The 144,179-nt window shown below is 39.5% G+C and overlaps 1 protein-coding gene and 2 long non-coding RNA genes across 5 annotated transcripts; 2 read left to right on the top strand and 1 right to left on the bottom strand.

Annotated features, from left to right (window-relative positions):
* Positions 1-55,222: 55,222 nt before the first annotated feature.
* On the bottom strand, positions 55,223-57,177 carry LOC115898282. The gene is made up of 3 exons (XR_004058002.1): positions 56,927-57,177; positions 56,169-56,343; positions 55,223-56,075 (listed from the first exon to the last, which is right to left on the bottom strand). It is a non-coding gene; the product is annotated as an uncharacterized LOC115898282 (long non-coding RNA).
* Positions 57,178-57,285: 108 nt separating this feature from the next.
* Positions 57,286-143,949, top strand: TGFBR2 (transforming growth factor beta receptor 2). Of its 3 annotated transcripts, XM_010354470.2 has the most exons (8): positions 57,286-57,759; positions 73,503-73,577; positions 94,675-94,843; positions 100,142-100,332; positions 121,955-122,754; positions 124,442-124,583; positions 138,203-138,330; positions 141,232-143,931. In XM_010354470.2, exons 1-8 carry the CDS (start codon positions 57,666-57,668, stop codon positions 141,409-141,411), a joined length of 1,779 nt encoding a protein of 592 aa, XP_010352772.2. In that variant the 5' UTR covers positions 57,286-57,665; the 3' UTR covers positions 141,412-143,931. The 3 variants fall into 3 exon arrangements, with proteins under 3 accessions (XP_010352772.2, XP_010352771.2, XP_030788485.1); XM_010354469.2 differs by lacking the exon at positions 73,503-73,577; XM_030932625.1 differs by lacking the exons at positions 57,286-57,759; positions 73,503-73,577 and adding an exon at positions 92,396-92,420 and having other exon boundaries at positions 141,232-143,949.
* LOC115898284 lies at positions 65,013-66,918 on the top strand. Its single transcript, XR_004058005.1, has 3 exons — positions 65,013-66,170; positions 66,605-66,680; positions 66,790-66,918. It is a non-coding gene; the product is annotated as an uncharacterized LOC115898284 (long non-coding RNA).
* Positions 143,950-144,179: the final 230 nt, after the last annotated feature.

Genomic DNA, 144,179 nt, shown 5'->3' with positions numbered 1-144,179 from the left:
AAGGCCAAAAGCTCCACCAATGTATCATGCTGACGGTGCCATTTTTTGAACATGGAACCCATGAAGAGGCATGAAGTGCAACTGCTCATGTTCATGTTCCTCTTTTATAAAATATTCATGGCTCCTCCGACGGCCTGTTGAGTATGTATACTTAGCCAACACACTCATCGTAAATTTCTGTTCCCTTTATCCCTCCCTCCGAGTGCTGGCTCTTACCTTCTGCCAGAAGCTATGCTTCTCTGCAGGATGACCAGCCTGCGGACTAGCAACCCTTTATGAGAAATAAAGCTCTCCTTTCCAAATGTATGACTCTCATCATTTTTCAATTGATAGTGACCACTGTATCAATATCCAATATTAAAATTGTCACTTCTCACCAGCACTTGACAGAGACTTCCCCAGTGTAGTCTGCCCCTCAATTCTGAGGAAACTAGGAGAAGCTCCATTTCTGAGCCCAGAGCTCAGGAAAAGAAAAACCTGTGACTTCCACATTAACCTGGGCAGTAAAAACCCTTTTCTGTTATATGAAGTGGGCCATCAGCAGCACAAGTGACATTTATAAACCAGATATATTTTTGTGACATAGTCATCCAATCATGAGCTAAAAAGGGAGTTTCTGCAAGTAAGAAGTGAAAAAACACATTGTTATGATCCGAGCTGTGTTCCCCTAAAATTCCTGTTTCGAAGCTCTAATCCCTAGAACCTTAGAAGAGGAATATATTTGGAGATAGGGCCTTTAAAGAGTAATTAAGGTAAAATGAAGTCATAGGGGACAGTCAAATGCCTAGGCATATAAAAAGGGGTCCCTGGAGAATCACCAACCCACCCCACAAGTATTTACATCAGATTTTTTTTGTGCAGATGAGGAAACCTGCCAGGGCTTTGTCTGAGCATGCCTACATGTGCACTGGGGGAACAGGGTGGAGCCACGGTCAGTGGGTGGAGCCACGGTCAGGGGTGGAGCCACAGTCAGCGGGAGGAGCTCCGGTGTGGTGGTGTGAGTTTCAATCTGTGAGGTCAGCGGGACTCCATCTTGCTTTGCTGGGGTTTTTTGCTTGTTTTCCCCTTTATGCCCAGTAAAATTCTGCTCTACTTACCCTTCAATGTGTCCGCGTGCCTAAATTTTTCTGGTTGTGTGACAAGAACCCGGTTTTAGCTAAATTAAGGAGCAAAATTCTGCACCAATATGGGTGGGCCCTAATGTAATATGACAGGTGTCCTTATAAGAAGAGAAGGTCAGAGACACACAGAAAGGGAAGACTACATGAAAACCCAGTAAGGTGGACCTCTGCAAGCGAAAGAGAGAAGTCTTAGAAGAAAACAATCCTATTGGCACCTTGATTTTGGACTTCTAGCCTTCAGAATGGTTAAGAAAATAACGTACAGCTGTTTAAGCCCCCCAGTCTATGGTTCTATGTTATGGCAGTGCTGGCAAACTAATTACAGGCTCCTTTCCAAAATTTCTAAATCCAGTTGTTTCTTAGATTAAATGGCACATGGAAGACTAGTTAAAATGTGCCCTCATGACTATGAAGAGTATCACCAACACTGGTCTGACTTCTACAGGTCTATCATGTTGATGGCAAGACTTTCTCACTCCACTTTTAAACACAAGATTTTCCTCAAGCCAGATAGGATGCTGCTTGTTCACTTTTCTATTTTAAAAATGCTTTGCAAATGGAGCTGCTAAGTAATTGATAACATATGGTTAACAGGAGAAATAGAATAAAAGAAAAAGACTATCTCTCCATAGCATTGTTCTCCAGACCTTTTTTCCAGCTGGGCTTCTACCAAAGGAAGCACTCTGAAAAGAAGCAACTGAGGAGCACTTTTTAAAAATGTGAGTCCTAGAAAACAATCAACCTCACTTCCCGGCACTTGTGTCTTTGTCAAGCAACAGGAACACCAGAATTGCCCTAATGGAATGGAACAATGACCTATTTATTCTGATATCCTGTCTCCTACTGAGACTTATGCCAGGTTCTTTTGAGGAAGGGCTAAACACCACATAAGCACCCTATTGTGTGCCACTTGATTGCATATGGAGTTGGAAGACTTTGGAGAGTGTGGGAAGGGTGTTTTTCTTTCTAAAAACACATGGGATGTATGAACATTATCCAGTCATTTGTCCCTGTAATGTGAATGTCTGGAGACTTCAGTTAGCAGGATTTCTGAGCTGCAAAGAATATAGAATATAGTAGTCACACACAACACTATATATTTTATTATTTTCAACTACCATTTGGTTTCTGTACCTTGTCTTCTTTGCTCTCTAAAGTGATCATACTACCACCTTTTTAAAATTTTTCATTTTGACCTTCAGTAAATTTCATGTATTCAATTTCCCATGCCTTCATACAGGATACTAATGGTCTCTAGTAATCCATACTGATCAAATTTTAGTCAAGATCCGAGACAGAGTAGGAACAGGGCTTTGTTTCAGTTCATCCCCACTAGAGCATTCTTCCATGCATTCCCACTGATTGCAAAACCCATACCACTACCTGACACTGTACCATTAACTCAAGCCTTTAGTCATAGAAAGAAAATAGCCATTCTGTATTGTCTTTCTGTGCTTTCATAAGGTTTAACCATGTCTTTTATTTAAAGAATTCCAGGAAATGGCCTTAGGAAATCCAAAATATCAAACCCAGGTTGCAGAGTGTCTCACCTCAGGAAGAAGTGCTAAATAATTGATTTGCAGCCTTGTTGCCACAGGCCAGACCACCAGGTGACCCATTACTCAAGACAGCCATCACAACCAGATAATGCTGACCTTCATACCCTACCCCTGATTTAAATTCTTGTGCTTATCCTAATATCCCAACTGGCTTTTTTCAAGGAGTGAGTCAGGGGATTCTCTCTCATGCTGTCTCCCTTATGCCCAAGCATAAGCTCCAATGAAGACTTGTCTGGGAGAACTCTTTTGGCCTCATGTCAATTTCTATTGCACTGAAAGCCCAAGAACTCATGGTTGGTAACAGATCCATGAAAAATGTATAATCCTTAACTTTAGCTGGGCATCAGAACAATATTTTATTTATCTCTATTTGATATCTATTTTTGTTAGCGATGGAAGAGATCTGAGTTACGCCGAGTTACCAGGGGCAAATCTATATGGGTTCACAGCAACTTCAGTCCTTGCCTCCTCAGAAGAAAGAATTTGACTGAGGGGCACAAAGCAGAAAAAGAGACCAAGGCAAGTTTCACAGCAGAAGTGGCAGTTTGTTTCAAAAGACTTTAGAATAGGAAAGATAGGAAAATTTGCTTTAAAGAGGTCCAAGCAGGCACTTGAAGGTCCAGGAGAGAAAAGAGAGCAAAAGAAAACAGCAAAAATGACCTTTAACCTTGATCCTAGGACTTTATAGGCTCACCTCTTTCCCCTGATTCTTCGCTTAGAGTGGGTTTTCCTCATGCTTGGTGCTCTCCTTACCTTTGGGAATTGAACATGCTCAGTTTGTTTAGGTAATTATACACATGCACATCTGAGCCTTTCTTCCCTTTTCCAGTGGAGTGTGACCCAGAAGATTATATCTTAACACGCATGCCCCGGAAGTTGCTTCTCCCTGGGGTTTGCATTCAATTAACATTTTTATGTTAACAGGTGTGGACCATCAGGAAATGGCCTTTCCTTGACACTGCCGAACTATCATTTTTAGAGAGGCAATGTGATAATTGCTGAACCGTCACCTGACATTTCTAGTGGGTGGGGGAGAGCCCTCTCCTGTCCTGCTCATACTTAACTACCTGTAACATTTTCACACAGCTGTAAACAAAGAACAAGAAAAAAACTACTTTTTCTTTGGAATGCTTTAGAAACCTCAAATGCATCCTTGTATTTCCTACTACTTGCATTATTTTGTTAGATAGCTAATGTTTACCCAATTATTAACTTTTGTATTACATAATGTTTATATCCTTGAAGTTTCAAAATATACCAACAATTTTAACATACTAATGAGTAGCTACTGATGGGGCTCAGAACACACCACCACCCCAAACTATGACTGTAGATCTGAATAATCTGAATAGGGCACTCCAAATATGCCTTTTTCACCTAAGGATTATTTTGAGCTGGTTACATTCAGAAAGTAGGCAGACACAGGCATAGCTCTTAAAAGTTACCTTTTTGTAAATGAAATTTATATCTGTAAAGTTAGTGTCCATTTGTAAGGGTATCTTCCTCTCTACACCAAGAAGAGAAGGAAGACTAAATCACTAGAGACTCCGGAATCAATGGAGAAGGCATCTGCATAACAAACCTTACCTTTCACTTCTCTGGCTCATCTTACCTTAGCTGGGCATTCCCCACACCCTTCGTTGTTTCAGAATATGGTGATATTTACGTCTGAAGTTTAAAATGCCTTCTTTGAGATACATTCTGGAGACTTCTCATTTCACTGGTTTTTCTCCAATGTATACATGAGGAATACATGTTAACTAACTTCTATTTTTTTTTCCTCTTTTTAATCTGTCTTTTGTTAGAAGGAGTCCCAGTTAAGAACTATGAAAGAGAGAGAGAAAATTATTTTTCTTCCCTTACACTGTATATTCTCTTAAAGAGAAATTTACAAATCTCTTGGCATAGTCACATTATATCTGCATCCTTGGTTCTGTCTATTGTTTGTCCCATCGGTGATGTAATGCCCTCAAACTGTATAATATGAAATTGTTTATATGGTGAGAGCTGTAAAAAGATAGATAAAAATTTACATAAAGCATTGTCCAAAGCAATCTTCTCTGAACAGAACACCCTGACTAAAGTGACAATGGAACTCATGTGGAAGAATGCTTCATTAGAAACACGAGAAGCCCAGGGCATATTTAGAGTACTCTTTAGAGTAACCTGAGGGAGTGGATGAAAACACAGGAGAAGATGAAGGGGCTAGAGGCATTGACATTCCATTTGAGTTTTCATTTATTCTGACTAATCTTTTGTTGTCTAGTTATTTATGTTGTATGAAAGTAATTTTATTGAACTCAATGCATGCACTGATTCAAAAAGCATAAAATACAAAGGAATCTGTCCATATAACCCGAAGTTTATAATAATGCAACCTAATGAGGAAAATGTCTGGAAAGGAAAAGATAAGTGTATTACATGGGATAAATAAGAAAAGGGAAAGACCAACAAATGAATCCTATTTGATTCATCCATACTGCAATCAATGCAAAGCCCTGGTCCACATCACTTTTCAGGATGCTTTGCAGAAAAGGCAGAGTACATTTTCCACTTGGTAATGTATTACTATATACTAATGAATGTTCACAACCCACCACTTCCTAGTCTTCTGGTTCATTAGAGAATGAACAGACATCATTTTATCTCAGGAAAAATGCTAAATTTAAGAGTATTATCTGCTACAAAGCCTTTTATTGTATAACAGGGCTTGGAAAAAGTTTTCTGTTAAGAGCCAGATAGTAAACACAAGATCAGGACTAAAGTGAGGCAAGTGAGGTATCTCAGTCACAAAATTTAAGGAAGCTGTCACTAATCCTGACTCTTAAGTAAATACTTTAGGCTTTGCAACGGAGTTAGTCTCTTACAACTACTCAGCTCTGCCATCGTAGCACTAAAGTAGCTAGAGATTATACTAACTGAATAGGTATGGCTATGTTCTAATAACACTTTATTTACAACAATAGGCAAAGAGCCAGATTTGGCCTGAGGGTCATGGTTTGCTGACCCTCGTTTTGTGGCAATATGTAAAATAAGTGTAAATGTTTTATTATTTAATTTGTGCATAAAATTTCATCAGTATGTAGAAAGTGTTTAGTGATGCCACCAAGCGATGTCGATATTTTTTTTAAAAAAGTTTCTAGAACACTACTTAAACTTATATAACACTAGAAAGAAGCTTCCAGATTTGGGATCCAAAATGTCACTGATTCCTTTGATACTCTATGCATATATATGTTCACACCTTTTAAAAAATGTTTTCTTTCCTCACCCACCCACTTTCTAGTTCACCAGTCAAAAATGCTACTCATTCTCACAGAGGCTCATGCCGGTAATCCCAGAACTTTGTGAGGCTGAGGCGGGTGAATCAGCTGAGGTCAGGAGTTTGAGACCAGCCTGGCCAACATTGTGAAACCCCCTCTTTACTAAAACTACAAAATTTACCCAGGCATGGTGGCATACTCCTATAGTCCCAGCTACTCAGAAGGCCAAGGCAGGAGAATTGCTTGAACCTGAGGTTGCAGTGAGCCGAGAACGTGCCACTGTACTCCAGCCTGGGTGACAGAGCAAGACTCTGTCTCAAAAAAAAAAAAAAAAAAAAAAAAAAAAAAAAAAAAAGTTGCTCTCTCTAGAAAACTCTCTGTCTTTGCCTCATCTCCCCAAACACAAAATGACTCACACTTCCTCTGTGATGATATAGCCTTTGGTTTGGGATTCTTTACTAAAAGTCTTCAAATTGTCTTGGGTTATAACTAACTATATATGTGTCTCTCTCCTTATGGGACTATAAGGATAGGGCTATCTTGCACTCACCTATTTTTTCTCAAATAATAAAGTATATTGGATTCTTGATGGTCTTTAAATATGTATTGAAATAAAATGAATTGACTTTTTTTTGGCAATGATTTGTTCTTTAGGTTTTATAAGGTGCCATTCTTAAATATCTTGCTCACACCACTGCATTTGAAAAAGAAGTGCCCTAAAGCCATGTGGGAAGCATGTGTGGCAGAGTCTTGGCTCTAGACCATGATCACAGCTCATACTTTGTGTTTTAACAAGCTGATATACCACCCACCAGTTAATAATTACATTCTAATTTTCTGATGCTATGTAATTCATAATAAGAAACTCTAAGAGTCCAAACATGCTATCCTTTATTAGAAAAAGATTCATTGCAAACTATTTTTCAAAGTTATTAAACCAAATGCTATGATGTCTGGAATTTTCTCAATAATAAGCTAGTGGAGCAGGGGAAGAAGGAGCATAAATGAAATGAGAATAGTCATGAGCTGATTATTGCTATACTTAGGTGCTGAATACACTGGGGTTCATTTTACAATTCCCACCAGTTTGTGTATGTTCAAAATTTTCCAATAAAAATTAATAATAGTAATTACACTAAAACGTAGAATATTTTGAATTCTTCCTTTGCCTTTATTGTGTACACACACACACACACACACACACACACTAAAGGCCTTTGCCTTTGCCTTTAGTGGTGTGTATATATGTTTATATATACATGTTTATATACACATACTATATATAAACCCCACACATACATATACACACATATGCACACACACACACTAAAGGCAAAGGAAGAATTCTATATATAATTATATTTATATGTAATATAATTATATATCATATTTACTACCTTTATATATAATTATTTTATATGTACATATATTAAACAGGCCAATCCACAGGAAAATAAAAGGTTGGATAAATTGGCAAAACATTTTTCTTCTTTCTTTCTTTCTTTTTTTTTTTTTTTTTTTGGATAAGGAGTCTCCCTCTGTCACCCAAGCTGGAGTGCAGTCATGCAATCTTGGCTCACTGTGACCTCCACCTCCTGGGTTCAAGCCATTCTCCTGCCTCAGCCTCCCTAGTAATTGGGATTACAGGTGCACACCATCAAGCTCAGCTAATTTTTTAGTTTTTTTAGTAGAGACAGGGTTTCACTCGTTGGCCAGGCCCCTGATCTTAAAGTGATTCACCCACCTAGGCCTCCCAAAGTACTGGGATTACAAGCATGAGCCACCACGCCCAGCCAAACATTTTTCATTTTTACCGTTTTTCTAACTTTTATTTGTCTTACCTCAATTTTTTCTAGCCCTTCATTCATTGGTCAGGATTTATGTTTACAGCTCTGGTAATTTTCTCATTGTCTAGGGAAAGCCCAAATCATAGTATTTTGGGATAATGGGGGTGAAAAAAAGAATTCTCACATTAATACTAACTAGCATTTATTCAGTGTGTGATATAGACCAAACACTGAAGTGCTAGTTGTTGATACACTTTATCCTCCTTATACACCAGCTAATGAGTACACAGTCCCATTTATTACCCTGTTTTAGAAAAGACTTTATGTAACTTGACCAAGGACAAAAATTTGCCAGTGGAAGATAGAGAATTAGAACCTATGTGTCTGGTCTCAGAGCCCCTACTTACAACCACTTTGCTGTATAATATAAAAGACAACATTTGGCAAAATTTAAAGAATTTACCCAACCAAATTCATGTTCCCATTCTTTAGTGCCTGACCCTACTTCCCAGCTTCTAGTCACAATTCCTTTCTTAGATTATCATTTTTGCACTTTTGCAACTTTCTTCTTGGACTGCTTCTTGTCAAAGAGTTGTTGGATCCTCTTTGTATGAGTTTGCTGCAGTAACAAAAACTCTGAATTCTTATTGGCTTACTACAAAGGCGTATTCCTTGCTCATGTTATGTTTCAGCTGTGGATTGACTGCACCCAAGCTATAGGTCTGTTTCACATGTCTTCTCATTCAGTGAAATAGACGAGAGAGGAAGCTTGATGGCACAGGAGAAGAGCAAGGGCTCTGTTGAAAATTTATGATGCTTCATAAGGTTTCTATGTGAAATTCATATTCCATTGGCCAAAGCATATCACAAGGTCAAGCTCAAAGTTGATAAGGTAGAATATTCACTCTTCTCCCAGGAAGCAAAGCAAGACATATGGGAATAGGAAGGAATAATTGTTCTCTGATAAGAAAAAGATAATAGAAGTGTGAAAAGTGATTTAGTCTATCACCCTCTCTTTAATATCCATCTATTTCTCACATTATTTACTCCACCAATACTCTTTGATCATTAGGTACTGATTTAGCATGCCTCTACTTTCTATCATTCTCCATTCCCTAGTTTAAGGTTTTCCTTGTATCATATAAATACATGTCTTCAGGGTTCTTAAGTCCAACCCTCTCATCTTAGAGAAAATGGAACTTCTTGTCCATTCTTATTGTAAGAACACAGGTCTCCCAAAGTGTTATCTAGTGTACTGTCCACGGTCCTCCTTAGAATGGAGAAATAAAAGTCTACCAGCTCCCAGACCTTCAGTGACCATGGTTACATTTGGAACTAAAAAAAAATTTTTTAGGGTTTCATGCAAAACAAAGAACATAAACCCTATCTCATGGCCTTAAACATCTAAGGGGTCCATTTTCCTCACATGATTAAAAACCCCCGTGTAGATTGTCCTGGACTAGTACAGTCAAGAACCCAAGTTCCTTCTAATTTTCTACATCACCTACTTAGGCAATGTTCTACTTCATACTTGTATGAAATAAACTACATCTCTGACCCCATATCTATGTTGTACACAGGAAGAAAGGTAAAAGAATGGAGGGCAATGCAATAGTCTGCCCTTCTTAAGTAAGATAAAGTAGCTCACCCAGGATCACCACCTGCTTATCTCTCATTGGTCAAAATTAGTTTGCTAGGGAATCCTTACTTCCAAGGAATTCTGAGGTCAATATCTTTATTTTGTTTAAGTTTCTATGTTGAAATAATTGCAGACTCACAAGAAGTTGCAAAAATTATACCAAAGATCCTATGTAGCCACGATGTTGCAACCCTCAATGGTAACATCTTACATAACTAGAGTACATCATCAAAATTAAATTTCCATCAATAGATCACAGTTAATTAGTCTAGATGACAGACCCTCCTAAGATTTCACCAGTTCTGGTGTACATTCAGTTTTCAGGTTCTTATATGTTCATGTATATAGTTCTGTGATGTTTTATCACCCGTATAGATCTCTATAACTGTGGTCACAGTAAAGATACAGAACAGTTATATTATCACAAAGGAACTCCAGGCGATGGGTCTTTTTAACTACAAACATTACAGTCCTGAACATAATCAGAGATCCTGCTAGGAAGGAAGAAGGAGAAATGGATTTGGGATAGGCAACAAGCAGTAACTGACACAAAGGACAGCTATTTTTAAGAGAAGGAGTTTTCCATGATCTTGGATGTATAAACAGAGTCCATCCACCCCCATCCTTCTTCCTGACACATACACTCCTTTTGTTCTTTAGAAACCTCTCAAACAAATGCCATACAATTTAACTTATCTCATGCTGTAAGGCTGTAATGACTCCAACGAGATGTGGAATTCAAGATTTCAAGAAACAGCAAATATATGTCTGAGTTCAATACCACTAAAAACACCCAAGAGACCAATGAAAGAACAAAGGGTTTTTGTTGTTATTGTTCTAATGAGAATAATTCCTTGACACAGGACCAGAAATCAACAAGTGGAGGGAAATGGAAAACCCAGAGTGTCTCAAATTACATCATGTTTGGGCAGAGGGTTGGGGGTAAGAATGACCTCTTAAACAGAGGTTCAACCATTATTTGCAGTCCAATTCCAGAATTGCCTGAATAAGATCCAGCAGTTTGCTTACAATGGGACCTGAGGAACATTCCATGTTGTTCTTAAACAAGAAGGTTCTTAAAGTGGCAATAATGAGGAGAAATGAATATGAAGGTACACACAGAGAATGTTCACATTCCTAGTGGTATAAATATATTTTCCAAAAGGTACAAACATATGTAAGAAAATAGGGTCATTTACTAAGTGGTCTTTGCTTAAATGTTGGACAGAACAAATGTTCTGTCAAAACAAGGGCAAGTTTGATCTGATTTGATTGATTTGACTGGTGACTAATAAAGGCAATCTCATGATATTCTAATACTTTATACAAGATTTTTTTCTCCCTACAATTGTTAGCTATTAGTGAGTCTACTGCAAATCCTGCTAATATAATCAGTAATAGGCCGATTCGACTGTGGGAAAAATGGCCCCAGCTCAAGTAATTAAACAGCTACAGGGAAAGCAGCTTGCCTTTTTGAGCACATCTTTTAAAACACTGCATTTTTCACCACACTTGAGACAGTCTTCAGGATAATGATGCTCAAGATGAATGACATAAGACACCAGAGTAAGCAATGTAAAAATAAGAGTCTGGGCCAGGCCCAGAGGCTCATGCCTGTAATCTCAGCACTTTGGGAGACTGAGGCAGGTGGATCACCTGAGGTCAGGACTTCAAGACCAGCCTGGCCAACCTGGTGAGATCCCGTCTCTACTAAAAATACAAAACTTAGCCAGACATGGTGGTGGGCACCTGTAATCTCAGCTACTTGGGAGGCTGAGGCAGGAGAATCGCTTGAACCCAGGAGGCGGCGGCCACAGTGAGCCGAGATCATGCCACTGCACTCCAGCCTGGGTGACAGAGTGAGATTCCATCCCAAAAATAAAATAAAATAAAATAAAAGAGTCTGGATTGAAACCCTAGTGGTTAGACATCAAGATAGCCAGCAAAAGTAACCAGATGGTGACAAACATTATTATATTCCAGCTCTCCCACCATTGAGAGATGCATACATCATTTCTCTCTTCCTTCAATTCACCGTGGCCCTAGTTCTAGGACCTACCCTTGAGAGCTAAGAGTGATACATTTTTTAACGCACTCATTTCCTTTTATGTTGCAGGTAAGCTTCTGAGCTCAAAGATGCTAAAGATCAGAGAAGGCCATAGAGCTAATGAGGACTTCTCAAGTTCCAGGAGGTAGCTAAGCAAGCAACATACAACAGCAAAGCAGATCAGTGTATCACAATAAGGAGTGGTAAGGACTGTGCCTGAGTATCATGAATGCTGTACCCAAATGCTTAAAACTCACATTAAAAACATAATACAGAAAACATCAACAAACCACAACAATGTGTTTGCTGGATATTCTGAGGGGCAAATTCAATCTGGGATCCTCCACTATGAGACTTCTACCAGGTATAAGGCAAATATGAGACCCATTGCATTCTCCCAAAACTTCTCACTTTTTCCTTATTGAATAGCTTACATCCAATTTTCTGCCTTTCTCATAGTTCCTTCCAGTCATAAGCATTTTTGCAGTAGGTGTCAACGTTAGTGTTTTATTATCGGTCTCTAATACAGTTTATTCACATTTCAGTTGACATACAAAGCCTGAAAGTCAACATGCTAATTAATCTTACAGTTTGGATACTGAACTGTGATGACGGGAATCATCAAATGGCTGCTGGTAAGAAAGTAATTCTGCCTAAGCACAGAATTGTCAAGTTCTGAGGGCTTGAATTTTCTTGTGACCCAATTCTCAGAAGAGAAAATAGAGATTGTTGATCTTAAAAAGAAATCCTGTGTTTCACGATACAAAATAGGTTTTATTGATACTAAGAAAATATTAAATGATTAGTAGTACAGTGCTTTTTGTGATCAGAAGTCTTCAAATACAATTTTCTTCTAAAAGAATTTAAATTGTGTGCATCCTCATATTGAAGAGCTTCATCTAGCATCTCTATGTCACTGAAGAACGAATACATACGATGATGCATATGATGATGTAGTGATCCATGTCTCAGACTAGACAAGGAAGGTATATTCTTGATATGGTAGATTAAAGATGGTTGCAAGCTCTTTATTCTCTTTCCATTGGGATGTGGAGTTTAATTCTTCCCCCCTTTTAATCTATTGACCTTTATGTCTTGCTTGAACAATAGAATGCAGTAGAAGCTACATTCTGGAACTTCTAAGACCCGGTCTGAAAACACTTTGCTACCTCCACCTGGATCTCTTGGAATATCAACTACCTAAGAAACTTGAGCCACTATATGAGGAGTCTAATTTCACTGAGGCTGCCTGGCTGGATAGGTCATGTGTAGGCACTTTCTTTTACAGTCTTAGCTGAGGCCAGACTTCAGACCAGACCAGCCACCAGATAAATACCACTGAGTGACCCTAGTCAGTGCTTTGAGCAGCAGAAAAATTGTTCATAGGAGGCCTGCCAAAGTTTTGACCTACACAATCATGAGATAAAGTGCTTGCTTTTCAAAGCCACTAAATATTAGACTAACTTTTATGGGGAATTGATGACTAGAACCCAGAATGATTTATAACATGGTTTAGTTCAAAGCTCAAGGTAGAGCTACCTCTAAATAAGATAATGGCAATCACTAACATAATACTTATTATGTCCCTGGCACTGTGTTAAGTAGCACATTTGCTCCTCACAAAACTTCATAACTAAGTAGTATTATAATTCATGTGAGGAAACTGAGATACAGAGGATTATGTAACGTATGTAACATGTCCACAGTCACTCAGATAATAGGCAGCAAGGGTGAGATTGAAAGCCAGGCATCCTGGCTTCAGAACCTGTGTTCTTTTTTTTTTTTTTTTTTTTTTTTTTTTTATTATACTTTAAGTTCTAGGGTACATGTGCATAACGTGCAGGTTTGTTACATATGTATATTTGTGCCATGTTGGTGTGCTGCACCCATCAACTCATCAGCACCCATCAATTCATCATTTATATCATGTTGTAATTACAACACTCTTTTTAAGAAGTTAGTTTCCATTTACTCAACCCAAGCAAAGGTTGTCCTAGTGTGCCCCATGAATCCTTTTAAAGAAGTCTGTTAAGGTTGACTCTTTGCTTCACTTTGGACTGTGCAATAAGCTTCATGGGTCCGTTGTGGTGGTTCATGCCAATAACCCCAGTGATTTGGCAGGCTGAGGCGGAAGGATCGCTTGAGGCCAGAAGTTTGAAACCAGCCAGGGCAACATAGCGAGACACCATTCCTGAAAAAAAAAAAAAAAAAAAAAAAAATTAACCAGGCAATGGTGTGCACCATTATGCACACCATTATGGTACCAGCTACTTGGGAGGCTAAGGTGGGAGCATCACTCGAGCTTAGGAGTTCCAGGCTGCAGTGAGCTATGATTGTACTACTGCACTCCAGCCTGGGTGACAGAGAGAGACCCTGTCTCAAAAAAAAAGAAAACAAAAAACAAAAAACAAAAAAACACCTTCACAAAGGACCAGGCACCCTGGTGTGATGATGGAGGCAAAGGTCCCAGGATACCATACCACAGAGCCTGACTACACTACACAATACTCTATTTATAAGAATTCTCAGGGAAAAAATTCCTTCCTGACATTTGGATCAGGAATAGTTACAATTGCTCCGAACAATTGGTTTGCTTCAAATAACTACTGGTACTTGGTTTAAAAATAAACATATGGCCCCACCATATAGCATCTCAGCTTATGTTTTTTTTTTTTTTTTTATTTCTCTTTACCTAGGCTCTGTATCATGACTCAACTCTTGCTTCCCTTTTGATTTTGCTCTAAGTCTTTCTATGTAATATTCTAAGTCTATAATTTGTGAATAGTTATAAGTTTTTCTAAACACATTTTGGAGGAAAACAAGGTGTATATATATATTAATCAATGTTTTAAATGATGACTAACAAGATAGTTTTGAGTGCTTGTGCAAGTTGCAGAATTTACCTCTGGGTATTCTGATTTTGAATCTGAACTAGAAATGTGTGTGTGTGTGTGCATGTGTGTGTGTGTATACACATTATACCATTAGTCACCCAGCTAGAAATGCTTTCAAGTTTTAATATGAGATTACTTCAAAAAGTTCCTGGGAAAATATTCCACTAAGAGAAGATGACCCAGTGGAGAAGAAAAATGTTATAAACAACATTAGTTAGAATGCTCTTAGGTGAAAGAAATAAAAATACAACTAAGGAGGCCTATAATTCAAGGATATTAATTTTTATAAAACAAAAAAGTTGGAGGTAGACCCTTCTGGTGTTCACTCATCAGCTGCACCATGGTAGGGTAGAAAACACATGTCTCTATCATTCTCCTGGCCCTTCCTTGGGATGACGAGGCAGCTGCTACCATTTCTGACAGAACTTCGTGTGACTGTTTCCAAGGGCAAAACGCAGAGGGCAGCCAAAATGTCAAGAAAGCTCTCTTTAGTACCCTGCTGCTTTTATCACCAAAATATCATTTTTTATACTGGCTCCAGAAGACTGCCTCTTACTTATCTTTGTTCCAAACTGGGTTGCATGGCCGCTCTTGGCTACAAGGGAAGCCAAGAAGGTCAGCATTGGCCTTTTCTTCCTCTTTCCATCCTTTAGTGGAAAACAAAAAAAGCCCAAATGAGGATGGAAATGGTTGTTAGGCAGCCAAATATTGCTTTCTTACACAATAATTCAATCAAAAACACAGGTGATATAAAACAGTTAAAAATGGGTTTGCCAGGGAAATAGCTAATCAGAATCAAGGTAACTTTGAACATCTGGTTAGACTGTCTTGGGGCTGGCCTGTTATATGTTAGTCTGGATTAGAAACCACATCCCCCCAAAATGTTAGTAAAATTCTCACAAGAATGTTCATGTTAACTTTTTAGTTCTTCCCAAGAGGAGATAGAAAAGCTATTGTTTAATCAAGTTTTGAGGACAGAGGAGTACTGGTTGTCAATAGTCCACAGGAATGGGTTACCTCTTAAGGTTGAAGGGCAGGCCAAGTACGCCAGTCTTGAGAATGACAACCTGTCTTTGTCAGAACAGCTCTGTTTTCTTCCCATCCGAGATTTAAAAAAGCATTTAGCTGCTAGCGAAATATCTAATAAACATGAGTAATTTGTTATAGCTGTAGTGTAGGGTTTCCCAAAGTGTCATTTGCATCAGAATCTCCTAAAATCTAAAATTCAGTTTCCTAGATCCTGCACCAGGCCCATAAACTAGGTATTCTGATCCCTAGATTTTTGCTAGGGCCCAAGTTTCTACATTTCAAGTAAGATTGCAAGGTTCGGCCGGGCAGGGTGGCTCATGCCTGTAATTCCAGCACTCTGGGAGGCCAGGGCGGATGGATCAGGAGGTCAGGAGATGGAAACTATCCTGGCTAACACGATGAAAACGCGTCTCTACTAAAAAAATAAAAATAAATTAGCCAGGCGTGGTGGCGGGAGCCTGTAGTCCCAGCTACTGGGGAGGCTGAGGCAGGAGAATGGTGTGAACCCAGGAGGCGGAGCTTGCAGTGAGCCGAGATCGCACCACTGCACTCCAGCCTGGGCGACAGAGCGAGACTTCGTCTCAAAAAAACAAAAAGATTGCAAGGTTGTTTCTCATAACCCATACTGCCCTAAAAAGACACCTCTTTAAATAATTAGGGATGTGTACAAAGATTAAGATATAAAAATGATTGGTTGTTTTTAATTATATGTTTTTTATTCTTCTTTTCCTCTAAATTCTTGTGTTTGACATTTGGCATTGAAATTCTCTTAGAGATTCTGAAATTACATTTCTGGTTTCTCGTTGCTTGTGTCTGTATAAAGGGTAAAATATTCATTGAAAATGTTATGTATAATTCACTTCCTGGCCTTTGCCAGAAATATTTTATTCCTTTCATCAATGAGGCAATATTTTAGAATAATTGTTTTAAATGCCTGATGTGGTTATTTCCCCCCAGGAATTTAATAAAAACAGGCAAGCAAGACAAATGCAAATGTTTTGTAAATGGCTGAAATTCAAGTACTCCTTTATTAGATCACAGCACTGTTAAACAGATTAAATTTCAAGCATGGAGATTTTCAACATTGTTCTTGTGATTCCAAAGCATTCAAATGCATTCCTTTGCACTAATAATTACTCTTTCCATTAATGCAATTGTTCTAGAAATTAAACAGACAGGTCCTAAGTAAATTGCAGTTTCTTTTTGTTTCTCACAGTAGTCAAAAATAAACTGAAGATTAAACTCTCTCACATTAGTTTTTATATGGTATTGATTTTCAATTCAGAGGTAAAGCTTATCCTCTCATACTAAAAAGCCTGTTTATAAGATCATTTTAATCCTCTTCTGAAAAGTTTTAATTTATAATTGTGTGCTCCAGTTTAATTGATCATAACAAACGATGCAAATGCATAAGTTATGCTTCAAAAATGCCCTTCATTACATGAAAAATTGGGACTGAGAGAATTCTTATACATTGACTTTCAGTATGTTTTCATAAGTCTTCTGGAAATGGTATTATATTTGAATAAGTACCCTCTCCCATTACAATGGAAGCATTAAGCAAAAGAATATGAGGATGGATTACTGTCACTGAGGATAGTCCACTAGACTCAATATGACAATCAAGAGCAGCAGCTTTGATTAATGACGGACAATGATAATTCTGTTCAGGCTTCCTTTCCCCAGTCTTTGCCTTCTTCTGATCCCCTGCTTTTCTTTCCTCATTTTCACTCCAATTACTTTTAATCTCTTGTCAATCTTTAAAATTCCTTATACTTTGTAAATTTTAGGAAAATATCAAATAAATAAGGGAAAAATAAAACTTGAAATGGGTAGTGAGCTACAGTGCATTGCAAGTAAAACAAAACAAACAAACAAAAAAAGTATCCCTAACTTACCAAACCAATTAACACCAAATGTTAGCAGCCAAAAAAAAAAAAGAGTATGTAAAGAAAAAGCAGTAAAGATAGTTCTTATCTTAATTCATTGTTTCACCATTAAAATAAAAGAGGCTCGTTAACATGTAGAGCTTCTGTACTTTAATTTTGTGTGTTCAGTTTGGGAATTTTCATTTGTTTCATTTCCATTTCCATTTGTATTTATATCCTAATAGAAAAAGCCAACATAATCCCAAATGGACCTCAAAGTCATGATGTAGAATGGAAACCATTGACAAAAGATAATCCTCCTTTTCTCCCAGCCTAGTGGGTGCAAGCTGTGTGGATTAAACAGATTTAGACCAAACCAACAATGGTTTATAAAAGGTCAAACTGTGAGCTTGGCATCAGATCAGAAACCATTTTCTGGATGTTCTCCCCAAGGAATAAAGTCAAGCTCCTCTTTTCCAGCATGATTGAATCACTAAGGAAACCCAAGAATAAGAAATCTCACAAAATTCAGAGACCATAAACTGGCCTGTAGATATGTATTTGTCTCATGCAGGTTTTAATTTTCAAAAATTCATTTCAGCATTCAAAAGCATAAGATTGAACGTTTAAAAAAGAAGGTAATTGATCTTTCTGGAGAAGTAAACATATCTGGCAATACCAAACCTGCATGTGGCATTGATTGGTGAATATGGAGCAGGTGCTAACTGCTTGGGACAGAATGTGGGCTGTCTGGTTTTTACAGTCTACACTCCTCCCTTTTGCTCATCCTTTGCCATCTTCAGTCACAGTTATTACCTCCTGGCTTCTGTTGGGATGTTTGTGTCTTCTGATGTAGTCTAACATCTGCACTTTTTTATATGAGGAGATGTAGTTGTAAGAAACAAAAGCCTTGACTACAGTTGCAGGCCTACATTGGAATCAGCTGATCCCTCAGTGGGTAAAGGAAATTGTAACACAGTAAGTCAAACTCCTTTCCGCTGAAAAGATGATGTGGTAGCATTCCAGACACAAGTGAGCGAGAATCTCAGAGGGCAGGATGTGTGAACAGAATTCCTTACCTGGATATGCTTCTGCTTTCTTCCCAATAAACTTAAGAATTTCATACCGAAATGGAGGGTTAACCTGATCAGGCCGGCCAAACTTAACTTGCTTCATTTGTTTTTAGTCACTTGCTTTTAGTTGATTTTGAAACTCATATACCTAGAAGTCACACAGTTAAACAATATATATCTAAACTCCCACAAGCTTTCTTATAGATAACATCACCAATGTTTGGGTCACCATGGTAACAATTGCTTAAGTTATTTTTCAGGGACTTGGGGTCAGTTCTTTTCCAGTTCAAATCAGCTGAGACCATTGACTCTTCAACTGGGCCTATGTGAATGTTTAATAGGTGACCTTTTGACTTCGAAGGGCAAATAACTCCACCTTCCAATCATGCTAACCACACCATTGTGTGAACATGAGTCCTGTGAAGAGCTATAAAGCTTGACTACACTAGTGCAGATCACCAGTTGACTAATTTTTCTTTACCTCCAATCACCTTTCTCCATGCCTTGGACCACTTTGCTCGTCTATGCAATAAACATCCTTAAAACTCGTCTTTGGGCAGTGGATTTGAGATCTGTTCTCTTATCTCTTTACTCAGCTTCCTGGTGAATAAACCCTTTCTTTGCTACGTAACTTGTCATCTTAGTGATTGGCACACCAAACGACAAGTAGAATGGGCCTAATTCAGTATCAACACTTCGGGATTTGAGATTTACTGTTACTATTATTAACAACAATATTAACCTTAATAAAAAGACAAAGCCTATTTCCCAGTTCCTGATTAGAGATGATTTAGCTCTACCCTCCAACTCAGATTTTCCAAGAATAGTGGCATTCCAAGGGTGGGGCTGCCAAAGTTGTCAACCTCACATGTAGCCAATAAGACAGACATAGTGCATATAGCAAATGGTAAAGCAATAATAAAACTAACTAAAAGTCAGTCTACTTTATTAACCCTATGCATTAGTGGGGAGGCAGAGCAAGATGGAATAGAGAGCTCACCTGATTGCTCCCCCCAACCCCAGGCATTAACACCAAGTTAATAATTTATCTTCACAGAAAAACACTTTCATAAGAACCAAAAACTAGATGAGCACTCATAGTACCTGGTTTAAAATTTATATCACTGGAAGAAGCACTGAAGAGATACAAAAAACAGTCCTGAATCACCAAGGCCACCCCTCCCCTATCCCCCACAGCAACAGCATGATATAAAGAGCATCTCTGGGCACTGAGGGAAGGAGAACACAGCAATGTTGAGACAGTGAACTCAGTGCTGTCCTGTTAGAGCAGAGAGAAAAACCAGATCAAACTCAGCTGACGCCCACCCATGGAGGGAGCATTTAAACCAGCCCAGGCCAGAGAGGAATTGTGGATCCCGGAAGTCTGAACTTGAGTGACCAAAAACCTCACCAATGAGGGCCAAAGTGCTCTCAGTCTCTAAGTAAACTTGAAAGGTAGTCTCGGTTATAAGGATTGCAACTCATAGGCAACTACTAGGGCTGAAACAGACCCAAAGACAGGGAACTGGGGAGGCATGTGACACACTGAGACACCACCAGTTGGGCAGTCAAGATAGAACTGGCATCACCCCTCCTCTAGCCCCAGGCTGCACGTTTCATGGCTCCCAAAGAAATCCCTTTCTTCTACTTCAGGAGAAGAGAGAGAAGAGTGAAGATAAATTTGTTTTACATCTTGATACCAGGTCTGCCACAACAGGATAGGACACTCCCAGCTTTAGGTGGCTCAGAACAGAGAAAGAGAGACTTTGTATGCTTGAGAGAAACTAAGGAATGGGACCAAGAGTCTCTGCCTGGTAATGGAGAGAATTCTACCAGATTTTGGCCAAGACCATCAAGGCAATAGCTCTACAAGTCTGCAAGAACTACAGTGTTGTTTGGCTTGGGGTGCCCCCCCAAAACAGAAACAGCTTAGGTCACAACACTCAAGTCCTTTCAAATATCTGGAAACCCTTCCCAAGAAGGGATGGCTACAAATAAGCCCAGACAGTGAAAACTATTATAAATATGTAACTCTTCAATGCCCCGACACCAGAGAACATCTACTAGCATCAACATCATCCAGAGAAACATGACCTCATCAAATGAACTAAATAAGGTACCAAGGGCCAATCCTAGAGAAACAGACATATGTGAACTTTCAGAAAGGGAATTTAAAATAGTTGTGTTGAGGAAACTCAAAGAAATTCGAGATAGTACAGAAAAGCAATTCAGAATCCTATCAGATAAATTTAACAAAGAGATGGAAATAATTTAAAAGAATCAAGCAGTAACTCTGGAGCTCTAAAATGCAATTAGTATACTCAAAAATACATCAGAGTTCTTTAACAGCAGAATGGAGCAAGCAGAAGAAAGAATTAGTAAGCTTAAATACAGGCTATTTGAAAATACACAGAGGAGACAAAAGAAAAAAGTGGGATTTAACCCTGGGATGCAAGATAGTTCCCAGGCAAATCCATCAATGTGATACATTATATCAACAGAATGAAAGATAAAAACCACATGATCATTTCAATTGATGCTGAAAAAAGCATTTGACAAAATTTAACATCCTTCATGAAAAGAAAAAACCCTAAAAAACTGTGGATAGAAGAAACATACCTCGACATAATAAAAGCCATATACAACAGACCCACAGCTAGTACCATACTGAATGAGGAAAAACTGAAAATCTTTCCTCTGAGATCTGGAACATGACAAGGACTCCCACTGTCATTACTACTATTCAATATAGTACTAGAAGTCCTAATTAGAGCAATCAGACAGTAGAAAGATGTAAAGGGCATCCATATTGAAAAGGAAGAAGTCAAATTATCCTCATTTGCAGATTATATGATCCTATATTTGAAAAAACGTAAAGACTCCACAAGAAAACTGCTAGAATTGACAAATGAATTCAGTAAAGTTGTGAGATACAAAATCAACATACAGAAATGAATAGCATTTCTATATACCAACAGTGAACAATATAAAAAAGAAATTTAAAAAATAATTTCATTTACAATAACCAGATATAAAATTTAATACATGGGAATTAACTGAATAACTGAAAGTTCTCTATAATGAAAACTATAAAACACTGATGAAAGAACTTGAAGAGGATACCAAAAAATGGAAATATATTCCATGTTCATGGATTGGAAGAATCAATACTGTTAACTTGTCCATACCACTCAAAGCAATTGACAGATTCAATGTAATTCCTATCAAAATATCAATGACATTCTTCACAGAGATAGAAAAAACAATTCTAAAATGTATAAATAGATTACAAAATACTCAGTATAGCCAAAGCTATCCTAAGCAAAAAGAACAAAACTGGGGGAATCACATTGCCTGACTTCAAACTATACTGTAGAGCTATACTAACCAAAACAGCATAGTACTGGCATAAAAACAGATGCATAGACCAATGGATTAAAATAAAGAACCCAGAGACAAATCCACACACCTACAGTGAACTCATTTTTGACAAAGATGCCAAGAACATAGACTGAGGAAAAAACAGTCTCTTCAACAAATGGTGCTGGAAAAACTGGACAGAGGACAGACATATGAAAATAGAATGAAATTAGATTTCTGTCTCTTGTCATATACAAAAATCAAATGGGTTAAATACTTAAATTTAATACTTCAAATTATGGAACTGCTACAGGCAAACTTTGGGGAAAGTCTCCAGGACAATGGTACTGTAGAGTGGTCCTGACAATGGGCAAAGATTTTTTGAGCAATATCCCACAAGCACAAGCAATCAAAGCAAAATTATACAAATGAGATCACATCAAGTTAAAAAGCTTTTTCACAGAAAAGGATACAATCAACAAAGTGGAGAGTTAACCCACAGAATGGGAGAAAATATTTGCAAATCACCCCTCTGACAAAGAGTCAATAACTAGAATATATAAGAGCTCAAATAACTCTGTAGAAAAACAAAATCTAATAATCGATCAAAAAATAGGCAAAATATTTAAATAGACATGTCTCATAAGAAGACATACAAATAGCAAACAGGTGTATGAAAAGGTGCTCAACATCCTTGGTCATCAGACAAATGCAAATCAAAACTATAATGAGATACCATCCCACTCCAGTTACATATGCACAAAGTAAAAATGGCTTATATCCAAAAGACAGGCAATAATAAACACTAGTGAGGACGTGGAGGAAAGGAAACCCTTGTACACTGTTAGTGGGAATGTGAATTAGTGCAACCACTATGAAGAACAGTTTGGAAGTTTCTCAAAAAAGCTAAAAATAAAGCTACTATATGATCCAGCAATCCTACTGCTGGATATATACCCAAAAGAAAGGAAGTCAGTATATCAAAGAGATATCTGCAGTCTTATGTTTGTTGCAGGCTGTTTACAATAGCTAACATTGGGAAGCAACCTAAATGTCCATCAATAGATGAATGGATAAAGAAAATGTACATATACATGGTGGAGCACTATTCAGCCATAAAAATAATGAGATCTTGTCATTACAACAACACGAATGGAACTGGAAATCATCATGCTAAGTGAAATAAGCCAGGCACAGAAAGACAAACATCACATGTTCTCTCTTATTGGTGGGATCTAAAAATAAAATCAATTGAACTCATGGACATAGAGAGTAGAAGAATGGTTACCAGAGGCTGGGAAGTATAGTAGAGGGTTAAGGGGGAGGTGGTGATGGTTAATGTACACTAAAAGATAGAAAAGAATGAATAAGACATACCATTTGAAAGCACAATAGGGTGACTATAATCAATAATAATGTAATTGTATATTTGAAAGTAACTTAAAGAAGGTAGTGGATTGTTTGTAACTCAAAGAATAAATGCTTGAGAAGATGGATACTCCATTCTCCATGATGTGCTTATTTCACATTGCATGCCTGTATCAAAACATCTCATGTACCCCATAAATATGTATACCTACTATGCACCCACAAAAATGTTTTAAAATAATAATTTAAAAAATACTATACACTAGCAAATCTGAATAATGTCAGTGACATAAAGATGTTCCTCTGTAAAAATCAAAATACGTTGTTAGTTTAAGCTCTAAACAATTGCTGTGGTTATAATTGAATTTAACCATATATATCTCTGTGTGTGTGTGAGTGTGTGTGCCTGTGTGTGTGTGTGTGTGTGTGTGTCATTTTTTGTGCTGCTGAAAACGACACCACAGACTGGGTAATTTATATTGAACAGAAACATATTGGCTCACAGTTTTAAAGGCTGGGCAGTCCGAGATCAAGGGGCTGGCATCTTGCAAAAGCCTTCATGCTATATTGTCCCATGGCAAAAGGGCAAAGAGAGGGCGAGAGAGAGAGAGTAAAAGGGTACCAAACTCTTCCTTCTATAACAAACCCATTCTCACAATAGTGAACTCACTTTTGCCATAATGGTATTAATCTACTTAATTTCCCCTTATGGCCTAATCATTACTTATTAGGAGCCACATTTCAACACTATTATATTGGAAATTAAACTTGGTGCCTGTGACATAAGAGGCAGTACCATTAATCTCCAAAGTGGCTTCAGGGTCATTCTTCCAGTGTCTCATGACTAGCCTCTGACTTCATTCTATCTATACTAATCTCCTTATCAAATGGTCCCTTGGTTTCCCCTCCTGAAAATGTTCTTTCATTTTCTACCACAGGACCAGATTGAAAATCATTTAAATCCTAAACTAATGTCTAAAAAGTTTCATACTTTTACTACAGTTCTCTTCTGAAACCTCACCAGAATCACTCTTTATGCCCCGTTTATGGCAATACAGCGTTTTTCTTGCCTGTTCCTCCAAATTCTTTCAACAGCTGCCCATTACCAATTCCAAAGACGCTTCCACATTTTCAGGTATTTGATATGGCAACACCACACTTCACTGGTACCAACTTTCTTTGTCCATTTTGTGATGCTATAATAGAATACCACAGACTGGGTAATGTATAATGAACAAAAAGTTATTGGCTCATGGTTCTGTAGGCCGGAAAATCCAAGATCAAGGGGCCAGTATCTTGCAAGGACCTTCTTGCTATGTCATTTCATAGCAGAAGGGCAAAGAGAGGGTGACAGAAAGAGTAAAAGGGGGCCAAATTCTTGCTTTTATAATGAATGCACTTATATGATAATAAATGCACTCTTGTAATAATATGGGTTTTAATCCATTCACTCTACCCTCATGGCCTAATCACCTCTCATTAGGCCCAACCTCCTAACACTGTTGCATTGGGGATTAAGTTTCCAGCACATAATTTTGGGAGGAACACATTCAAGCCAACACAATATGTAAGTAGCAAGTTAGCATATTTTATAATTTCTACATTAATACATTTTATATTCTACATGAAAATTGAGAGAATCTTTGGTGAGACAGCTTGACCCAGAATACCTAGGCTCAGCTATATGAATTCACTTTGAAAGGAAGTCTGTAACACTTTGAAATACTTTCAGCTTGCTTCAGGCTAAAGTTCTGTTTCTGACTCCTACTGCATTACATATTCCTGTGTTTAAGCAGTAGCTTTGAAATAAACAATGACAGCACAGTGATTGCAAAGATAAGAAACATAATTTACGTGACTTTAATATGTCATTCAATGGTGTTATAATTTCTGTTTACAATTCTTCAAGAGCAGAAATATTGAGAGGCTTTAACATCAATTACACTATCGAAGAAGAAACAAAGATATGGGTAGTGGCATTTTGTGAAATGTATTATAAAATGGAATTTTTATCATCTCTGCCGAACTTATCCTTATGTTTAAGACTTTACGGCCGGGCGCGGTGGCTCAAGCCTGTAATCCCAGCACTTTGGGAGGCCGAGACGGGCGGATCACGAGGTCAGGAGATCGAGACCATCCTGGCTAATACGGTGAAACCCTGTCTCTACTTAAAAATACAAAAAACTAGCCGGGCGACGAGGCGGGCGCCTGTAGTCCCAGCTACTTGGGAGGCTGAGGCAGGAGAATGGCGTAAACCCGGGAGGCGGAGCTTGCAGTGAGCTGAGATCCGGCCACTGCACTCCAGCCTGGGTGGCAGAGCAAGACTCCGTCTCAAAAAAAAAAAAAAAAAAAAGACTTTACATAACCATTTTGTATATCTTGCTTCATGTTAAAGAAGTTGTCTGAAATGAAGATTCATAAAATGTATTATTTGATCTACTGTGAATGAAATAGGTTAAAAACCCTAACTAGACTATTTTTTCTGCAGGAGTGTGATGAAGATTAATGTTGATGAAGTCATCAACAATGACAGAAGTTAAGCCTCAAAACCAAACTAATGTAATTATTCATCAGTATAAGTGACCAGTATAATGGTATACATATTCCCCTTTGTTCAAAGAATTCATTAAAATAATTAAAAATATTCATCTATTATACTTATGTCCTTTCTGGCCAGTTTTATTGTTATTTCTTTTACTTCAGGGTTAATATTGATCATGATTTTATCTTATAAAGAAGTGTGCTGTTAAGTAAGATAGAATCAGCTCTGGGTATCAATTACGCTCGATTTTTTTTTTTTTTTTTTGAGATGGAGTTTCGCTCTTCTTGCCCAGGTTGGAGTGCAGTGGCATGATTTCAGCTCACTGCCACCTCTGCCTCCTGGGTTCAAGCGATTCTCCTGCCTCAGCCTCCCGAGTAGCTGGGATTACAGGCATGCGCCACCACTCCTGGTTGTTTTGTATTTTTAGTAGAGACAGGGTTTCTACATGTTGGTCAGGCTAGTCTTGAACTCCCGACCTCAACTGATCGCCCTGCCTTGGCCTCCCAAAGTGCTGGGATTACAGGCATGAGCCACCGCACCCGGCCTGCTAGATCTTTTATAATGTTAAGCACTATCTTAACCCCAAACTATAATCCCATGATTTGTCAGATGCAGGTAGCCTGTTTTCAACTGTGCTGGATCCAGACTGAATGCAGTGCCAGCTTATTATCTAAAATAAAATTATTTGCACTGTGTTGTTTACCCAGAGATCCCATTCCTAGAGAGGTAGAGAGTAATTCTCTCCTTGGTAGATCCCATAGCATTTTGTCCACAAATAACTATGTCATGAATAAATGTTTAGATGACTGACTTTCTTAGAAAACATGAGCCCCTATAAAACATGGGATGTGTGTAATTAATTTCTACTACATTTCAGATACTCAATAAATTTCATTGAATAGATGAATAAATGCATGAATAAAAGAACGGTGCTTTCATCTGTGATCATGAATACATGCAATTTACATTCCTACTAACTTAAACAGACACATTTAAAAGGAATGGTACCTTTTCTTTAAGAGCATATTCTAATCTAATATTATTGATATCACTGTAAAATCAAAACTTGTGTTTTATCAGTAAATCTGAACAAATTCTTTCAAAATTCTCAAATAACCGATCAATGAAATGAGGACAGCCCAGAATAGTCTAGTTCCCCAAACATTAATCACTGCATGCCACTTCATTTTTTTATTTATATATGATTATTTAGTAAATATTTTTGCTCTGGCTATTTCTATTTAAAAAAACTTAAATACATACCTTATCTATGTTGTAAGAAAGAATATTCATGAATATTAAGGTTTTATGTGCCTATTACATTTTTTAATGCACACTAAAATAAGCACATACATATTGGAATATATCATGTCTACTAAAATCATGTTGTATATATCATGAGAAATACTGGCAGAGTGGAATAAACATAGACTTTGGGGTAAAATGAACAGGTATTCATCTTTGCCACTTCCAAGATAATATAACCTCTTTAAAAGTCAATGCTTCATATAAATATAGAGATAAGAAGAATGGCCTCAGAGACTTTGTGAAGATTAAATATGTAAATCACTTAATGGAAGTCCTGCATAGATTATTCGGGTACTCGATAGTTACACCTGCTAAGATGATACGTATGTCTCACCTTTTGAACAGACTGCATTCCCTCTTTCTCCACTTCTCACTTTCTCTAATAATCTGTTGGCCACTCTTATTCTCAATGTAGCCTCACAGAAACAAGTGGCCAGATCTTATGCTACCCAGATATTACTCGTAGCAATTGCATGGGATAAAAATAAATAGGGACAATATAGTGTGAAAGCAACAGACAGAATTGAGGCCTCTTCTCCAGGTGCTGCCTCCATAAGTTATCTGCCACCTCAAATATAGCACATGGGATCTCTGGGCCTGTCCCTTTATTGAATAAAATTAAGGGAGAAAATTCTTTTCCTGTTTACAAAGTTGATGAAATATTCAATATTTGACATCCTTTTGCTTCTTGTTTTCTCTCTCTTAAATTTTATTTTTCTTATTCTTACTGTGAGAGTATATGTGGAGCAAGGTTCACTGTGAAATGAAAGGCCTTCTCCCGGAGTTTCAAAAAAGGGTTTTGCAAGTTCAAACAAGTTTTAACTTCAGTTCCCTTAACCCTTCTCCTATTGAACCATCAACTCAGACCCTTATCAGGGTGTTCTAACCCCTCCTCCTCTATCACCCAGGTGGCACTGACTCGTTCTTATTTATTCTTCTCTTGTTGGGGGACTTACACTCTCAGAGAGAAAGTAAGTTAAAAACGAGCAGAAATCAATAGCTGAAATCTTAACAGTGGACAGGAATTTGTTTACTTTTTTTTTTTCCATAGGGAGAAGAGTGCTTAGAGTTTTGATTGTATGGTAGAGGACTCTAAAGCATTTAATTAAGATGTCTGAAGCAGATAATAACAAATTCAGAGGTGTCCTTGGATGATCATCCAGCAGACATCCTGGAGACAAACACACACCAAAGCAAAAACACGTTTCTCCTTCTGCCTCTTCATCCTGTGGACTCAGCAGGCTGACCATGCATGTCCCCCAGAGGTCAGTCCCACTGTGGTTAGAAAAACATAGATTCTGCCTTAAGGCAGACCTGAGTTACCGTCCTGGATCTACCATTATCAATAGTAAGACAAAAAGTTATTTAAGCTCTCTCCCTCCCAGTTTCCATCTATAAAAATTGAGATGAGAAATAAAAATAAGATCCCCCACCCCCCAATCCACTGATCTGACTCCCTCTTGGTCAAGGCAACTCCATACACGAAAGCAAAAACATGTTTCTCCTTCTGCTCTTCATCCTGTGGACTCAGCAGGCTGACCATGCATGTCCCCCAGAGGTCAGTCCCACTGTGGTTAGAAAAACATAGATTCTGCCTTAAGGCAGACCTGAGTTACTATCCTGGATCTACCATTATCAATAGTAAGACTGAAAGTTACTTAAGCTCTCTCACTCCCAGTTCCCATCTATAAAAATTGAGACGAGAAATAAAAATAAGATCCCCCACCCCCCAACCCACTAAACAGACTCCCTCTTGGCCAAGGTAACTCAAGAAACCTTCAAAACTGTGTTCCTGGCCGTAACAGGACCAGAGGTTGGATATGCCTCAGTGTGCCCCTTCCTTGTTAAACTTTAACCAGAATTCTTTCCTAAGAAGTAAGCAGAAACAAACTCTGGAAAACTACCAATAAAGGATTCATTCCTTTATTGCCTTTAGTTAGTCATCTGAGGCTGCAACTGGACTCCCTCTCCCTCTTTGTGGTTTCAACAGGACAGCTCACCAGTTTCACAACGCATCCCTTCCTAAAAACTGACCGCCATCTCCCGACTGGTTTTGGCTGGCTCACAGAGGATGGACAGTGATGATGTTCCTGTCCTCTGCTTCACCTTTTGATGTCAGAGGGCCAACCCCACCACACCCTGGCCTGTGGATCATGCTAAGGCTGCTGTTTTTTGAACGTGCAACCCATGAAGAGGCATGAAGCTCAGTTGTGCATGCCCTTGTTTCTCCTTTCGTGAAATATTCATGACTCCTCCTATAGGTTATTGACTGTGTAAATTCAGCCACTAGGCTCGGCATAAATTCCTGTTCCCTTTGACCCTCCCTCAGAGTGCTTGTTCTCATCTTTTGCCAGAAATGACGCTTCCCTGTAAGTTGGCTAGCCCGCAGACTGCAAACCTTTATGAGAAATAATGCTCTCCTTTCCAAATTTATGAACGTCATCATTCTTCAGTTGACAGAGATGATGCAGAGTTTTATGGTTTACTAATCAAAACACTTTACTAATAAACTGTTTTGTTAATTTATTACTGCATAACAAACCACTCCAGAACTTGGTGTAACAATGAGTATGTTACTATGCTCATGAATTTTGTGTGTGTCAGGAGTTCAGATGACATGGCCAACATAGCTTGACTATACTCCACAATGTCTGGAACCTCAGCTTGGAAAACTCGAATGGCTGAGGTTGACTCGAATGGCTGGAGGCTAGAATTCTCCGGAGACTTCTTCACTTTCAGGTCTGATATCTGGGCCAGAGCGACTCAAGGCTAAAGCTCATTGGCATCTCTTTCAATGTAGTCTCAGGGCTTCTCTCTGTGTTTTCTCCTCCAGGCCTCTCTATCATGGAGACATCAGGGTGCTCACACTTCTTATATGGAGCTCAGAATGCCTACAATGAGTGTTTCAGCAAAGAAGGTGGAAGCTGAACAGTCTTTAATAACCTAGCCTTGAAAATCACATGGCATCATTTTTACCATGCTCTCTGGGTCAGTGCATGTTCTAGCCCTGAGATTCAAGAGAGCACATAGATACTATATTTGAAAGCATCAGGCCCAATACATACCTGGAATATTATTGGAGATCCAGAAATGTTATAGATCATATTGCCGTAAATCAATTCCCCATTGTAATAATACTGTAATAAATAAATCATAAAATATGTGAACACATACTTTGTAAGGCACTTTTACATTCACCAACTCGTTGTGTCACAGTATCCTTCTCTAAGCAGGATAAATCTTTTTCCTTATTTTTAAAATAAACACAGTGAAATTCAGAGAGGTTAAATCAGTTTACTAGAATCACAACAGCTAGTAAGTGGTGCAGCTGAGTACAAAACCTAGGATTTCTGTGGCAGAGTGTGGTGACTCTTGCCTGTATGTACCACAGTTTGGGAGGCCAAGGCAGGAGTACTGCTTGAGGCCAAGAGTTCGAGACTGGTCTGGGCAACATAGTCTGGAAACATTTTTTAAAACTTAGCCAGGCCTGGTGGCACACACCTGTAGTCCTAGCTACTTAGGAGGCAGTGGTGGGAGGATTGCTTGAACCCAGGAGTTTGAGGTTACAGTGAGCTATGATCCTGCTACTGCAATCCAGCCTAGGCAACAGAATAAGATCCTATCTTAAAAATACCACGACCAAACACAACAACAACAACAAAAAACAGGATTTCTAATACATGATACAATCTGCTTCACTTTATAGAGTGAATGGAAAATAAAAATACATGCAGATATCTAAGTATACACTTTCTTATATTAAGATGATCTGGTGACCTTTGACAATTTCAGCTCATCAACTATAAAACTTGCTCATATCTACGTGTGTGTATACTTATATATAATTCAACTTCTTTTTATTTATGTTTCTTTTTACTAAGTTGTTAGAAAAATAAAGAGGTAACAACTCACATTTGTTCTGTGTGACAATATATTCTGTAAAAACATTCTTTGGCTAAATCCTCTCGGTTTTGTATTATGAGAGATAAAAATTCCTGACAGACAGCCTTCCTAGAAACCATTAAGGATTGTTTATATCTCAACGCAAGTTAGTTTCTCAGACTTTCTCTGGCTGTGAGTTGTGTACCTTGAGGCTGACACCATATTCCACTTCTCCCTTGGTAAGAGCTGATCTTATACGAAGGTGTGAAACTGATGGGTCAACATTTAATCCCATCCTCCTTATTAAAGAAAGCTTCAGGAATGATGATATGACCACATTTTGGTCCAGAAGCAAGAGGAAGTTTGTTGGGGGCTTCTAAGAAGGTTTTCCTAACTCTTTCGAGAGACTCATAGGAATTTTTGTTTTCTTTTTTTGAGACGAGTCACCCTGGCTGGAGTGTGGTGATGGATCTCAGTTCACTGCAACTTCCGTTTCTCAGGTTCAGGGGATTCTCCCGCCTCAGCCTCTCGAGTAGCTAGGATTACAGGCGGGTGCCACTACGCTCAGCTAATTTTTGTATTTTTAGTACAGATGGGGTTTCGCTATGTTGGCCAGGCTGGCCTCTAACTCCTGGCCTCATGTGATCTGCCCTCCTTGGCCTCCCAAAGTGCTGGGATTAGAGAAGTGAGCCACTGCGCCTGGCGGACTCATAGGAAATTTAACACATTGACTCCCCCAGGATCTGCATAAGAAAAGCAGGTTTTCCAGGGGAGAGGGGAAATGCTGAAGATAAAATCCGTACACAGAGCAGGACATGTCCAAGAGAACCACAGAAAAAATGCAGCTGTATTGGATCCCGCGGGTGCCTTGCCCTGATCTCCTAATCAACTAAAGCATGCCACTGCTAATAGCTGTCCTTTCCTCCTAAGAATTTCTCCTTTCAGATGAGAAGCCCGACTCCCCTCTGCTGGAAGTTATGCACCTCTTTCATCCCTGAAATAACCCTCAGCAAATGACCGACTGCCATAGGGGTACAGAAGACCACCTTCCTGCTTCAAGGTGGGACTGATTTTGTGGCGTAATTTCTGCCCAGAGTTCCCTGTGGGATTAGGCAGAAGCCAATTCCAGCTGAAATCACATCTCTGCGTCGCTCCTCATCTGCCCCATCCTATTTTCCTCACTTCCTTTCTCCTGAGGGTTTTTCCTCCACAAACTACATAGACCCAAATCCCTGTCCCAGATTCTACTTCTTGGGAACCCCAACCTAAGACAGTGCCTGAAACCATTATTCAGCCATGCATGACCACTGCCCTGTGTTCTTCTAGTTGTGTGCATTAGTACAATTCATTGTGTTTGAATACACTATGTGTAAGGTTTTTCTGTTACTTGTAGCCTGAAGTTTCCTAAGGAATAATATAGAAGCTAATGGTCTTTGATTGGGAAATCTGAGTCAGAAAAGGTACATGGCATGAGCTAGGTATAAAGGACAGGAGTAGACATTTAGTATAAGACAGAACAAAGGAATGTTGCACTCAGTGAAGGACAAGAGATGTTTCTGGGTTAAATATTATTGAAGGTGTGCAAAGTTTGTGTGTCTCTGAGGTAGTATTTGCATATACACCTTAGGAATTCTAGGAAGTCAAGCCAAGTCATATCGACTAATGAAATTGTAAGACCACTGAGAGAAATGGAGGGTGAGGAGTTGAGTCAAATGACCAAATATCATTGCCACTATCACACATGACAATGAAGAAACAACTTAATCCCTAAAGGGGTTATTTGGGATATGGAATTTTAAGAACTGATCTTGAGTCACAAGACCCATGTCCCCATCTTCAGGGTATAGATAGATATGGTAAGATCTGGGCCTGTGCTGACCAATACCATTGCCGTTCATCACAGGTAGCTATTGAGTACTTCAAATGTGACTTGTCTGAATTAACATGTACTGTAAATGTAAAATATAAAATGAAAATCAGAGACAGCACAAGAAAATTAAAATGTCTCTAAATGTTTTATTGATTTTGTTTTGAAATTTTAATGTTTTGGATATATTAGGTTAGATATTATTAAAAATAATCTTATATTTCTTTTTATATTTTTTAATGTGGGTGCCAGAAAATTTTAAATTACAACCATAGTTTACATTAAATGGCTATTAAACAGAACTGATATGAATAGTTTAAGGCACAGGTCTGTGTCATGTCAATAACATGAAGTTCAGGTCTGCAGCAAGATACTAAAATTTCCTAAAGAGAAGTCGCTTGAATTTATAGGTAATATTAGTATGAAGACATCATGATTATCTAGATAACTAAGAGCCAAACATCCAGGAAATCTAGTGAAGGTTAAATCATAATATGCTCAATTGAATACTTTACAAAATGACATGCAATAGTTATAAATGTGTTTTTTCATGGCATAGTAAAAATGGCTGAAATAACATGAAGGTACAATGTAGCAATAAATTAAAAAGCATTTGTCAGTAAACTTACTCAAAAATGCATAGAAGACATTGCTGGAGATACAAAAGAGACAAATGTCAGAGCAAATCACACAATGTAGAAAGGTGATTTACCGGCTGAATAAAAATACAGATGTGTTAACTCATCTCAGCTTATGTTATTCGTTTACATTTCCTTTGTGATGCAGCAATGACTGAAGAAATACATTTTGGAGATTGTTAAAATGAAAGACGTGCATAGAGGAAATAATATATTCTTAAGGATATTTTAGCAAAGAATTGTGGCTGCTTTGATGATTAATAGAAAAAACAAGATCCTGAAGCAAAATGGCAGAAACAGCATTCTCTTCTTCTGTGATATTTGTTGGGCGTGGTAGTGCGCCCAGCTAAAAGATTATATTCCCCAGTCTTCTTTACAATTGTGTTATGGTAAAGTGATTAGATTCTGAACAATTAGAAGTTATTGGATGGAACCTCTGGGAAGTCTCCTTAAAACAGGAAAACACAGAAATAGGATCCTTCCTTTTTTCCCTTCTTGGGCCCAGATATGATGATCAGAGTTCCGGTTGCCATCCTCTCACTTTGAAGGTAGAAGCCACATGAGAGATATAGGGACAGAAAGATATAAGGAGCTTATGATATCATGGAGCCACCATATTGGCCATAACAGTCTCATTTTATATGAGAGAAAAATTTTTGTATTTTCACTTTTTTTTTTAACTGATAAAGGCATACAACCAAAAATCTTTGGAGATCCCTGGCCTGTGAGAAAGCATGGAGCACCTATGATTGGTGGTAAGGACTGGATATAGCAAAGAGTGAGTAAACTAGGCCATATGGGAATAAGGAGAAGTTTAGGAAGGAAATCTCTTTTAGGACTGCACCAAGCTCCACTAAGGGAATAATTAAACCTGAAAACAAAGGAGCTCTCCTTTGCTTAGGTTCCTTCAGAGGCACACTAGAGCTTTCTTGATAGAATAAACTTCTTTATTATCAGCCTTGGCTACACTCTATTCTCATTTCCTACCACTCCCCTTCCTCTCTTTTGCCCCACCATTCCTTTTGAAGACTTGTTCAAACATTAATTCTTTATCAAAAGGGCAAAGTCCAGCGGAAGAATCAGAGAGATAAAAGTAGATAGGCAGCATTAAAGTCATTAAACTACAGCTTATGAACAAGACCAAGTAGTCATATTATTGCCTGATGGTTAAGTTTTTATTGTAGAAGGTTGTAAAACTCTCTTAAGAATCAAGGCAAGTTTTTATAAAGACAAGTAGAAGAGTCTATTTGTTTCAAAGCATTGTGACGCTCACTTCAATAGCAGTCTCATGGCTATTGAACTCACTTTCAACATCATAGTCAAAGAATGAGTTTTTGCACTTTTCTCTCTATTCCTTGCCTGTTAATATACGGCATACAGATGTCAATTTTTCAACCAGAATATTTAAGTTGCATCTCCACTTTTTCATCTCCAATAAATAAATTTTTCCAAAAGCAGATCCTCCACTTAACAGTTTGGCTTTGAGGCCTTTTTGAACTCCTTATGAAATCTTACCAAAAATCTTTGCCATATTTGGTCATTCAACAAATGTAATGTCAAGATCTTAAAAGCTCAGACTTGTGTCTTCATAATGAAAACATAAATTTCATAATCAGAAATATATATATATATAATACACACATAAATCATTTCACAAAAACACTTCATTGAAGGAAACTGAGCTCCAAGGACTATATGATTTAAGTTTACACAATGAATAGGAGTGTCATGAATGAAACACCGGCAGTGAAACACTGGTCTTGTTCCTTTTTAATACAAAGGATACGTATTTATACTCAAATCATGATTTGACTGACACCTAAAGACAAATGAATTATACATACACAAAATTTTCTTTTTTCTTTTTTTAAAGTTAATATTCACATTTGAACATTTCCTAAAATTCTTAAATGGTTTATACCAAGCAATGTAATATTAGGTATACAATTGTAATGCTTCAAGGATATAACTAAAAAGGAATAGATGTAATAAATGCTATTATTATTGCTAGATAATGCAGACTGGAGTCTATATTTACATTATTTGCCAGCATGATATTTTATCTAAAACAGATTTTAAGAAGTAATTAAGATTGTGTCAGTAAGGACTCTTTATATGCATGTTATAGAAAGCCCTATTCAGATTGATTAATATAAGGAAATGTATTGACTCATGAGGTTGAAAAGTTCAGAATTAGGGCAGGTTTTAAGTTTGATTCAAAGGTCCACAATGTCATCAGGTCTCATTTTCCTGCAATTCTCTTAGCTTTACTTCCTCTGTGTCTTTTCTTCATCCTTAAGCTGGCTTCCCTCATGTAGGAATGATAAGAAGAAAGTTACCAGTGATTTCTATGACTCCAGACCTTCTTCTTCACTTCTAGGTGGAGGAGATTACTTTCATCTCAACCATTAATTAGAAATTCACATTGATTATATCATCCTTCATCATATTATGATCTTCAAACTAAAAATGTCAGAAAAAAGGATGGAATTATCTTTATTGACTTGGGCCAATTGTGACTGCTGGAGCTAGGGGTTTAGTCAATCTCACAAACCTTATGTCTGTTATTTGGGGTAAAGAGTGAAACAAATCCATAAGGGACCACCAGAGTGTTCCCTGCTAAGGGAGATAAAGCAGTATTTCTTTTTTTTTTTTTTTTCTTTTTTATTATACTTTAAGTTCTAGGGTACATGTGCACAATGTGCAGGTTTGTTACATATGTATGCATGTGCCATGTTGGTTTGCTGCACCCATTAACTCGTCATTTACATTAGGTATATCTCCTAATGCTATCCCTCCCCCCTAACCCCACCCCACAACAGGCCCCAGTGTGTGATGTTCCCCTTCCTGTGTCCAAGTGATCTCATTGTTCAATTCCCACCTATGAGTGAGAACATGTGGTGTTTGATTTTCTGTTCTTGTGATAGTTTGCTGAGAATGATGGTTTCCAGCTGCATCCATGTCCCTAAAAAGGACATGAATTCATCCTTTTTTATGGCTGCATAGTATTCCATGGTGTATATGTGCCACATTTTCTTAATCCAGTCTGTCATTAATGGACATTTGGGCTGGTTCTAAATATTTGTTATTGTGAATAGTGCCGCAATAAACATACTTGTGCATGTGTCTTTATAGCGGCATGATTTATAATCCTTTGGGTTTATGCCCAGTAACGGGATGGCTGGGTCAAATGGTATTTCTAGTTCTAGATCCTTGAGGAATCACCACACTGTCTTTCACAATGGTTGAACTAGTTTACAGTCCCACCAACAGTGTAAAAGTGTTCCTATTTCTCCACATCCTTTCCAACACCTGTTGTTTCCTGTATATTCAATGATCACCATTCTAACTGGTGTGAGATATTATCTCATTGTGGTTTTGATTTACATTTCTCTGATGGCTAGTGATGATGAGCATTTTTTCATGTGTCTGTTGGCTGCATAAATGTCTCCTTTTGAGAAGTGTCTGTTCAGATCCTTTGCCCACTTTTTGATGGAGCTGTTTGTTTTTTTCCTGTAAATTTGTTTGAGTTCTTTGTAGGTTCTGGATATTAGCCCTTTGTCAGATGAGTAGATTGCAAAAATTTTCTCCCATTCTGTAGGTTGCCTGTTCACTGTGATGGTAGTTTCTTTTGCTGTACAGAAGCTCTTTAGTTTAATTAGATCCCATTTGTCAATTTTGGCTTCTGTTGCCATTGCTTTTGGTGTTTTAGACATGAAGTCTTTGCCCATGCCTATGTCCTGAATGGTATTGCCTAGGTTTTCTTCTAGGGTTTTTATGGTTTTAGTTCTAACATTTAAGTCTCTAATTCATCTTGAATTAATTTTTGTATAAGGTTTAAGGAAGGGATCCAGTTTCAGCTTTCTACTTATGGCTAGCCAGGTTAAGCATACTGTTTACTTGCCCTAATATTATGTCCAGCCATATGAAAATATATGGTTCTTGTACTGGAAGAAATCACACATTAGACTGTATAAAATTTACCTATATGGCAATTATAGTCTAGGAAAGGAGATAGTGAAGTGATGAATAAATGCAATATTGTGTGATAAGAATTGCATAATGAAAACATAATCTTGGAATTACACAGGGCTTGGATTCAAGCTCTGCTATACTGTACTTGTGAGGCCATAAACACATTCCTTGTGCTATGTTGGTGTTTGCCCTCAGTGTTACCTTCATGTTTGCTAGATGGCTACAGGGGATCCATCCATCTCCTCATACAGCCATGTCAGCAGACCTCAAAGGGAAAGTTAAGATGTTAATTATAGGGGACAGTGTGTGGGAGGTATATGGGAACTCTTTGTACTGTCTTTCCATTTTTCTATAAATCTATAACTGTTCTAAGCAATCAAGTATATTTTTGAAAAAAAAAAAAGAAAGTTATGCATCTCTTGTTAAGAGCAACAAAATTCTGTCAGAATCCACTCTTCTCCCATCTACCCACTATCAGCCAACTTCCTCTTATTTGGCCAGAATTGCCATGTCTTAACCTCTAGATGTGAAAGCTAGTAAAATGGCATGATTGGCCCAAACTAATTAATATTTATCCTCTGAAATGTTCAGGGAAGAGGCTCTTTTTCTAGGATATGTGGTTTTACAGTGAAAAAACACTTGAACAAAATATGGAAGGAAATTCAGGAAGGAAAATTATGTGAGGTTAAGGACAGGGGTGGGAATGGGTTAGATTCACTTGGGAAGGCAATCAAAATGCCTTGTAAACCACCCTCACAGTTAGTGTACGAAAGGAGCTTAGCATAGTATATAGTAATGCAAGAGCTCAACAAATGGTTATTAATGTTACCTTAAAAATATTTCATTTGATCTGATCAGGACAGCTTTCCACAAGACGAGTCACTCTGACCGTTGAAGACAGAAGCAATGTGAAATTTCCCATTGAGAAATGACAAAGGAAGGAAGCCAGAGTTAGTGAGGGTGGGGAAGGTGGACAATTAAGGAGATGCTAAGTGCTCAATTTCCAGTTTGACATTGGGTATGGAAGAGCAGTCTAGAAAGACCTGAAGCTTGCTGGCCTGATGGAACTAATGTCGGTAGATGTTGGTGTCATTTGTTAAGAAATGAATGCCAGAGAAGTGTCTGGTTTGATTGCAGAGGCAGAGGTGCCAGTTCCGGGAGAAACATGATAAATTTGAGGTGTCTGCAGGACATTCTAGTGCAGATTTAATTGCAGTGCAAACTGCTATCACTTATTTAGTAGTAGTATGGCATTCATTCGGTCAACAAATATTTGTTGTATACCTACTATGTACTTGGGACTAAGTTTAATCATTTATAAGCCTTCTCTTATGTAATCTTTGCTATAGTTGGCCAGTGATCTCCAGCCATCACTTTTGAGGCCAGTTTTGGAATCCATTCACTGCTGCATCATTGATAGTTAATTATCTTGTTGGCAGCTACATCCTCAAACACAAAGGCCACATTGTGAGTGTTAACCCAGGAGTGTTCTTATCTATCTCTCATTATGATTAGAATGAGGCCTGCACTCTCATTAACTATTTCTCTTTCCATGGACATTGGAGAACTCAGCAAACAAATGCTTGAAAATGTATTGAGTCCAATTGAATAATGAAATACCAGTTTCAAATACCTATAAAGAAAAAGTTTAAAGTTATATATATATAACATGTATGTAAAACCTTTATGTTATATATATGTGCGTGTGTATGCAACTTAGCATGTATCTGTGCTTTACAAGTTATAGTTTTCATAGATATGATCACATTTGATTTTCAAGAAAACAATGACAGACAAGATTTTTAAATTAAACTTTTATTTTGAGATAATTGTGGATTCACATATAGTTATAAGAAATAATGCAGAGAGAGTCCATGTACCCCAATTGAGTTTTCCCTCATTGATAACACTGCAAAAATGCAGTGCCATAGCACGCAGTGCCGAGATATTGGTATCGATACAGTCAAGATACAGAACATGTCTATCACCGCCAGCTTCCACATGTTGCCTCTTCATAGTCACACCTACTCTCTACTGCCTTGTCCCCTCCTTAACCCTTGACAACCACTAATCTGTTCTCTATTTTCATCATTTTGTACTTTCAAGAGTATTATAAATAGAAACATATAGCATGTAAGTTTTTGTCATCAGCTTTATTCATTGGCATATTTCTCTGGATATGTATCCAGGCTGCTGCATGTATCCAGGTAGTTCATTTTCTTTTATTGCTGAGTACCAGTCCCATGGCATAGATGTACCACAGTTTGTTTAATCATTCACTAATTAAATGACATCTGTGTTATTTCCAGTCTGAGGCTATTAGAATTTATCTGCTACAAACATTCTTGTTCATTTTTTTGTGGGCACACACATCTTCATTTTTCTGGAATATGTATCCAGGAGTGAAATTGTTGGGTTACATAGAAATTGCATGTTTAATTATTTTTAAAACTGCCAAACTCTTTTCTAAAATGGCTGTATTGTTTTACGTTCCCATCAATGATGTCTGAGTGAATCACTGTCTCTTTATCCTCTCTAGAATTTGATGTTATCATTACTTTTTTCAGATTTATTGAGGCATAATTGACAAATAAAAATTGTATACGTTTAAAGTATGCAACATGATGTTTTGGTATAGGTACCACTACCAAGCTAATGAACATATTCTTTACCTCAAATAATTCCATTTGTGTGTGTGTGGGTGTGGTGAGAACATTTAAGATCTAGTCTCTTAGCAAATTTCAATATACAATGCATTATTATTTCTTATAAACACCATGCTATATATTAGATCTCTAGAATTTATTTATCCTGTGTAACTGAAACATTGTGCCTTTGACCAATATTTCTCCATTTCCCCCATTTTCAACCCCTGGCAATCACCATTGTACTTTCTGCTTCTATGAGTCCAAGTTTTTTAGATTTTACATAGAAGTGAGATTTACTGTAAGATCCAACAGTCCCACTTTTGGGTATATATCCAAAGGAAAGACGAAATCAGTATTCCCAAAAGATATTTTCACTCCTACGTTCATTACAGCGTTATTCATAGTAGAAAAAAAACATGACATCAACCTAAATGTCCATTGACAGATGAATGGATGAATAGATGAATGGATAAACACATGCACACACACACACACACACACACACACACACACACACACACACGTTTATGTGCTCAATGAAATATTATTCAGCTTTTAAAAAGAAGAAAGTCCTGTTACATGTAACAACATGAATGAAACTGGAAGACACTCTACTAAGTGAAAAAAATCTAAGTATAGAAAGACAATGTTGTTATGTTTTATTTTAGCCATACTTGTAGGTGTTTAGTGATATTTCATCATGGTTATAATTTGCAATTCTTTAAAGGCTAATGATGTTGAACATCTTTTTATGTGCTTGTTTGCCATTTGTATGTATTCTTTGGTGAAATGTACTCTCGTGTTTTTGACCTATGTTTTAGTTTCATGATTTGCTTTGTGCTACTGAGTTTTGAGAGTTCTTTTTATATTATAGATACTAGTCCTGTATCACATATGTGGTTTGCAAATGTTTTCTCACATTCTATAGCTTGTCTTTTTTTTCTTCTTAACAAGGTCTTCACAGAGCAAACTTTTAAATTATGAAATTTAATTTATTAATTTTTTTCTATTATGAATGTGCCTTTCTTCTCAAGACTATAAACTCTTTGCCTAAAGCTAGATTGCAAAGATTTATCCTCCTATGTTTATTTTCCTAAAACTCTAATAGCTGTACTTTCTACATTAAGTCTGTAATTCATTTTGAGTTAATTTTTGTATAAAATATGAGTTAGGTTGAGGGTTTGTGTGTGTGCGTGTGTGTATGTGTGTGGGGTTTTTTGCATATGGAAATCCAAAGTCCACATGGTCCAGTACCATGTGTTGAAAAGGCTATCTTTCCTCAATTAAATTGCTTTTGTATGTTAGTAAAAAACTATTTGGGCATATTTATGTGAGTCTACTTCTGGGCTTTATTTCTGGTCTTGATTACTGTGGCTTGAAGATTGATTTCTTTACGTCTATTATTTTCTTTCAAAATTGTTTTAGCTATTTTCTTTGCCTTTCCATATAAATTTTGGAATATATTTTCTATTAATATTTTATATCTATAAAAATATTGCTGATATTTTGATAGGAAACACACTAAGGATGTCAGTTCTTAAACTGACATCTTTAAGAACTGGCATCTTTTAAGAATTGCCATCTTTACTATTTTGAGTATTACAATCTGTGGACATGACATATCTCTCCATTTATGATCTTTCTTAATTTCTTTCACCAATGTCGTCTAGTTTTTAGCACACGAGTTCTATATGTTGTTCTATTTACACCCCAGTATTTCAGTTCATTTTTGAGCTATGTAGAAAGTATTGTATTTTTACTTGTAGTGCCTACACGTTCATTGTTAGAAATTACACAGAGATACATTTGATATTTGTTATCTTGTAGCCTGTGACCTTGTAGCTTGTGAACTCACCTATTATTTCTTGGAGTTGTTTTTATTTTGTACCTTATCAATAACAAATTAGAACAGTTTTCACTTTTCCTTTCTGATCTGTCTTTTATTTATTTATTTATTCATTCATTTATTTATTTTTGCCTTTTTACACTGGCTAAAAATCTAGCACTATGTTGAGTAAGAATGGTGACAGTGAACACTCTTCCTTGTTTTTACAAGTTTTTTATGGATGCTCTTTATAAAGTTAAATAAGTTCTCCTACATTGCTATTTTTGAGAGTTTTTTTAAAAATCAGAAGTGGATATTTACTTTTGTCAAATGCTTTTTCTATGTGAATTGATGTAATTATATAATTTTTATTTTGTAGCCTATTGATTTGATGGATTACATTGATCAATTTATGATATTGAACCATTTTGTGTTCATACAATAAACCCTATTTGGTCATGGTATTTCACTCATTTACTATGTTGTTGAATGACATTTGCTAATATTGCATTAAGGATTTTTGTGTCTATATTCATAAGTGTATTAACCTTTAATTTTTTTTGTACTGTCTTTGTCTGGTTTTTGTATTAGGATAATACCAGCTACAGTAAATGAACTGGAAAGTGCTCCCTCCTTTTCTATTTTCCAGAATGGAGTGCATATAATTGGTGTTAATTCTTTAAACACTTGGTAGAATCCTTCATTGAAACCATCTGGGACAGAAAATTCCTTTTTGGAGTTTTAAAATTACAAATTCACTTTGCTTAATAGTTATAGATCTATTCACATTATCTATTTTATGGTTAGTGGGTCGGGGTAGTTTATGCTTTTCAAGGAATTGACCCCTATTATCTAAGCTGTCAGATTATATGGGTAGAATTGTCTGTAGTGTTCCAATATCCTCTGATGTCTGCAGAGTCTGTGGTGGCATCCCCATTTCATCCTGATATTGGTAATTTGTGTTTTCACTCCATTTTTCTTTGTTAAGCTTGCTAGAGTTTTGTCAATTTTATCTATCTTTTCCAATAAACTGTTCTCTGTTTCACTGATTTTTTTCTATAGTTTTCTATTTTCAATTTTATTGATTTCTGTTGTTATCTTATTGCATCATTGATTCTGCTTGGTCTGTATTTATTTGGTTTCTGTTTTTCAAGGTTCTTGAGGTGGAAGCTTAGATTATTCATTGGAGAATTTTCCTTTTTTCTAATTTATGTATTTAGTACTATAAGTTTTCCTCTCAGCACTACTTTAACTGTGTCTCACAATTTTAACATGTATTTTTGCTTTTCTTCAGCTTAATGTATTATTTCATTTCCTTTTAGACTTCTTCTTTGATCTAATATAATTCAGAGGTATGTCATTTGGTTTCCAAGTGTTTGAAGATTTCTCTATTATCATTCTGTTATTGATATCTATTTGATTCTATTGTAGTCTCAAAATATACTTTGTATGATTTTAGATCTTTTAAATTTGTTGAGGTTTGTCTCATGACCCAGGATAGTCCATCTTGGAATAGGTTCTGTGGGCACTTCAAAAGAATATATATCCTGCTGTTGTTTGGGGAAGCATTCTATAAATGTCTATTCATTCCTGTCAGTCAATGGCATTATTTTATTCTTCTCTATCCTTGCTGATTTTGTCTAGTTTTTCAATCAGTTAGTGAAAGAGATGTGTTAAAGTCTCTAACTATAATTATTGACTTATCTATTCCTCTTTTCAGTTCTATCCATTTTGGTTAACATATTTTGCAGATCTGTTGTTTGGTGCATATACATTTAGGAGTACTATGTCTTCTTGGTGAATTAATGGTATATTGTTATTTAATGTCTCTCTTTGCCTTTGGTAATTTTTTTTGCTCTGAAATTTACTTTATCAAGTATTGGTATAGCCACTCCTCCTTTTCTTTAATTAATATTTGCATGATATATACATTTCTATAATTTTAGCTTCACCTGCCCATATCATTATATTGAAGTAGGTTTATTGTAGATAGGATGTAGTATGGTCATTTTTAACACACTCTTTCCAATATATGTTTTTAAATTAGTATATTTAGACTATTTACATTCAATGTGATTATTGATAAGCTAGTACTTAAGTCTACTTTTGTTTTCCTATTTATTTCTTCTGATTATTGTTTCTTTGTTTACATTTTTCTCCCTTACTCAAACATTTTTTCCAAAAATTCTATTTTGCTTCGCCTATAGCATTTTGAGTACATTTCTTTGTACAGCTTATTTGTGGTTTTACTCGATATATACATAACTTATTGCAGTCTACTGGTGCCAATATTTTATCAATTTGAATGATATACTGAACTATCACCTGTCTTTTCATCTTTAACCCTCCTCCATTTATAATAATTATCTTAAATATTTCCTTTATATAGATTTAGAGCCACATTAGATGGTACTATAGAATAAAACATGATTTAGAAAACTCAAAAAGAGAAGGAAAATTTACTGTGTTCACTCATATTTTTACTCTTTGTATTGTACTTTTTCCCTTTCTGATTTCCAAGATTCTTTTATCATTCTCTTCCTGTTTAAAAAACATCTTTTAGGATAGGTCTTTGGGCAACAAATTCTCTTAATTATACTTCATCTGTGAATGACTTGAATTTCTTTTTTTTCTAAAGGATATTTTGTGTTAAATATAGGATTCTGGGTTTGCAGGGTTTTTTTTCTTTCAGTGCCTGAACATATTATGCCACTTCATTTTTACCTTCGTAGTTAGGAAGATAAATTTGCCATCATCCTTATTTTTCATCTATAAGTAAGGTGTTTTACTCAGGCTGCTTCAATATTTTTTCTATCATTAGCTTTCAAAATTTTAATTATCATGTATCTTGACATCAGTTTACTTAGCCTTATTATTTTCAGGCTTTGTTCAGCCTCTTGAATCTGTAAGTTTATGTCTTTTCCAAAATTGGGGAGTTTTCAGCCATTATTTCTTCAAGTATGTTTTCAGTTCTTCCCTCTTTCTCTCCTTTCAAGACTCTGATATCATAAGTACTAGATAAATTGTTATAGTCTCACAGATCCCTAAGACTGTGTGCTCTTTTTTTCTGCCTATTTCTCTTTTTTGCTCAGATTGGACAATTTCTATTGTGCTATCTTCCAGTTCCTTTATTCTTTCCTCAGTCCTCTTCTACCTGTTTTTTATTCTATTAACTGAGATTCTTATTTCAGTTATTATATTTTTCATTCTAAATCTCCATGTGTTTCTTTTTTATACTTTCTGTTTCTTTGCTGAGATTTTCTATTTCTTGGTTGAGACTTTGTAATTTTGTTCCTGGCATTGGTCCTAATTGCTTGTTCAAACATTTTAATCATAGGTGTTTTAAAATTTTTAGCAGATAATTTTAACATTTCTGTTTTCTTGGTGTTGGCATTTATTGACTATCTTTTTTTCATTAAGTTTGAGATATTCCTGGTTCATGGCATGATGAATCATATTCTATTGAAACCTGGACATTTTTGCATCATGTTACATGATTTACGATCTTATTACAAAGCATTTGTTTTGATATTTTTGACCCTGCTTCAGTGAGATGGTAGGTACCACTTTGTTACTGCTAGTAGTTACCACCTTGTTACTGCCAGAAGAGGTCTAGGTTCCCTCCTTTACCTCCAATGACACCTGTGTGGTAGAGGCAGTGGGGAGGGAAGCATCTCAGTATTGTTGGGTGCAGGTTGGAGTTCCAGCTCCTCATGTGGTCTCCACTGATGTGGTAGTGGCCTCATTACTCTAGGCAATAAAGTCCTAAATTTCCAATAGGTCTTTTCTGATACCACCACAGTGAGGACGGATAGAGACGCCTTGTTACTGCTGGATGTGGTCTAAGCTGCTCATGTGGTCTGCATTGCCATCATGGAAGCAGAGGGGAGCAGAGTGGGGATATCATTACTGGCCAGCAGGGATGAAAATCCTTTCTTCTGACTTGGCCTTCTTTGAAGCTATCCTAGCAGAAGTGTTAGGGCTCCTCATTACAGACTCATGAGGGTGAAAATCTAGGCTTCATGTTAATCTTTTACTGGTATAGATAGGTCTGGGGCCACAGTATTTCATGTGGTATTTTGTTGGAGAATTTACTGTGTAAAATGTTTCTGTCTTGATAGGTTGCCTATTTCCTAATGTTTGGCTAGAGAGAAGAAACTTTTGTTGGAGCTTAAATTTTCTTTTCTCTTGCCTATTAGTGTTCATAGGTTTCCAGCTTCCTCAGCTTCGTGTCTGAGATATGTGAACCAAAAAGGAAGCCCACGACAATTACTGCCATGTGATTTCCCTAGGTCTAGGCATCCCGAACTGGCTTGTCTTTATCTTTTCTCCTTTTATAGTCTTCTTGCATTTGCCTAATACATAATGTCTGGGGATTGTATTGTACTTATCAATAGGAATAGGAAAACTGTGCCTATGCCATATTCGTGGAAATGGAAGTCTGGCATGACTATCGAAAATAAATTGGACTCAGGAATGTTGAATAAATTGTTCAGGGTCACCCAGTTAGAAAGTGAAAAATCAAGAAAGAACTGAGTCATAAGCACTTTCGAGTGAAATGGCCTGAGTCTGGTTTCTAAATCTATCACTCACTCTAAATATTATTAGAAAAATTTTATTTTATTTATTTATTTATTGTAACCACAGGCCCCTTTGAGAATATGATAAAAGCTAAAATCTTCTCTTCTGAAAAACACACTTATGGCTGGGCATGGTGGCTCAGGCCTATAATCCCAGCACTTTGGGAGGCCAAGGTGGGTGAATCATCTGAGGTCAAGAGTTCGAGACCAGACTGGCCAACATGTTGAAACCCCTTCTCTACTAAAAATACAAAAATTAGCCAGGTGTGGTGGTGGGTGCCTGTAATCCCAGCTACTGGGGAGGCTGAGGCAAGAGAATCACTTGAACACAGGAGGCGGAGGTTGCAGTGAGCTGAGATTGTGCCACTGCACCCCAGCCTAGGCAACAGGGTGAGACACTGTCTAAAAAAAGAAAAAGAAAATAAGAAGGAAAGAAAAGAAAAGAAAAACATACTTATGTAGATATATACAAGAGTTTGCACTTCATTTGAGTTAATTCCATGAATTCTAGGTCAGCATCTCCTGTTGTGGAAAAAAGCATGTTGTAGGCTTGTATGTAAGGAAGAGAAAAGCCACATTTATAAGAACAGAGCAGAGAGTCACATTCTGAAAGGGAGTTTGCTGGTTCAAGTGTGGCTCTCAGAATGAAGAGGCTCTGAGGCCTTGAATGAGTAGAGGACAACCATAGGGGCATCATGGAGTGCCAAGAGCAGTGGTTTTACTAGAAGATGCCCATCCCCATACCCACTCCCCTTAGGGATGACTCACCTGTGCAGGCAGCTCCTCCGGGCTCCTCTGTATGTGTAGATACCGTCTGCTAACTGATGATCACCGTGCTGGATGTGCTATAGCAATGCCCTCAGGGCACTCTGGCTCCAGAGCACTTCTGGACCCTTTCTGCATAGAAAGCAAATGATATTGCTTGGACTTTGCAAATGGACTTAAGTACACCAGGGTACCCTGAGCTGGGAACAGAGGTAAAAGATGAGCATAGAGTTTGACATATAGGACAACAGAAAAGAAAGTTTAAGAAGGCTATGAGGGATACAGGAAAGAACAGTCAGATAATCAATTTGTATTTTGGCATTTACTAGCTAGGTAGCCTTGGATAAGTCACTAATGTCTTTGAATATCCGTGTCTTTATCTGTAAAATATTGACAGTAACATAAACAATAGTTATATATTAATAATTTCACATCATATGGTTTTTATGTATAGTGAAGAAGATCATATATGCAGAGACTCTTTGTGAAATGGAAAATACTATACAAATATTATTTTCTAGATCTAGCTAGAGATTGTATACTTCATCCAGGAGTAGGATTTTTATGTACAGAATTGTTACCTTTTGTAAGATAATTATGTAAAGGATTGATATGAAAACATATAACAATTCTATGGTAAAACCATGATCTAGTTTTCTCTACTTGGAGAAAAATGTCCTAGGAAACATGGATGCTCCCCATAGAGAAAAAATATGTTTCATTGGAGCCGATGGCTGAGGAGAAACAAAAGTAGAGCATAATAAAATGTATCTGTAAAATTAGTCAAATAAAACACCAAGTGTTACAAAAATAGTTCAATGTTTTAACTGTCTTTTAGGGGTTTGCTTTACACCTGGAGGCAAAATGATAATGATAAATATCAAAGGCAACCTCTCTGAACTATTTTTTTCTGGAATTCTAAAGAACTGGTAGCATTCTGATAGCCTTTAGGTGAGGAATGACTAAGTGAGAAACAGATGGTCCAGTTTTTTATAACTTGGAGATAAGCATTTACCATGGCAATTCTAAACAATAACCAATGAGTCTATTGTCAGGTTCAGGAAGGAGGCAACCCTTTGAAATGCCTGAAGGCAAAAGTGGCACAGGGTGTTCAAATGATTCTGTGGGTTAATAATTAATGTCCTCTGGAGACTTGCGCAAATGATTATGCAAGAGCACATAACACACTGTGCATTCCTAACCTCTGATACACTGAAGCATAAGTGTTTTGTTACCAAGTATTCTTTGCAATCTTTCTTAGCCATTAATCTGAAGTTTCTGCATTTACAGAGCTGTTGTGAATTGACCAAAGTCAGTTTGTCATTGACAAATATTTAGTTAGGTTTGGTAGATGGGAGGAGTTAGAAATGGATAAGAAATTCAAGGTCTCCCCACATCCTTGCTACCCGGGTAACACTTAACAATAAAAATAAATCTCAGATTGAATTCTTCTACATGTACAAATTCGTATTAGCCAACCCGCATCGACCTCTTCTGTAAACTAAGTGAAGACTTTGCTCTTGATCCTTCAGCATGCTGTGACAGTCTTTTGCAGGAAATTACCACTTTTAGAAAACTGTGAAAATTTTTGAGCAGTAGTATACAGTTAGTCTGAGATCAAATGTCAGAACATTACAAAAATGGCTTCAGACAGGACTGGATACGTAGGCCTAAGGCTCTACTCCAAAGGATGTAAGATTTGATGTCCTATTCATGTCACAGGGGGCATACCTGTAAAATCCTGTAAGCCAGTCTATATATTTTGAGCACAAATAATGGCCAAAATGAAAATGTATTTCTCACCTCCATTATGCGAATTAACAAAGCTTCTGGAGTTGAAAGAAGAAGAGGATTGGCTGAAGCAATTCCAGAAGCTTTCCAGGGCTACAGTATTTTGAGAAGACCTTTCCAAATGCTACAATATGTTTGAAATATTTATTTTTTATTAAGTTACAAAATTATTCTAGTAAATCTCAAGTATTTATTGAATATAATTAATGCACATACATTGTATATGTTTTAAGATGTGTAATACCATGAATTTGAAGTACATGCCCATTAAACATAACTCTTAAAATTGCTATTATCATCTTTTTTGTGATAGCAACTAAATAAATCCGCCTTAAGGTAACTATTTTTAAGTCAATTAACCTGTATTGGTAAGTGGCTTTGTACTTTTGAGAAATTAATAATTAAAACAATTTGTTATAATTAAAGAAATTAACTATGTTTGATGAGATGTCTAGCTTCCAAGGTTTGTAGTATAGTTTGTTTAATAACTATTAAACTAAGTGATCGTGGCACTTGAAACATACGTCCAAAGAGGAGTGTCATCCAGTATTTTTAAGAAAGCACACATTGAGTTTGACAAAAAGATTTAAAACTGTTTATTGTAATTTTCCTTCTTAAAAAATAAAGAATTTGAGATGAATGTTTTACCAGGGTGAAATTTATTAATGTAACTATAAAGGATATAAAGTCTCTCTCTGGAAATGAAATCTGTCTTCATTTGTTTGTACCATTTTCACTTTTACAAAGCATTTTTCATCATTTTAAGAGGAAGTTTTATGCAGGTGTTTAAACTCTGTGATGAGCATTATGAACCTCATTTTGTGGTCAGGCGTTGTGGGAAATGCAGATTTTATTTCCTAAATTCACAACTTTCAAAGTTCCAGTTCTTAAATATTACAAATTACAGAGTTTATTCATTGAACCATCCTCTGATTCACTAGTATTCATTGAGCAAAAAATATGGATCAGGCACAAGAAGCTAAAGATGCTAAAGACACAGTCCCTGCCTCAGGAAATCACAGTCTAATGGGGGAGACTGAGAGGTGGCTGGTGTCATGGCAGCAGATGACAGAGTGGCTTAGAGCCTGGGTTCTGCAGCCAGTCATACTGAGCCAGAATTCCAACTCTGCCATCTCTTAACCTCTCTCTGGTTCAGTTTCCCTACCTATAAAATGACTATGTATGATGCTATCATAGGATTGTTGTGAGGAGTAACATCATTTATTCACACAAACACTCTGTATGTTGTATGGCATGTAGAGATAAATGTGCCAGATAATACAAGTTGTCTAGAATTATTATGTTAAGTGTAAGTTGCTTTGAGAGCTGTCTCCTGCTAGAATATCCCTTTGTGTCACTCCATGTCAACTCACATACCAATTCCTACCAGACTGAGCTCTGTATTATCTTTTTAATCTATCGACTTCCCCCTATTCTCACGGTCATGACTCTGGTTTAGACTTTGGTTATTTCACACTTGTTTTTCCGGCAGTCTTACGTTCTTGGATGCACAATCCAGACTTGCTAATCATTGGCTGAAAAATCTTATCTGATTATCCATGATCTCTCCCTCCCATGATCAAAATCTCCTTCAGTGCCTTTTTATTATCCTTATTCTGAAATGAAATACAGGGCTTCTCAGAGCTCAAATTATGCTGGGCCACTCTTGGGTGTTGAGATTCCTTATTAGTGTGTAAAAATAAATAAATGCTAAAATAGAAATCACAGTATGTTTTACATGTATGGCTTTGTAACATGGAATCACTTTAAACATATACAATATAGAAATGTATACAACCGTGCAATTCAAAGGTAACTAAAGAAACCATGCAATTGTCAATTAATAGTTGATGTGGCTATGTATTTGGTACACAGGTTAACAGCTTATGATAACTGAAATGTCCTCCTCTTTCAATTTCATCAGTGGATTTCTCTGTATTAGAAATGATTTGGGCTGGAACTAACAGTTTATGCAATATCAATTAATTATTTCTCAATCTGCAAAATGGGGATCATCTTGCTGATTCTACTCCCCCTGGTATTTGCTGAGGCTAGAAAATCCAAGATGGCTTCTTCACTCACATATCTAGTGTCTCAGGTAGGAGGGCTAGAATAGAGGGTAGCTGGCTGGGCATTTCTTTCTTTCTTTCTCCATGTGGCCTTTCAAATGGCTAGCTTGGGCTTCCACGAGGCATGATAGACTCTGGGTATTCAAACTTCTTACGTGGTAACTGATTCTTTTTTTTTTTTTTTTTTGAGACACAGTCTCGCTCTGTTGCCCAGGCTGGAGTGCAGTGGTGCGATCTTGGCTTACTGCAGCTTCTGCCTCCTAGGTTCAAATGATTCTCCTGCCTCAGCCTCCTGAGTAGCTGGAACTACGGACGTGTGTTACCATGCCCAGCTAATTTTTTGTATTTTTTAGTAGAGATAGGGTTTCACTGTGTTAGCCAGGAAGGTCTTGATCTCCTGACCTCATGATAAAGTCCACCTTGGCCTCTCAAAGTGCTGGGATTACAGGCGTGAGTCACTGCACCCAGTCCTGATTCTATTCTTTTTTATTTTTATTATTTTTATTTTTTTTAGAGACAGAGTCTCACTATGTTGCTGAGGCTGGACTCAAATTTCTGGGCTCAAGAAATCCTCCTGCTTAATAGCTCCCTAACAGCTGGGACTCCCTAGTCTCCCTAATAGCTGGGACTATAGATACACTCCACTGCATCTGGCAAAACTGGTTCCTGAGAGAGAGGAAGTCTCTTTTTGAGACCAGTCCCAGAATTGGCACTAATGGTCAGTGTCACTCCCACTAGATTCTACTGGTGAAAGCAAGTTACAGAGCTAGCGTAGATTCAAGGAAAGGAAAAAATACACTCCATCACACCTTTTATTGTGCAGAATAATGTGCGAGTACAGTGAAAAAACGGGGCGACGGTGGCCATCTTTACAGACTATCAACCATATTCAAATAACGTCTGCATTGAGGTAGTTGCTGATAATGATTCAGTGGTTCTACTCTGATACTTTTGGCCTTACTCTCATTGTTGAAAGGTGACTGGAGCATCTCCAACTGTTTTATCCTCTTCCAATTATGTTCAAAGGTAGGAAACAGGTGAGTCCTTTTCCTTAGGCACTTCTTTGTTATCAGGTAGAAAAAAAATTTCCCACAAGCCCCCATCAGATTTCTTCTTGCAGCGCTTTGACCGGAACTGGATCACATACCCACCCTTAGACAAGGATGGGCCTTTTTCTTAAGAGGAGCTGCATCCAAATCCTAAACAAAATTAGTGAACCAATGGCAAGATGGGAGAGAAAGTGGATTTTAAGTAAACAAGGAATGGTGTTGGCCAATTTTTTAAAATTGTTTTTTCTTTCTTTTTTTTTTTTTTTTTTTGAGATGGAGTCTCGCTCTGTTGCCCAGGCTAGAGTGCAATGGCACGATCTCGGCTCACTGCAAGCTCCACCTCCCGGGTTCAAGCGATTCTCCTGCCTTAGCCTCCCGAGTAGCTGGGATTATAGGCATGCACCACCACACTCGGCTAATTTTTGTATTTTTAGTAGAGATGGGGTTTCACCATGTTGATTAGGCTGGTCTGGAAATCCTGACCTCATGATCTGCCCACCTTGGCCTCCCAAAGTGCTGGGATTACAGGCGTGAACCAGTGTGCCCGGCCCATGTTTTTTAACTGTATGTTTTGTAGATGACCCTAAAAGTCTAAATTGGAGTCCTACTGCCTTCTTCATCTTCAGCTCCCATAACAAACCTCATGATAGTTTTTGTCTATAAGAACCCCTTTGTAGTTTTACCACCTGCAAATTATTTAACCTTGCTTTTCTACGATTCCTCACCCTTCAGATCCCTTATATCTCTTAGCTATTGCCTCAAAAATTCTGGATAACAAACCAACCCCAATTTTTCCTTAAACAGCATTTGCTTATTCTTACTCAGACTCCTATGGATTGGCTAGAGGTAGGCTTGAGATTGGCTGATGGAGGTCTGGCTTAGATTCAATCAGGAGGTTGGTCCACATCTGTTCCACATGTCTCTCATCCTCCCTGCATTTGCTGCTCTTTAAGTGCCTTCAACTGAAAATAATCACTATACCAAATCACCATATTTTGGAGTGGCATTTCCTGAAATCCTTCACTGGTCAGGTGGCGAAGATCAACCATCTATCCATTTGTTCTAGAGTGTAGAACAAGTCTGGAACTAGACAGGACTAAGTTCAAATCTGGGCTCTGTCTTTTACTAGCTACACGACCTTTGCCAAATACTTAATCTCTTTAATCCTCAAATTCTTCATTTGTAAAGGGAAGATTAGAACAGCACTGCAAAGACATGCTCCAAAATTTAATAAGGATTATCACTGGATAGTAGGGTTAAGAATCCTTTTAACTTGTGCCTTACAAAAAAATCTATATTTCCTACCTACAAGTAACATATATTACCCTTGTAATTTTTAAAAAGTTATTTTTTTCAAAACATGTTGTTAATGCTTTCTGTAAACATGTGGCATTATTGCAGGTTCTATTAATATCTGTGAAGAACTGAAAACAAGAGAATGGATTAGGAAAACTGATATTCTTATTTTTTTCTCTATTGAAGACAGGAAACACACATTGAATACTGATTATCTATAGAGCACAGAGTGTGGTTCTACGTTGAAAAAGGAATATTTTGTGTTTGCAAGAACTTTACAATTGGTAGGGTAGAATTCTAAAAAATAAATAAATAGCAATAATGCACTCCATGTTAGAATGGGGCAAACATTTTTTAGAAAGGCTAAATAAACGAAATGCTCCCTGGGTTATCCCTGGGAGAGGAGTGATCATAGTAGGTGAAGCATCACAAAATATTTCTTGGAGGAGCTAGCATTATGGATGACCCACAAAGGGTGGATGACCCTCACAAATTAACTACAGTCTCAGTGCTTATTGGTTTGCTTCACAATAAAAGGAAAATTGTCAAGAGATAAGAGCTGAGAATGAGATTGGTTAATTTATAAGGAGAGGAATCTCCCTGTTATCTGCTTTAGCTGACAGTAACCTCAACAGCTGCATGTCAAAAAGTTCAGGGAAGTAGGAAGTTCTTCCCTCATCACAACTGAGAAATGCAAGGTTTAAATAAACCACAATTTGATTCAGTTCGTGTGTGTGTGTGTCACAGAGCTTGAAAAACCGGTAAAAAAAAGATTGTCAACTTTTAAAATTTCTGTTCAAGTTGATATTTATTGTTTTTCAACTCATCAAGGGCTTAAAAATTACCTTTCTTGTTTTTTAAACCCTGAGTCGGGCTATTATTTTTTGTTCCCATTTGCAAATGGCCCAGTTTTTTACATGTATATATTAACTGCTTATGTGAATACACAAAATATTATACTATGCCAAATATACAACTATGTGGGAAAACGATGTCTTGATTGAGTGTATCAGACCTCCCTTTCAATAAGAATTTGAAAAGGAAGGGCATCATGACAATTTTTTTTCTTTTTCTTTTTTCTATTTTTTGTTTCTGAGACAGGGTCTCACTCTGTCTTCTAGGCTGAAGTGCAGTGGCACAATCATGGCTCACTGCAACCTCAGTCTCCTGGGCTCAAGTGATCCTCCCACCTCAGCCTCCTGAGTAGTTGGCACTATAGATACATGCCAACATGCCTGGCTAATTTTTTATTTTATTTTTAGTAAAGACGAAGTCTCGCTATGTTGTTTAGGCTGGTCTTGAACTCCTGGGCTCAAGTAATCCTCCTGTCTAGGCCTTCCAAAGTGCTGGGATTACAGGTGTGGACCACTGCACCCAGCCTGATGAATTTTTAAAATTATCAAACTGCAATATGCTGAGTTTACATCTCTATTATTTCTATTATGATGATTTTCAAAAGGCTAGCTTGCATTGGCAATGCTGAATTCTGATTCTTCTCAATTTCACAGGAGATTGAAGATTAAATCAGAAATGTTAAGGGCAAACAAAATTAAAATCAACATTAATGGTGTATGATGACAAAGATCACTAGTTAAACATTCCATCATGGATTCAAATGCCTAGCCTCTAACAATGTAAAACATCTGTCTTTGTGATAATTAGGGAAAACAAAGCCTTTGGAATATATTGAACATTTATTTGCCACATTGTGTTTTGAGGAGAAAGAAAGTACATGTATGCTGTCTGGAGGAACTTGGGCAAATGCAGGAAAAAAAAAAAAAAAACAAGAAGAAAGAAACCCACATACTTCTCCATTCTTAAGAAAAGGAAGTAGTGGTGACATCATTCTCGGCTAAAATGTAGGCTGTTTATATCTCAAATATTAGGTAACAATGTTTTCTCCAGAGTTATGAAGCAACTAGAACAATCAAGTACAATTTTCTTCTAAATCTTTATTGCCTGATTCATTCATTCATCCAATAAATATTTATTAAACATCGATTATGTGTTAGATGCTTTGGGACACAATAGTAAGTGGAGGGAAAGATATATAATACCTTCCCTCAAAAAATTTGGAGTTGAGTGGAGGATAGGAATAGAAATTAAAGAATGACACAAATAATTATAAAGTTACAGCTGTTAAAAGAAAGGCATATGGTGCCAAGAGAACCTATAATAAAAGATCTACTCATGGAGGTCAGTGAAAGCTTGCCCATCAAAGAAGTTATCATTCAATCCACAAAGACCAGGAGTTGGCTGGGTGAAGAAGAAAAGGTCAGAGGAAGAAAGTCCATACTGGTGAAGGAAGGCTCTGTGCATAAAGAGTAGGGGGATTACAGAGGCACATTCAGGAAATTTGGAGAAGGCTTTCAGCAAGCAAGGAGAAACCACGTGAAAGTTTACAGGAGAGGTGGGGGCTTGAAGGCACATTCAAGGATCTGGTTTTTATCTTCTCTTTATCTCAAGAGCAGTGGGACGCCATTAAACGATTTTAATCAGAGGGTTGGTATAACCAGTTTTGTATTTTGAAAAACTGAATTCAGCTCTCATTTGAGAAACTGAGTGAAAGAGCCCAGAATAGCCGTGGCTGAGGGTGACTGGTGGGAGACTCCTACTCAAGCCATGGCAGTGGCATGGGCTGGTGGCAGGAGAGGGAACAGGGAGAAGAAGATTTGGAACTCAATCTTCCTCCATTGACAAAGTCACTCCAGCTTTGGCAAGGCAATTAATTGATGGGAAAGAAGATGCCTAGCCCTCCTGATTTCACTGTATTTTCTGCATCTTCAACATGAGTGCTGGGAAGTGGTAGAACATCCAGAGGCAGCTCGGGTGCTAGGTGGAGCAAGAGTTAAAATTCCAGGATGAAGCACATGAACTCTTAGAATGACAGATTTTGGGAGCTGGGTTTGGGGGAGTGCTATTTACCTTTATTCCCTGGAGACTCTGGCACAAACCCTTGCCTCTGCAATCTTTCTCTCAGGTAAAGGAATTCATTAAACGAATTGCTGGAAGCTCTACTGACCAGAGGGCTGTACAGAATCCTATCTTTGAGAGCAGGAAGTAGGTTGATCACATAGTTTATTATCCAATCAGGACATATCTGAAAGAGAAAAGGGGTTCTATTAATATTTAAACTACAGAACATGCACACCAGGAATATCTTAGGCAAATCTGGTTGCCCTAGCAAGAAAGGAAATTTGAAAGTTTATACTGTTCTGCTCCCATGTTACCCCTTTTGCACATGAGAGGCTAAGTATTCTCTTCACCTGTATTAAGGGAATAAAAGCACACGCATTCAGGTGACTCCCAAGTCACTTTTAATTTTACAATTTCTGCTATACTCTATACACTGTGAAAATTACATTTCCCACCATTATCACTTCGTGATAGGTGATCATTTACAATTACTCACTGACTCAGTCCCGGGAAGAGGCGGTGTGAAATGGGAGGCTCTATCCAGGTGCTCATTAGAAATGCAAAATCTCCGCCTGCCTCCTAGACCTACTGAATTAGAATCTGCATTTTCTAACAAGATTCCCAGGTGATCAATAAGTACATTAAAATTTGAGAAAAACTTCTAGACTTCGATCTAAAGAAAAACATTTTACCACTTGACAGTGTATGCACATACATACATGCATATAGACACAACCGAAGCACAAGTTTAATGAAGTACAATTTACCGTTACTACTTTATTTGGGACAGAAATGTGCTCACGACTCAATAGATTTGAGTATTCACTCCTGGATCTCAACGTGTAATTTGAAAATGCATCTCTAAAGCACCTAGGAGCAATCTGAAGAAAGCTGAGGGGAAGCGGCAGATGTTCTGATCTACCAGGGAAAACGTGGACGTTTTCTGTTGTTAACTTTGTGAACTGCGTGCACTTAGTCACTCTTGTGTAAATACTTGGAGCGAGGAACTCCTGAGTGGTGTGGGAGGGCGGTGAGGGGCAACTGAAAGTCGGCCAAAGCGCTCGGAGGGGCTGGTCTAGGAAACATGATTGGCAGCTACGAGAGAGCTAGGGGCTGGACGTCGAGGAGAGGGAGAAGGCTCTCGGGCGGAGAGAGGTCCTGCCCAGCTGTTGGCGAGGAGTTTCCTGTTTCCCCCGCAGCGCTGAGTTGAAGTTGAGTGAGTCACTCGCGCGCACGGAGCGACGACACCCCCGCGCGTGCACCCGCTCGGGACAGGAGCCGGCCTCCTGTGCAGCTTCCCTCGGCCGCCGGGGGCCTCCCCGCGCCTCGCCGGCCTCCAGGCCCCCTCCTGGCTGGCGAGCGGGCGCCACATCTGGCCCGCACATCTGCGCGGCCGGCCCGGCGCGGGGTCCAGAGAGGGCGCGGCGCGGAGACGCAGCCAGGGGTCCGGGAAGGCGCCGTCCGCTGCGCTCGGGGCTCGGTCTATGACGAGCAGCGGGGTCTGCCATGGGTCGGGGGCTGCTCAGGGGCCTGTGGCCGCTGCACATCGTCTTGTGGACGCGTATCGCCAGCACGATCCCACCGCACGTTCAGAAGTCGGGTGAGTGGTCCCCAGCCTGGGCTCGGCGGGGCGCCGGGGGTCTTCCTGGGGTCCCCGCCTCTCCGCTGCGCTTGACAGTCGGGCCCGGCAACCCGGCGCCCGGGCGGAAACGAGGAAAGTTTCCTCCGCGGCACTCAAGCAGCTCGACTCCCGTAGCTGCAGGGATGTGTGAGTTTTTCTTGAAAAAAAGATGGAAAGTTCACTTGCAAGGGGCGCGGGGCACGTTTGGTCCCCTTTGTGCGAGCAGGAAAGGCGTTGTGTTGGCCGCGTTCGAGGCGAGCCCCCACCCCCGGAAAGGGAAGTTTGAGAAGTTGGTTATCTGAAGGCGGCCGGGGAGCAGCGGCCCGGGGCGGCAGCCTGAGCTGCCAAAGCAGCCAGCACACCTGGGCCACTCAGCCCGTGGGGATGCCGCGTGCCCACCCATCTCTTTCTGAGCCATCCGTTCAAAAGGCCAGCGCCTCAGTCCTTAGCTCCTGGACACGGCCACGCTTTCCCTCAGGCCGGCTTCTTGGCCCGGAGTTTTTGGATACAAGTTTCAAGAAAATAAGCGATTTCCAAAAGAAAGTTAGCTGGCTCCACTGACACCTTGGCATGGATGGGTAGGGAGTGGAGATGCTCAAGTGAAACCGAGAATCCCTCACTGAATGCCCTAGGGGCTGTAGATTTTGCCTGGAACAAGACAGTCCTGTCTTCAGGGAGTTGATAGTTCTATGCAATTATCGTTTGTTGGAAACCGAAGGGTTAAAATCCTACCTAGGCTACCTACCTGGTCGCTGTGTCTGATGGTTTTTAAGGAAAAAAAAAAAATCTATCTATCTATCTATATATGCATGCAGGAATGGGGGTTCTTAATGATTTGTTATGGAAAGTGTAAAACACCTGAGACTTCAAAAGTTAGATTTTTTTTTTTTTTTTTTTTTTTTTTTTGAGAGGAGTCTCATTCTGTCACCAGGCTGGAGTGCAGTGGTGCAATCTTGGTTCACTCCAACCTTTGCCTTCTGGGTTCAAGCGATTCTCCTGCCTCAGCCTCCCGAGTAGCTGGGATTACAGGCGCGTGCCACCACGCCCAGCTAATTTTTGTGTTTTTAGTAGAGACGGGGTTTCACCATATTGGTCAGGATGGTCTCGATCTCTTGACCTCGTGATCCGCCCACCTTGGCCTCCCAAAGTGCTGGGATTACAGGCGTGAGCCACTGCGCCCGGCCAAAAGTTAGACTTTGCAGCTATGATCCAAATAACAGTATCTGCAGCTGTGGTCTGGGTAACCGAGTATTTGGGCAAGTCATAGAGCTTTTTCTGGGCCTTAGTTTCCTCATCTGTAAAATGGCAAGGTTGAATCTGGGTAATCTTACATCATCTTAATGCTTAACATCTTAACGTGCTGCGGCCCTCACCTCCTTTCCCCTAGCTCTTCTGGTGACTTGGAGATGACCCATGTAGACTTTGGATGAAATATAGAGGAGTTGACAGTCCACATCAGCCTGAGGCACTCTTTTTATTTATCCAGGGACATGGGCAGATTTACCTTTTGGTTTCTCTAGAAAAAACGCGCATCACGGTCAGTTGTAAATTTCAGAGTATTTGAAGTGGATTGGGAACTTTTTAAAAATTATGGCATACATTGAAGGTGGCATAGAGATGGAAGTTTTTAATCTAATTAGGAAGAGGCACTATTGCAAGCAAAAAGTCTTAACACACATTTGAGTCCTATGGTTTTAATAAACTCTTAGTGTTTCGTTCTTGGCGTTTTTCCTGCATTGCAGTACCAGAATGTTCAGTTGTCTCCCATGTTCCTCCAGACTCTTAAACTTAAGTTATATTTTGCTAATAAATATTTAAAATGGCTCCCTTAATTTTCTGTGGATGTTAAAAATCATTAAAACTTTTGTTCCAGATTATAAAAGAACAAAATTAGCAGGCCCTGATGTTGTTAGTTAGGTTCTGTTTACAAGGATAAGATTTATGATTTGCAAATTCCAGACCCAGTAGTTCATGAGTCACTTTCATTTCATCAATATACACACTTTTAAACAATTAGCATAAAAGCCTGGTGGCTTTTTATTTGGGTATTTAGACAGTTTAACAAGGCCCACAGATTTCCTATTTTTATAGAATTGAAGTTTCAAAATGGTTGAATTAATGAATATTTTGAATTTGTATTCATTTGATTCAAATTAAATTTTCAAAGTTGGCCGAAGGTTGAAGATAGATATATTGAAGATGAGAAACCTAATTCTACTTACATTTTCATTTTTCATGTAAGTAAATGGTTTCAGAATTTTTCTAACATAACTGGTAAACTGAAAACATTTTTTCAAAATATCTTGATGCAAGATAATATATGAGGGAATGAGATTGTTTAATAAACAACAAGCTCCTTTTACATCACATAGAAAAGCCCCAAAATCTGTCTTCTGTTTAGTAGCCTCTGTACTTCTGTTTAGTAGTATGCAAAGGATTTAAATATAAGAACAAGTTTCACTAAGAAATAGAAAGTTTCTTAGTTTTTAACTTAGTAGATTCACTCTTCTTAAATGATCAAAATTAAGAAATGACTCTTTGGGGGAAAACTGTAAAGTGTACCATAGCTCTTCAGGTCTGAAAAATAGGACTTTTCAGGTTCCTAAAAGTAGATTCTTATTGAGGACAAAGAATTTGTAAAAGTGTCATAGGGATACAGGTTCTTCAGATCTCTTTAATAACCTGTTTATTTTGTCAGGGTAAGAGACTAGACATCATTAGGCCCCAAATCTTTGGTCTACTTGTGCTTTTCTTCACCCTCATAAAAATACACTTTTACCTTTAGGCCACTCCCTTTAACAGCATCTTATTTTTAATGAGTTATGTTTTATACAAAATACTAATCACATTTTGAAATCATGCCTTCTTTTCAATGTAGCAATCCCTAATGATGACTGTTGTCTGTGTAGTCAACATACCTACTACATGTTTTCTATTCAATTATGAACATGACTTTTTAATTTTTTCAGTAAGGTTAGTTTTTAATTCTGGATCTCATTGATATCATTGCAAAAAGTGGGCATTGTTTTCTTTTACCTTTTCAACCATATTTATTGAGTATCTCTTGCCAGGCAGGACGCTCAGACCTGGGACACCATCTCAGACGGATAAGACAGACCTGGTTTTTGCCATCATTGAATTTAACAGCTGGGAGCATGTTATATGTCAAGAAAAGGATACATGTTTTAACTCTTTATATTTGAAAGCATTATGGAATACTGGTGTTTTATTTTCTATACCTCATTTTCAAAAGCCTCATTTGTTGTTGTTGTATGCAGTAGGAGGATGTGAATGTTGAATGTTTCCTTTTAGGTCCCATTGAATGTATTTTTGAATCAATTTATTCTCACTTTCCTATCCCTGCCTTATCACAGAGCCCCCGTTGGGCAGCCTTTAATTGCATTCTCCGTTCCATAGGCATCATGATGGACCCAATGCGTTCATTTAGTGTTCTTTTGAGGATAGGCTGGTGGTAGAAGAGTGTAGGGTATAAATTTTGGAATCAGGCCGTCCTGGGTTCCAAACCCACTTGCCGTTTACTGGCTGTGTAGCCTGTTGTAGTTACTTTACCTACTGGTCATCCCTGGTCTCATTTGTAAAATGAGGATTATGGAGTTATGGTGAGGATTAAATAAAATATTGTTTTAAAGTATTGAACATGGTGCCTGCAACACAGTAAATGCTCAATAAATATCAGCTTCTGTTATTACTGTTAACTCCTTAATTGGTCTTACCAAGGGCCTCCGACGTGGTTCCCATTTGACTCTGCTGCTTCACATCCCACCACAGCCCACACTTTCCCAGTCTATTGGTGTCACTACACATACACACGATGTGAGCAATTTAGGCAGCTGTGCCTTTGTTCAGGGTGTCTGGAACTCCTGCTACCCTGCTAATTTTCACTCATCTTTTAAGACGTAGTTCAAGTGTCATCTTCTTGAGGAAACCTGCATTGAATGCCCCAGTTTGAGGTAAATATCTCCTATGAGATACAGACCTCTCACTTAGCTGGTAACAATACCAAGCCGAAGTTATATCTTTTCGTAACTCTCTTGCCCCATTAGGCCTTTAATCATCTCAATCTTATTCAGTTCTCTATCTCCGGGGTCTCTGGCAGTGCCTGACACATCATTTAGCACCCAGGAAGTGCTGAGCTGAGCCTCCACTTCATCCTACTGTATCTAGTGCAACTGAGGTCGAGCATTTAACTAAGCAGTGACTTGTTTATTAGGTGTTTGGTCCGAATAGTAAAATCTTTACTTTCAGTTCAAATAGTTTTAGTTCTGATCACAATAAGCAATTTGACTGTTTTTGAAGTATGGAATTGGTTCTTGTATTCTCATGAAATATGGAAAAAGATGTTTCAACTTCTGACAAACATGATGGAAAGCTGCTAGAAGTTTTCATGCAATTCCTTTAGCCATAAATTTTGAACTAGTGTAGGGCCTTGAAAGCCACTGCAAAACTTAAAATAAAAGTCACCAGAGAAATTATCCAGTAGGTACTGATACCTCTTTTGTTTTTTTTTCTAGAAGGGTGTTGGAAAGAGAATTTTATTAGGAATGAAGTGCTAAAATCTGAATTTAGTTTTTAAGTTTCTTTTTTCATCGGGTTTTATGTTTTGGTTTGTAAGGGTAAAGCGGCGTTAGTTGAAGGGAAGTGTGGTCCTGTAGCCACCACTGCCTACCCTAGAGTAGCGTGGATATTATTTAGGTCTGATGCAAACCACTGAAGCAGTTTTAAATAGGGAGCAGGGGAAACATGCTTCCTGGCTACAGCATGGCATTATTTGGCCAAGTTCCACATAAAAGCATAACTCTGTTACCTTGTTAGCTTCTACCCTCCAGGTCCTTATGTACAGCTTCAGCAGATTTAAGTTACGATTTTCAGTAGAACAGATAGGCATTTGCAGCAAGAATGCTCACCGCTTATTTTGCACTCTCTACTTTCCTGGTAATATTTTGCTCCACAGGTACCTGTTGCTTGTGACTGAGGCAAGATAATGACTCGTACTTCTTTGGCATGCCAAAAGGGTTTGGAATGCTGCACGGGCAAATTGGCTCATCTCAGGGAGAAGTCAGGGAGAAGGAAGAGAAAGAGAATTAACATTTGAGAACCTACCCTGAGCCAGCCACATGACGTTACGTATCTAATTTAATCCTAGGAAGAAATCTCCAAGATAAGTTTTATTATCTTTATTTTATAGATGGAAAGATGGATCCTGCTCAGGGTCTCTCTGGAGGTTTGCCTGGGTGCGTGTATGTGTGTGTGGCCCGGGTTTCTCATGCTTGCGTGCTGCTAGGTTCTTTTTTGTGGTCTCTGTGTGTGTATGTGTGTGTGGGGAGGGAGGCTGAAGAGGGGTGAATGGATATCGCATTTGAGAGAGGGGAAGCTTACCATCTAATGTCATCAGCTCAGTGCTCCTGATTTAATTGATTTGCTTTGCTTGCATCATCTGCCTCCTTCCTGACTACATTTGTACCACAGAAAATCAAGATAAGGCAGAGTTTCTTTGCATAAGGAAACTCTACAACCCGCAGTTTGACAATGGTGCCTTAGTGGTAGGACTCATGGTGGGTGACCTGTGGTTTGGCCACTTATAGCAGTTGGACATACCCCATTTGCAAAGATGTGTATTGTAAACCCCAAATTCCAAGCGTGTAGTACAGTCATTTGTGTACAGTCAATTGTGTACAACTGCTGATGAGGGCAAGAAGAGCCGACTTTGTCCAACATAACAAAGAAGGGGACAGTTTGACTCTTTTTTTTTTTTTTTTTTGAGACGGAGTCTCGCTCTGTCGCCCAGGCTGGAGTGCAGTGGCGCAATCTCCACTCACTGCAAGCTCTGCTTCCCGTGTTCACACCCTTCTCCTGCCTCAGCCTCCCGAGTAGCTGACACTACAGGCGCCCGCCACCGCGCCCGGCTAATATTTTGTATTTTTTGTAGAGACGGGGTTTCACCGTGTTGGCCAGAATGGTCTCAATCTCCTGACCTCATGATCCGCCCACCTTGGCCTCCCAAAGTGCTGGGATTACAGGCGTGAGCCACCGAGCCCGGCCCAGTTTGGCTTTTGAAGGGGCAATTTGAAAACTTATAGGGGGTTAAGATTCTCTTCCTCGTCCATTACATCAGGATTACTTCTGCCTTTTACTTGCCAGTCAGCTTTTTAGGTCTTAGCACTCAACAAGGAGCAACTGTCCTCTTGGGTGTAGTCAATGTAGTCTACTTATGGCCTCCTGCTTAGACTCTTAAGGGTTCCCTGGCATCTGTGTTTTGTTGATAGGTTTGAAGCTATCATCATTAGATGAGATTTAGTTTCAGGGCCCGTACCTATAACTGGGGAGATTCTATCTGGGAAAGGTCAAGACATGCAACTCTTTTTTTTTTTTCTTCTTCTTCTCTTTTCTGAGGGAATATTTTCCTCCAAATTTTTTCAGCTCTACAACTAAAATATAGACCTAGTATATGAACACAACTGGCCACTGTCCTGGGCCTTAGATGGTACTCTGCTGTCGTTCTTCTCTGGTCAGAGCCGTGCCTATGGGGTGAGGTGACTTTTGGGCCTTCCAGTCTTACTCTCTTTTCGTTTTTAAACCATGGTTTGGTTACCTGGGAACCCAAATTCACTGCCCAGAAGGCCCTGAACTGGTATCTGCAGTTTGCATGGATCCTTGAAGCCATCTTCCTGAAGGCCATCATTGCTACTGGTTGTGCCATCTCTGCCTGAGGGTCAGTCAAGGGATAGCTCTGTGTGTGTGTGTGTGTGTGTGTGCGTGCGTGCGTGTATGTGTGAGAGAGAGAGAGCTTGGGTGTCCACATATCACAAGGCCCCTCTTGAGGGAGGATGCAGCAGGCAGGGGAGAGCAAGGCAAATTCATTACCAGGGCTCAGGATGATGTCTGTCTTCAAACCACCCATTTCTGAGGAAGGACTATGAATATTGTAGGAGTTCTAAAGTTGTACTTGGTCTTCCAAGACATTGAAAAGATATATTTGTCAGTCAAGGTAGATGGATGAAACCTATTTTATTGAGCAGTTCACCAGCTTGATTTGTAACTTTAAATGTTTTGACTTATGGTATATGGGCCTCTATTTGCTCACTTGCCTTGGGCCTTCCCATGTTGGGGATGGGTCTGCAGCAGCAACATTCCTTTGCAGAGATGTCCGGTAGAAATTAGTTTTGGTTAATTGTATCATTATTTTCCCTGGAACAGAGAGCATTGAACATTAAAGAAAAAGATAAGAGTTACTCTCTAGACATAGTGCTGTATTTCCTTTGGGAATTGTAGTTTTTCTTAGTTTGTGTTGTCCTGAAGTGAACTTTAGCTCTATACTTTTTTTTCTTTGTCTTTTATTTATTTATTTTTATTTTTAGATTTCCTAGTGCCCTAGTTGCATTTCTTCTGTGTATTGAGAGACCACCAGGGCAAGGCAAAGTTTATCTGAATGTTTTTTCCTCCTATTGTAAATATTTTATTTGAACCATCCATGGTTCAAATAAAAAAGAGGCTTGGTTCCTGTCAGGCCTCTTTAAAGAAAACAAGGAAAAAGGCTTCCTAGTGCTTTAGAAGATATAAGATTGTTAAAACTTCATTTTAGAGAACTAGGGATTTGGCTGAACTAACATGAATGCCTTTGAAAGAAGATATGGGTTGGGTGCATATTTTCAGTATGTGCTGCAGCAGCTCTTTATTAAAGTGTGAATCATTACAAAGTCTTCATTTCCTATGGGGTGATAATACTGCTGCTTTGTGGATGACTACCTGTCATGCCCAAACCCTGCAAACTTTTCTACATAGGGAAATGGAATTGGGCTTATGCCACCTGTAGCTTTTACTCAAGAGACTTCATGGACTGATTTCCCAATAATCATAGTAGCTACCACTTATTGAGGTCTTGCTACTACTTGGATCATGCTGAGTACTTCAAGTATATTAAACCTCAAAAACAACTTTACAAGGTAGGTTATATTATGCTTATTATAAATCCTCCAGAGTTAATAAATTTGCCTAAGTCCACCTAGTTAGAAAATGATTAGGCTGGGATTGGAATCAAGATGGTCTGGTTTGGGGATCTCGACTCCTAATTGTTATACTGTACTGAGACTAGTCTGCCTTAATTGACATAAACTACTTGTCCATTATAGCATGGGTGTTGGAAGAGTAGGGGTTAAGAGAAATAATAATATCCAGCATTTTTCTAGTGTTTTAGCATTCTTCATATAGTATCCCACTGGATTTCCTTAGTGTAATACAATAACATTTGGTTTATACACCAGGTAGTCAAACATCATGCCTGTCTTGTGATCTCAATGGGAAAATGAAGTATATACCTCAAGTGATACAGTCTTGGCTGAATCATGGAACAATTATGCCATCAGAGAATTGAGGTATTCTGAGTAAAACAAGCACTTTATTTGAAAGGACTAGGAGACTTCACAGATGCATCAAATATGTTGAGGATATAAATGCCAGGCTCAGGTGGATTTACTGTGAAGTGCTTGAACTTAACCTTCAAGGCTACCTATACTCTGGTATAGGTTCATCTCCTGGCTTTAGGTGAGGCCCTGGAAATGTGGCTAACAAGTGTCATCAAGTCAAACACTACAAAATCTTGCAGTGCCCTGAATCTTACAGCGCACATGTAAAAGAAACCTGATAAAAGTTTTCCAAATTTGGAGTCAATCCGAAAAATTTATTTGACATTACCTATAACGAATTATGAAGCTGAAAGGAACTTTTCCAAATTATTCAAGAATAAATTACAAATTCTGATCTACAGTTCTAAAGGGAAGACTGAATTATTTTTTTATTCTCTCAATAGAGAATATTGCAAAATGTTATTGGAAGAGATGATCAAAGAGTATGCAACCAAAAAATATAGGAAAAGTATTTCAGAGGTATGGCAGTTAATAAAAATATTTGTTTTTTAACACTTCATATTTGTAGTATTTATAGCTTTTAAAAATTTGTTGTTTGTATGATACTATTTAAATTTCTTTTTTCCAGAGATGAGATCTAACTCTGTCATTCAGTCTGGAAAGCAGTTGCGTGATCATAACTCACTGCAGCCTTGGATTCCTAGGCTCAAGCAATCCTCTAGAGTAGCTTGGACTAAAGGCATGCACCACCATGACTGGCCAGTTTTTTTTTGTTTTTGTTTTTGTTTTTTTTTTTTAATTTTTGTGGAGATGGTGTCTTACTATGTACCCAGGCTGGTCTTGAACTCTGGGGCTCAAAGGAACCTTTCCACCTCTGCCTCCCAAAGTGTTAAGATTACAGGTGTAAGCCACTGCACCCGGCCTGTATACTATTTTAATTCTAAATAAATATTCACTTTATTCTTAATTTTGTATTCACTTTATTCTTAATTTTATATTTTTCTTCTTAAAGAGTGTCCCTGAAATTTACAAGTTTCAGATTCCAAAGACCTGAGTCTTTGATGAATGGTAGGATTTGTTTGTTGGTTTAGAAAATAAATGTTAAAAATTGCCTCTTCCTCCTTCCCCCTTTGCAAACAGAGACTGAAATCTGCATTGTTATTTCACAAAACGAAAATATTTTTCCTCCAGGTTTAGCTAAACCCTTCATCATTTTCCTGCTTTAGAGCCCTGCGCCAAGTAGAAAAGAAGTTGCAAAGATGTAATTATCACAAACCTTCATCTTGGGTGAAAGATAACCTAACTCTGACCCTTAGTTTGAGATTAGACTCTACCTAGGAGACAGCTGGTAAAGACTAAGGTATGTTGCACCAGGAATCAAGCTGTCTGGGTGACCGGGCTGTCTTTCTTCCCATTGGGGTTCATTTTCCTTCTATACAGTGACAAGAATTGGACTAAATAAGATTGCCAGTATATTCTCTTCTGAAACATTTCATTCTTTGTTATCCCTCTACTGTTTTGTTAGTAGAATAAATCATTGAAGTTGAGTTAGAAAATCTTTAGCTAATCAAAATAGAAAACTAACAAAAGTCATAACAGGTCAGAACTGAGAAATACCACAGACTTCCACTGGTGTTCGTTGGAGACGACTATTATTAAAAAAAAGAAAAGAAAAAAAAACATAGCTATTTTGAAAATTTCCTACTACAGGTGTCTGAGCGTACATCCTGACTAAATAGCATGTTTACTTCAGCTAGAGCTCACTCCTTCTTGCTAAATAAAAGGCTTACTTGGTTTTGGTGGTAATATGATTTCTCGTTGGTTAATTATGGTATTTTCATTCTCCCCTTCCTCTGAATTGGTAAAAGTGTCTGTGAAAATTTTTCCTAAGGTAGAAAATTATGAAATGCTTTTGCTATGCCTAGGAGAAGTAAAGCCTAAAGGAACTTTCATATTTTTTGGGGAAAAAAAGGAAACTTGTCTAGATATAATTAGTGTTCTGTTGCCTTTCAAATATTTCTCTACCATTTTTCTTAAAATATTCTCAGAAAAGACAGAATTTGCAACAGATTGGCAGTTTTCAGACTGCTGTTTTAGGCAGGGGAGTAGCTGCTGCAACCTATAATTGCACTTCTGTAGAGTTTGCAGACACTTGTTAGCATAGACTAGGAATCTTTCAACTTTTGCTTTGAGTGACTACCTTGTTACTACATACCAGATTTGCGTCTCATTCTCTAAAGCTCATAGTATTGGGGGAAAAAAAGACAATATGATATAATTTGTCCTTCAAGTATGTGAAAAGGAAAAACATCTAATAATAACATTTTATATTCATTATTTTGGAATCCCTTAAATTATATCATTATACAATAATCTAACAATCTCAATCCCCCCGGGCACTCTTACTTTTATTTTTATAATTTGTATTGTTAGAATACATTTCTATTCTCTTAGGCCTTTGTTCATTCTACTTTCTCACTTCTTTGGGAGCCTCATTCCTTCCTGAATATTACATTTTATGACTTATCATATGCATCAAGGCTCAAATCTTGAGCTCCAGCATTCTGACCCTAAAAATGATGGCTTCCTATCATCTTCTGATAACAGCAACTGAAGGTGTTCTAATACCTTGCCGCTCATAGGAGGTCTGACATCACTGAGAATTTATTGGAAATGAGGACTGTGGGTCCTCTCCCCAGACCTACTGCAACAGAATGTGTACTTTCACAGGGTCCCCAGGTGATTCCTGTACACATTGCAGTTTGAGAAACACTGCTGTAATAGCATTAAAGCATGTTCCAAAGAGCAGCCAAATGATCTGCAGTGGTTTTAGTGGATCACATCAGGCTTGTTTCTGTCAGTAAAGAGAGGAAAATTCGAGGAAGAGTTGCACTTAGTTTTATGAGAGTCTTTTGACTCCTCCTAAGCTGTTTTAACTGTGTGGTAACTATCATAACATGCTAAAGCTAGCAGAAGACAGAAGGCACTGGTAGCAAGTCAATTAAATGAGTCCGTTTTTAACCAGTCTGTTTCCCCAATCATCCTTCATGAGTCTTTTATCCACTGATTGTCCCTCCCTTGACCATGGTGAACTGTAGAATGCAAGGTCCCATTTCTTTTTTCTTTTTCTTTCTTTCTCCTTTTTTTTTGAGATGAAGTCTTGCTCTGTTGCCCAGGCTGGAGTGCAGCGGCACAATCTCGGCTCACTGCAACCTCTGCCTCCTGGGTTCAAGTGATTCTCCTGCTTTAGCCTCCTGAGTAGCTGGGATTAAAGGTGTGTGCCACCACCACCGGCTAATTTTTTTTTTTTTTTTTTTTTTTGTATTTTTAGTAGAGACGAGGTTTCACCATGTTGGTCAGGCTGGTCTCAAACTCTGACCTCGTGATTGCCCACCCGCCTCCCAAAGTGCTGGAATTACAGGCGTGAGCCATCGCGCCTGGCCCCAAGGACCCATTTCTATACTGAACTCACTGCATTAATCATGTTTACCTCATTAGGCATTTACTCACAGATTGCCTTGACCTATGTAGGCCTTAATTCATTCTGGAGCTATTATACCTCAGCATTTCTTAAAATAGGTAGCACTCTGCTCTATACAAAGTAGGTGCCCAATAAATTAATGATTCGATGACAGGTTTTCAGGAAGTGGTTTTACTCTTCAACATTTTTTAATCCTCTTTTGTCTTGAGGAACTTCCTTGTCTGATGCTCAGTGAAGACTCAATAAATTTTTCTTGAATTGCTCAACATTTGTTTTAGACTCTCCTGAGGGTGCCCTGTAGGCATTTTCATTGACTTGCTTCTTTATTTTAATATCATAAGGCAGCTTTTTGTGCCTTACTTACTTTTGTCTTCCAGAATTATGGGTCCCTGTCAGTTTTTAATGCTCTTAAGTAACATAGTAGCCACAAGAAGCAGTTCTTACAAGCAGTTTCTGATGTTTCCAAGTAATTTTATTTTCTGACTTTTTTTCTTTGCCTTTGACATCTGAACTATACTTGGCAAGAAAAAAAAAAAGAAAACTTTCCATTGCAGCTCATATCTCATGGTGCTTCCTGTTGCATCAACTCTAAAGTTATTCATCAGAAAAGTTATATAAAATGCATAACCATTTGGTTTTATTTTTGCCCTCGAATTATGCGACCATAACACAAACCTGAACTCTTATTTTTGTCATCTGTAAAAATCACTTAATTGGTCTCTGCTTATGGACACCCTTTGTTCTTTCTCTGTCGATAACACAGGCATTGCCATCAGTTAAATCTACCCCCGGATGGCATTTTGAATAGCTGACCCCTGCTAGAAAGCCTTCCATGGATTTTATGAATCCTAGATCATCACGTGACCTTCCCTTCCTCTTTGAGCATGGGGGCTGCCTCAGTGTCCCTGGGCTCCTAAGAGAGTGCCTTGTGTCGATGGGACACAGGACCAGTTTGATGACTACATGCACAGATGAAGCCAAACCTCTTGCCCATCATCTATTCTACCCTTCGCATCCCTCATGTCCTGGTTCCACTCGAACCCAGCTGCCTCACACATCCTTTTTGCTTACAAATTTCCTAGCTTGTGACCATTCTCCACCACCTTCCCCAAGTTTTACCATTCTCTATCTGTGCCCTACAACAGCTCCACCCTTTGAAATAATGCCTGGTCTAAATGTTACTTTTTCTATTGGGCCTTCCTTGATTATCCATCCCACTGCGATTCTTTCTCCTGCACATAGCCTCTCTAACAAGCCTTGCATCGTCATTCATGTGACCTTGTTTGCTAAGCTACCTGTGCTATCTCTGTGTGTTTTCAACTCTTTTACTAGAATGAAAACTCTTTGAGGGAGAAACTTCTGTCTGATTTTGCCATAGATCTTAGCACACGTTCTCACTAATTCTATTTATGTGTTGTGTTTGTTGCTGTTTGGAATTCATTGCTTTTAAAGGCTGAGGAAACTTGCTTTTAGATCCAAGGCTGGGTGTGCTAATTTTTTTTCTCCGAGATGGCTTACCTCACCACCAAGTGTAAATGTCAATGACTTAAAGCCACCTGTAGCATTGTTTGACAGAACCATAGGTGATCTGCTTTGTGTAAATTGTTCTTTACAGTGGAGACTTGCTCTGTCTGCAGTCTTTAGTTTCTGTGAATTTTGGGGAGCTGTGCTGTGTGGGTGTTAAGGTTGATTTTTCCGTCCATCACCAGCTCTGCCTTTGATTCATTTATTCTCTCATGTGTGAATCTTTTGCAGAAGGCTCAATGCATTATGACTATAGAGGCCAAAGTCATAAAGTAAATCACACCATCTGACACAGGACAATTTTTTGCCACTCCTGCCTTTCCTCTTTATGAATCAGAGATGATCTCAGTCATTGGGATTCCTGGAATAAGGATGGCTGAAGGGGTCTTGGTGAAATGGAGAGTGCCTGAAGATACTCTTCTACCTACCTGAGGGTAAATAATCCCATATTGCAAAGGTGACCCCAGGTTGTACTTTTTGGAAAGCCCTGTTAAAGTGACACATGCAAAAGAGACTTAAACATGAGGCCTTTCTTACATGGGCGCTTAATAGGAGTGGGTTTCCAAGGAAGGTCTTGAATTTGGCCTTCAGCCTTCTCCTCCGCCATAGTCTTCATCCAACCTGAATAAACATGCAGTGTAGGTACTACGGGTAGTGGTCTCTTGTGCAAGCACAGCTTCCAGATATGTCATCTGCCTTTCAGCCAGATCATCACCCATATAGCCACTACACCTGGCCAGAATTTTAATATTCTTAAGTCTAAATATTCTGTGGCACTTATTGGAAATAGTTGAAATACAATGCTTTTAATTTAGCATGTCATTGGTTAACTCTCAAAACTACTGAAAAGCACTTATCTTTCAAGATTTTAATGATGATGTTGGTGAGGATGTTTGTGGTAAGTAGATAATCACTTATATTTATTCAGCACTTGACAAAGCATTTTCACAAACTCTGAGTACTGGTTGTTATCAGTTTATTAATGAGATGCCTGTGGTGTCTTCAGGGGACAGGAGAGAATATGTTAACTTCTTGAATAACTGCTACAGCTGTAGTTAGCCCCCATGAGCCAAGCCTATTGGCTTTGTCACTCCCAAGGTATACCTTATTTCATATATATAAGCAACTTGACTAAGTGTTAGATGTCTGTGTAAGCCATTTTCTGCCAGTCAAAACAATTTTGTTCTTCTTTATATCTTTCTTCAGATGTACATCTTTAATAAGTTCTGGGAAAGGAAGTGGAAAACAATGCTTGACCTCTGATACAATGTACCATTTTGATTATGATCAGTACTTTAATAAAATTTATCATCAAGAAAGTCTTTGGAGTGAGCCCCTGAAAAGCTTGGGAAAGTGATTGATATGGTGTCACTTTTCTTAAATTATCTTCCCATGTTGCTTAAGATGACCAGGAAGGCTCACTTGACTCTTGTGCTCTCTAAATTGAACTGTCCTGAAGTTTTAAGAAAATAAAGTGATCAGACTCAGCAGTTCAAGATTGTGTTGGTTGATAGCAGCCACTTAGACCTCAGTTCACTATGGGTTTCTGTGTACTTTATTGGTGGTCACCAAGAGGCAATGAAAGGTCCTGATTTTGTGAACATTTCTGCCCACACCCTTCTTTGGTGCATACCTTTTGGGAATATATAAAATGTCTTTCATTGTCAAAATAGCTGTTAAATAATATTAAAAGCAAAAAAAAAAAAAAATCATGAAAATAGTCATTTGCCTACTTCTTCAGGCAGAAAACTAGTACCAGCCAGTGCGATGGCTCAGGCCTGTAATCCCAGCACTTTGGGAGGCCGAGGCAGGCGAATCACGAGGTCAGGAGTGCGAGACCAGCTTGACCAACCTGGTGAAACCCTGTCTTTACTAAAAATACAAAATTTAGCTGGGCTTGGTGGCGCATGCCTATAATTCCAGCTACTCAGGAGGCTGAACCAGAAGAATCACTTGAACCGGGGAGGTGGAGGTTGCAGTGATCCGATATCGCTCCATTGCACTCCAGCCTGGGAGACAGGGTGAGACTTTGTCTCAGAAGAAAAAAAAAAAAAAAAAAAAAAAAGAAAAGAAAAAGAAAACGAGTACCAAGAAAACAGAAAAAAGAAGTGATATGAATAATTTGACTATGATTGAGACACATGGGTGAAAGAGCACCAGAGGAAAAATGTCTAGTCTGATAACTTTGAAGAAAACATATTGACTATGTCTAGTTATAATAATATTTTAATCTCACAGTAATAGAGAGCTTCATTATTTTCAAAACAGTTTCACTTTCATGTCATCTGTAATCTTAAAAACAACTCTGAGATGGATATAATTATCCTGTTTTACAGATGTGGAAATGGAGGCCCGGAAAGGTGAAATGATCTGCCCCAGCTATAATAGGACTGCCCATCCACTGAGACATAGTACAGCATCATTAGTTAATCTTTTCATCATTTTTCTATTTTTAGTCATTGTGCTCCCTCACTGCTTAATTTGTAAGTAAATGTAAGGTAAAAATCTGTAGTCTCCATGTGTTTTCATATTTTCATAGCTAAATTGTCAAAGAGGCGATGGCAGTGTTGTCATCAGGAGACTTCTTCTTGCTTTGAACATTAAAAGCCCTATTTAAGACTGGAGAATTTCTTCTTTGAGGGTTTTGTCCACCTGTCATAAGAGAGTTCAAACTATGTAATGAGTCATTTTACCTTTCCCCTTTTCTTATGGGGACAGCTTCTCTTTTATATACCGTGTGGTCTGCCCTCTTGGAGGTTGTGTCACCGTTGTCAGTAGACAAATGCTGCCACGTGTAAAAGGCTATGCCAGTTCCTACAGTCCTATAGTTTTGCCCTTCAGTAGAACTTCAAGTTGCCTTACCTAATCAGGAATACGGGTATCTTTATATAGGAAGTGTGCTTCTTCATCATACAGACATAGAGGTCAAGTGTTATCATCTTTGGCTTCCTTTCTCAGAGATTCTTAAACATGAATGTCTGAATAAACATACAGAGAAGAGGTTGGGTACAGTGGCTCATGCCTGTAATCCCAGCACTTTGTGAGGCCAAGGTGGGTAGATCACCTGAGGTCAAGAGTTCAAGACCAGCCTGACCAACATGGTGAAACCCCGTCGCTACTAAAAAATACAAAAATTAGCCCGGCATGGTGGTGGGCGCCTGTAATCACAGCTAGTTGGGAGGCTGAGACTTGAACCCGGGAGGTGGAGGTTGCAGGGAGTCGAGATCATGCCACTTCACTCCAGCCTGGGCAACAGATCAAGATTCCATCTCAAAAAGCAAACAAACAAACAAACAAAATATAGAGAAACATAGAACAGGAACTGTTTTGAGTAGCAGAACATGACTCACACAGACATCTAATTTAGTCAAATTGCTTTTATATAAAAGAAGGTATTCATTGATGAGTAACAGAGCCTACCTGTATGACTGATATTTTCAAAGAAAATGGCTAAGAATCACTTTGATGGCCAGGCACGGTGGCTCACACCTGTAATCCCAGCTCTTTGGGAGGCCGAGAAGGGCAGATCATGAGGTTAAGAAATTGAGACCATCCTGGCCAACATGGTGAAACCCCATCTCTACTAAAAATACAAAAATTAGCTGGGTGTGGTGGCACGTGCCTCTAGTCCCAGCTACTCTGGAGGCTGAGGCAGGGGAGTCACTTGAACCCGGGAGGTGGAGGTTGCAGTGAGCCGAGATTGTGCCACCGCTCTCCAGCCTGGTGACAGAGCAAGACTCCATCTCAAAGGAAAAAAAAAAATCACTTTGATTAGCAGAAACTGTGTTTCACTTGCCATCATAGAAAGCTAAGCTATGCTTCTGCTTTTCTACTGCTAGCTTTATATAAATGTTATTTTCCTTGCAACATAAAAGAAAAATTGAGTCATGTTGTTTTATTTAATTTTTGTTGAAGAACACATTAAATTAGCCCTCACACTGTGGTATGGACTTCTTTCTCTTTTCTTCAGGGTGATTTTTCCAGTGGGCTTGGTTGGGACTGTGTGGATCATTGTGATGCTTTGTTCTCAGTGGGGATTTTCCAGCAAAGATGAGCTTCATTAAACAATGACTGGGTTCATGGATTTATAACTGGAGTGATTTTCTTCAAACTGTAATACATTTCAGTGTTACCTTTTTCTGAACACCCTTTTTAAAAGGGATTCCATAGCAAGTCTTCTGGAATAATACCTTTTATATAATTCTTCAAAAACTGTAATTTGTACATACTGATTCCTGTTAAGGCAGATGTTATTGTATCAAGAAAAGACTCAAATTTTGAACATATTGAAAATAGTGTTTCTTCAGATCTGGTGGATAGGTGATGCTCAATATATATTTGTTTCATGGAATAAAAAAGAAAAATATTAAAGATCCTAGGAAAATAAATTAAGTTGCAAGGATATATTGTTTGCAAGGATATATGTCTGTTTAGCATTGCAATTTTCTGAAAGGAAGGCTATTCACAGCTGTTAATTCTGATCTAAGGAACTATTTGCCTTCTTAACTTCTTTGCTAGGTTATCTAAAGGGAGATATCCTTTCTCACAATTGTTTCCTTGAACTTACTTTTAATGTTGCCTTGTAGGGTCAAAACTTTAAAAATACAGCTTTCTCAGAAAACTTGCTCCTCAGATCCTTCAGAGATGTCTACTGTTAAGCTTATTGGCCCCTTGGGAATTGGCAAAGGATTTCCACACTTTAACTTGTAAAATCCACACTTAAAAATTAATCTAAAATTATTTTTCGGGAAGAATTTATACAATTTCAACTAAATGCCCTGCAGCCAGTTATGTTTATGATTCCTGCCTCGTCTCCAAATGGTATTAGAGTTTGAGTCATATGAGAAAATTAATTGAGTTGGGCTTGATTGTACAGGTATACATATATAATAATGTTCTGGTTATAATGCAGTTTGCAGGTTTTCTAGTTACAGCTCAAGGCAAAGATGAGAAGCATCACCTATGGGCCTGACTGCCTCTGTCCAATACTGCCATGCCCCGTCTCTAACTACTACATTTTTTCCTATTGAGTTCTCCAATCCATGTAGGATAAGTCCCTTCCTGAACTCAGTTTATTTTTCTAACCCTGGCTGCACGTTAGGATCACCTGCGAACTTCTAAAAGAATTCCAAAGCCCAAGCCCAACACCTAGAAGTTCTGACTCATTGCCCTGGGGTAGGACTTTGGCATCACTATTGTTTTAAAAGATCTCCAGATGATTCTGATGTGGAACCATGTTGAGAAACACTAATCTAGCCTAACCCAGTGAGGTTACAAATGAAGAATTTCACCAGAGAGGTCAAAGTACTTGATTTCCCACAGCAAAGAAATGCCATTTACTGGGTTCAAAACTCCCATCTGTTGACTTTAAATCCAGCATAACAAATATGAGCAAGGTTTTAGAAGGTTTTGGAAACTCATCTGCAGAACAGAGCAAATACAGGCCTATCTAAAAGGATACTTCACAATGAAGATGGTTAAAAACCAAAACCGAAGGAGGGAGAGCACATTGGTGGGGCTGCTAGTGGGGGGAATGGATGGTTTTCCAAAAGAGAAAACACTTGACCTGGGTCTGAAAGGCTGGGTATGATTTAAGGCAGGCACCATTGTTCACTTGTTAGCCCCAGGGCCATGCTACTCCACTTCCTTCAAGGAAACAGAGGGAAGCTGGCAAGTGCCTGCCTGGGGTGTGTGTCCGCCCACCATGTAGAGGCAGTTCTTCAGCTCTGTCAGCCATGGCCAAAGCAGGCAACATTTGATCCACCTTGGACCACTCCTGAGGGGTAGCGTCAGACACCAGGCATCCTTTCAGACACCATTCTTGGAGTCGCTTCCCTCCATCACATAAACCTCCCAGCCAACAGTGAAGGCACTGAACTCCTTCCAGGGGCTGGGCAGGCTGCCTTGGGGATGCTCTTCTTGACCTTAAAATCCACCTGATAGATCTGGTAGGGAGGTAGAAATTGTGATGGTAGGAAAGCCAGCAGTTATCAGGTCAAAGGGTTTCTGATAAAAGAAGTTATTCAACAGAAAGGTAATCAGATTATGGGAGCCTTAAGTGCCAGTTTGGGCTAAATTCTCTGAGTCACTGGCAAATTGTAAGTAGGGGAATGACATAATAAAACCACTGCAAAGCCAGGAGTTTGTGATGGGAAGATAGGAAATCCCTTTCTTTTTTTCCCATATGGGAAAAAAAAATCTAAAGATGTGTGGGGAAGCTCCTTAGAGTGCCAGGACTTTCAGTGTCCCCCAATTTATCATCAGATTCTGTCCAGACCTCGTTCCACACACAGTAGCCTGGAGACACCTCTGGAATAAGGTGTGACAAAAAACAAGGAAATAAATTTATTAATTTCGGAAAATGCCTTTTTTTCCCCAGGCTTCACTCATAGGCATTTTCCTGACAAGTCCCCACTTCAGGTTTCACAAAGAGATGCACCATCCTTTGGAATTCTGAAGAAACTCAAGCTTCAATTGAGCTGAGTCTCAGTGGCATGCATTTTATTACATCGAATGCCATTTTAATGTGCTTGAAACTGGGCAGATAAGGGCAATTGGTACACATGTGTAAACCACTACAAAGAGTTCACCTGAGTGTAGAAGGTGGCCAGTAGCCTAAAAACCCTGTATTTTGGAGGCTGTTACTTCATAATCTCTATTATGAAAGTGGAAAAAATCATGTAATTATCTCTCTAAGATGGTCTTTCCACTGTTCAATAGAACTTTCTGCAGAGATGAAAATATCTTATACCTGGGCTGTGTTAAGGTTTAAGGACAGCACAGGTATGAGATATTTTCATCTCTGCAGAAAGTTCTATTGAACAGTGGATCTAAGACCATCTTGGATGATGCATGTGGCTTGAAATGTGGCAGGTGCAAATAAGGAACTGAATTTCAAATATAGATATATTTTTATTTCAGTTAACTTGAATTTAAATAGCCACAGGTGGCTCTTGGGTATCATAATGAATAGGGCAGTTACAGAGCATCATTAAAGTTCCCGTTCTTCTCAAGTCCCAAAGAGGTGCTTTCAGGTAATTTCTTAGCACCTATAATCACAGTGGGGCAGATTAAATTACTTGTACCTTTCCATTTCTGTGCTTTGGAATTATAGGCTGTTTCTTTGTCCTGGAAACCTGATAGTCTAATGTTGTGGAAATACTCCTTAGTAGTGCACTGTAATTATAATACTTTATTGTAGGAGGATGCAGCCAGGCCCTTTTTTGTTTATCATCTGTGTTTTTAGTTTTAATCTTAAAAGGATTATAAAAATAGTACTGTCTTGTGGGAGAAAAATATGCTTAAAGTCTATGAGCATGGAGTGGTAGGGATTATAAGCCATTAAACTTCTGGAAATTCTGGGGAAAGGGAAGTTAAAGCAGCAGGTAGAAGGCTCCTAGGACAAAACTTGCCCTGAAGGGATGCTTTTAGTTGGGTTCGGTATTTATGAGAAGAACCCTGCAAAAGTGGTTTCCCTGAAGGCATTTGGATTTTCCCCTGTGAATAAATTTCACCCACCTTGGTCACCTCTGTGCCATATTCTCCTAGAAACTCACCTTTATTTGGCATGCTGTCACTTAAACCCTCCAAAAAAAAAAAAAAAAACCTTTGAAAAAGCCAGTTTTTTTTGTTTTTTTTTTTTGTTTTTTTTCCTGAAGTGTTAATTTCCTTTCTTTAGGCTTCTGTGGGCTTTGACTGGAAACTTAATCTGTGTGCCTGGGCTCTGCATTAGGTTTCAGTCATTGAAATGGGGCTTAATAAGAATTATTTGATACCTTAGGAGTCAGATGAGCCTTACTTTTATCTTAGGCTGAGGGATTTGCATTTTGAGAGGTTGTGCCAGCTGACTTGAGCCTTTACAGGTTTCAGCTTGTTGCAAAACTAGTTGGGTCCATTTCTCTCACTTCTGAGACCTTTTGCTTCTGCCACTCATAGCTAACGTGTTTTCCATGGAACACTACTCCTTGTCCCTAATTGTGTTCTCTTCCTACCTCAGCGGTGACACTACAGACAGCCGATCATTTAATACTAGACACATTCCTTAAGAAGTTGGGATAGAACTTTAATTACACAAGGCATCCAAGCCAGCAGTGAGGGCCCTTTCCAGTGCGATTACTTTTCAAGCTCTGCCCTGCTTCTTCTTCCAGTTCCCTCTGGGCCTTCGTTTTCAGATCTCCTTAGAAGCTGAGGATCGCAGGTCCTTTTGAATTTCTTTAGATCAGTGTTGTCCTGTAGGACTTTCTGCAATGATGAAAGTACCCTGTCTATTCCTGGCCACATGTGGCTATTAAGCACTTGAAAATGCTAGTCTGACTTGGAACTGAATACGTGATTTCATTTAACTTTAGTTAATTTAAATTTATAAATCCATGTGTCCATGGCTACTGTGCAACTCTAGATTATGCCCTTGACTTTAGAACAGTGTGTCTTGGGAGAGTTCTCTTGGCTCTGGCCCTTCACTTTCATGAACCAGCTCCTCCCAGAGGGGAAAGAAGAACTCTCTTTGACTTCAAAACTGACTTCCTTTTATTGCTAATTTAGACAGGCTAAGCCTTGAGCTCAAAACTCTTCACCAACTGTTTATACCCTCCATACCTGGCTTCAACATGCCGTTTGTTCTCTGTGACTATATCCTTATTCCTTATCCAGCAACAGCAAATATGCATTAATTTTCTATAGATAAGAAGGTTTCCTTTGGAACTCAAGAATGAGGTATGAAACTTGGCTTCAAAGGACTTAGGGAAAGGAGAGCTATTAGCAAGTGTTTATGGAGTACCAACCACCGTGTGCCTGCCAATGTTTGAGATCTGGGGAATACAGAGTGAATTAAAGTCCATGTGTACAAGCTAATAAACAAGATTCTATCAATATGTCAGCAGATAAGTACAGCGCGAGGGTCTGAGAATAATGGTAGATGCTTGTAATTTTAGAAACGGTTGTCAAGAATGGCATCTTTGGTAAAGTGATATTTGAGCAGTAATTGGTATGAAATCTGGATGAAGAAGGCAGATCTCTGGGTTAAGCGCATTCTAGTCGGAGGGAACAGCAAGTACAGTGTCCTAAAAACAGACCGTGCTTGTCATTTCCTCCCCTCCTCCCCCATGGTTTCTCATTTTTTGCTTCTCTTTCTAAGAGTTACATTTATAGGCATACATTTTGACACTGGACATCACAAGAAATTGAGCCAGTTCACACCTCCACTGGTGCTGGTAAAAAGATTATACTAAGATGGATAAAAGACTATGAAACATAGTCAAAATGCCCTTCTCAGTCACCTCTGGCATAGGATTTTATACATCTGGGTTCTCACCCCAGATTGAGATAGGTTTAATAGATAAGATTCAGTGTGCGGCAAATTTAAGGTGCCAAAGTTAGGTACATGCTAGAACTTTCATAAAGAGTTGTCTTAAGAAATAGAAAACGTTGTAATTTGACTTCCTAGCCAAAGATCATTCAAAACATTTCAAAGTTTAGATTGCTTATTCCACTCTGATCTCTAGTACTAAATGTTATTTCAGCACACAAATGTGGTCATTCCCATGGATGGAAAGAGCCAGCTGTGTTCCAGAACTATGTTGCAAGATTGCACCTTGAAGACTCTGTGCTTGGTTCTCATTTTCCATCTTAAAATCACTGCTGGAATCTATCTTGACTTTTCCACAGCCCATTGACAATTATGTAAATATTGTCCTTTTTTCTCACCAACTACTATGGCTGATGTCTCCCTTCCAAAATTTGTGTTGAAACTTAATCCCCATTGTGGTGGTATTAAGAGATGGAGATTTGGGGGAAGTGATTAAGTCACGAGGGGATTAGCCCTACGTAAAAGGGCTGGAGGTAACCAGCCTGGGTCCTTTTGCCCTTCCATTTTCTGCCATATGATGTCACAATACTGATCCTCTCTAGAGAACACAGCGACAAGGTGCCATCTTGGAAGCAGGAAAGGGAGCTTTCATCAGACATCAGACCTGCCAGTGCCTTGAATTTGGACTTGTCAGCCTCTAGAACTGTGAAAAATTTCTGTCCTTTACAAATTACTCAGTCGCACATATTTCATTTTGGCAGCCAAACAGACTAAGTTACCAACCTTAGTGGGATTGGTAGGACTTGGAAGGGAGTAGACTTTTTTTTTTTTTTAATACAGAGTCTTCCTCTGTCGCCAGGCTGGGGTGTAGTGGCACAATCTCAGCTGTCTGCAACCTCTGTCTCCTGAGTTCAAGCGATTCTCCTGCCTCAGTCTCCTGAGTAGCTGGGACTACAGGCACGCACCATCACGTCCTGGCTAGTTTTTGTATTTTTAGTAGAGACGGGGTTTCATCATGTTGGCCAGGATGGTCTTGATCTCTTGACTTCGTGATTCGCCCACCTCAGCCTCCCAAAGTGCTGGCATTACAGGCGTGAGCCACCACGCCGGGCCGGGAATAGATACTTTACTCACCAGGAGGGTAGCATCATAAAAGTTGCAGCTACTCACCACAAGAGAGCCCTTTATGCTGTTTACTGCAAATAGCATCAAGGTCATGACAGCAATGAGTAATGCCCAGGAAAGGCAAAGATCAACCTTACACTTTTTCATCTAACTGCACTGTGAGAAAACAAGCAAAATTGCCCAGTTTAAGGGCAGATTCTCAGATTTTGTTTCAAATTTCCTGCCCTTTGTTGCCTTAACAATATTTGAAACTTCTTTCTTTTTTTTTTTTACTTCCTCTGCTTGAAAAACATGAAGGGGGAAGTTTCAAAGTGTTTGGTGTTATCTTAGAAACCAAAGTGAATCTGAATGTGTCTTTCTGTCCTTTTTGTGTCATTTTTCAAAATGAAAGAGACCTGTAAGTTCATCATGTCCAACCCATTTGTTTGACTGGTTGGAGAACAGGCACAGTGAGTGGTTGGGTAGTCACCTTTGAACTCAAAGTCAGCTCATGGTCGGTTCAGAGCCTTCTCCACTGCAGCCTGCTGCCATTCCCAGCATGGTGAATTCTCCTCCAGTAGAAGTCATATAGCAATGTTTTATAATTAACTCTTATGTGAGCAAATGAGCTCAAGCAGAGAAGATTAAGGAATATTGCTTTCCATATATCTGGATGGCCCAGAACACTTTTTAACTAGGTATTTAAAAATCTAATACAATTGTTGTTGCCCATATTCTTCTGTAATTCTTTCATCAGCTGTGAATGAAAGTACACCAATTTTATTTCCTTGAAAAATAAGCCAAACGTAATTTTATTTCAGTATTTTAGAATTCCACAGTCTTAAGGTACATCATTGCCTTCCCGTCTCTGCATGTCAAACTTCCTAATTTTATTAGCATATTGCGAAATAACACACTAAGTGTCTCAAAGCCAAGGTAGATCAGCTCTCTCCTGATAAATGTGCAGGAGTCAGCAGAGAATTTGGAAATTGAACTGGATTTTCAAGTTACTGCCTATTTGCCAGACCTATGCTGGTTATGAATGATATTTCAAAACCAGATTATTTGGTTTTAGATCCTAAACACTCTTGGCAACTTTATTGTAACAATGATTGATTCCATTATATATTTGAAAGCGTGAGGGCACAGTAGTAACAAAAAAATTGTTATATTTCAATTTGTCTATTCATTCAAATTTCCTGAAAGGTTTTTTAGAAGTCATCAAACTGCTAAGTTTGATGAGTAGGAATCAACTTATCAAACGCATACTTATCTTGTCATTTCTTTCCTGCAATTTTCTTCGGTGTGAGAGAGCATTGCGTGGAATGTTACCTTTCTAACAAGTGAATGCTTGTGTGGCATTTTTTACCGTCTAGAGGATTTTCACATGTACTTCAAGCATGTTTGCTCTTCATCATGACCCTACAAGGTGCCATTTTATAAATCAGGAAATGGAGGTTTCAAGAAGTTAAGTGGCCCACAGCTAATACATGTAAGAGCCTGAACTCACACTCAGTTCAGGCTTAAAACTCTTTTACCTTAAAACTCTTGGGCTTCACCAAGCTGACCTTATTATATACGTCTCCTAAAATAAGTGAAGTAATTACAAAGAACCAAAGCTCTTGTCTAAGAAACTTACTGCTTACCCACCCCTTGTATACCCTCTTTAACTCCTAGTAGCCAACCCATGTCTTTGCTTTGTACTGGAATGTGTGTAAAGTTCTACTCTTGAACTTACTGATGGAATATCTATTTCATTGTGGAGGATCAGGAAGGATGTGGGCTTGTGTGTCACCACTGGCTTTGTCTTTTATTCGCTTTCTCTCATTGACCTGTGATAAGTTATTTCATCTCTTTGACCCTTAATTTCTCCATCTATAAAATGTTAATGACAAAATTGCATGGTGGTTGTGATAAGTAAATGAAATAATCACCACAGTACTTAGTACTGGACTAAGCATTTGGTCTGCATTCAATGAGTTGTGATCACGGTAATAATAATATTATTATCACATAGATCTGATTTCTAAAGTAGATAGCCTCTGGCCTTGAACTGAAATGTGATTATCCACATTAGAGAATTAAATACATGTTAAAAATATTCATATTAGAGAGTTAAATCATGACTTTTCGCATTCTGGTTGAACCCTAATATTAGAAGAGAGAATTGAATGGGCAGGTGAAATAATCACTAATTGTAAAAATTCAGGTGGCCACAGGGGCCTGGCAGGGGAGTAGGTGACATGAAGGAGTGACAGGGAGGAGGCAAATTTGAGGACACAGACACTTTCTCAAGAGGAGCGTCACAGCTCACAGCCAGCTGACTGTTGTCATGGGATGATGTGGACCCACTGTTGCCAAGTCTCCTTTATTTCTTTAAGTGGAATTAGAAAACCAGCTTTGCATGTGGAATCTCCGAATTTTAAAACTTGGTTTATAAAAAGAGAAGAGTTCATGCCAAACAGAACACATCTGTGCTCTGTATCCAGCTCTTGTACCCACTGTAGCAATTTCTGCTTTAGCTTCTCAGCCTGTGCCCAAGTTATTTGGTTGTTAGAAACCAAGCGCCTTGGACCTCATTATAGTACCTTTTAAAGGGATGCCTTTCCCAAATATGGTAGTACTCTGGCCCTTTTCCAGAGAAAATATGGAAATCATCTGTTTTGACCAATATTTTCACATGTTTAATAAAACTGTAATTGAAAAACCTTTCAGGTACCAGGCATGCACAAGAACCCCGCGGCATATTTTGAAAAAATGGAGCAAAAGCCTCCACAGAGAAATTTATCAGTGAAAATTCTGCTCTCACAGGAAATTGATACTTGGACCAAATTCCATGCTTAGTTGAGGCAAATGGCTCATTTCAGGGGCTGATTTTTCTGATTCTCTAATAGTCACTACCTTTTAAAAATCTGTTCTTACCAGATTTTGTGTTAGTTTCTGCATTTTCCATTAAGCTGCCTCAGCACTTTGAGATAAAGAATTGTTTAAATCCTAAATGAATAACTTAATTAAAAAGCACATCTTCATTTAGACCTTTCTTATTTCCAAAGCTCTTTTGATGAAAATCATTTCATGCATTTTAAAAAATTCCTTAGAAGAACTTGAAGATCTTGAGGAAAGGACCATGTCTTATCCTGTCCTCCCTTCCCTCAAGGGTTTAAATATGAGGGCTCTCAGAGAGCAGCCCATTTTCGTTTATATGGACTAATTTTGCTGGTAAGTAACAAATTATTTTAGTTGAATTGGAATGTTATAAAACTCCATCAGTCATTTATCATTATCTTGCCTCTATCAGACTGTGCTATTTACCAATGTTGTTTTGACTGTCACCAAGAGAGTTAATCGTCTTTTATTTTTAATAATAAATTATTTCCTTGTTGCTACAGCCCACCAAGTCCTGTCAACTGAGGGAGAATTGTTTTCTCAGTTGCTATCACTTTAGGTAAAGTACCAATTTTAAAGCACTTCTCCGCAGAGGCATAAAGTTATTGTTTTGACAGTTCATGAAATAGTGCTCCATTCTACTCTTTAACTTGATCTGATATACCATTTACATTTATATGGCTTAACATTTTCAACTGGCTTCCTCTTTTTCTCAGCCCCAAACCCTACATTCTGGTTTTTGACTCATCTCATAGTCCCTCCGGTCAGTCTTTGCCAGGTAAATGCACTGTTAAAGTGAGCTTTATCAATGAAAAACTGAAGAATTTCATGTATTGATGACAGTATTTACTATAAACAGCTTGCTTCTCCCCAGCTTTCAGAAATGTATTTTGTTCACATGAGTCCTATTAGAGCTGAAAGAGCATGATTGAGAAAGCTCCAATTGTTTCAGCTTTTTGAATATGCCACAAGTGCTAGAATTCTGAAATACTGCCTTTGGCAATGATGTGTAGATAGTTCCACCTGCAAGAGTCATTTTAAATGTTTAGGTTTTGTCTCCTGTTATGTGGCCTGTATCTCAGACAGGTCCCCTGCCACTAAAAACAAAAACAAAAACAAACAGAAAAAAGGAAAAATCAATGAAAATTCAGCAAGTGTTGGGGGGACTCAAATTGTACTTCATTCTTCAACGATACAAGAAAGCAAGAAAACTGAGTTTGCCTTTTTAGGATTTATTTGGAGTCATTGGGGTTAGTAAGTGTTAAATAAATAGGAAAGGATGCAATTGAAATTCCAGCTCAGTTATTTTATGTTTGTCACTGGAGAAAGCCAATTATTTTTCCGTTGAGCTACAGCTTGTTTCATTCTGTAGAAGACTAAAAAACTTCCTTGTAAATTACATTTTAAAAAATTTGAGTTTAAAGGTACAGCCAAGATTTTGATTTAAAGTACCTCATTGCATGAATTCCTTGGAGACACAAGTAATCATTCCTTAATCCCTTAATTTAATTGTTTGGTAAATACAAATTTATGTTTATGCAGTTTTCTTAAAGCAGTCATAGCAAACTACTAAATTACTGAGCCAAAATGCTAGTGAAACTCAAACCTACGAAGCTAAATTCCCTCAACTGAACAAGTCCAAACGGGGAAATCACACATATAAATGCATAAAAACACACGCTCACACACACACTTCCTGTATCAGTTCTGTCTCCATTTGTGACCTCATGTTTGCATTTAAAGGCAAGTAAACTGATTCACATGAGGTAGCAGTTGTTAATTTTGCCTCTCAAACTAGAATATAAGCCACAGGAGGGTAGGGACCAACCTGGTATTTGTTTCTGATCTCTTGTTGTGTGGACAGTATCCCAGACATTTGATTTCCTTAATTGTTGGCCAGATGGTAGGTAATTTCAGTATTAAAAAAAAAAAAAAAAAAAAAAAAAACCTATATATGTATATGTGTGTGTGTGTATGTATATATATTTTCTTGCTAGGTTTTTTACTAGAATTATTTCCTACTCTTTCAAGAGATTTTTAGAGTATTGATTATGTCATTCATGAAAGGTTTTAAAAACATTATTAGTATTACAAACACGTGTGCATGAAAAGGAAAATTGATGCTTTTGAGCTTATCTATTTTCTGCCCACATGGTGGTCTCCCTATTAGGTATGGTTTCTCCACTTCTGATCCTGCTGCCCAGAGGCTATGTGGGGCTGTCACTTGAATGAAAGCTGCGTGCATCTGCCATGACAGAATCTGCCTTGCATTTACTTATTTATAATGAAAACATTTTTTTAAGTACAGAAAAATAATAGAAAATTCAAAAATGACAGAAGGGTATGAAATAAAAAGGTGCATCTCAACCTCAGTTTTCTACCCATTTATTTTCCTTTTACAGGGCCAAATAATGTTTGATTCTCATGTTCTTGCATCTACTCCCAGAGACAGTCTACATATATAAGCATGCATGTGTGCGTGCACGTGTGTGTGTGTGTGTATTGTCTTTAAAAAGCAGTAACAACAAAGCAGAAATGGTGGTGTATCAGCCAGGGTTCCAGTTGCAAACAGATGGCACCCTCAAATTAGGAAGATCTGAGGAGAGTTTAGTAAAAGAAGAACTTACAAAGGTATGGACAGAGTCAAGGGAAACCACCACAAAAGGGGAGAAAGCATAGTGCAGAAACTTGGGACTAGTAATTGCTATGTTGACTTGCTGGGCACAAAGGGGCAAGGAGAGGGAAGAAGTAAATCTTGGAAATGTCTTGAGAGACAACCTGTGACCTCCAAGTGAAGGACTCAGCCAGCTGGAAAAAATTCCACAGAATTTTTCACAGAGAGGGAGCCAGAGCACAAATACCCTAAATGTGCTCCTCATTGCTTCCCTTGTATACCGCTGGGTCTACCCATTGGCCAAACTTAATAGAAGCTTGAGGACAAGAGAGCTGGTTGATGTAGTCCATAAAGATGAGCCTCCTGGGGCAGAGAGTCCAGCGACCAAGGGTGAAGAACTAAGGGCAATAGAAGACACCCAGCCCAAGTAACTCTATACATTAGTCTCTACCTTGCTTTTCTTCTTGAATGTTATAGCCTGGGCTTCAACGCTTATAAAGATAGCCACATGGAGCTGTCCCCTGCTTTTTAGTCATTGCATTGTATTCCTTGTTTGGATTTGTCTAATTTATTTTACTACTCTTCTCTTGATGAACGGTTAAAAAAAAAAAAAAAAAAACCTGTTTGTCCTTACAAACAACACTGCAGTGAATTTATCAATGAATATCATAAATTTTTAGAAGTGAAAGTGCTAGGCAAAAGGTTATTTGCGTTTGCAGTGCTGACTGATATCAATAACACATACTCCTGAGATGTTATACCAGTTTACATCCCAGCATTATGAGAAAGTTTGTTTCCCCATACTTTGCCCAGCTCACTGTGCTATCTGACTTACTGATCTGTTTCAATATGCGTTATGTGAAATATGGTATGCATTTCTCTTGTTAGCAATGAGGTTGACATGCTTCACTTTTAGAGCTTATTCTCTAGTGGCATGGTCAGGAAGTAATATTTAAAGTAACATTTTTTTGTAACACAATGTAGAGAACTTACATGATATGTTATATGTTTCCAATAAGCATTAATAATGATTTTAAATGGCATTAATTCTTCTGGCACTTATTGAGTACTTACTATTTAAAAGCAAGAATTGTAAGGCATTGTCATTTCACAGAGATTTTACAGTATTAATTACATCATCCCTGAAAGGTTTTAAAGTATTATTACAACAAAAATATTTGCATAAGAAGGTGAATCGATGCCTTCAGGTCACTTGTCTCTGTTTTCTTCCTGCACACACTATAGTCTCCCTGTTAGCTAAATGATGGTTTCTCTGGTATTGGTACCCCAGAGACCATGTGGATTGTCACTTGAAGGAAAGCCCCACACTTCTCTTTTCTCAAGGTGTAATTAGATAAAGCGTTAGGGTTCAAACACATTTTTAAAAACTAAAAAGAAGGTATTGTATTAGAAGTTCCAATTACAGTGTGCAATAGATTTTCAGCAAAAAGAAATATTTCTAAAATGTTCCTATCTTTGGCTCAATCACAAGGTGTTTGGGTGGTTGGTTGGTTGTAGTAATTGGCCAAGGTATCTGATTGGCCAGGGGATGTCTTTCTTTCCTGAAGAATTATACAGGGAATCCTCCCAGATTGCTCGACTTGCTTCTTTGTTCTGGGTGGGAGGAAGTGTGTGACTAGCCAATAGCCTTGTCCCACCTTGTCTCAAGGGTCAGAGCTGCTTTTGCCAGCATCACAGGCCACAGCGGGTTTCTGCCAGATGGCTGCCTCAGTATCTGACTCGGAAATGCTGCAGGCAATTAAAAACCTCCTTTCAGAGAACACGTCTTTCAATTCTGGGCCCGTATGGTGATCAGGGCCTCTGGGTTTGCAATCATTTAAGAGGTCAGGCCCAAGAGAAAAGCATATGGAAAGAACTGGAAGATGAGAAATGCCTGTAAAAAGGTGAAGAATAGGTATTTAATTTCACTAACTCCAAAATGAGCGGAGAAGGGGAAACAATTATTAAAAACTGGGTTCTGCACAGCCTTCCCATTCAAATGCGATATCACCCAGGGAGCAGCTCCCTTCCTATCCGTAAGGTCAGTTTTGTGTGTACTTGACTAGGTCCTGATACCCACTAATCTCATTGTTGCTGTGAAGGTATGTTGTAGATGTGATTAACAGCTACAATCATTTGACTTTAAGTAAAAGAAATTACTCTCTATAATGTGAGTGGGCTTCATCCAATCAATTGAACAGCCTTAAGAGCAAAAGCTGAGGGTTCCCAGAGAAAAAATACTGCCTCAAAACTGCAGCATTGAGTTTTGCCTGAGTTCCCAGGCTGCCAGTCTGCCCTATAAATTTCAGACTTGCCAGCCCACACAATACCACTATGCTACACCTGCAGGTTAAAAATATTCCCAAAGTACTTGTGTATTAATATTTAAGAAGCAGTACTCTAAAACAATAAATTCTATTCACCAGTTTCCATGGATTATTCTTTGAGATGTTACATTTAATTGTGTCAATTTCAGTGGTCTTACAATGAATATATAACACTAAGCAAGACATCCACAGGTGTTTGTAGAACAAATAAATTTCTGAGTTTCCCCCCACAAAAATCATTCCAGAAAACAACAGTAGGTAGATACATGAATTCAATGATACACAAATGCATGGATTCAATGATACGTGAATGCTTTTCTGACAAGTGTTTATGATTATTGTTAAACTTTGAGATTTTACCTAATGGTTCAGCTAATAATAGACACTATTTCAAAGATTTGGACTAAGGTCATATTCAGAATTTTTAATATTTATCTGAAATAAGTCTAATCCTATTAGGCTGCTCATCTGACTCTCAAAGATGATAGTACAGTTCCAGAAATAGACACAGCTAAGCAGGCAATTCATATTCTCAAGACCTGGAACCTCTGTCTGTAGGCAGTGAGTGTGGGGAAAATGTGAGATAAAATGGGGAAGGTGGTATGACCTAGAGTGAAGGTTTTGATATTACTCATGGGCTTATTTGAAGAGAAGTGAAATATTATGGGCCATGTGATACTGTCATATGCTGATAGGTGCTAGGCATGTTCACTTCCTTTAGTGGATGGCTTTCTAGGTGACAGATATTCTTATTGGAACTTCTTTCTGGAGAACTTTATGAATAACGAATTTGCCTGTTGGGGTAGAAAATTCTCCAAAGATGGTTAGCTGCTCACGGAGAGTCTATAGGAATGAATCCAAGTACCATCATCTCTCGGTACCCATGGGGGATTGGTTCCAGGACTCCTCGAGGAGACCAAAATATACAGATGTTTAACTCCCTTATATAAAATTGTGTAATATTTACATATAACCTATGCACATCCTCCCATATCCGTTAAATCATCTCTAGATTACTTATACCTAATACAATGTAAATTCTGTGTAAATAGTTATTATACTGTGTTGTTTAGGGAATAGTGACAAGAAAAAAAGTCTGTACATATTCAGTACAGCTATAGCCATCTATTTTTATAAAAAAATATTTTCCATCCACGGTTGCTTGAAACCACAGATGTGGAACCCACAGATACAGAAAGCTGACTATATACTGCCTTCATATGAGAATATCTTAACTAAAGAGACTTAGACTAATTTAACAACCTGGATTAAAAGTAATGTTGAAGTTGGATTAGGGTTTGCTATAGGGTTAATTAGGTGGGTTTTGTATTGTTGTTTAGAGGAGTACCTTTATTTCTAACTATGCACGTGTATATACTTAGTCTCCTTCCCATGCCTTTGGCTTTGTAAACATTATGTATTAAACATAAGGAGATGTTTGATATGTGAGATCATGACTGGTAACATCTTTTCCTGTGGTTTGGAGTGCACAGATGCAATGTCCCATGCAACAAATGACTGTTCCCCTCCCCTCCCACTGGCCCTCATCCCACGCTGACCAGCAGTATACTACTAAGCATGTTATTAGTGACTCTTGAGGATTCTGGGGTTGACTTGGGATGCCTTAACTGGATCCTATGGGCCTGAGAGAATCTGCGGACCTTCTCAGATGACCTGCAAATTTTGTATTTGTTTATCTTCCCCCACTCCAAAATGTGTTCATAAGGCTTTTATCAAACTTAGGTGACCCCAGCAAAGGTTTAGAGTAGCTTTGCCCTCCGAACTTAACTACCTATCCCACAAGTACCGATGGTGTGCATAAAAGGACCTGAGGGCCTATGTCACATAGAGGAAAAGAATACTGGTTTAAAACAAAGGTTGGAATGTATGTGACCTCAAGGGCTGCCCGGAATTGTAAGCTGGGGAGTCTCCTAGGGTTAACTAATAGGGAGTCGCTGGCTGGTGGTGAACATGTCCTGCATACAGGCTTTTGGAAAAAAACTCTGGTTAAGCTGAAGCAGTGGTAGCTTTTGGTAGCTTCTGCTGTAACAAGGAAAAAAAGGTGGCATCCCTGGCTGGATTCTTGTGAAATGATATGCTGTATCTTAGGCAACTTTCCTTGTATACGGTAGGTGCTCAGCATGTGCAAATTCTTATTGTGCACTGCCCCTCCCCGCATATGCCTGTGTCTGTATGCAGTACAGTTGCTTGCTTGGCTTTTCTTCAAAATTCAATGGAGAGGCTTTCTCTTGGTGGGTCTACCCGTAAAGTAACACGTATTGTATGTCTCAGGGGACCCATTACGGTGGTGTACCTGGAGCTGTGCAAATTGGTGGACGTTTTCTCTCTCTCTTTCTCTCTCTCTCTCTCTGCCCAGTCTCTCCCTCTTTCTTTCCCTCCCTCAGTCCCTCCCTCCCTCCCTTCCTCTCCCTCTCCCTTCATCCTTCCCTTTCTCTCCTTTTCTCTTTCTTTCTTTTAATGGTCCTTTTTTCTCTTCCCTGTTGATTTTGTTCTGCAAGCATCAGACTTAAACCGCTTGCATTTATCAGCGCATCTGTGGCCACCACTGCTCCCAGCACCCATCTCATCTGTTTTCATTTCTGTCTTATCACTGCTCACTCCTGTCACGTTTCATGTTTCTAAGGTTTTGCTAGAAAAGGACTGACCAGCACAGAGAAGAATTTCTCTCTATCCGAGGTGTGAAAGAGCTAATCACCTCTCCTTAGGGGCATGTTTTTCACAAGGGAACTTCTTCCAGCTTTATCCAGGTGCTGTCCCCTCAGCAGCATAAGTTGTATATGTGTTTGTGGTGCTGGGGTGGGGGTCGGGGGTTGCTGTTTTGTTTGCTACTTATTGTGTTTTTTTCAACTAATTATAGGTCAGGGTTCTCAACGTTGGTTCTACATTAGAATCATCTGGGCGGCTTCTGAAAATCCTGATGCCTCAGTTACCTTCCAGAAAAATTAAATCAGACTATCTGGGAGTGGGGACCCCTTCAGTGTTTTTTAAATTTCCTCAGGTGATTGATTTCAACATACTCTCCAAGTTGATAACCACCAGTCTAAGCTAAAATTCTAAAATGTTGGGAGGCTGAATTTCAAGTCATGGAAATTTGATTTTATATTTACAAACAACAAACCTTCCTAATCAGCAAATATGTGCTTGTCCAAAACATAACCTATACAAAAAATATATATGTATGAAATAAACAAAACGTGGTTTCACTTTTTTTTTTTTTGCTTGAACAATGTTAAAGAAACCTAAAGCGTTCTTAGTTGTTTCAAAAATTGATCCAAATATAACCATGTTAGAAAAAAATACATGTTCATTGTTGTGTTTCTCCCAAATTTCACACACAGTTCAGAGAGCATTTCTGCCTATATTTTTAGCTAAGCATAGAGCTCTTGGTCTGGGAGACACTGAGAATTTCAAAATAGCTTGTTACCTAAAAATATACTTCCTGAAATGAACTTGAGGCCCGAGAGGGATGAATGGCTTTATTTTTTTTCTTCTATATTTACTGTTACCACAAGAAAGCAAATCTTAAATTTATATATCTTTGTATTTTTAGAGACCCAGGAAACAGGTGCTGTGCCCAAGCTACAAAGACAGTTGCAGGACAAAGTATCTAAGACAGAAACCTAAAATTCACAGGACAGAGAGTGATTGTGGAAGGGCATTGAACGTGTTCCTCTCTAGGCAAGAGCAGAGGGAACACGAGGCTTTGCTTAGGCCTTTCTAAGGGTTATGCCTTGGAAAAGTACCTCACAACTTTCTATGGCCCAGCAACTCCTCCAGTGCCCCATTTCGGTCTAAGTGCTTAATATTTCTTAGTCTAGCATGTAAGTATTAATTCATGTTTGCTGGTTGAGTGCCTAGTAGCCTTATCATACTTCAGTGACTGTCCAAACTAATGTCTTTAGTTAACATCATCACCATCTCATTGAGGAAGAAAATGGGGAATGGGGTGTTATACCTTTATTTAAACTGCCCCTAGCTTGCAGCATGTATTTGGCAAAGAATAGTCTGTCTTCCATATTTTATTGAATGAATGGGAATGAATATCACATTTATAATCACACTCCTCTCTAATCTGAGTAAAGAAGCTCTATATCCTATCCTACTTGGCATCAAGGGCCAAACATGGACTCCTGGTATTCATCCTATGTTCACTCATTTATCCAATAAACATTTCTTATACCTTCTATGTGACAGGTTCTCTTCTTGGCACTGGAGATATAGTAGGTAAATGAGGTGGAGAAAGTCTCATGGAGCTTACATATTTGTGGATAGATTATTAGCAAGTATGTGATGCAGATAGTTTGTGCAGACAATAAAACAGAGTCCTGTGGTAGTTACTTGCAGGTTGCTGTAGCATGAAGGGGTGGCATTTGATCAGAGACCAGAAAAGTGACAGGAAGCTAAACAAAGGTAATAGCAAGTGAAAGGCCTGAGGAGGGAATGAACTTGGCTTCTTCCCAGAAAGGGGCAGGAAGCTGGCCATGGTGGTGGTAAGGGAGAGGTACGGAAGGTAGATCCTTAGGTGGGTTCAGCTTTTATTTGCTGTGATCATACTCCAATGCCTCACCAATGCTTGGGATTGTGTCTAGGAGGCACTCGGTAAGTGTTGGTTAATCAATTGATTTCCGTCAAACACAGAGAGAAGTCAGTAGAACTAGTCCCTTGAAAAGAAGACCCTTATAGCTCTTTCAGGAGTAGGTCAGGAAGATGGTGGTAAAGTCTTGTGCCTCCACCAACAGTTCCTCCTTTTGTGTGGCACTTCATAACTCTGTGAGGTTGTAACCTCCCTGCCCAGCTGGGCGGTGATGCTCGCCTGGCTCCCACATCCTCTGCACTGCCCTCTATTTTGGGTCACCCTGACTTGGTCTGTTTCCTGTCTTATTCACCCAGCTAAACTATAATTTCCTTAAGGGTACTTTTATTTGTGGACCCAGCACTCCGTACTATGCAGGGGCCCATCCAGGTTTCTTTATTGAATGATAAGGTTTTTGTAGAAAGTCAGCCTTATGACAACTGTTGACAAAAGCAAATGGCTACTCAACCACCCCAACCCCTCACCACCGTGCAATGGATTTTATTACAAATTGCAGACATGAGGGAGTTCTAATCTTATGTGAAGGAATTATTTTGCCTTTCTTCCCATTCATTCCATGACATCAAGTTCATTCGAAATTGCATAACATCTTCAGGAATTCATTGGCAGGCTGCCTGGCAGTTGGATAATCATTTAATATATCTTTCTCTCTCCTCAGTTAACAATGACATGATGGTCACTGACAACAATGGTGCAGTCAAGTTTCCACAACTGTGTAAATTTTGTGATGTGAAATTTTCCACCTGTGACAACCAGAAATCCTGCATGAGCAACTGCAGCATCACCTCCATCTGTGAAAAGCCACAGGAAGTCTGTGTGGCTGTATGGTAAGAGAGCCTTTTAAGAAGTTATTCTTTCTTTTCCCCTTTTTACATAGTGTATTCTCAGAGTACACACAGTCAGTGTATCTCTGTCCCCTAAGTGTAAACACCTGTTCCATTTCCCTTTCCTTTAGACCATCTCTCTTTCGATTATTAAATGTAGTTTCTAGGGTGTTCTCTGCATGTACGTGTACATTTATGTGGGTATGTCATGGTATATAAAACGATCTTTAATATAATAAATCTGGAAACTCTTTCTTGTATCAAGAAGAGGGATTTGCCACTTAGTAGTCATTTAACCGACACCTCCTGAGTACCCCACAGTGAGACCAGGAGCTTTGTTCTCCTGAGGCAATCTCAGGTCTGGAAGAAGAGGTGATGAAAGGTTGGCTGTTGGAAAAGACAACCACCTGCTAAAAATGGGGAATCTACTTGGAGAACCAGAAAAACGACCTATTTTTTCAGTCAGAAATCCTGGTTATATCATTCATATAACCATTGGACTAGATATGACTGATTTCTCGGCTCAGAACTACATATTTCTTTCTTTCTTTCTTTTTTTTTTTTTTTTTTTTTTTTTTGAGATGGAGTCTTGCTCTGTCACCCAGGCTGGAGTGCAGTGGCACATTCTTGGCTCACCACAACCTCTACCTCCCAGGTTCAAGTGATTCTCCTGCCTTAGCCTCTCGAGCAGCTGGGATTACAGGTGCCCGCTACCATGCCTGGCTAATTTTTGTATTTTTGGTAGAGACGGGTTTCACCATGTTGGCCAGGCTGGTCTCGAACTCCCAACCTCAGGTGATCCGCTCGCCTCTGCCTCCCAAAGTGCTGGGATTACAGGCATGAGCCACCATGCCCGACCAGAACTATGTATTTTTATTGGATCACATTTTCTACTCTCTCTCTCTCTCATTACCTCCAACTCATATACACATCTCAAATAGTAATTATACATACACAGTGGATACTCATGAATCATCTGAATTAATTCATGGTTATAGATTGTGAGCATGAACAAGAAATAAACGACCTTGATCTTTAGAAGAGTTGCAATTTTGCAAAAGTACATAAATTCATTAATTCAATAATTATTGACCATTTTTTAAAAAGTAACTTATGTGGCTTCTGGCTAGTTGACAAACAAGAATATAAATCCAAATATCTCTCCCCCTTTTTTGGGAATAAGTCATTTGAGACCCGCAGACCTTGTAAAACTAGCCTTGATAATAGATCTGGAAACTTTACAAATTTCTGTACATACCAGGGGATGAACTGGTTTCTTAAGAACTGAAGGAATGTTAACAGCAAAGACCTATCATGACATACTTGCCAATATGATGTGATACCTGTCCATGTCCACTTCTAGGTAACGCTTTCAGAGAAAGGATTTGGACAAAGAGCGTGTTCAGAGGAAAGGGACCAGTGTGGTTAGAGGCCTAGAAATCATGCTGTCTGTGGAATGGCCTGGGCAATTAGACGTGGTTAGTGCAGTGAAGAGAGATCATGGGTTCTTCTGATGAAATTGAAAGGCTTTCAGGTAGAAAATATAATAAATATATTCTGCATAACTCTGAAGGGTAGAGGGAGGATCCATAACATTTGCAAGAGGGCAGACTTGTGCTCAGCATAAGTTTAGACATTTTCACAATCATGGTTTCCCAACAGCAGAACAGGCTTCCTTTTCTGTAAGCACCAAGTGAAGTTCAGGAGAGGCTGGATGACCATGTGTCAAATAGAATGCAGGAAAGATTGAGACACCAGACTAGATGGCCTCAGAGCTTCCTTCCGTGGTTTCTTAAATATCTACGGTGGTGTGAGCGCTTACTTCTGCCACCCAAAAAGGCTCTTTTAATTAAGATTTTTGTTTTTCTGACCAGTAATACAAGCCCAAATCATTGAATGTGAATCAAGTCTCTCTAGAATAGAGGCTTTGCTAGCCTCAAAAAAATGTGAGCATGTCGAAGAGAGGAGGCCTCCCTGTTTTTTCTGTGTCCCAGCTATAAAGGGTAAATACAGTGAACATTATTTTGACCTGTCTTGGCCAAAGAAAATTCTCCTGTGAAGCCAGGGGTGTTGCTAATGAGGAGGGGAAGTGTAGGGGATGCTATAGTGCCCTCCTTGATCCTCCTACATGACCAAGGCACTCACTCCCTGGGGGTGCTGGCTGTTGAAGGTTCACTGCTGAGTCTTCCCTCCAGTGATGGGAGCTGCTTCATTCACGTTGGACACTTTTCATGGGTATCCAGCATCCCACGGCTAGTTGATGCGGAGAAACACATTCCTGGTTATTTTGCCATAATGTGGGACATCTTTGAAGGACCATCTCACTTTCAGAGCTTCCAAGGTATTCACTGAGGCCTTTGCTACAACCTGCATTATGGTTTAGCTTTTTCCTTGTGTGCAGTACTGCTGCCTTTAGTCCCTTACAGATGCATCTCCAAAAACCTCCTGTACAGAACTCTCACAGCCTCAAGGTCTGTTTCTGGGAAACCTAAACTAAGACAGGAGGCTACTGTAAAAATAGCCAGTGTGGAAACCGAAAGGCTCTACTATGATTGTAGCTTTCAGTGTTTTTTTTTTTTTTATCAGTTTTTTTTTTTATCAGTTTTAGTGTTTTTTTATTCATTCATTCATTCGTTCATTCATTCATTTAACTAATGTCAGTTGTGTGCCCATTCCATGTAAAATGCTTAAGCTCCTTCCAAGGATAGAAATATTTTATAACCAAAGTTATTATTATTATTATTATTATTATTATTGAGAGGGAGTCTCCCACTGTTGCCCTGACTGGAGTGCAATGGCATGATCTTGGCTTACTGCAACATCCGCCTTATGGGTTCATGCGATTCTCCTGCCTCAGCTTCCTGAGTAGCTGGGATTATAGGCGCACACCACTATCACCCGGCTAATTTTTTTGTAGTTTTAGTAGAGATGGGGTTTCACTATGTTGGCCAGGCTGGTCTCCAACTCCTTACTGTGTGATCCACCTGCCTCGGCCTCCCAAAGTACTGGGATTACAGGCATGAGCCACCGTGCTCAGCCTCCAAAATTAATTTTATCATGTTGGTTCTTCTTTCAGTGGAAATTGATAACCTCTTCAATGGCTAAGAGTAAATGTTGTGGGACAAAAAAAAGTCCGTATTTACTTCTTTGTATTTACCTTTCCTATGCTCAGCTGTATCCGAAAAGGGTTTGAAAAGTTAGCTGTGCCTGGCTGTTACAGGAGTGAGTGGAGAAGGCAGTTAAGGACTTTACCGGGTCTCAAGTGTTACAGTTGTTTTCTCTCTGTGATTTTAGTTCTCTAAGTAGCTAAGAGGTGGAAAACCAGAGGCTCTGGAAGAGCTGCCCAATAATTATAGAGCAGCTTTCTTTCATGGCTCACGGTTCCTTCTTTGGCCTCTATAAGCATCACAAGGAAGAGGGACCATGCCTTTCCGTGGGCACAGCGTACCTTCATTTTATTACCAAAACCAAAAACAACCTACACACAGACACGCACAACTGTGGGGGCAGGGAGGAAGGTATTCTTGTTCCATGACTACAGCTGATTTGAAGACTGTCCAGTAGCTTTGGGGTTTAGGATGGGTAGATTTCTAAATATACGTGATTTGTTGTATGATTATGCCAACTTTCATTTAGTTTCATTTGGTGTCCTGATAGCCACCCTCAACCAATTATTCTGCTTGTCACTCTTCCTGTCACAGCAGGGACCAACTTAGCAAAGCCTTGCTCCTCTTGTGTCTTTCGGAATTCTAGTTGCAGAGCCCTTGAGCCCCTTCGCAAACAGACACATGTACCTCCACTGGAGTCAACTCTGGGCTGCATGGATGTCAACACTGGCACCATTCCTGCCTGGGCTGTCCTCACCCATACCCTTGCCCGTATCTCTTTGACAACAGATTGTCCTTAAGTGTCCTTGACTTAAGCATTAAAAAGGAGGTATTGGTCAAAGTTGCTCTTTCTCTCATGGGGATGGCCCCACATCTTTTACAGGTGCAAGCTGTGTCTTAGCTGCTTCTTGCTTCTAGCCTGCCTTCCGTTTTCCTTGCTGTGACCAGTGAGCCTTTGTGCATGGGGCAGGGAGGATTAGGGGAAAATTGGTGAGCGAGTACATGCTCGCATTGGCTCATGTGTGCACTCAGAATCTTCATAGAAGATTACTCTAGCAAAACTGACTGGTCCAAATTAGCCCTTCCTTCCGCTCCCTCTCTAGATAGAGAGAATGCAATTCAAGACAGCAGGTATTTTGCATCTAAAAAGGACAGAGGTGAAAGGGAGGATGTCAGATTAACCTTGTTGGACAGTCATCCAAGATAGTTTGTTCATGAGGGAGCAGAGGGAGCTGGATAGAGAGGTGATGCCCTTTTCCAAGAGAGCCAAAGTGTTCTTTTGTTCAATTATAATAGTGGGCATTAATCATGTTGTTTAAAAATCTAACGTACCCTGAGAGCCAATTGAGCATTTCCTAGGACCCAGGGAAAATTCTATGTGAGAAATTCTCTGAGCCCTGGGCTAAATTAGTCTTCAAATATGTGCTGTGAAGGGATACTAAGTGTAAAAGTAGTTAGTTTATGACAGCATAAAATATTTCATTGAACTGTAAATGAAGAACACCCTGAAATCCTTTTCCGTTTCATGTATTTATTTATTTATTTATTTTTCTGAATGGCTCCTTTCTGTAATTTGGGAAAGACTGCAGTTCTTTATCTGGGATGTTTCTTCCCGTTTTTCTCAGCAGAACCAGCTGTTGACAAGGAGTATACCCTTTACACGCAATGCTCTGGGGCCCAGCAAACAAAAAAAGAGGAACTGTGACTATTTCCCCAGGCATGCTCTTTGAAAACAGTATAGCTAGACAGGACAGATTTTGCCAGTTAAACTAGGGGTGTGATGTGAGGTTTGCATTACATTCAGGATGGAAGATTTAAAATTATCCTGAGTACCTGGGAATGTTCTTTTTTTCCGTGTCTTCCCCTTTAATGATTTAATTAAGACTTAAATGTGTAAAATTCTCCACCAGGACTGCCCCCATGGAACGCTGTCTGCTCCAGGTGATGTTTATAACCACAAATGGGTTCCAAGAATAAACAAAGGAAAAACAGAAAAAAGTAGAAAAACAGAGGAGACTATAGGACAGCCTGCGAATGCTGGAGAACAGGAACCAGCTGCCGTTGTTAGGAACAACTTCATGAAGGAAGAGTATTCCAGATTGCCTTTCTGACTGGAGGCCAAATTATTCATTTCTTCTCTTTCTCTTTCTCTCTCTCCCTCTCCCCTTGCGTCCAATGAATCTCTGCACTCTAGGAGAAAGAACGACGAGAACATAACACTAGAGACAGTGTGCCATAATCCCAAGCTCCCCTACCATGACTTTATTCTGGAAGATGCTGCTTCTCCAAAGTGCATTATGAAGGAAAAAAAAAAGCCTGGTGAGACCTTCTTCATGTGTTCCTGTAGCTCTGATGAGTGCAATGACAACATCATCTTCTCAGAAGGTGAGTTTTCTTCTCTTTAAGGGTCTGGGATCTGACATCTGTGCCAGTTTTTTGCATCCTTTGCAGTGTCATAGAGCACATTCCTCCTGTGGTGGATTCCATACAGTGGATTAGGAGCCCATTCAGCTGGTGGAAAGACGGGCTTAGGGAGTAGCGGGGTTTGTTCTGGTTCTCATCCAATATGGTTGACTGGGGCAAACATTATTATGTGTCTTTGACAAATAGTTTCTTTCACCTAGAGCAATGGTTCTCAAAATGCAGCCCCTTGAGCAGCCAACATGAGTATCACCTGGGAACCTGTTATAAATGCAGATTATCAGGCCCCACTAAATCAGAAACATAGGGGGTGAATCACAGCCATCTGTATTTTAACAAGCCCTCCCAGTAATTTGGTGCAGCTAAAATTTGGTAACCATTGTTCTAAGGATTTGGATGGGGTTGTTTAATCTTAGAGGAGGACTTTCTTTATAACTGAAGTCGTTTCTTGTACATAGTCCCAGGATTTGTCTTTAGGGTACTTGTTTGTCTTTGGGGTACTTGTCATTGATCCCATATGAGAGAAAAAATTGAAATACAGAGAGGAAATAATAAGCTTACCCTTGGATAAAGGGTAAAATAAAAAGTTTACCCTTGAAGTCAGGAGAAGAGTAGATTAGATACTAGCCTTCATCTTTGAAGTTCAGTGTTTACTCAGCTTGAAAGGAAGGCGTAGACTATTCCCTCAATTTTTAATAAGAAGAGTATTCAGTAGCTTAATTATAAAAGTATTATATGCTCTTCATCAAAAATTTCAAACAATCCAACAGTGTGTGGAAATTAAAAATGAAAGTACATTTCCCTCATCCCCTCACTCCCACTGCAACAGATCATCTGTATTGACAATGTATTAGATGCACACATGTCTCTATCATTCATTCATATTATCTTCCACTCTGTCCTCTCTCCCAGTCACTCCCTCTCTTCCTTTCTCCTTCCCTGCTTTCATCCATCTGTCCATCCTTCCATCCATTCCATCCAGTCATCCATCTTTCAGTGCAACTCTTTGATCGTACTATATTATTTTGCAATGTTTTTTAAACCCAACCACTTTTACAATTCCTTCTAAACAAGATAGAACACATAGATATACTGTACGTCTTTTAATTTAGTCTCAAATTTCATATTATCTCCCATGATGGATCTTATCATGTCCCTGTTGATGGATTATCTTCCATTTTTCCACTTAATGCTACATTGAATAGCTTTGTAAAAATATCTCATGCATTTGTGCTAATATTTCTGCAAAGCAGATTGCCAGAAGTGAAATTTCTAGATTACAAGTATGTGTATTTTAAATTTGAATAAGCACTACTAAACTATTCTCCTCCTGAAAAGGATGTGAACATATGGATTTCCATGTACCTTCTCTAGCACTGGGGATGGATAAGTCTTTCAATTTTTACCGACGTGATAGTGTAAATAAATATTAATAGTACTCTCATGGTTCTAGGAATGCAAATTCAGGGAAGGGAAAGGTTAGTTTAGTCAACAACAGGTCTGATTTAATTAAAAAATCTTTTTGAAACACAAGTGCTGGCTCTACACCCTATCTCTGTGTCCATGTGCATTCCACCTGCGAGAAGAGATGTGTCCTCGTGTTTCGTGTTTGGTGCTCAGTAGCACTGCAGATCCAGCTTGTTCTCTTCCTGTGTCCTTCACCTACTACCATTCTTCCTCTCTTCCTGTCCAACTTCCCCCAGGCCAACTTCTCAGTGAACTGAAGGCAGGCATGCACATCTTGTCAGGGCAACACTTTCCAGGTTACTCTTTCTTCCTATGTTCTCATCCTATAAATGGTCCATTTCTCTCCTTTTCTTTTCTTTTCTTTTTTTTTTTCTTTTTTAAGATGGAGTCTCATGCTATCACCCAGGCTGGAGTGCAATGGTGCGATCTTGCCTCCCAGGTTCAAGTGATCCTCCTGCCTCAGCCTCTTGAGTAGCTGGGACTGCAGGAATGTGCCACCATGCCCAGCTAATTTTTGTATTTTTAGTAGAAAGAGGTTTCACCATGTTGGTCAGGCTGATCTCGAACTTCTGACCTCAGGTGATCCACCTCCCTCGGACTCCCAAAGTGCTAGAATTACAGGCATGAGCCACTGTGCCTGGCCTCATGTTCTTTATGTGATTTGAGTTAGGACGGAAATCTAAATAGATTAAATCACATGAAACATGGTAGCACCTGATATTCTGACTTACCACGTCAGCTTTCTTCAAGTAGTTCACCTTTTAAAAGAAGGCCTAGCCTAAGCCAAAGGAATTAATCTCTAATAGCAGAATACCCAGGCACGTTTACTGGCACTGAAAAAACTTTTCTCTCCTTTTGTATACTGGCTTTTCTACAGCAGACAAGTTTATTTCCTCCAAAAGGACAAAAGTTGATAAATGGCCTACAAGTTGGATCTGTATTTTATTATTGAATATCTTTGTCAAAATATCTCATGTGTTTTATATTTTACTATAAGCCTTGTAGATACTAATGACTTCCATTTTCAGAGTATTTCAACTCAGGTGATCATCATGGGCATCCCTCGTTTTTCCTCTTATTCTCAGACTTTCTTATGAAGTGAGATAATAAGCATAAACACAGTTTCTCACTGTACAGTACAGGAAGCCTTTCACAACTGATGACTCAAATGTCTGAGTGATTTCAGAGTCTTCTAAAATGCTCCAGGAGGTGGGGCGGGGGCGGTGTTTGCTTTTTAAGCATCTCTCTTCTCTGTAGTGGGGTATTTCTTCCACCTAAAACAGCAGACATTAGGAGCAACATTTTGTATTCCATTTCTCCTCTTATTGCCACCATCTCTTCTTTGTATCAAGGAATGGAAACTGTTTTTTTTTTTTTTTTTTCTTGAGACAGAGTCTTACTCTGTCACCCAGACTGTAGTGCAATGGTGCAATCTTGGCTCACTGCAACCTCCGCCTCCTGGGTTCAAGTGATTCTCCTGCCTCAGCCTCTTGAGTAGCTGGGATTGCAGGCGTCTGCCACCACGCCTGGCTCATTTTTGTATTTTTAGTAGAGACAGGGTTTCAACATGTTGGTCAGGCTGGTCGCAAACTCTTGACCTCAGATGATCCATCTGCCTCAGCCTCCCAAAGTGCTGGGATTATAGGCATGAGCCACCGTGCCTGGCCGGAATGAAAACTCTTAATGTTGATTTCTCTACTCCAAGTCCAACAAGGTAGTGAACACAAAAGCTATGAAGTGCACTGTGGCTATATTATTAGTAGCACAGTACTCTTACTGGCAAGTTCCTGATCTGCAGCTACACAATGATAATTATGTACATCTACCTTTTTTAATATGTAAGAAAAAAAAGATTGAGCCACAAGATTTTCTTTTAAAGTATGGATCTTTATTTCTAGTGATACTATTAATGATAGTTAATATTCAGAGAAAACACGCTGTTGCTATGCAGGGAGCTCAGCCCTTTCCAAGCATGACCTCATTTCATCTCATAGCCACCCCATGCGGGTAGGCACTGTTAATATCCCTATTTATGCATGAGAAAACCAGGCTTGGAGAAATTTAACACTTTGTCCATGATCGAACAACGAGTGAGTATCAAAGCTAGTTCTTCAGAGGACTGAGGTCATGGTTTTTAGAATGAAAGAGTTAAAGAAACCTTGCTGTTTTTTTCTTTGAACCGGGTACCTACCCTTAACCCTGGAATCCCTCAGTGGGGCCTAGTGCCAGTTCCCGTGCCTCCTACAGTGACCAAGGGCCGGCACGAGTCAAGAAACAACTAGAATGGGGCTGGGTCTGCACCGCACAACTGTTCTCTCATATTCATGCTTCCCTCCCAGTCTCTGAAGATTCCCTCCTGCCAAAACATTTTGTGTAGAATTCCAAGGAAATCAGAGTCTATCCCTGTACTAACCAACATATAAAATTCCAATCAGAAGAGAAGTTGTTTGAATTGGTCATGATGGATGCCCTGGTGACAGCTGTCAGTTAGACGAGACCTGATGGGCACCAGGACTGAAGGCAGCACAGGAGGTAGGAGAGGATGGAATCCTGAGCAAGTAGCCACCCTGTTTACTTGCAGATGACATCCCCACTTTGCAAAGACATGATGTGGTTATTGATCTCTCACTGAACCTGTAAGAATCAAACACAACAACTCAGTTTTTTTCATTTCGTAAATGGTTTCCAAGTACAGTGAGACATTTAATTTGCAGAACACTGAGCGAAGAGGTGATTTCTGCTGGTTTAGGTAAGAGAGAAGCAGTCTAGTGTAATACTCAAGAATGAGCCAGATCTTCTGGATTTAAGGCTTATTCTACAACTTATTAGCTCTGCTATGTTGGGCCAGTGACTTGACATCTCCATGCTTCAGTCTCTTCATCTGTAAAATGGAAATACAAAGCAGGTGGGAGGTGGTGTGAGGATTGAGTAGATTAATGCATGTAAAGTGCTTGCAACATTGCCTGACATGTCACTGTTAGCTGTTAGCAGTAGTTGGGTTTTTTATAGAGGGCTGGTGACTTGTGCTTGTCTGAATGCAGGAAACCAGGCCTGTGTAGCTTTAGGTCTATTCTCACACTGAGGTTTTGTAGTTGAGTGCTGACTGTGGTGCATAAACCGAGCATTCGGATGCCTACATATCACACCACAAGGTTTTGGAGGGGCTCACTCTGCTTTAATCCCTCTTTCATCCAGTTTCTCTTTTTCTCCACATGCCTTCACAGAGGCAAGAGGAGCATGCTGAGTCTAGAATTTCTAATCAAAGCTAACCACATCCCTGGCATTGTTGGATAATATTACAAATTAGGCACGTTGTTCCTGTTTTGACTCAGAATCACAGCAGGAAGCAGCTAAATAAAACTGAAACAACTCACAAGTGCCTTTCACATCAGTGATTAGGGTAATCGCAGTTCTGTACTTGCCAAAGGGATTCATTCCCTCTTCATTTTTTCCATGGAAAGCTTGCTTTGGGCCACAAGGCCTTCCCTTTGAATGACTGCGCCATTATTGGTCAAGTAGTGCTGATAAATGGTACCTGTGGGTTGTTGTGGGATATAAGGAGATGATGCTTGGGAGCACCCAGCACAGTGGCTGGCACACAGTAGGTGCATCCTTTCTTACTCCTTCTTACCCTGATTAAGGAGAACACTCTATGCCAAGGCACATACCTCTTCTAAATGGTATAAACGGTTGCTACTGAAATTGTCTAGACCAGCAGCAGCAGGATCACCAGGAAACTTATTAGAACTGCCAACCTTGGGCCCTCCGGGGCCTATTGCATCAGCATCTGCCTGTAACAAGGCCCTCAGTGATTTCTTTCACACTGAAGTGTGAGAAGCACTGGTGTGAACTCACCAGGTAGGGATGGAACCAGAGATGGAGGTCTTATTAACTTCATGCTAGTAACTCCCTGAGCTAATGGGCCCATGAGGAATAAATTTGGTTTAAAGCCTGGTCATTTGGAAATCAGCTAAATATACTTTACTCAGTCAGCTTGTGTGATAGAACTCTCCAGTGGCATGTGGGTGTTTTTCAGCAGTGACAATAAGGTTTATTTTTTAAATATACTCCACAGACGTTGTTCTGGTGTAGATCTTAATGTGGAGAAAATCAGACATCTTTTCAGTAGGCATTTCTTTTGTTTCTATGATCATGTTCATGTTAGCTTGTAGTATTTGTATTAGTTTATCTGTGGGACTCTCCCTTAATATTTCCCAAAGCAAGAAGACATTTGTGAATGTTTTCAAGATGCATTGTACAAGATCCTGTTTTGAACTGGATCTATAGAGGAGATGTTTGGTGGCCTTGGAAAGCCCTGGAGAGTAATAGGGTGGTGCTAAGAAGAGTTGGTCTGAATCAGTTCATTCCTGGGTTGTTTGCTAAGATTATCTGCTGAAGGTGGGTACATGGAAAACAAGATGGTAAGCCAAGGAGGATGAAGGGAGGCATGCTGCTGGACCACTTCCAGCTTCCAAATGTCTGGATCTTGGCCATTCTGCTTTTCCTGCTAACTTAGAACTTAACTGCTTCTTCTAGAAAATGAGAGGCACTGGGGCCATGTAGGAAAGGACCCAAGTCCTGGACTTTCAGTAATTTGTTTGCAGGACCAGGGTCCCACCCCTTTTCCAGTTGAAATGTAGGCAAGGTGGTGGCAAGCCCATGGCCTAGGCTGTGGGAACTCATAGAACAACCATAGTGTTGATTGCTGCCTTGGATTGCAGCCTACTCCGAATATGCGCACCTGTGCTAACTACTTTCAGGTGTGTTGTCTTGTTTCATAGAATCATTACATTTCTATGATGAAGTGAAACCTGTGAATTGGCTGCTCCAGACTTTTCATTTTAATGACAAAAAAGTGGGTCTCCAGAGAGGAGCTGGGATTTTTCCAAGAGCTCATAGTTTGTTCCTCACTTTTTGTCCACAGGAGAGTCATAGAAGAACCAGATAATCTTGTCTCTTATAGAAGGAATACCCTTACCCTTCCACATTCCCATGGGGTGGTGTGTTTGCTTTTTTATCAGTCTTAACCTGTGGGAGGCCGTACACCTTACATAAGAGGCTACCTGTTCTGTTTACTGAACAGCAGCCCAGACCCACCACTCAGCATGTCCTTGGCAAGAAGCACAACCTCAGGCTGACACTATTTCCATGTCCATGAGAAACGATGTGTACAAACGATGACCAGTAAGATGCTCATCTGTTGGGAAGACAACAGAGGGCAGGGCTGAGCGCGTGGCTTCCCTGCTGAGATCACCTGTGTTCAGATCCTAGCTCAGCCTTGTATAAGCTCTTGATTCTTGGGAGAACTACTTCACCTGTTTTCCTCTCTGAAAAATGGGGGTAGAAATAAAGAATACTTTTAATAGGATTATTTTGAGAATAATGTATTTATTTATGTAGAGAACTTGGCACAGCACCTGGCACAGAGCAAGCACTTAATAAATTTTGACTGTAAATAGTTATTACTGTTCCACTAGATTCAAATTTCTTATTCTTATCTTAGCCAGATGAGTGAGGAGCTTTGTACTAACGTCATGTAGTCTCCTCCCTGAAAATTCCTCCACCTGAGTCCTATTGAGGTGCTCTCCATTATAAGGAGTCCTGTGAATCAATGTGATCTGTTTACTGTAAAGAATGCGTTCACTGCATTGTTTTGTTATCTTCATGAGGAAGCCGGGAGACATTCATTTTGGTTCTCTGTTTTAGAAAGGTGTTCTCCTCTTGAAGACTTGTTTGCCTCTGATCTTAAGGACACTTTGAAGCACACCGAGCAGGGGTCTGCAGACTTCTTTGATAAAGGGCAAGATAGTAAATATTTTCAGCTTTGCAGGGCAGAGTCTCTCTCGCAGCCACTCAACTCTCTGTGGTAGCAGCCACAGACAGTGTGTAAGCGATTGGATGTGGCTGTGTTCCAGTACAACTTCATTTACAAAAACAGGTCTCAGGCCAACCCCCGATAGAGATATTCATGGTTTTTGTGTTTCTCTCTCAAAGGCTAACTATCAGAAAAGCTTAGAGTCAAATCTGAATCCTGCTTCTAGCAAATATGTACCTACACATTTAGTGTACTAATATCACCCTTACTTACCAGTTTTTACCCTGTATTCTCACATTTCTATTCCATTCCATTTGTCATAATTTTAGCTCCTATCTTGACTTTATCTTCTTTCACTCTTTTTTGTTGTTGTTGTTGTTTTTGTTTTTGGAATGGGATAGGACTGTAAATAAATTGATTGTATCTTCCTAGCTTAGAAATCAGGACTTGAGAAACCACTTCTGACTCAAAGTTCAATCTATGTGGTTAAATAGGGAAGCAGACCATAAGATGTACGCCCAGTGGTGCACGTTGCTGACTCGCAAGCTATGTGCAGGCTTTAGCAGTTGGTGTGGTGATGTGTGTTCTCTAACCTGAGATGTTGAGAGAAGGGCAGAGAAGAGGACTTCTTGTAGCCACAAAGTTTCATTCCTTCCTCTATCATTGTTGTAGCATTTCTTTTAAGTGAAAACAGCCTTTTTGGTTTGCAAGCCTAACTCTGGCAGGAAGACAAATTATTTTTTTACAGTATCAGACACACGGTTTCCTGTGTATGTTTAACTTGCTAGCAGAACATCTCAGCCAGCTGGTTCCCTCTGGACTCATTGTGTCCTTAATGTCGTTGCTTTACGCCATCCAGCAAAGCCACTCTGTGTATTGATCACATGCCTCGAGCATTTTGTTGACTTCCGTTGCTTTCTGAGTAAGGCAAGTCTTAGAAATGCTGCCCTCTTTCTCCCAAATCTCATTTTGTGTTTGTTCAGCTCCAACACCAGGGAGCTGGCTTCTTGGGGAAATGGTTAGTTCTTGCATGTAAGAAATGAAAAGAGTAAATGGTGTTTTGGTAGCTCTGGGGGATTTTAGGCATGCTGCCCTGGAACTGCACTCACGCCTCAAAATAGCTGGCTTTCCAGCTGTGCATTTTTGTTTCAAAAGAAACAAACCAGATTTACTTTCTGGTCCAAATGCAGAAGGAAAACTAAGTGTGGAAATATGGTTGCGAAAAGTTGTTACAAGAGGAAGAAAATTATGGATTAAAGTTGCTAGTCTCATTCCTGAGAAGAGAAATCAGTTATTTGAGGTGATGACTCACAGCTGAAGTAGCCTTTGGTTGTGAACCTTGGTTAGAAAGCACACTTGGAATTCATCAATATGGCCCTGGTCTGGCCAAGGAAATAATAAAGATTTGCATGCTAGAGGACACTGTGATTCAGTTGAAGGAAGCTTAGAATGTATTTAAACTGAATTAAGGCAAAAGCAACTCACTTTTTTTTTTTTTTTCTTAAGTAGCGAAGTAAACAAAGCTGCACTAAGGCCAGATGTGATTTCTGGTTATGAATATTTGTACTCTAAAACCTCATTCTGATATGAATCAGCAGAGTGGAATCCAGTATGGACACAGGCTGTCTCAAATTCCATCCACTGGCTATGAGCGACCAAGAAAGCAATCGGACCCATACTGCTGGTGCTGTAGCAAGGTTCTGGTGGTTCCTCTGCAGCCTCAGGTCTCTCCCACTGCGGCCTCCATGTGTTCCATAAACTCCACTCCCATAAGTAGTGGCAAGAAGGGTGCACCGAGACTTTTTGCTGCTTTGCACGTGTCTCAGTGTCCCACCAGAGGGAAAAAAAGGCTCAAGGAGTTAGCTAACCACTGTGAAATTGACTTTTATTTCCACCCACATATACTCCAGAGACTATATTCACCACCATTTGGACATCTGGATGACTTGCCTTTGGAAAGTCTTTCTTTATTCTAAATCACTCCTGCATGTTACCTGTTATGGAAAATATCAATTTTGCCATTACAAGATATGCTTTAAAAAAAAAAATTAGCTTTTAGAGAAATAATTTATATTTGCTTATCTACTTTTAAAAATATACATATATATGACTTTTGTTGCCTAATTAGAGGATATAGTTGGTTCCAATGTCAAGAATAATTTATCTGAAATTTAGTCATTAAAATTATTTCCATGTCTTCCATTTTCCAGGCCCCATCCTATTCAAAATACCTTCCACCAGGCTGATGTAGTCATTCTTAGCCTTGGCTGCATACTGGAAACACCTGAGGAGCTTTAAAAAACTACTCATTAACTGGGTCTTACTCCTGCAGTTTCTGACTTAATTGGTCTGGGGCCTGGTATCAGGAATTATTTTTTAATTCTTCAAGATATTTTAATACGCAGCCAACATTGGGAACCACTGGACTCAAGACATTTTGTTCTGCCAAATCTTTTTATATTTTTTATCACGTTCCTCATGTAACCTGAAAAGGGCTGGTAACAATTAAAGAATGGCAACTACCGCAGGAAGGAGCCAAAATTCTGCCTTCGAAGGTTAGAGGGGGAGAAAAACCAACACCTGTTTTACCCCATCCACGGAGGAATAACAAGACTTTTTAAGTGGGGATATTATTTTTTTTCTACAACAATTTACAGGCAATTGCTTTAGAACAAGGTCAAGGGTCTCATTGGGAATAGGCATCTTAGCTTTTAAAACTGATTAAACTATACATTAAAGGAAAGCACATTTTAAACCTTAATGTGTCCAAAAGGTTGGATGGCAAGGTTTGGGTGCCACTGCCTTGTCAGAGACAAGGCAGGACCAGGAAGGCTGTGTGCGTGATTTTAGGAGGTAAAGAAACTCAGGTGGGAAGGAATTGCAGAAGCCTGTGGTTCACCTGGAAAGCCAGAGAGAGAGAGAGGATGTATTTTGGTGACCTAACAGGTATTGTGAATAATGAATATGCTTTCCAAAGGGATCTGGTCTCCCTGTTGGAGAGGTTCCTGAAATAACTTAAGAAATGCATCTTGCTTTCAGGTTTCCTGAGAACATGAGGGCCCCTAGACAGAATACAAGGTTATAATTCAGACAGCCAGCCAGAAAAAGAATTAAAGAATCAGGGCAGGTGTGGGGATCCTAACAAAGCCTAAGCTTTTAGTAGTCAGAAGACTTTTCTGTGTAATAACACGGAAAAGAAAATGGAAAAAAAAAAAAAAAATCTTGCTCCAAAGAACATGTATCAGGTTTGAAGCTCTCTCTGTGGAGGGACAGATGTGTCATCATTTCTTGGACAAAGCCTGGTACGTTGTAGGTACCCTCCTAATGTTTGTTGCCCTCCTTTTAAAGTCAGAGTAAGAGAGGTAGCAAGAATCTATATCCTAAGGAGGAAACATAAAGTGAAAATCACAGTGGAAAGGATGCCTAAAAGAGCAAAGGCTAAATCAGGGTTTTAATTGCCTGAAATGACCAATTTTCCAAAACTTGTCAAGTAGTTGTAAAATCAGACATATAGGTTCAAACAATCAATTGCAAAGGAGCACTTATCAAAACAGTGGCTGGGAATCTGCTCCTGTGATGAAGACCCCAGGGTGTAGAGGTAAGTTAAGGTCATTCTGAAATCTGGATGATCTTGCTGAAAGAGTCAAAACAGAAAGAAGAAACCATCAAGAGCCTTAAACTGCACTCGGTGGAAGAGGAGGGGAGGGTCCTGCTGTAATCTTTGCTACACAGATTACATTCCAAGTATTATATCTGTGTTTAGCAAAACACATGATGAAGAATCTTAAATAGCCAAGCTTGGTTTCGGAGAATAGATCACTTTAGCTGTAGAAAAAAGGTCCTGGCATTTATTGGGTGTTATATGCTGGGCAGGCTGATTTTAGGGTCTGATAAATATGTCAGACTTTAGAGTCTCATAAATATATCTCTTGAAAAGTAACCGAAGAAAACATGGCTGTTCAACCTGAAAATGAAGTGATTTAGGGGATATGAGTTTAATGTCCAGCAGGAGTTTAAGTGTTCTCATCCCATAGAAAATTGATTCATTTTGTTGCTTTTTGCTTTAGAGAACAGCAGAAAGGCCAGTAATAGAAGTACACAGAAGGTCCATTTGACTTAATGTAAAGAATAATTTTAAAAATATCCCAATATTTAGACTTTATCCCAATATATCTACAGTTAGAAATATTGTGATTTGATTAAGGAATGATAACAAAGCAGTGGTGTCCTTCTACCATAACATTTTCAGGCAGAGGTTTTACTTTTACCTCTCATGGGAATTCTAAAAGAGGTTATCATACTGGATTAGAATACATGCAAGGCTTTTCCATCTGGGAGAGAGATAAGAGGGAAATAATACAAAGGGGACTGTGCCATGGGATAGGAGAGGTGGAGAATAGCTTTGTTCTGAAATATGTGCAGTTGGAGTAAAACAACCACACTGATTGGAGAGAATACTTCTTTCATCATTTGGGGAAAAAATACTCTCAAACTATATCCAGAATGTCGAAGAGTGCTGTCAATAGCTAGAAGTTAAATGAAATCCTTCATTGCTAGTGAGCTTACTGTCCTTGCATTGTTTAATTAAAATGACTTTTTATTGTTTGCTTAAATTGGTGTGCTTTTTACTAGGATGATGGATGGGGAAGCATATCTCATTCTACATTCCTCCACCAGTTAATTGACTAGAAAATTATCATGCACTATTTTCTTATTGGCTAGTGCTGAATAAAACCGTAAGAGTTTTGCTAAACTCTTTAGCAAAAATAAAATTTACCTCTGAAACTTGAATGTGTAAATGAATCACTGCGAGAACTTTTAAATGCAGATTCTGATTCAGTTAGTTGAGGACAGCGCTAAGACTCTGCATTTCCCTTAAGTTCCCAGGGGATGCTGATGGCTGCTGGTCTGGGGACACACTTAGAATAATGAGATGACAAGTTATTCTGTATGTAACATGCCAACAAAATTTTTAAAGGTGCAGAAAATGATGGCAAGATCTTTGAACTCTGCAGTGTGAAGTATATATGTGAGTGCTTAGCTTTCGCTTTCTTTCTGTGTGTGTGTGTGTGTGTGTGTGTACACTCAGACACAGATACCTTCACATATATACATCTGAATATATATACATTCCAGTCCGTATTCAGATCTCTTCAAGGTTATGGGTCTGTTGTTTCAATTCAGCATCCAGTCAAGGACAACACATTAGAATTGATTGTTTTGCCTCTACAGCGTGTTTTTGGTTTTCATGACATTGACTTTGATTTGACTAGGTCTAGACCATTTCATTTACTTTATAAAGGCACTTTCTAGATTTGTCTGATGATTTGATTAATTCACATTAAACATTTCTGTAAAGAGTCTACTGGTGTTTTTATTGTAGGAAGTTTTTTTTAAAACAGTAATTCTGCAAAAAAACAAGGTTTTGCATTTATATTCAGTCATATTAGTAGCAAGAAGACTGCAGATACATACTTGGATGATAAAACCAGTCAGAAAACTCAAGAAAATGATAACTATAAAAGTCAGGAATAGTGATTACTTTTTAGAGGAAGGGAGGGATCTCTGATTGAGTTGGGGAACATGAACTGACTTTTGGGATGGTCAGCAAAGTTATATTTTCTGACCTGACCAGTGGTTACAAGAGTGTTGACCTTATATGGCCGGGTGCGGTGGCTCAAGCCTGTAATCCCAGCACTTTGGGAGGCCGAGACGGGTGGATCACGAGGTCAGGAGATCGAGACCATCCTGGCTAACACAGGTGAAACCCCGTCTCTACTAAAAAAATACAAAAAACTAGCCGGGCGAGGTGGCGGGCGCCTGTAGTCCCAGCTACTCGGGAGGCTGAGGCAGGAGAATGGCGTAAACCCGGGAGGCGGAGCTTGCAGTGAGCTGAGATCCGGCCACTGCACTCCAGCCTGGGCGACAGAGCAAGATTCTGTCTCAAAAAAAAAAAAAAAAAAAAAAAGAGTGTTGACCTTATAATAATTCACTAAGCCAGACAGTTGTTTTATGTACTTTTCTCTATCTGTGTTTTATTTTGGAATGAATTCTTTTTCATAAGAGAGAAATCAGAGTAATTTCTCTGATTCTGAAGGCCATATCATGCTCTTGGGCTAAGTATATTATTTTAAATTACCCTTAGGAGAAAGGAAAGAGACAGAGAAGGCTAACTTTTTTTTTTTTTTTTTTTTTTTTGGAGTCAGGGTCTCGTTCTGTTGCCCAGGCTAAAATGCAGTGGCGCCATTATAGCTCACTCTATAGTCTTGAACTTCCGAGCTCAAGTGATCCTCTTGCCTCAGCCTTTTAAGTAGCTCAGATTACATGCCCACACCACCACATCCAGCTAATTTTTTTGTTTTTATACAGACAGGGTCTCACTATATTGCCCAGACTGGTGTCAAACTCCCTGGGCTCAAGTGATCTTCCCACCTCAGCCTCGCAAAGTGCTGGGATTACAGGTGTGAGCCACCATGTCTGCCCCCATTTTTGTTTTTTTAATCATCTGAGTGGTTTCAAAGCTTTTGTTCTTTCCATACCACCAAGCTGTCTCCTTAACAATGAACTCTGAGATCCATTTAATAATTCTGAAAATTTCCAGTCACTTCTGTCACACATAGAGGCCAGACTTAGTTGCAAATAAGGAGCCATTTGCAAATATCAGAGTCTTGTTACATAAATATTTTTTTAAAGACAAATGTCAAATTCTTTTTTTTATCTGTCTTCCAAAGATAAGTGTTAATATACCATAAAAAAGTACGAACTGACAGAAAACCTCAAGGGGAAATCCTGTGGTATACTTTCCTTCGGAGTGATTGAAAAGTAAACAATTTGTCTTATAACTTTAGTATGCATGTGCGCACGCACGCACATGCGCGTGCACGCACACACACGTTGCTCTTAGCCTCTTTTAAATCCTTTGTTATGCCAACACTAGTTCCTAAAAGGAACTTAAAACTGAACCTCCCTAATTCACTATTTTAAATAAAAGTCACTTGGTTAAAAAAAAAAAAATTAAATTAAGGCCAACTTGGTAAATAAAATCCTCTGTGGATCAGTTAATGTGTCTTGATAAAAAGCAAATCAACATAGCTGAACTTGGGAGATAGGGTCCTACTTTAATATTTGAAGTAGTTTGGCAATTCCTCCACTCCATAAAGGAGTTTAGGGCAAAAATTTAGTGGGATACGTGGATGATAGTTTTTCACACACCTTGGTGTATTAGTACACTACTGAGCCTCAGATGCCAAGAGAGATTTTTGTGAAGTTGGCAGTGAAGCTCTAACCACAAGAATGTTCACATGCCAGCATGTTCACCTAAAGCAAGAGTATATATACAACTGGCTGAGATCCAAAAAAGGAAACTATGCTCAAGAGAGATAGCTGAGGGGAAGGAAGAACTTCCTGTCTCAAGTCATGTTAATTATAACATTAAAAGGACAGCATTCATTTATTGAGTACTTACTAGGAACAGCTTTTACTTAGCAAGAATACTTATTTACTAAGTAGACAAAAATGTTGTAGAACCAACCAAGGCTCAGTATCCTCCTCTGTAAAACGGGGGTAAGAGAATCTAACTCATATATTGGGTTGTTGGAGAAATAAAGTAGATCATGTTTACAAAATAAGTTGCCCAGTGCCTAACCCAACAAAGCACATCATATATGAGTTATCTTTATTATTGTTACAAGATTTCGAAGGAGGGCTTCTCATTCTCCACTGCGGAGCTGCCTTCCCCCTCCACAGAAGCTCTGGCAGCACCTACAGTTGTCCATGTGCAGCACAACAAATCAAGCCGGGCAGATCTACCATTGGCACTAGTTACCAACTTCCTAGAGAGGCCCATCAGTCCCAAAATCCCCGCTCTAGGAGTCCTGGAGAAGAGACTAAAACCCAAATGCCTTCACTCTGCCAAGGGAGCTTCCCTTTTTTATGTGTATGTGCTATGGACTTCTTGAAGTAAGGAAGCCTGTGGACCGACCCCTTCTCACTATGATAGTTTTTAAATGCATAAAATAGAACACGAAGTATGTCAGAGAAAACGAATTACACTGACATACAATGATCAAGTATTTTAAAAATGAATTTGTGTTACAGTAATATGTGTTTCTGTAGTAATGCTTTAAATAACAATAGCAGCAGATCTAAACAACTGAAATGTCTAAATGATGAGTGTAAGCCACATGCTGAGATGTCTGCAACAACAAAGTCATAGGTACAGCTAATACTAGGAAATATTAATTTTTCATTAAAGGTTAGAGAAAACAAAAAAGATGCAATTTTTGCCCATTCAGATTCACAGACCCACTGAACCCTATTTACCGAGCCCAGGCTAAAAATGTTTACTATTATGGCCTCATTTTGTATGGGCCTTGGAGAAATTCCACCCTTATTTTTCATGCCCTTCAGAGCTAGATCTAGTTCGATGCTATTTCTATTCACGGAATGTTCTAATAGTGCAACAATTATGTTTTGAGCTCTGCTAAGGTCTAGGCCATGAGAATAGGCTCTGAGAAAAGAAAAAGATTTTGGGGTTCTCCTTCACATAAAACTTTTTATTTCCTGGCAGGAAAAGGATGCATATTTACAGAGACACTGCTAAACTGTGCTTCTTAGTTCAGAGCAAAGGAAATAGTCCCCATACCCAAAATATACTCCTTTAGACACATTATACAAGAATTGCCAGTGTCACTCGGTGGATGGCTGTAAAATCACTTAGTCCAGGCTACACTAAAGAAAAACACTTCATCAAATTGGGACCCCCGACCCCCGCCCGCATACACACAGGGTCTTGCTCTGTTACCCAGGCTGGAATGCAGTGGCAGGATCATAGTGTGCTGCAGCCTTGAACTCCTGCCTCAAGTAAAGTAATCCTCCTGCCTCAACCGCCCTAGTAGCTGGGACTACAGGAAACACCACAGTGCCTGGCTAATTTTTTCTTTTTTTTTTTTCCAGTTTGTGTAGAGACAGTCTCACTATGTTGCCCAGGCTGGTCTCGAACTCCTGGGCTCAAGTGATCCTCCCGCCAAAGTGCTAGGATTTCAGGCGTGAGCCACCACACCCAGCCTAAAGTCATTGTCATTCTTAGTTGGCTCTCACCAATATGAAGTTAAGAGATCAGGCATGGGATTGAGATCAGAAGTCTCTCCAGTCAGGCAGTGCTCATTTTAAATACCAGCTTTGCTGTTGCCTAAATTTATCATCTTGGAAAATTACTTCATATCCCCCTAGAGGAGCCTGTTCTATAATCGATAAACCCCGATCCACCCCACCATCTCTCGCTCAGCCTATATACTGCCATCTTCAGCAAACCTCAACAAGAGATATAAAGTAAGCACAAACTGTCTGACCTTTAGCTTCCCTATCTGTCAAATGGGGTTTATAATAATAGCAGTTTCTATCTCATAGGGTTTTTCTGTCAATTAAATTTAAATATTTTATAAAATCCTTAGCACACAGCCAGAAACTTAGTAAGTGTTCTGTTCATGAGTTTCTCTGTAACTGGAGGCTGATGAAAAGAAACATTTCCTGTTGATCTCCGAGTAAAGGAGATGCTGGCTTGTACCTACACCTAGAGTTGTTGGGTTTTCTAGTAGCAACCCAAGGGTTAATACTGCCAGAGGGTGTGGGTGGCTTCTGTTTAGATAAAGCCACATCCCAAAGCTTCCTTCCAGCCTTGGTTGCTATTGTTAGAGGTTTTCACCACCTCTTTGAAGTTTCAAGATTGACAGATGTTATTCAAGAATTCCTCCTCCCGCCAAAAGTTTTTTAAGTGTAAGTTTTCTAAAGAAATAACAGGAAATTTTAAGAGAAAGTAAAACTTTGGTTTCTGACATTGAACTGGGGATTTCTAGAATCTTCCTCAGTCAGTGCTGCACATAAACTTAAGGGGATTTCTGTTTTTGTGTTTCCTTTAGGCTAGAAAGGAATTGAAATGAGCAAAGAAGACTGTTTTTATAGATAGTTAGGAATTATAAAATTAGCCATGATGAATCAACATTTCATTTGGACGTTTTAGTGAATTAAGGACACAGCTAAGTAATTATGCAGTTAATATTTTTAAATTTTTTCAAATTTCATTTTCTCATATGTGAAAAAAAATTGACTACATATTCACATTTGGCCAAAGTGAAGTCTCCAGATTCTGCCCATGAGGTTATTAAAGTAACACCTCTAGAACAGGGGGTCAGCAAAGCTTTTCTGCGAAGGACCAGACAGGAAATATTTTAGGCTTTCTGGGCCAGATAAGATCTCTGTTGCACGAACCTCTTAGTTTTATTGTTTTTTAAACAACTGTTTAAAAATGCGGGGAAAATCATTCTTAGGTCATAGGACTATACAAAAGCAGGCCATGGGCTCTTGAGCCATAGTTTGTCAAACCTAGCTATAAAATATTAGAAATTTGAGAAATATCATTGCACATAAGTTATCATTCAGTTTCTAAAACACGTTTGTTGAATACCATAAATTGCCCCATTCTGCCCCGGGTGCTGGGTACAGCATGGTGACCAAATAGATCTGGCCACTACCCTGCTTTGTCAGGAGAGAAGCAATCAGATAATCAAGTGGATTTATGATTATAAGACATTCCATGTAGTTACAGACACAGAGAATGGAGACAAATGGGTACTTCAAGCAAACACATTCATTGGATACCACAGATAATAGAGGTAGTTTCAGGGAGGGAACATTGTGGAAGTGGTAAGTCAAAGTGGAAATGCCGACTGCTGGATCGGCTGTTGTGTTTGAACATTAGTTCATCTGCCCCCTTAATTTTGTTCTCCAGGTTTATACTTTGCTGGACAACAGGGACAGTCCATACATCTCCACAAGAGCATCCTTTTTTCTTTTGCTTTTGAATCGTTCTGAAATTGCTTTGTCCCACCCCATTTCTGCCCTACTCTTGCCTGTTCTTTGTTCCAATCCAAGCCTCCCAGTGTAAGAATTTATGTTTTTAAGGGTCGGTCACCAAATTTTCTCTTTCCCTATATTTTTTAAATGTATTCATGTATCTTTCCAAAAAATGTTAATTTTTTTCTCTTGGTTTCTGGAATTCTGATATTTTGAGGTTACTTCTCTGGTTACTAGACCCAAGATTTTCATGTAGAATATACAGTCAGTGGAAGTTGGCATTTCTACTTAGACTTACCTTAAGAACAAGTAATCATATTAAACCTTAAAAATTGATATATACTAACTTCATTTCTCACTGTGTTTTGTTAAATGAAAGTACCAGATTCTGGGCCAGGTGCAGTGGCTCACGCCTGTAATCCCAGCACTTTGGGAGGCCAAGGTGGGCGGATCATGAGGTCAGGAGTTCGAGACCAGCCTGGCCAACATGGTGAAACCCCGTCTCTACTAAAAATACAAAAAAAAAAAAAAAAAATAGCTGGGCGTAGTGGTGCATGCCTGTAATCCCAGCTACTTGGGAGGCTGAGGCAGGAGGTGAGATTGCAGTGAGCAGAGATCACGCCACTGCACTCCAGCCTGGGTGACAGAGCAAAACTCCATCTTGAGAAAAAAAAAAAAAAAAAAAAAAAACCATGAAAGTATCAGATGCTGTATATAACCTGGGGTTCATCATCGTGAGCCAGGAAAATTTAGGACATGAACACACACGAGTTTAGGAGAGGAGTTTAATAAGCAGAAGAGAAGAGAAGGAGAAACAACTCTCTATATATAGAGAAAGGAGTCTCCAAGCAGAAACCACGGGCTGGCGGTGAATGTGCTGGATTTTATAGTCCGGTTTGAGGAGGCGGTGTCTGATTTACATAGGGCTCACAGATTGGTTCAATCAGGTATGACGTTTACATGGTGCATGGGGAAGACTGGTCACCCCACCCTAATCTTATGCAAATAGACTTTCCAGTTGATCAGCACCATCTTGTCTGCTCTTTACTGTACACATGGCTGACAGAGAAGGGAAGATGGAGCTACTGTCTTGAACATGTCCTTAGTTCCTGCCGGCATTCACCCGTGCAAGCTCCCAGCTTGCCTGTCTGTGTCTGAAGCTCGACTTTACAGGCTGCTGTTTGTTAGAAAATGATTTGGGGCTGCTTTTCATTAAAAAGAAAAGCCTTACCTTGGACTCCCATACCCTTACTATCTGCCCAAGTAATTTCTTCTTAACTCTTTTATCAATATCATTTAGGTGTAATGGGTTCCCCTTGAGAGAATTTGATTATATCCTCATTCCACCTGGACTATATTCTCATCACTTTTTTTTTTTTTCTCTTCAAACACCTACTGTAGGTGAAAACTGACAATTGAATAATCAAAAGATTCTTCTCTGACATGGAGTTTGTTTCCCTACCACCTACCTGTTTTTCCCTTTCTATTCCCCAGGTGCAGGGTGGTCAGTATGGGAGAATTATTCTTCCTTAGATAGATCATATATTCTTTCTCCTAAACATAGCACTCTTTCCACTCATCACTGACTTTTCCCATTCTTCAGAGACCAACTTAAAGGCAAAATTTTGCTACTGTGCCTTCCATGTTTCTCTAAACTTTTCCGCATTCCACTAATATATAGATTGCATTGTACGTTTAGCCCCTATCCCAGATGCCATTTATTCCTTATTTGTATATATGCCCTAAGTCCTCACTTTGGGACCCTCACGCAGACCTCACTTTGGGTCTGTGGTCAGCTGTGTTGTACAGCAGGGTATCTTGACTTCATGTCTCGCACTACATGGATGTATTCATTCCTGTGTCTCCCTCTAAAGAGATTTACTTTGTTGAAATCCTGTTGTCTCTCCGGGTTGTCATCTTGCATAGCATTCGACATAATCCACATCTGATCCATGAGAATCACAGACTTGTTGGACTCACCAATGCTTCTCCTAACAAGGTTTTGGAGTGCAGGCCCTGTTCATACAACTGTCTCCTCAGTAGACTGACAGGACCCCTGGCCACCTATGTCTCTTAGTTTTAGGTTTTTCCAAGAATGGGTGTGGCCACAGCCGTATGTCCCACAGATTCACACAGGTCAAGCTGTTAAAATAGTCTCCTTGAGACCCTCTCAGGACTGAGGAGACAACAGTGAGGGCAGTGCCATGCTCATCATAGACACTCAGTAGTGATATATTTAATGAATGATTCCAGGATCTGAGCATGCAGCCTGCTGATTAATGGTACTTTGGAGGGCAGATAGATGACACATAATGCAGTAGAATTCTGGCATGTTTGCCCAATGAAAACAGCCCAGCACAAGCTCCCATTGAACTACAGCTGCCTTTTGCTGTCTCCTGTCCACTGTCTGTTTCTTTTCATGTCCTTCTTCCAAAGAGGAAAACTATTTCACCAGAGCCAACAAGGCCAGCATATGAACCAAAGTTTGATGCACAAGATATTATAGTTAGATATCTGGTGCTGAGGACTCTCCTCATCCACCCACAGGGGCCTGCTTCAGAATTCCAAGTCATAAAACTGCAGCATTTCCATTTTTAAGTTATCTTACCTTTGTGGCAATGTTTCCATTGTTGCTATTAAATATTTCAGTTCCATGAAACTACAATTTACATGCACACTGAAAAGAGAAATGTTGGGTGGTGTAAGATAACTGTCCAAAGAGATCCTTTCCACGGACTCCTCTCCCTGTCACCCGTAGGCCTAGGGTAGCCTGAATGCTGATCAGAGCAGAGCAAGTTGGAGCTTGAAAAAGAGCAAAGATTTTGGTGGAAACTGTGGCATGCTCTGTGTTTTTACCAGATATCATACATGCAAGTTTTTTGAAGGCAGAAGCTGTGTCATTTTTTTCCATGTTCCCAATGTCCTGAGCTTCGATAACACTCAATAAATGCTTTGTCTTTTTATTTGGCAGTATTGAGGATCTGCTGTATGCTAAGTGCAATTTACTGTAGTGAAGAAGATGTGGTCCACTGCCAGCATGGAGTTCCCTGTCTGTGGGGGATGGAGAAAGTAGGGAAAGACAGATGTGAAATCAAGAGGTGGAGTCATAGGTCATTTAATTTAAGTTGCACTGAATTGTTACCTAGGAAAGGTATAAAGTGCTATGAAAATGTATAAAATAAGACAATTTTCCAAGTTTTTCTAGGTCTCTCTTAAAGAGTGACATTTAAGCTGAAGTTTGAAGGAAGAGGAGGAGATGTCAAATAGATGGCCAGAGGCAGGGAAGACTGAACGAGTGTGCACTGGCATCCCTGAAATAACAATTAACAATGTAGTATCTACAAAAACTATACAGATGCTAAAATCTATAGATGCTCAGGCATGAACCCACTTCCTGACAGTACATACCTACCACATCCAACTCCTTCTCTCCTTGTTTTGTTTCCCCATCAGAATACAACACCAGCAATCCTGACTTGTTGCTAGTCATATTTCAAGTGACAGGCATCAGCCTCCTGCCACCACTGGGAGTTGCCATATCTGTCATCATCATCTTCTACTGCTACCGTGTTAATCGGCAGCAGAAGCTGAGTTCATCCTGGGAAGCTGGCAAGGCACGGAAGCTCATGGACTTCAGCGAGCACTGTGCCATCATCCTGGAAGACGACCGCTCTGACATCAGCTCCACATGCGCCAACAACATCAACCACAACACAGAGCTGCTGCCCATTGAACTGGACACCCTGGTGGGAAAAGGTCGCTTTGCTGAGGTCTATAAGGCCAAGCTGAAGCAGAACACTTCAGAGCAGTTTGAGACAGTGGCAGTCAAGATCTTTCCCTATGAGGAGTATGCCTCTTGGAAGACGGAGAAGGACATCTTCTCAGACATCAACCTGAAGCATGAGAACATACTCCAGTTCCTGACAGCTGAGGAGCGGAAGACGGAGTTGGGGAAACAGTACTGGCTGATCACTGCCTTCCATGCCAAGGGCAACCTACAGGAGTACCTGATGCGGCATGTCATCAGCTGGGAGGACCTGCGCAAGCTGGGCAGCTCCCTCGCCCGGGGCATTGCTCACCTCCACAGTGATCACACTCCGTGCGGGAGGCCCAAGATGCCCATCGTGCACAGGGACCTCAAGAGCTCCAATATCCTCGTGAAGAACGACCTGACCTGCTGCCTCTGTGACTTTGGGCTATCCCTGCGTCTGGACCCTACCCTGTCCGTGGATGACCTGGCTAACAGCGGCCAGGTAAGTTAGAGAGGGTGCTAGATCCCCTTTACCTTGAGCCTGGCCTCACCCAACCTCTTGATCCATATCTCCTGGCTCTTATCTCAAACAGCCCTATACTCTGGACACTGGTCTAGGGAATCTAGCCAAAGTACCGAGTCTACCTTGAGCATGCTCTGCTCTCTCCTGCCTGAGCATTTTTGCTAATGGACAGCATTTCTCCTCCTGTCTTCAAATCCCTCCCAATTCAACACATTTTTTCCTCCTGGATCAATTCTCATTTCTCTTCCAGCAAATGTTTTTTCTTTTTTTCAAGCACTGTTAGTACTTTACCTCTATTTTTTTTCCCTCTCTTATGGTTGTACTCAGTCCTTTCTACTCTATATTAGCTGTAGTTGTGTTGGTTTCTTTGTATTATTCTTTGTATTAATAGGATCGTGGAAGGCCTATTAATAGCGTCATGGATCTCCCTGAAGTCCAAATCTACATCCACATGGTCACCCAAGATACCTAGCACAATGCCTTGAACATTGAAAGTAAAATAAGTACTTGTCAACTGAGTGAGCGCTTCTGCTCTTGAAGCCCTCTCACAGATTAAAATGGAAATGTTTTTGGCTAAGAAACTATTGGAAGGTGATTAGAAATCACCACAACATCTCTTATAAATGACAAGCCCAGTGTTTTCACACAGTGGAGTCTGTGGAGAGCAGCACTGTCTTTAGCCAGGTGGCAGGACACACTTTGAAGCATTCGGTTACTGCTCAGTCAGCCCTGTGTCCATGGCAGCACACACAGTGTTGAGGTAAACATCGAAACATGGGCAGCCTAATGTGCCAGAGTAATGAGCCATGCAATGACCTCTTGAGAAGAAAAATTGTTTCTAATGCATGCCAATGAGAAACATTCCTTGGAATGATAATATCAACTCACTCAGCTTCCCTACATCCTTGGGAAGGTAGGACTTTACTGTTATTTAGTCTATACATACTACAATACTAAATATTTAAGTGATCCATTCCCTGGAATATTTTTTTCCTTTTTCAAATGGATCCCACGTTTGTATATTATCAGTCATAGAGATTGGCACAGGCCTAAAAGTCAAAATAAAACTACATGGCCCACACGTCAAAATTATAAAGTGATCCAGATTTGGTCTTTTACTGTGAAAATGCTTTTATACAATTTAATTCAGTAGAGATGATATGCAGTTGTACTATATCCTTTGCACACTGCAATGTGCCATGGGATAAATAAAGATTAAGACTCAGTCCTGAAGTGATCAAAACTGATAGCAATTATTATTTTTACCATAAGTCTTGGAGCTTCAGGAATAAAAAAATACTTAATTTTGAAAAGCAAAAATAAACATTTAAAATATCACAAATATTGTCTCTCAGGTTATCTGTAAGGATGTTGCTGAAAAATGTGATGACACAAGTCATGGGGTTAAATAAGGCAGTTCTGGGGTTTGGCACTTCCCTATTTTGGCATGCTTTGTTTATAGTCTTCAGAGGGTTTTCAGGGAGAGAACATCTATTTTAAAAAATAACCATCTATCTGTACCTTTCTGTGCATTTCTCATTCTTTAAAACAGCACCGTGATTTTTTAAAAAAATCATTTGCACATGTCAGGGGCCACTATCAGCTATATTGTGAAAATAAAAATGCAGCTGGAATTAAATGATGGGCCTCACTGTCTTTGCTATAGGTGGGAACTGCAAGATACATGGCTCCAGAAGTCCTAGAATCCAGGATGAATTTGGAGAATGTAGAGTCCTTCAAGCAGACCGATGTCTACTCCATGGCTCTGGTGCTCTGGGAAATGACATCGCGCTGTAATGCAGTGGGAGGTACGTATGGACCAGCATCATTGTGTAGTGGTAAACTTGTCTTCAAAATAAGATCATGGGTTGCTTCGATCATTATTCCAGGGGTTACAAAGCAGTTATTAGAGCTAGTTGAGATCTGATATTATACAACCATCCCAGAACTATTTGGGGTTGTGCTAAACAGCCTAGGTTTTTAAACCGAAAGCCACATTTAGAGCATAAAGCTTTGTATCTCCTTTTATAAAGCTTTGTATAATTACTCTTCTCTTGACACATCTCTTCACAATTATTTAAATATCTGGCAAGAAGTGAATACTAGTAAAATGTGTAAGAATTACCTCTAATGATCATAGGATAATATTCAGATAAGCATCTGATTTCTTTTACTTTGTGTTTTAAGGTTTTTCAGAATTATGTCTGGGAAAAGGATTTGATTCAAAATTTACTTTTATGGACATGACATTCTTTTATTGGGCAAAAAAAGAAAATCATTGTTTGAGATATTTGTTTAGTTTTGAAAAGTCTAGTGAAGAGGTTATTGAGGAAGGCTGTCCTTTCACTGCTTAAGCCTGCAAGACTGATTGGGAGTTCCTACTTTTCTCCTGAAAAGCCCAAGGTGTCCAGCTGGCTTGCTCTTTTTTCCCCAAGTTCAGCCACCTACTGTTTTTTTTTTTTCTTTTAGGATCATTTTTCCCTGAATACACTGTCATAGCTTCCCAGATGCCCTCTGCTATGTCTTCTTTGCAGGTTGTATGCTGAGTCCTTGTCACTGTTAGAGGATGTTACTACTATTGACCGTGAACCTGTAGATAGGATGAGCAACAAACATCTGGGGTGCCAGGGTGAGGCTATTGTTCTAGGTGAGGCTATTGTTCCAGTATTGTCCCCTATTATCCAGGAGGCAAGAACAGTTGAGGTCTACATTACTATACCCTTTCCTGACTTTTCTCAGTACCGTGGAGGGCAGATGAATGACACATAAAGCAACAGAATTCTGGCATGCTTGTCCAATGAAAGCAGCCCAGCGCAAGCTTTCATTGAACTGGAACTGCCTTTTGCTGTCTCCTGTCCACTGTGTGTTTCTATTCATGTCCTTCTTTATTTCTCAGGTTGGAAAGGGTCTTAGGTCTCACCTGAGAAATCTGTGCACCCAAGTTCATCCTTGTTGGCTGCCAAATGAAGCCAAACTAACTCCATTCCTTTTTTTTTTTTTTTTTTTTAAAGACAGAGTCTCATTCTGTCACCCAGGCTGGAATGCAGTGGCTCAATCTTGGCTCACTGCAACCTCCGCCTCCTGGGTTCAAGTGATTCTCCTGGCTCAGACTCCTGAGTAGCTGAGATTATAGACACACACCACCACGCCCAGCTAATTTTTGTATTTTTAGTAGAGATAGGGTTTCACAACATTGATCAGGCTGGTATCGAACTTTTGACCTCATGATCTGCCTGCCTTGACCTCCCAAAGTGCTGAGATTACAGGCGTGAGCCATCGTGCCCGGCCTCTATTCCATTTTTAACTTTTTGTTTTGTAATAATTTTAGACTTACAAAATAGTTGCAAAACTACTGGAGTTTCTATATAGTCTTCACTCAACTTTGCCTGTTGTTAATATCTAACCTAAACCATAGTATGGCTGTCAAAAACAGCAAATTAACCTGGGTTCAGTGTTCTTAATTAATCCATATACCTATGTGTACTTCCAAGTCCCCAGTAATGTTCTTTTCTGAAACAGGATCCGGTCTAGGATCCCGCATTGATCTAATGTGCACGCCTCCTTAGTCTCCTTGACCTTTTGACAGTTCCTCAGTCTATTTTTGTCTTTTATGACCTTGACACTTGTGAAAAGTTTAAAACAGTTATTTAGACTGTCTATCCCTTTGGGTTTCACTGATGTTTTCTTATGATTAGTTGAGATTACATATTTTGGGCAAAATTACCACAGAAATGGTAGTGTGCCTGTCTTCAGTGCATCATATCAGGGGGAGTAAGATGTCCATGTGTCTGATGACTAATGTTAAATTTGGTCCCTTGGTTAAAGTGGGACCTGCTGGTTTCTCCTCTGTAAAAAGTACTATTTGTCCATTTGTAAGTAATACATCCCTTTGACCTGTTTCTAAAGATACTAAATACCTGTTTAGCAAACTTAAGCAAAATTTAGCAAAATTTAAAATTTTAGCAAAATTTAGCAAATGCTAAATACTTATTTAGAACTTTCTTATTCATAATTTACCAACTAATTTGACGATCTATGACTAATTCGTGCCTATAATAATTATTACTATAATGCTTGCTTAAGGAAGATTTTCTGTTTTCCTTGTTTCTTCTACATTTATTAATATGCATTCTACTTTAAGAAAGATCTGTCGCTTCTGTCACCATCCCCTGTTCTTTGTTTACTAATTATGTATTTATATCAGCAGGGGATTTTGGACATTTGTTTTATTATATGGATATCCAGTATTGTCATTATTTATTTTGTTGCTCAGGTTGCCACAGCTTGGGTCACTGGTCCAAACTACCCAGCATTTTTCAGTTGGCACCACTGCTGGCTCTGATTCTTCAGAATATGCAGAGCCAATTCTCCAGCGTGGGTCTAGGTCACCCCCTCCCATCTTGCAACACTGCTGAACCTCATGTGTTTTCCTGAGACCCCCGGCATGGGGATGACACTTCCTATCTAGCTGACATAGTTATTTTCTAGTTTCTTGACCGAGGTTTCTTCCCCCAAAACACTTCCAAAAGTTAACTTTGTTTTTCCTTGCACAGTGAAATTTGTTTAACCAAGTTTCCGCCACTGAGAATAATTTTCTGCTTGAAAGCTTTGACGGTTCCAAAATGAATCTTTAGCCGGGTATGAGTTGTGTCAGAGACAATGCTGTTGTCACTGTCAGAATAAATTTACTCCATTTCAGTAGCGTTCCCTATCCTTTCAACCCTGTTATTCTATAAACATGAGCGGGAGATTGTGTCTCTGTCTTCCCCTCTGTCAGTGCAGCCAGCTTATTAAGGCCCTAGGTGAGCTCCCAGCTTTCATTGTTATCACTGACTAAAACCCTTGCCTGTTGATATTTGCTGAGTGTGGAAAAATTTAAGCTAATGAGGAAGAAGTTCACCAACTTTTACGAGGTCTAAAAACAGTTACAGTATAAACAAGTTTTCCCAAGGAAGGAACAGGATCTGGTTTATTCAGCTAGTCTCAAAAAACCTTTTATAACCTTAGGATAAGAACAGACAGCCCTGGGGAACCGGAAAGAGGCCATCCCAGTTCTCATTTCCTTTGATCTTAAGCCCACAGTCCTGTTTCTCCCATCTTCGCTCAGGCTGCAGACACCAGGGTTATTTATCCATCCTCACGTTCGTCCTGACACAAAGCCCTTCGCGTGATTAAGTATGTGAACTCATGTAGTAAGCTCCTTCTCCAACCTTGACTTCTTCTTTTAAAAGCATTAGTGGTTTTTGTTTGTTTCTTTCTTTCTTTTTGGCATGTCTCAAAAACATTAAAGACAGATTTTCAGTCTAGTCTTAGTTTCAGAGGCTTTTCTTTTACATTCAAAAAGCCCTCTGGAAAGTACACGAAGCCTGAAGACAGTGGATTCCCTCCAACTGCATGCATCTTGATGTTGTCCCAGCTGTAGCTTTTGTAGAAACATAGATGAAAGGACAGGTTTTGACCTCAAGAGGCTTATAGTCTACAGGAAATAGTTGTTTGTTTCTTCTCCCTTCTTTTTCAAAAACTTACACATGCAGATAAGTTTCTTACCTTACAAATTAAATAAATAATGACTCCCCCTGTTTGATGTTAGACTTTAATTTTAAGATATAAGGAAGAGGGAAGGATGTGAAAGGCCTTTCCTTAAGCTTGAAATTCTGCAGTTTGCAGTACAACATATGTAATTACCACTTTTTAAAAAATCAGCAGTCTTATTTCAAAAAAGGAAATGTGGAATATGCTTACCTTTGTATGATGAATCATAGATCGACAGTAAAGGGAACCAGATCTCCAGGGTCATCTTCTCTGTAGGCTCTGAGTCTGTGTGCTTGTGGGATCATGGATCGAGGCCACTTCTGTGACATGAAAGGCTTATGATCTGGCCCATCGAGCCAGCTACCAAGCACCTACAGAGAAGCCTACTCAAGATGGTATGATCCACCTCAACTGTGGGCAGAAGGATGGTGGGATCCAAGTCTCCAGTGAAAACAGCTAATCTACATGACAAGTGTAGTGGATCTACCTGCTGAAGGAGGGTAAATGAGCCTCCTTGGATTTCTTAGGATGACTGCCATTGGTAATATGGATATAGCACCTCATCCTATACTGAGAGAGTCCCCAGTTGTATTGATACTTTTTTAAGCTATGGAACATTAACCTCTCCGTTACCAATTGTTAATGAGCTGTTGCAGAATTGACTATTTGTTTTACTTTCTTGGATGTTGACATTACACTCTTCACTACTTGAAGAAAAATGTTCTAAGTAGCAGAAGATCTAACTGAATGAAGTAGGATACAAGGATTAGGGACAGAAGATTTCACAGAAAACTGTGAAGTCCCATGTCTCCTGCCTTTAAGTGACTCATAAACACGGATATTAAGGCTCCAAGCTCACCTCCACGCCACATTCTCATTCTGTGTTCATCAGTTCATCGTGATGAAAGTCTTTTAGGTCTCACCTCCAGGCTTTCTCTCATGCTATTTACTGGCACTGGAACACTTAACTAGACGGTTTTTAACAGGCAAGTGCAATTCAGTTGTGATAAATGCTTAGGAAGGGAAAGCAGTGAGCTCAAGGGACTGAATGCCCAGGTTGGCTACAGGGAGTGCAGTGTTAGGGTCAGGGAATGGGAGTTAGGTCAGCTCTTGAAGGAAGAGGAAGACTCTGGAATGTCCTTCTGGGTTACTTCTTTATCAGCCAATCTCTCCTCACTGCAAGGGAGCACAGGGAAAACAGAAAGAGCAGCACTACACTGGAGAAGCCTCACTTTTATCAGATGAGAAAACATAAACAGATGATAATAGAGCTCTTCAAAAGCCAGGTGGTACAGCTTCATTTAGCACAGAATTCCACCAGGGAGCTCGGGAGATGTGTTGCAGTTAGGTAAAGAGGGTGGTCAGAGAGAAAGGCTTCATGTTGAAAGTACATTTGGTCCAGATAAAGCCATAAAGGAATAGCTACCACTTCTTGAGCACTTGCTGCAGACATCAACTCATTTAATCTACCAAAACTCTTTTAGGGTGTATACTGTTACTAATCCCATTTTACAACAGGAAAACTGAGGGCTCAGGAAGTGCGAAAGTTGTGGAGCCAGGAATCAAAGCCCTGTTGTCTGACTCTGTAGCTCACTGGCCGTAGTATTCCAGGTATACTGCTAGCCTGGCCAATGCAGAACGTGTTTTAAAAATAGTAGCTATGGCTCGGTGCAGTGGCTCACGCCTGTAATCCCAGTACTTTGGGAGGTCAAGGCGGGCCGATCATGAGGTCAGGAGTTTAAGACCAGACTGGCCAAGATGGTGAAACGCCATCTCTACTAAAAATACAAATATTAGCCGGGCATGGTGACAGGTGCCTGTAATCGCAGCTACTCAAGAGGCTGAGGCAGAGAATTGCTTGAACCTAGATCACACCACTGCACTCTAGCGACAGAGGGAGACTCCGTCCCCAGCACTGCCCCTAAAAATAGTAGCTATGATTCCTATGACCAGTGTGGATAGGATAGTCAGAGCTACTCTGTGCATCCTGGCAGGTGATATGAAGCCTTTCCAGCAGAAGCTGAGGAGACAATCACATGTTTGAGGAACATTCACTGATAGCCTCACTTCTCTGGGTGAATCCCTGTTAACAGAACCCAAAGCTATTAATTTGTGTAGCATGTCACAATATTGATGCCTTAAAATTTGAGATAACTGCTTTATTTCCCTAAAGATACATTTATTCATTCATTCACTCAAAAATTATTTATTGAGTACCTATTGTGTCGCAGGCATTATTTAAAATGCCAGGGATACTGTAGTTTAAGAAGCAGTGTCTTTCCTCGAGAGACAGGAAGTCTAGTGAAGAGCCAGTATTTTAGTGACAGGTAATGAACAAAGAGATACATAATATAATGTTGGAGTTGGGTGGGGTGGGTGGGATGATTTTAGAAAGAAAAATAGACTTGGGGGATAGATAATGAAAGAGGCTGTCATTTCAGACATTTTATTCCTCTGAAAGAATACAAAAGAAAGAAAAGAAAAGAAATCTTTCAGAATTGTTTGAAGTAAGAACAAGACAGAAGGAGGTGACTGGTGTGTGACTGTTTTATGAAGAAGGAGAAAAAGCTTCTTCATGAAATCGCCGTTCAGCAAGAACAGAACTGGAGACGGGTTCTCTTACAAAGACGTCTCTGTCCCAGGCTTTCTGTCTGTTTGGTGTTCATACAAGTGTTTGTGTGCTGTGTGGAAGGCGGGTGAAGGTGGTCCCATTCAGGACCCCTGTGGTGAACACAGCAGGCACAATACGCTCGTCATCCCCAGCCAAACTGGCCTACAAGCACACTGACTTCCACATCCCTAGCATTTAGGCCTTCGAATAGAAGCTGACACATAGCAGCCAGCTAAGCAAGTATTTAACGAGGAGTAACACAACTCCAAGAAGGGCTCCTTGGCGTATTGTCAAGTTGCTGAGTCTTGTGAGATGGGGAAAAAAAAAAAGTGCAAATGAACCAAAAAGAAAGGGAAGGGGGTAGGGCAAGAAAGAGAGAGAAGAAAAGGAGGCGTTGGAAAGAGGGCTGAGGAGAGATCAGGATTGAAACATTTCATTTTCCTGGATTTCCAAGGGAGCACAGTTTGGAAAGCAGATACGAAAACTCGGGGGTACTGCTTTGGGGAAAAGCATCAACAACTTTGCTGCCCTGTTACGTTGGAACTACAGTCAAAACAACAGCTGTGCACCAGATGCTGACTTTCTGAGGAAGATCATTGCTGTCCCAGAGACCTGCCCTCTGAGTGTTGCGGAACTGGGAAGAGACAGGCAAGCATAGTTTTCTCTTAAGAGCCTTTTGAGACAAATTAAAAGAAGCTGCGAGGGCCAGGCAGTTGTGGGTGTCTTCCATCAGCGAAAAGACTGCAGGGAGAGGTGGCAGGAGGGAGATGGAAGGAAGAGAAAGTTGTTCTCAAGCAGTGAAATAAAGAGGTTTTTTAGAAAAGATGCTGTTTGAGGCACTCAAGGAAATTCTGAGGTGTTCAGCCCTGTCTGTCTGGCTTCAGAAACAGTCTGAGGGTGAGACAAAGACTTGGTTTGATGAACTAATTCTGCTGTGTAGGCATATGTCTTGGGTGGAGTGCCTCCGACCCTGGAACAAGAATTTGAGTGCAAGTAGTTTATTTGGGAAGAGATTGCAGGAAATGCCAGTAAGAGAATGAGGAAATGAGTCAGGAGAGGGAAGGAAACCAGTAAAGGATATCTTATCAAGTGAGTTACCACTGTGGGCAACTGGAGTATAACTACGGGCAGTATAGAACACACACCTCAGTGTCATACCACCTGACTTAAAGGAAGCTGGGTGTTTATCTTTCCAACTCCCATCAGTCTTTGCTGGAGGGCTGCTCCAGGCCAAGCTGGGGAGGGTTCACTCCCCAGCCCTCCTCGCCTGTTCTTCCTGGAGTTGGGCCAGCCTAACCGGAAGGGCCATTGCGATGGGGTTGGGAGGTGGTCGTGCAGCTGGCCTTGCAGCATCACACTGAATAATGGTGGGGGGCACATGTGACTATTCTTATTTTGTGGATATAGGAAGTGAGGCACAAACTCTTGACATCTCTTTTCTAAGTCCTCATATCTACTTTTTAAAGGAGTCAGGGCAGAAACAACAAAATAATACTTGCAATGCGTATTGTTAGCTCTTCCACTTTTTAAGTGCTAAACTCAGTCATTACTCTCTAAGCCCTTCACTTTTTTCTTAGAGGCAATTCCAATTTTTTTAAAAAGGTGGTTCTTATTATAGGTTAGCCAGGTGTAACATTTTCTCTGGACTCATCTCACATGCTCCTGAACTTGCTGTCTATGCAGTTCTTCACAAGAGAGAGGCCCAAGGTCAAGCATCATTTGATCAAATGTGCAAAGAGGAACTGCATTAATTCTATTGCCAACTATGCCCTGATCTGATGCCTGTGGTTAAAATGAGATTCTCATCCTTACCTCACCTCCACCACCAGTCACATCTACTTCCCTAAACCCAGAAAGGACAAGTGTTTGGGTTTAATGTGGGTACATAATACCAGCTAAGGAGAGGGCTGCTCTTTGTCATTGTTTTTTTGCATAGCTTGTTTAGAAATTACAAATAACCATCCGGCAGACCCCATAAGGTTCCCCTTCTCAAGGTTATATGCTAAAGAGGGCCCCCATCAAGGCAGGGAGGGGCACCCTTGTCACATTTGGGAAGGGCGTGTTCATACCAGGGACTGCCCCAGCTGTACTTGCTCTGGTTAGGGCAGAAATCTCTGAAATGCTTGGCAGAGATGAGCAAGCATGAAAGCTTCCTAAAAAGGCAAAGGCAAATTTCTTCAGAGTAACAGTAATACAGTGCACAATTCTAAATGCCCTTCCTGGAATCCAGTGTACTCTTTGGGCCCCAGTTTTCTCAACTGTAAAATGAGGATGTTGGATCCCGTCTCTGAAGACTTTTTCAACGTTCTTTGTCTAACTCATTTGAAACCCTTAAAATACATTTAATAACTTGTGTTCATTTCTCCTGTGTCAAAATGCATCTTACATTTCTTAGGAAGCATTTAAAGCAATGTTGCCCCACGTGTGGTCTTTGGAAGGTGCAGGTCCTCAAACTCTCTGTTTCAGATTTGCAATATAAGGACAGAAACCAAGATGTGTTTAATACCTTTAATAGCTGTTTGATGTTGCCACAACACTCAAGTGGGATTCATTTTTCTTGTAATTCATTTCTACTGTATTTCACCAAAGCCTTTATTCCCAATGAAGTGAGGGCAAAACATCTGGGCTTTTATAAAAAATAGATTGAGAAGTGCTCATTTGCCAGAGTGGATTAAACATCCCAGTCCCAGCTGCCTGAAACCCTGGGGAAAAAGTTGGAGTGTCAAAGGTCTCAGGCCATCAACTCATTGCCAATCACCAGCTCTGTCCAGTTCCCCAGGACTGCCTGGGTTCTGTTACAGGAGGTCTCATCCTAGGAAGGACCATTGGTACCCTCCTGACTCACAGAGGACTTTCTGCTTTCTACCTCCTCTCACAGGGTTCAGGCTGTCTCTGGCCACCCTCTTCCCCTTCTTCTGCTGAGTCAAAGCAAATATCCGAGGCATTCTAAGGGACACTTAGAACTGAGGAGCAATTAAGAAATGCCCTCCAGGAGGGAATGGCCTCCATGTTACATGGTCATCCTACAAGTCCTAATGGAGGCCCTGAGAATGGCATTGCCTTAATGGCCATAGAAGGAAAAACGATCAGTGTTGCCTGATCACTGCAATTGAATATCAAAGATGTTAACTGACAGCCACAAGTATACACACTGCTAAACATTAAACCATCTTCCTACACATTGCAGGGCATGAGAAAAAAAATGGGGGTTAGGAGTAGGATGTCCAAAATGAGAGAGAAGGGTAAAGAAAGAAGAATTGCAAAAATCCTTAATTAGAAAGAAAAAAGCAAACATGCATTTAGCTGTTTTGGTAAATCTATATTACATAAATAGGACATTTTTCAGAAGTTAAAGAAAGGTCAGCCTAAATCATGTACACACTGCATATCCCCATCCCTACTCCTAATCTGAAAAACTAATATTATAGGATTAGAGTATGACAGTTTGGGTCAAATGATGATCGTCCCTCCCCAGACTTGTCTATTTTAAGCTTAGGAGGAATCAGAAGAGCCATAAATTTTCTCAGTGGGGCACAAGGAGCCAGTCCCTTTGCCAGCACCTCTCAGACTACCCGTGACCTCCCTTCCTTATGAAATTACCCATAAGTCAAAGATGGGAAGCAGGCCTTGTATCCCTTGGGAATGTTAGGGAATCTCACAACTTTCCAAGATTTTAGGAAAAGTAGGAAGTAACCTATTTATAAGTCTCTTCGTTCTGGGAAGGGATTATAGCCTTTGTCTTCCTTTCTAAAATAGCATTCATTAATTTTTCTTTAAGTAAAAATACGCTTAGTGCCGTCTTATTCCCCATGGAAACTTGCTTTGGTCCACAGAGTACCTATAAAAAAATTACAATAAATTCTATAGTTTATGTAACTTGGAAGATTAGGACTTGAAAGGAATTGGCTCTGGGTTTCTAGTCTCAAGGACAAAGACTTTTTCTTTGTTCTCAAGGACTGTCAGCCATGAGATTGACAGCTGGGGTCTACTCTGATCCCAACATTTTCCTACTCTGATGTTCATCATGTCCTCCTCTGTCACTTCTGACCATGAGTATAGGGATTGTTGTTGATAGTCAGAGGAGAAAGAACTCTCTGAAATGCGTGGTAGAAAGGAAAAAGCATGAAAGCTTCCTGGAAAGGCAAAGGAATTTCATCAGAGTAGCAGCAATACAATGTGAGATTCAGAATGTTCTTCCTGGTTTAGTAATTTCACCTTCACAAGAAGGGGCTACATCAAGGCTTCCCCAGGGTAGCTTTGCAACTACAGTCAGGTTGTGCAGATTCACTGAGACAAAGGCCTAGGGAGAGAGGAGAAAGCTGTATCGGACCAGCTTTACTAGAAGTGGAGTCTGACACACTTTTGTGCAATGATTTATTGGGGATAAGCTCTCACGAGATGGAAGTAAGAGAAGCAGGAAGAGGCATGGAAGGAGTTAAGTGAACTTGTAGTTCAAGAGAGGTCTAACCTCAGCTTGATCTCACAGAAAAGCTCTGGAAAGTGTGAATTGCACCATAGTTACCCACGAAGAGCCAAGAGAATTGGACTGTTAAACTTCAACATTAATTTGTCATTGACTGTACGCTGCCTCTGAGAGTAAGGCGGTCATGTCCAGGAATCCCCAGGATAGGCAACTCCCATTGGCCAAGGGCAATACCCCAGAAAAGGGTGAAGTTATGAGCCCTTATGAGCCAACACCTGTGGCAACTGTAGGCTGCTGGCCCTAGCTTGGTGAAGGGGACCTCGGCAGGCACCAACTACAACTGCTACAGAAGCCCAAACAATTGAAGATGGAAGGTCTATGGACTGTACCTTATCTAAAGAACAATTTATATCATATACAAATCCTATCCTTTACTATTATATGGTAGTACATATATCTCAAGGTATGGTATCAAGGAGGCATCATATTTGATTAGGTTGGATTACAAGATAAATCTGAAGAGGAGGTAGCTCAGTTCAGTCTATTCATTTTATAGAAGAGAAGTAGTACGTGAGAGTAAACACTTACTGGGAACTAGATCTGATTCTCAGTTTTCTCTTTTGCTTGCATTCAACCCACCTCATATTTATTAAATTCTTACTACGTATAAGGCACAGTTTTAGGCACTGAGCAGATAACTGAAAGACATCAAATTCAGCCACTGCCTGGTGCCTTAGGCATTTACAGTCTGGTTGAAGATAGGGAATGAAAGAAAAAAATAAGAGTGTAAATACTATGCAAATCACTATTCGGATCTCATCCAAGAGCAGTGTGGATTAAGTGCTTGGGCACTTGAAGGCGAAAGCATGACACACAGGAGGATAGTTTGTGGTTTGTCTTAATGTGATGGGAGGCCTTCATCCCACATTCCCCTCTATTTAAAACTATAAAAAAGAAAATATCCTGGCAGCTCTACTATTTGGGTGAAGCTGAAAAAGATAAATATTCAAGTAGAGTTCTGGAAAAGGGGAAAAAAGAAAATGAACAAAGAACAAAAGCCATCCCTTTTCAAAATGTCATCTTGCCATGAAAGCTTCTTTGTTACCTAGAAGTGCAAATTTTTTGAAACTTTTACTCATTAAATAAGATTATTTTGAAGCTAAAGGCCAAAGATCCTACTTACTTTGGAGAAAAGTGTTGAATTCAGCCCAGTCTCTCCTTTCAGCCCAGACATGTTTTAGTACTGGGATGTTTTCTGTCTTTTTAACTGTCCTGTGCTCTGTTTACACTATATTAATCTGCTCATTTAAATTGGTGTTTTGTTTTAATATTTGGCCAGAGTTTATGCACTGCCACTTTGGAGAGAATCTAAGATTCATTCATTCATTCATTCACTCACTCAACAAAGCATTTGTTGACAGCCTTTTGGCATGGGATACCCTTTCAACTGGCACCAAGAATACAAGAATGAGAAAGGGACTCAACTTGCACCCAAATGCTCACAGTCCAGTTAGGTGAGAAAAATAAGCAGGTGAATATATTAAATAAAATATGGTACATGCAAGAATAGAGCCCTGCCCAGGATATTTAACCGAGATTAACTCTAAGGATGTTCAAGGAAGTTTTTATAAAGAATTTGACCTTAGTTGAATCCTGAAGCCCTGGTGAAGGATTACCTCCTCCTTTATCATTTTCTTTGTTGAATATACCATCTGAGGAAAATTTTTAAATTTTAAAATTTTAAAAATCTTTTTAAAATGTTGTTGATGTTGTTAATCTGTCCCCTGTCTTCCCACTAAAACAGCATTTCTCAACCTTTTTTAAAATCAGTGATATCGTAAGGAGCCTTTTTAAACATTTTTGTTTGCTTGTTTTTTTATTTTGTATAGATAGAGGATCTCACTATGTTGTCCAGATTGGTCTCAAACTTATGGACTCAAGAAATCCTCCTTCAGCCTCCTAAAGTACTGGGATTACAGACGCGAGCCACAGCATCTGGCCTATAGACAACTTTTTTCTAATCACTACTCTCTATGATTTTTTTTTGTAGCAAAATAGACATAATATAAAATTTACCAACTTAACCATTTTTAAGTATTCAATTTACTGACATTAAGTACATTCACAGTGCTCTATAACCATCACCATTATTCATTTTTCTATAACTTTTTCATTTGCTCAACTGAAATTCTTTACCCCTTAGAGGATAACTTCTCATACCCCCTTCTTCCCAGGTTGCCCTCTGGACAACCACCATTATACTGTCTCTGAATATAGCTGTTCAAGGTACTTCATATAAGTGGAATCATACAATATTTATCCTTTTGTGTCTGGCTTATTTCACTTAGCATAATGTCTTCAAGGTTCATCCATGTTGTAGCATGTGCCAGAGTTTCATTCCTTTTTATGCCTCAATACCTGCATGAAATTTAATACCACATTTTAAATCTTTTTGTATACTCTGGGCCCTTGGAGGCTCACAAACCATTGTAAAACATAAGATTTTTCCACTTCGCAAGAACCAATTTCACCCTTTTGGTGCAATGTCACCCTGTAGAGAATGCCTGTGTTAAAACGTAAGCTTCGTGGCCCTCTCTATGTTGTTGTCCACTGTATCCCCCAGCATAACACCTAGCACATTTTAAGTTATCAGCAATCATTTATTGAATACTACTCTAGCCCTTCCCCTAACCACTCCTTCCTTCTTAATCCATTATTATTAAAATTTGCTCTTAGAGTAATCACAGATGTATTTGTTACTTAGTGCTTCATGCTCCCCAGCCAGACATCTCACCATGCTCATTTCCTTTGGCCGCACACGCCATTCTCAGAGACCCTGTGTTTGCTGGCTTTCTTCACAGAAGTAAAAGATTATGAGCCTCCATTTGGTTCCAAGGTGCGGGAGCACCCCTGTGTCGAAAGCATGAAGGACAACGTGTTGAGAGATCGAGGACGACCAGAAATTCCCAGCTTCTGGCTCAACCACCAGGTAAGGAGTGAGTGTTTACAAAGGTCAGTAAGATTCAACCAAAGTTGCCTCTTAGGTGGCAGAAAATTCTGGAATATTGAGCTTAAATCTGAGGGAAGGTCCCATTGTGTTCTATGGCCCTGTTAAATTTTGTTTGTAAAGAAAATTTCAGTAAAGTGGATGACCCAATTATCAGATCCAACCAGCTGATATATACTCTGAGAGCTCACGAGTAGACATTTGGAGGACATTTGTCACATTTTCCAAGCCCCCTTGGTCCTGGGTTAAAACATTTTGTTTGCAGCCTTTGCTACTTACTCCTGGGCCTTCACGTCAGGAGTTTACATTTCATTCCCTCTGGATTCCAAATGTTTTCTTCTGGGAATCTTCAGTTCCATAAAGAAATACTTAGCACATGCCAAACAAGCAGGGTTTGTTAGGCAACTGTACTGAGAAGTGACTGTGGCATGCAGAGGGCTGTGTACAGGTGTTTGCAGACTGTGCTCACAGACTTGGGAGAGGTCTGAGTGAGCACGCATGGGAAAGAGGAGACTGACTCCTCACTCTGGAATTAAGGAAAGCAAAGAAGAGGAGTATGCCCAGGAAGGAACGAGAAATCTGTCTGTTGGGAACATCCTAATGGCCTCTTATTTTTTCTCGTTAGGAAATGGTAGCTAAGGCTGTCCATAGCAGGACAGTCCTTCTGGACTTACAAAGAGGCTGATCCAGATTGTTTGTTTGGGGGCACTTTGATGAGGGCAAAGGTCAGAGAAAAAAGAAAAGAGTAGGTTGTGAGTGAGTCAGAACCAGCCATATGTCTCACATACCCAGGAAGGAGCCCTTAGTGAAGAATGGGAGAGAACTGTGTGACCCTATCTCACTGAGAAAACTGTTCTTTCTACTGACTAAAACCTTTTATTGCCTCTTTTGGATGAATTCCCTCAACCACGAAGGCTGAGGCTAAGTTGTAGGTTTCCCTAAGGGCAAGGCAAATTCAGATAAGAAACAGGAACAACAAATCAGGCACAATCCGGAAGACAAATGGAGCAGGAAGCCTGGTCTGTGCCAGTCCTGGCCCAGAGCCACTTCAGCAGACAGACCTTAATAAAGGCCTCAATAAAGGAGGGGGCGGGGGTGAACCAGGCTGTGGTGGGTCACGGGCTTCTCTGGAGTTTTGGGCAAATCCTCTTTGACACTAAAACTGTAAGAATGTTTTGCATAAATTCTGAAATCAGAATGTACTGGAGTGTTATGTTTCTTTCAAACTCTGTTACCTCCTCTGCTGTATAGTTCTCGTAATGAAGCCATTATTCATGATGATAAAATTCTGAAAAGAATTTGCATAATACATTTTTTCTCATAATGAGATTTGTTGCCCTATTGATTTCAAGTTAATGCTTAATATTTAATTTAATTTACTGCCTGTAATTACAGTGCCAGAATAAAATAAATGTTACTTGTGTACCAACAATAGTACTCTACTCTTAACAGGGCCATCTGTCAATACTGTCAATTAGGTGAATTATACAATTAATTTAACATCATGAACTCATGGTGTCGGGAGGGAAAGATAGGTTCCTAGGTGTGTTTGGAAAGTTGTTCGTATTAGAAAGCAGGTAGAGAAAGTGCCAGCTCTCCCAGGTAGGTTTGAGATTTATCCATCCCACTCCCAGCCACCTGTGTGACAGATCCCCATTAGCAATGTTGATCTTATCATTGGGAGGAGCACACTCTATTTCCAGCTATCAGACCATTTGCTTAACTCCTGCCTGCTTTATTTCCAAAAAGGATTTGAAATGATAACAAAAATATTTGCAATGCAAAATAAAAATTAAGCCAGTGAGAGAAAACTCTTGCCACTTTCTTGGGCAGGATCTTCTGGATGGGCTCCTTGGATGGGGCCTTGATTCGGTTAGGGTGAACCCGATGAAATGGCATAGAGTTAAGCATGCCTCACCCTCAAAGGCAGTTGTTTCACAGGGTCCAACCTAATGTTGTTGGAGAGGAATGGAGCATCCCAGAGGTCATCCTGGGCACCTCGTAGAAGCTGCTACTGAATCACGCTACAAAATGTATGGCCTATGGAAAATGAAACCACGCTAATGCCTGCATACAACTCTGACTGGGGTAATCAGCCCTGTTAAAATAGAACAGTGTATATATGACCCAGCTATATGACACTCTGGAAAAGGCAAAAACTACAGAGACAGTAAAAGATCAGTGGCTGCCAGAAATTTTGGGGAATGGAGGGAGGGACGAATAAGTGGAATGCAGGGGATTTGAGGGCAGAGAAACTATTCTGCATGATACTGTAATGGTAGATACATGTCATTATACATTTGTTAAAACCCATAGAATATACAACACTGAGAGTGAACCCTAATGTAAACTGTGAATTTGATTGATAATGATGTGTCAATGTTAGTTCATCAGTTATAACAAATGTACCACACAGATGGATGATATTGAGGTGGAGAAGCTGTGCCTGTATGGAGAAGGGGTTTTGTGAAAACGCTCTGTACTTTCCACTCAATTTTGCTGTGAACCAAGAACTTCTCTAAATAGAAAGGCGTTAAAATGATATTAGGGGCCACTGCATGGGGAATTTTCAGGTGTTGGGAGTGTTCGTGTACCCCAGAAGCCCAGCAGAGGATCATTGTGCTGTCAGGACCTATTGTGATCAATTAGCACCAGAGCCAAAAAAGTATGGTAAGTTTCGAGCACAGCCGCCCCCAGCACAATCCCCCCTTTCCACATGGAACTGGCTGGCCTCCAGCAGCAGGCACTCAGTCAGCACGTGTTAAATGCACAGGTACTTTTGAACCCTGCTTGCACTCACTATAGCAACAGGTCAGCAGGCCACTTTGCCTTCTGCGGAGCCCACCAACTAATGGTGCCCTTTGGATCTCTTCCCCACTACAGGGCATCCAGATGGTGTGTGAGACGTTGACTGAGTGCTGGGACCACGACCCAGAGGCCCGTCTCACAGCCCAGTGTGTGGCAGAACGCTTCAGTGAGCTGGAGCACCTGGACAGGCTCTCGGGGAGGAGCTGCTCAGAGGAGAAGATTCCTGAAGACGGCTCCCTAAACACTACCAAATAGCTCTTCTGGGGCAGGCTGGGCCGTGTCCAAAGAGGCTGCCCCTCTCACCAAAGAACAGAGGCAGCAGGAAGCTGCCCCTGAACTGATGCTTCCTGGAAAACCAAGGCGGTCACTCCCCTCCCTGTAAGCTGTGGGGATAAGCAGAAACAACAGCAGCAGGGAGTAGGTGACATCAAGCATTCTATGCCTTTGACATTGTCATAGGATAAGCTGTGTTAGCACTTCCTCAGGAAATGAGATTGATTTTTACAACAGCCAATAACATTTGCACTTTATTAATGCCTGTATATAAATATGAATAGCTATGTTATATATATATCTATATATCTATATATCTATATATGTCTATATCTCTCTATATATAGCCATACCTTGAAAAGAGACAAGGAAAAAGATCAAATATTCCCAGGAAATTGGTTTTATTGGAGAGCTCCAGAACCAAGTAGAGAAGGAAGGGACCCATGACAGCATTAGCATTTGACAATCACACATGCAGTGGTTCTCCGACTGTGTAACAGGGAACTTTGCATGAGGAAAGAGGCTGCATGTCTCACAGCCAGCTATGACCACATTGCACTTGCTTTTGCAAAATAATCATTCCCTGCCTAGCAATTCTCTTCTGGCCATGGAACTAAGTACAGTGGCACTGTTTGAGGACCAGTGTTCCTAGGGTTCCTGTGTGCCCTTGCTTCTCCTGGACTTTTCATTTAAGCTCCAAGCAGCACATCTGCAGGGGCTAGTTTAGAAATTTTCCCTCAACCTAGTTTAGAAACTCTACCCCATCTTTACTACCTTGAATGTTTTGAGCCCCACTTTTTACCTTCATGAGTTGCAGAAAAATCAGAACAGATTTCCCCATCCGTGCGATTGCCCCACCGTCTACTAATGAAAAAAAATTTTTTTTTTCATCTTTCCCCTGCACTTACGTTACTATTCTCTGCTCCCAGCCTTCATCCTTTTCTAAAAAGGAACAAATCCCCACTCTACGCTTTATCATGTTTACTTTTTCATTACACTTGACTTGATTCTCTAGTTTTCTGTACAAACACCAATGGGTTCCATCTTTCTGGGCTCCTGATTGCTCAAACACAGTTTGGCCTAATGAAGGGGATTTCATCTACACAATACTATCATTGTCAGGACTACGACCTTGGGCACTCCAAACATATGTTTCGTTTGGTCAGCACAGCATTTCAAAAAGTGAAGCCACTTTATAAATATGTGGAGATTTTACAGGAAAATCTGGATCCCCAGGTAAGGAGAGCAGATGGCTTTCAGTTATCTCCAGTCCATGTTCACAAAATGTGAAGGTGTGGAGATATCTAAAAGCTGCCTCACTTCTCACTGTAAACATTAGCTCTTTGCACTGCCTACCTGGACCCCAGTCTAGGAATTAAATCTCCACCGAACCAAGATCCCTTGTAAGAAATGTCCATGCAAGCAGTCATTCTCGGGGTATATAATATGATTTTGACCTTATCTGGTGTTAAGATTTGAAGTTGGCCTTTTATTGGACTGAAGTGGAACTCCTTTAAGGGTCTGTTAGCCCAAGTTTCTTTTGCTTATATGTTAATAGTTCTACCCTCTGCATTGGAGAGAAGAGCGCTTTACTCCAAGAAGCTTTCCTCATGGTTACCGTTGTCTCCATCATGCCAGCCTTCCCAACCTTTGCAGAAATTACTAGAGAGGACTTGAATGTGGGACACAGAAATCCCATTTGCAGTTAGGAAATTTGTGTCCACAAGGACAAGAACAAAGTATGAGCTTTGAAACTCCATAGGAAACGTGTTCATCAGCAAAGAAGTGTTAATACTGCAAGTAATCTCTTTTTTTAAAACTGGTTTTGAAGCTACTTATTTTCAGCCTAATAGGAATATTAGAGAGGGACTGGCAGTGAGAATATCAGCTCTGTTTGGATGTTGGAAAGTCTCATTTTATTGAGATTTTTAGGATACATGCAAAAGTTTGGAATTAGGCAGAACCTCTGGGCACCCTGCTCAGCGTGGGTGGGCTGAGAGTTAAAGACAGTGTGGCTGCAGTAGCATAGAGGCGCCGAGAAATTCCACTTGCACCATAGGGCATGCTGATACCATCCCAATCGCTGTTGCTCATTGACCTCTAGTGGTGAGTTTCTAGAATACTGGTCCATTCATGAGATACTCAAGATTCAAGAGTATTCTCACTTCTGGGTTATCAGCATAAACTGGAATGTAGTGTCAGACGATACTGTGGCTTGTTTTGTTTATGTTTTTTTTTTTCTTATTCAAGAAAAAAGACCAAGGAATAACATTCTGTAGTTCCTAAAAATACTGACTTTTTTCACTACTATACATAAAGGGAAGGTTTTATTCTTTTATGGAACACTTCAGCTGTACTCATTTATTAAAATAGGAATGTGAATGCTATATACTCTTTTTATATCAAAAGTCTCAAGCACTTATTTTCATTCTATGCATTGTTTGTCTTTTATATAAGTAAAATGTTTATTAGATTGAATAAAGCAAAATACTCAGGTGAGCATCCTGCCTCCTGTTCCCATTTCTAGTAACTAAATCCATTTGCCTCATTTGGTTATTTTGCAATTTATGCAGAAAACGTCACCAGATAAATCATCTCCAACTTTTTCATACTGTCTTCCTCAACTGACAGTCTCACACTCCTTAAAAAAAAAAAAAAAAAAAAAGTCACAGAAGCTCAGTAATATGAGATGAAGCAGATGCTGCTCATGGCCTGCCCGCCATGCTGGCGTCCTGGCATGATGTCCCTCT

The sequence above is a fragment of the Rhinopithecus roxellana genome, chromosome 1, assembly GCF_007565055.1.
Source record: "Rhinopithecus roxellana isolate Shanxi Qingling chromosome 1, ASM756505v1, whole genome shotgun sequence".
NCBI lineage: Eukaryota > Metazoa > Chordata > Mammalia > Primates > Cercopithecidae > Rhinopithecus > Rhinopithecus roxellana.
Note: the sequence above shows the minus strand (reverse complement) of the source record. Positions and strands in the feature narration are given on the sequence as shown.

Excerpts from the sequence above, each read along its gene's own strand:
- TGFBR2 (XM_010354470.2), top strand. The coding sequence starts at position 57,666 with ATGGGTCGGGGGCTGCTCAGGGGCCTGTGGCCGCTGCACATCGTCTTG. Across the intron at positions 57,760-73,502 it reads ACCGCACGTTCAGAAGTCGG|ATGTGGAAATGGAGGCCCGG; the intron begins GTGAGTGGTCCC and ends CCTGTTTTACAG. Across the intron at positions 124,584-138,202 it reads GCGCTGTAATGCAGTGGGAG|AAGTAAAAGATTATGAGCCT; the intron begins GTACGTATGGAC and ends CTTTCTTCACAG.